The 144179-nt window shown below is 42.3% G+C and overlaps 1 protein-coding gene across 5 annotated transcripts; it reads left to right on the top strand.

The window, feature by feature from the left end:
- The first annotated feature begins 7628 nt into the window (after nucleotides 1–7628).
- Nucleotides 7629–88805, top strand: SMAD2 (SMAD family member 2). 5 transcript variants are annotated; one of them, XM_038543329.1, is made up of 12 exons: nucleotides 7670–7726; nucleotides 8113–8196; nucleotides 30893–31179; nucleotides 57502–57591; nucleotides 58621–58814; nucleotides 59745–59879; nucleotides 62685–62759; nucleotides 72037–72090; nucleotides 73461–73625; nucleotides 76314–76451; nucleotides 76629–76773; nucleotides 80507–88805. In XM_038543329.1, exons 3-12 carry the CDS (start codon nucleotides 30944–30946, stop codon nucleotides 80628–80630), a joined length of 1356 nt encoding a protein of 451 aa, XP_038399257.1. In that variant the 5' UTR covers nucleotides 7670–7726; nucleotides 8113–8196; nucleotides 30893–30943; the 3' UTR covers nucleotides 80631–88805. The 5 variants fall into 5 exon arrangements, with proteins under 5 accessions (XP_038399255.1, XP_038399257.1, XP_038399258.1 ...); XM_038543326.1 differs by having other exon boundaries at nucleotides 7671–7726; nucleotides 73413–73625; XM_038543327.1 differs by lacking the exon at nucleotides 8113–8196 and having other exon boundaries at nucleotides 7629–7726; nucleotides 73413–73625.
- Nucleotides 88806–144179: the final 55374 nt, after the last annotated feature.

Consider the following 144179-nt stretch of genomic DNA (forward strand, 5'->3'; position numbering starts at 1 on the left):
CCCAATTACAATATAGAAGTTAGAAAAAAAAAAAAAAACTCAGCTCCTTGCTTCCCCAGCCCTGCCTGCAACTAGAACAAGAAACATATGCTAAGCTTAATAAGCCTAATAGATTTGACCCAGGCTTCAAAGAGGGAGCTGTAGTAATGCAAAGCAGGGTTGGTGCAGAATCCATTCTGATGGCAATAAATGGCACTGCAGTGACATCTGGTTCCAGGAGTCACAGAGCTGGTAATGCCAGTGGGAGGTGGTACCAGAGTCCATTGCCATTGAGCTGGAAGCGTGAGCTGAGGGATCCTGTGCTGAATGGTGGTGGCAGCAATGCCCCTTGACATGTTGTGCCATAATCTTGGCTGTGACCCTAGCTGCTGCCCAGACTTCCTTGTTCTTGCTTATCATCTGGTCTGCTTCTGCAGCCTTCTCAACTACTGTGTCAGCCCGCCAATATCCTTTCACAAGTGCCCTTTCTCTTAAGTTTGGTACAATGAATACCGGTGGGGGGGGGAGGGGGTGTCGGTGGATGGACAGAAGCTGCAACAGCTGAATGGTGCTTCATGGAAATAGTGCTGAAGTATATGAGTAGAGGCTCATCAGGTACAGTTGTACTCCAGGCAGAACCCAGAGCAAGCACAGTATAGGCACAGAGGAGGGAGCCAGCCTGGTGTCCTGCTGGGAGTTCAGTATGGCTGAGGTATGAGGAGCAAGGTGGGGGAGGGGTGAGGTGTAAAGCTAAAGAGACTAGCCTGGCACAGATCATGAAGGACCTTTCAGGCTATGCTAAGGAGTCTTGATTCTATCCTGAAAAAAAAAAAGAAAGAAAAGAAGAAAAGAAAACTACCAATTTAATCAAGATAGTGACATTATCAGATTTGCATTTGGAAAATATGCTATAAAGAAAGCAAATTTTGGCAGCAGGGAGGAGAATGAATTGGAAGGGAATGAGGCTAGAGACAGGAAGACCAGTTAAGGAGCTATAACAATAATTCCAAAGAAAGATGATGAAGTCAGAATCAAGGCAGTGAGCGTGGAATGGAGGCACTGATCTGAGATATATTAAGGAAGTAGAGCCAAGAGGAATTTTGCCCCCATTTCGATATATAAGAATTAAGCAAGAAGGATGATCACAGTGGCACCAAGTCTTCAGTTTTAAATAAGTCAGCAGATGGTGATGTCATTTATACATATATCCACTTATTCAACTAAAATTTGATTAGCAGTAATCATAGGGTACAATGCAGTGAATAAAACAGTCCTGGTCCTACCTTTACTGTAGTCCTCCCTTTGCTTTTTATCAGGTTCTGCTTATGTGTCTTCACAGATTTTCTAGGCCTCTTCTCTGTCTCAGCTGCCATGAGTGACTAAGTTAAGTCTCTTGTGATTTGACTGAGGCCAACCAGCCACATACCCACAGACTCTTCACCCCACTCTTGGACTCTAGGGCAGGGCACCTGGGTTTCCGAGTGGCTATCAAGGAATATGGACAACACAGTGGGAAGTATGGGAAAAAGTGAGCTCGCTATGGGTTAAACTTTGACCAATAGGAGACAGGAGACATGAAGATAAAATTCTTTTCTTTCTCAGATTGCTCCAAGACATGACTTTTCCTTTATTGTCTGTCTGGAGCTGTCCTGTGTGGTCAAGTGGTTGCACCTGTCAGGAGACTGGCTGTATCTTTTTGAGGCTTAGCATGAAGCAGTGTTTAGCAGAGGAATGCATGGAGGAATCCATCGTGCCTTGCTTTTTCTCTCCTGGTCACTGCCCTGGAATAATATCTCCTAAATAAAACATCAGCATCTTTGCATCAAACTCTATTTTCCAGGAAACTGGGCTAAAACACACTGCGAGAGGAAAACAGGAGATGATGGCTTCTGTTTTCATGTGCTGAGTTTGAGTGAACTTGAGTGAAAATTATCCATCTATTCAAAAATATTTATTGAGTGCCTCCATGTATGCTTACATTAGGGATAAGATGGTGAACAAAACAGACATGCCTGAATAGGGATACTGTGGTGAACAAAACAGACGTGTCCTGCTCTTATAGACCTTGCATTTAGTGGGAAGAAGTGACAAAATGATAAATCAGTACAGAAATAAATGGATGTAATTCCACATATTGAGAAGAGTTTTGAAGAGAAATTTAACACAGTGATATGATGGTGTGGCAGGTGTGCGTGTTTGAGGTGGGGGGTGTGTGCTAACCTAGAGTAGGTAGTCAAAGGAACAGAGAATAGGTGGAAGGGAAAGCCTTTTTCAGAATGAAGGGCAGGAAGTTGTAGGAAGGATAAATCGGGAGACAGACCCCCTCTTGTCCTAGGGGTTTGGTGTGGACAGGAAATTTGCCCTGATTTTCACTGTGAAATAGTTGGTCAGTGCACAGAGGGTGATGGGAATGAAAGAGTAGCAAAAGCCTGGGTGAGAGTGCAGATCAGGGACAGGGAAGAGAATTAGTGGGCAGTGTCAGAGCAGGAAAGGTAGATGCCATGTATAATTTCTGGCACTAAGTGGCCATAGGACTTTGGAGAAGCCTGGGACTTGGTTACTCGATCCAAGAATAAGGCACTGATTAGGCTCCATGATTGTATGAAGGCAAGGAAGAGCTGATAGGAAACTTCAATGTAGCTATATAATTGATTCCTTGAAATCCGCCATTGACGCCTTTAGGAACCAATAGCAGTTGGCTCTTTCCCACCATTAAAGATATTCTAGCCACTCATCAGCAAACTCAATTGTCAGACTCCTTCAGCAAAATGTCTTTTTCATAGCTGAGGACTGTTTACAGTAAGGAAAAACAACTGGGGCTCATTAATTCAATCATTAGGACACTGATTATGCATCTATTGTCTACTCTAGTCAGTTATGTTAAGTAAGCTCTTCATTCTTCATCAGAGTAATTATGCTAACATGCTTGAAATTTTCCAAGAGCATTATACCTTTATACACTAATCCTGCCTAGCAGCAGTCTGGCTTAGTCAATATTGTCACAGAGGCAATTATAATCAAGGCATAAGGCCCTGTTGTTGACATATGACTACCAGATTGTCCCTCTTTACAATAGAACTTTAAATAATTTGTACATTGTTCTTTCAGCATTTAAACATGGGCCTTTGTCTATTTTTCCCTAAATACGTAGATCTCAAAATAATATTTAAGTGCCTTTATGGGTGTGCTCATTGCATTAAAATTATATTGTAATTTACCAAGCAATATTTGAGCAATCATTGCATTAGCTCTCCTGATAATCAGTTGATCCAATGAGTATTTATGCTATTAAATGTATAGATACATATAATACTAATTATCAGATGCCTGGACAATAGTAACACTATAACTTTAGTTTTCACTAAATATGTTTTTCTCAACCAACTTCTCAATTCCTTTCTCTCTTTAAATCTAAAAAACCCTAGTGCATATCTTCTTTTCTTGAGAGGTTTTGGCCATAAAATGAGAATTTCCCACCCTGCTTTTATGGTAGACCTATCACAGATACCAGCTAAATCCCAAATTTAATTCTTTGTTCTTATACATACTTTATTCTTGTCTCCAGCATTTCCCATCTGATGTTAAACATATTGTAATTTTTTTAAAAAGATTTTTTATTCATTTATTCATAGAGACACACACACACACACACACACAGGCAGAGACACAGGCAGAGACACAGGCAGAGGGAGAAGCAGGCTCCATGCAGAGAGCCTGACAGGAGATTCAATCCTGGGTCTCCAGGATCACGCCCTGGGCTGCAGGCAGCGCTAAACCGCTGCACCACTGGCGCTGCCCCATACTGTAATTTTTAATAAAAACTATGGGTGAATACAGACTGTGTGCCCAGAGGCAGGTGTACAGATCTTCAACATAAGTTTAAAACATGAAATTTCATTATATTGAGATAAAAATCCAGCTATTGGATTTCTTCATTATCATTTGCAACAAAAATAACCCCACACATTTATCCTTTACGATTTTTACTTAGGTTTTCTCATTGAATCAGTGTCCTTTTAGTTGCAAATAACTGGGTCTTTCTTTAAGATGCAGTAATGCTCATTGCAATTTGGTTCCATTGGGATGAGCAAATATAGAGACTGGATGCTGACAAACAAGATACCTGACACTTGTATGGAGGGCAACTGAATGGGTGGGGCAAACCTGTGTAGAACACCTGCAGACCCGAAACACATAGAGCTCGTTTCTGCTGTACAAATGCTGTATATCCCCTTTCTTTGATTACTTAGTATTTTTTATCTTAGAGTGTGGGAAGACAACTGAGAACAAGATGCTGTCCTCGTCCTTCAGGACTTTACAATCTAAATGGGGAGACAAAACATACACATAAGAAGTTAAACTGCTCAAGACTAAACTAACAGTTCAAGACATTAAAGTGAAGTCATGGTATGTAAATCATTGTGACCATGAGAGAAAATTCATAGGTGAGTGGTATACCCTTTGGGCTCGGGTAACCAGGAAGGGCTTTATAGATTTTTCGGAGAAGAGATAGGAGTTAAATCTTTAGAAAAATCGGTACAAGAATATATTTTCTACAGATTCAAACTGCAGAAGAATTAATGATGAAATTTAAGTTTTCTACTCATAGCTCCAAAACTTCCTAGAACAACCAGCATTACTATCTTTCCTATATATCTCTCCCATAAATTGATTCTGAATTAATTTTGCTTTATTTATTTATTCATGAGAGACACAGAGAGAGAGAGGGGGGGGGGGCAGAGACACAGGCAGAGGGAGAAGCAGGCTCCATGCAGGGAGCCCGACGTGGGACTCGATCCTGGGTTTCCAGGATCACACCCTGGGCCAAAGGTGGTGCTAAACCGCTGAGCCACCCAGGCTGCCCCCTGAATTAATTTTGTTTTAAATGATTTGGAAATGTCAAGAGTTAAACCTGTTGTCTATCCACATAAAAATAAGACCCGCTTGATAGGATTTATGCAATAGGGACCTGTCTGTCTAGGTCTATCTTGAGGTACCCTAGTGGACTTCCAAGTTGATTGTCCCCACAGCAATCTCTGCTCCACCTGTCTTTAGTTTCTGTCTTGACCCACTTTGGTTTAGATGCATTTCTAGCAGAGGGACGCAGTAGGCATGCTCCCATTTCTAAGCCCGTTGGGGACATCGTTGAGGAGCAGGTTGTCCCTCTTCCCCTTTCCTCAATCCTAGAGATCCTGGAAAGCTTCCTAAATGGAAGAGTTAGGAAACCAAATTCTGACACCTTGGAGAGATGCTCTAATGTAGACGGGAAACATATTATCTACTGAATTAACCCAAAGCACCTAACACCCATATTGGGAGCAAATTCTTCTGGAATTCCAGCTAGTCCTGCTTTTGTTTCTATTCCTACTCACCCACCCAACATGGACACCCAAATGCACATCGTGGTCACAAAGGAGGAAATATTTGTGGGATCCACGGTAGCTTTTTATAAGCTATTTCATATTAAATCTGTTGGCTTATGTCAGCAGGAAGAAGGGCTAAAAACCAAAAACAGCCTTGCTATTTCTAAATTGAACCACCTTTGCCCTAGACTATTCTCCCTGGTGTCTCTGGGAAGCAGAAACAGAAATCTTAGGAGGTGGAACAGCTCCACCAATTGGCTTCCTGGTTCTCCTCCAGAAGTTTTTTTTTTTTTTGTTTTTTTTTTTTAAGATTTATTTATTTATTTATTCATGAGAGACACACAGAGAGAGGCAGAGACATAGGCAGAGGAAGAAGCGGGTGTAGGACTTGATCCCAGATCCTGGGATCATGCCCTGCACTGAAGGCAGATGCTCAACCGCTGAGCCACCCAGGCGTCCCTAGAAGGTATTTTTTTTCAAAGGGGTGAATATAGCGGGCTGTAAACTGACACTGGAAGAAAGCGCCCTGGACCAGGTGAACTTCTGAAGGATTTTTGCCGAGTAGGTTCATCTTGGCACAAACCCATGAAAGCAACAGAAGAGAAGAGATGATAATGATTATTGACTTTCACTTGAAAGCCCTATGCTGTTGGTGTTCATGTATTATTATTTAATCACCACAGGACTACATTTAAACAGTGTTATTGCAGGCGAGTTCCACTTGTCAAAGCTCACAGATGTGGAACGGAGCGGCATTCAAAACTACAATCTGCCTAACCCCAGGGCTTCCATATTTGAGGAGAGAGATGGCAGAAATGAAGGCGATTTTTGAGAGTAAGTCTGGAAAAGCTGTAAGACACCGAGAATGGCCAAGTATCTACCCAGGTCCATCTGAAGGTGCTGTCTTCCGGGAGGCTTTCGTTTCTGAAAAGAGAGAGTAAGCTTCAAGGCCTCTTGCTGTTTGAAACGGTCATCCGGTATTACCTGTTCCTAAGGACTGATGACGATGCGTGCTGGCCAGGGAGCCAAGAAAATGGTGTTTGTAGTGCTGGCTCTGGCACCGACAGCCTGCCCTAAGACCTAGGTCTCTCTTCATCTGTAGTCCTACGGTGCTCGCCGCCAAACATAGTAGATGCTTAGTAAGTAAATACTTGAACGTGATTAGTCGGGGTCCATGCTTCCGGCCGAGGCTTGGTGTCTGCAGGGTCAAAGCGACAAGGTTACGGCAGTGCGGATGCCCAGCCGCCCCCCCGGCTTTGGGCGGCCTGGACGGCCTGGGCGGCCGGCAGCTTAGGGCCTCCGGGTCGGGGCCTGCGAACACCGCCTGGACGCCGGAGAAACGAGGAGGAAGGGAGGGCCAGAGAGCGGTGAGGAGCATCGTGTTAGGCTCCTAGCGTCTAGACCTGGCGAGGGCCTCTCGGAGCATGCGGCAGTCGCACCACCTTCCGCGAAGGCGGAACCACGTCCCGGCTCTTCAGAAACACCTGGCATCCCCCCGCCCGCCGCGGGGGCCCGGAGAAGAGCCCCGCCAGCGCCGGTTTGCGGCTCGGCCCCCGCCCCGTTCGGCTGCACGAGGGCCCCGCCCACTCACTCGGCGCGGTCGGCCCGGCCCCGGCTCGGCGCGTCCTCGAGGCGGCCCTCGGGCCTCCCCCGGGACGAGCACGTGTCCGCTCGCGGCGGGGTCCGGGCGGTGGGCTCGGCGGCGGCCCACGGGCCCCACCCAATGGCGCGGGCAGGACGGCGGGGCGGGGCCGGGCCGGGGCCGGCAGCGCGGCAGGTCCCGCGCCTTCCCGCCGCGGAGCCGCCCGCGGCAGCGCGCCCCAGACGTCGCCAGCCGAGGCCGCGGGCGTGCCACCCCGCCTCGGCCCCGGCCGCCCGCCCGCCCGCCCGGCGGCCGCGCCTCGCCTCACGCTCTACGGGGGAGGCGGGACCAATCAGCGAGCGACGTCTCCCTTCCGATTCGAGGCCCCCGACGCGCGGCTCACACCCCGAGCACCGCGCGCGCTCATTGGCTGCGCGCGCCGCCGGTCCGGCCGGGAGGGCGGGGCGGCCGAAGGGAGCGGAGGTGGGGAGGTAGTGGCCCGCGAGTCTCCGAGCCCCGCTCGCGCCCCGGCCCTTCCCGGGCGCTCGGCCTCCCTCCTTCCCTCCTCCGCTCGCCCCGTCTTCCGTGCGCGCCGGGCGCTGCGCTCGGCCGGCGTGCCTCGCGCCCTAACGGGCGGCCGGGGGCGCCAATCAGCGGGCGGCAGGGTGCCAGCCCCGGGGCTGCGCCGGCGAATCGGCGGGGCTCGCGGCCCGGGGTGGGAGGCGGGTCTACCGCGCGGCCGCGGCGGCGGCGGAGCAGCTCCCAGCCAGCAGCCAGCGAGCGCCGAGCCAGCCGCCCGAAGGTGGGTGCGCCGCGCCGCGCCGCTGCGGCCGGCGGCGGAGGGCGCAGGGCGGAAGCGGAGGTGGGCCGGCGGGCGCGGCGGGGGAGGGCTCGGCCGTCCGGGCGGCCCGGGGCGGGGGGCGGGGGATGCGGGCGGGCTCGCGCCCGAGGGGAGGAGGGGCGGCGGCGCGGCGCGGCGGCGGCGGCGGCGGCGGCGGCGGCGGCGGCGGGACGCGCGTCCCCACCCCCTCCCTCCCGCGGGCGGTGGCCGAGCCCGCGTCCCCTCCCCGCGCGCGGGGCCGCGGGCCGGGCACTGGCTGGGGGGCGGGGCGGGCCGGGCCGGGCCGGGCGGCCGCGGGAGTGTTTTCAGTTCCGCCTCCAGTCGCCCCTTCCCCTCTCCCCTCCCAGCCCCTCATCCCATTCGGAAGAGGAAGGAACAAAAGGTCCCGGACCCCCGGCTCTGACGGGGCGGGACCCGGAGCCCCGGTGCAGGTAAAGCGGCGGCGCCCGGCGGGCCCTCGGGGTAGGGGTGTGTTTGCGTCGGGCTCGGGTCTCGGCGAGGCTCGGCGCGTCGCACGGCCCTGGGGGCCGGGGTGTGGCGGGGTCGGGGCCGGGGGCGCGGGGGGGCGCGGGGGGGCGCGGGGCCTGGGTCGGCGCCGGAGCTGCCCGGCCGTGGCCCGTCTCCCCTGCCGCGAACACGCTTCGTACTTTGTGGTTCTGATTTTCAAAGCCGGAGGGACCGAGCTCTTCTTGTTTCGGGAGTTGTTGGCAAGCCCTGGTAGGAGCGTGCGATACTTCGCTTCCACTTTTTTTTTTTTTTTTTTTGGTCCTGTAACCTTTGTTAACCATTCTAAACCCGGGGTTCGGAACTGCTCGCGTGTACTCTGCACAAGCAGGCACACGGCTGATCCTCCGTGGAGATCCTGCACTCACTTGTGAAAGTTGCCCTGGGAGTGGAGCCTGTTGGTTTTTATCACACGCCTTTTAGAAAGCACGCTAATTGATTTCACGTATTTCAAACTTGGTTTACACATTTGCAACCTTAATGGTTTTGTTCTCTCTTGGGGGATACTGTCCTTGGGGTTGGGTACTTTTGCCTTTTACTTACTTAACCTTTCTGTGGTTATGGTTTCCTTTTGATCCTAAACAAAAGAAAAAACAATACCTAGGTTGGTTTTGGTGTTCCTTCCTCTTGACCCCTTAAAAGCTAAATACTACCGGCTGGTTGTTCATTAAACCATTATTTTAAAAACCATCTCCGGGTGGAACGATTCTGGAAGTAGCATTTTCCGTGAAAACCGTGTCTTGTTTGTTACACTTTTAAGTGTCCTCAATTTTGCTGTCTTGAACTTCTAAAGTAACACATGTAAAGTAACTATTAATGAATAAATAAATGGTCACTGCAGACCTGCTTGGAGTTATTCCATTTTTCGAAAGTGCCCCCCCCCCCAAAATCTGAGTTAATTTACAGAATTTTTAATGATTCTGCAGTCTTAGTTCCTTTCCATTTTCCTTCTGAATTTTGTGTGAATTGAACCTGTACCACTGATTGTAAGGAAGTTTTTCCTTGAGCAGAATAAGAAAACAAATTTGCTACCACTCTGAAAATACATTTGCTATTGTTCTACTTTTGATTTTGACTCCCTTTAAAAAGTTTTTCTTAGGTAGAAGTGTAAGTTAAATAGTTAAATGAAGTTTGAGGAGTTTTAATGTAAATAAAGAGATAAGGGAAGCAAATGTAACAGTTGGGAGAGATAACGTGAAACGGATTTCATAAATGTGTCCTAGTTTGAAGATTTTATTTTTTCATTTGCTTTGAAAAAAACCATACAGGATATTGGTGGAATTTTTCTGAATCAGACGGTCATTTACCAAACATTTACATTAAATTTAGAAAGTAACGCTGACTTTATTTTTAAGGTTCCTTAGTTTTTGCCATAAAACTAGTTACGGTAGTAAATAAGAATATTTTGAGTCCAGGTGCTCACTTAGTTCTCTTAAAGTTGAGTTTAAGGTAGTTCAGTGGCCAGTTTTTATAAATGTGATAGGAAACATCCATTTCTGGGCTTGTTTAGTAAGAAATCGCTCTTTGGGCTTCGCTTTTGTACTTTGTAGCTATGCCTTCTATAGTGCTTTCACATTGTAGGTGTTCAGCAAGAGTTAGGTTTTCGTGGCTGTAACTTCTTACCTGTGCCTAGGCATAAGTGATCAAATCTCTACACAGTCTGTAAGGTTCATGTAATAATAGTCTTGTAAGAAACCATGCAGGGTAATTTCCTGTTGTTTGTGGCTTGTCAGGCCCGGTATGTGTTTTAACTAAGTAGGGATTTGGGGATGGTTTTGTGTATTTCAGCAGTCCTTTCTCTTTAATAGGAACAAAGCTGGTTTCTACTTCAAGATGGCAAAAGGTCCCCTTTTCATTTTCCTACTGTAAATATTAGAATCATATTGCCATAATCTTGTTACTTCACGTTGGGGGGAGATATGTGAGTGAAAAACAGTTGAGCTGCATCATCCACTGATCAAAGACCCATTTTTATATTTAGCAAATATTTTCAGTTTGGGCTTTTATAAATGTCTGAAAGCTCCCCTTATTCTTGTTTGGTTTTTATTCTGTTGGTTTTGTGCTTTAGGGCTCCAAAGGCCTTGTTTTGTAGCAGCTTTTTATACAGGTGTTTTTGTAATGCATATAAAAGCTGTATTTAGTGCAGTCTGGCAGATGGGGGCTTATTCATGTTCTTGGGACAAGTCCCTTTTAAAGGATGGAGAGGGGCATGTCTTTTAGATCCCTTGTCTTCTGATGGGAGGAGAGGAACCATTTTTAAGCTTTTAGTTTTTGTAAGATGAAAGCTGTTTTCCACTAAGTATTGCAAGGGTATGTCAGAAATGAGAAGTCCAAAGATTTCAAAAGCAATTCAGGCGAGGTTCTACATTTATTCAACAAAATAACTTGTATATATTGAACAAGTAGCATTTATTCATTTATTCAACAAATAAAATAGTCTTTGCTCTGTGTCAGGCCCTGGACTCAGCAATGAAGGATCTAACAGGGAACAAGTATACCCCTGTTCCCTAATAGAATTGGAAAAGTGGAAACTCCTCCTATCTCCTGCCTGTCCTTCAGTCTTTGGAGTAAGAAAATCATGTTATTGTACAAATTGAGGGAGCTTGTGATGCATTACTGGCCAGTTCCTAAAGTATGCTTGCATTGCTTTCTGTCAAATGTGGAGGGCTTCAGGAGGGAAGATGTCAAGTGTTAATTTATAGCATCACTGGGAACAGTCTGTATTGGGGTGGGGGAGGGGAAGAGGGGAACTTGTCACTGTTTTTGTATAATCCATACAAACTGAGGACATGGCCAGTGTTTCAGAAACATACTTGTTGCTGAACAGATGAACACTTGTAGCTTGTAAGCTTAATCAGGCCTTAGTTTGATTATCCATTGCCCTTTAGTTGTAGAAACTGGCTGGAGAAAGAAAGCAAATCCGCATCAGACGGGTCCTACTGAAAGAATTGGAAATAAAATGCAAAGACACTCAACTGCATCGAGATTAAGGATTTGGCTTCAGTCTCACGTAGTGGAGCAGCCGTGGGTTGTGGAGTCAGAGAAACCTAGGTAATGGTTGGTTTCCCAGTTACTATGTTTGGCAAATTGCTTAACTCATGAGCCTCGGTTTTCTGACTGAAAACAGAGGTAGTGACACCTGCCTCTTCCCCTTATTGCAAGGATTAAGTGTTGTGATTGAATACCTAGCACATTGCCTCAGATATCCAGGGTCCTCCTGGATGATCTCTTCCTGTCTTCTTGTGGCTTTCAGTTGTTTTCTTTCTAATCCCAGATGATTTCCCTACACTCTGATTCTTGACCTATTATAAAATGCATTTGAGAACTAGACACCAAGCAAAAAATGCCTGGGGCAGCCAGACTGTCTTAAGTCCACACCTAAAGTTACAGTCATTAGGAGAGCCATCGAGACCCTTCATCAAAACCTATTGGCATATATATATTTTAGATTTTTTTTTTTTAATGCCCCAGATGTTTCTAACAAAGTTATCTAGCTTCTAAGCCACAGTAGATTAGAAAGAAGTAGGTTGTGGGTAATGTGGGAGGTTAAGGGGAATATAGTGGGGGGTTGGGTAGGAGGATGGGGAACTGTTAGCCTACTGTCTGTTGTAAGAAAAAACAGATAACAGCCTGGTGAGGATAATAGAGATAATCTACAAGACACAAACCAAATATTCAAAGCCTAACTAGCATGTCTGGGACCATTCAGTGCAGGACCAGACCTGAAAGCATAGTAATGAATGTTCATCAATTAGCTTAAACCATGTTTGGGAAAATCTTTTTAAGAGTGCAGTAATCTACATAATATACTTTAGATTGTCATTCGGGATGATTAACAAATGTTCCTAAAGGGGTAGAACATTGTGCTTTATCAGATGACTTATTTTATGAAAGATGCATAGTACCTGCTATGACCAAGATGGTATTCATTTGTTTTGCCATTTAGAGCAGCACCACGATTTCAGACTGAGAAGCCTATCATGTTAGGCCAGTAGTAAAGGTGATCTAAGTGGTGTAGAACCCCATGCCACCCCTTTTCTTCAGAGTAAGTCATTCTTTGTCAGTCTGCAGGGGTGTCATGTAAAACATTTCACTCCAGCTTTAAGACTGAGTGTGCTAGAGATTTCAAGGACCAAACAAGTGTGGATAGTTGGCTTGTCTGTTGAGGACTTCTTGCCTCTTATGTGTGACTTTGACCCGGTATTGGCCTTAATAATGTTTTTGGGTTATTCTCCCTCCTATCTCTGAGTTACTTTCTAAATCATCTACTCTATTAAATGCTTATTGGTGACATTGTAATTTTTTAAAGTTTTTTTTTTTTTTCCAACTAGTAGTACAAAAGTACTTCAGTCTTAAAAATGCAGTTTGAGGCTTATTGGTTGTCTCTGATCAATTTTGATTGTTACTCCAAATTGTTATAATTGTAATATATTCAATTAGGACATATTTCAGTGCTGATTCTAGATAGTCATATCAAGGATAGCTCTATTTCAGTTTCAATTTCAGTAATTTCATGTGGGGAGAATATAATTTTGCCAGGCTGGTTGGATTTAGACTGCTTCTGATTTGGCCAGATAGCCAGAAATATTAGGGTAATTCTGTGATTTACATACTTGCCCTTACATTCTACAGTGTAGAGGTTCCTCTTAGTGTCACTGAGCCACAGTAGTGGAACCAGTGCCTGGCCAGTAGACATATCTTTAGTTTGTGTTTGTAGGAAAACAGAAATCCTAAAGTCAGTGATTTTAATCCTGTTAAAAGTTGTGAGTTGATTGTGAAATGGCCACTAATTCTTCTAGGTTCAAAATCTGGAATTACTTTGGCCTCGAGACAAAAGCAGTAGAAAGTGAGTGTAGACGTTTGTTGCTAACTTTTCAGTTTGCATCTGAAAACCTTCATTTCCTCCAAACTAGTGTCCTACTAACTTTTTAGGGGAAGGGCATAGTTTCAGGCTTAATGTATTCAGTTAGTAAGGAAGAATAATCATCGGGGAAGCCACTGGAAGTCCATCAAGTTCATTACCTTGAGTCTTCCAATTCAAAAAAGACTAGATCTGAGGAAGTAACACGGGAAATCTGTGATCTTGTAATTCTCCTGTGCTTAAGGTAAAGTACATTTTCATACACTGCTTCGGCTCTTCCAAAAATTCTATAATAAGATAATGGTTAAGCTTTTTTAAATATTAAGGAAATGGCTCTATCTTAATCCCATCCTTCATTACAGAATATGGGGTGGTGGATCTGATTTGCAAAGTTCACAGACTAAACTGATAAAGGCTACAATGGGAGCTGGGCCTATGAGCTTTCTCCCTTGATTTGAATGAACTATGGAAACTTTTTTGTTGACCAGAGATGTTCTATCTGTGGCAGTGAATGCAAATTTTCCATGTTTAGACCAACCTTTTACTTCCTAGACAGGTGGTTAGGGTGTAGTTCATGTAAACTGGCCAATTAAACTTTTATTTATAAAATGTTTTAAGTATCAGGAAGGTCCAGCTTTGGCCTGAGATTTGTACATTGATCATTTCTGCTCTAAACCCTTAGTTTTCAGACTGAAAGCACGGCACACACACCTGTGCACACAACGACAACCAGAAGGCTTTTGCAAAAAATAAAATAAATAAAAAATAAAACATGATGTAGAGTCTCAAAGCATAAGGGGAAAGGGCCGTTGCCTGCTTGCTTCTCCTCTTCCCCTGGAAACCTCTTGAAGCTCTGCTGAATATTAGATAGTGGAGAAAAACCTTGGTTGTAGGCCTGAACTAACACGGTAGATACTAGCTAGCTACATGTGGTTTAGCACTTGAACTGTCACTACAGTAACTGAGGAAATAAATGTTAAATTTAATTTTAATAGAAAGTTCTATGGAACAACCACTACCCTGGACTTGGCTTTGATTGCACTTTCACGGCCTAAGGACTGTACCCACTTGACATGGCTGGAAGTGGCCGCCTGAGCAGAAGGTCAGCACAGCCTCTGGGATTTTGGATTGGAGGGCAGTTGGAATACTGAGTATTCATGCTGAGTTGAGGCAGGCCTGGGCCTGTGCGATCTCCTAATAATTAGATGCTTTTCTTCTTTTCTTTCTTTTTTTTTTTTTAATGATCTGGGAATGATAAACCAGCATGCAGTTTTATGTTTACAAGCTGATTATAGACACAGAGATTCCACACAACTCATTCAAGGTAAAGGGTACCAAAACCAGGTAGTCTCTTGACACAGCAGTCCCTATAAATGTGGACTTTCACTGAACTAATGACCTACTTTCAGGGTTAAATTCAAGCTCTCACATTAGGTTTTAACAGTCCATAAAATTGAACACACGAATGTTTTCTATTTGCTTTAGTTTTAAAGGCACCCATCATTCTCCATCCAGTGGGGCCACCTTAGGTTTCCAATGGCAGTGTCTTTGCTCTCTCGCTTAAAACTTTGGAAAAAAGCATAGTAACAATAGAATTGAGAAATCTGTTTTTCAATTAGTTTCCATGTATCTTTATTCTTTTTTAATGCTTTCTGTTATCCTCATTTTTTTGACTAAAACCATTGTGAAAATCCAGATCATTAGTGATTTGCTTTTTTCTATACCTGTGTAGTATATGTTTGAACATGTATTGCCAAAAATCCAATAGTGATTTTATTGCTATTTCTAGAAGGACCTGAGGTGTTCTTTGAGATAGTACCATCACACTTCAAGTGTTTTATGTTGAAGTATCTGACTTGATTTTCATTTGAAATAAAAAAAATCATATAGGTATTTGGGAAATATTTTGTATTTGCAGTTTGAAGATATTTGAAACCTACATTGCTTTCTATATTTAATCACTTCCTTTGTTCTAGACTTGAACATCATGAAATGTTTTTTGCCACCCTTTCATATTCCATTTACTACCTCTGTTTCCGAAGTCACCAGTGAATTCTGAATAGCCCAGTTTAGCAGTCTTTTTTCAGTTATCATACTACTGTTTTCAGTGTTTGCCATTATTGACTATACTCTTCTTAACCTAGGTTTCTTAAAATCTCACAGACATGTTAAAATAGACATAGATTAGGCCCATTCCACCTGCTACACGTATTGAATAAAATGTAGGACTCTTTTTTTTTTTTTCCCTCTTATGTATTTGGTTGATCCAGAGAGGGAAGGGGAAGAGGAAGGGAGAAGGAGAGGTAGAAAAATGTTCCTACATATGAAAAACTTGGAAATCAGTCTGTGTTAAGGAAAAACTGGCTTTGGGGAATTTAATAGATAACAGCCCAGTAGCTAGGGATGGAGTTGTAATGATAGGACTCTCGGAACTGTATGCTAAATGTGTGTGTGTGTGAATAAAAACTATTCCAATATCATTGAAACATCTGTGGCCTCTGGGAAAAACACGACTCAGACCTCCCTATGAAGGAACTAGAAAAACACTAGTCTTTATAGATGGACTTAATTTCACATGAAGGCCAAGCATGGTGAATAAAAGGAGACACCAGCTAGATGTAGAATGATGGGCTTTTAAAATAGGTAATCGATTATTGTCATTCAAAAGGCACAAAAGGATATATGGGGAAAAGTCTTTGCTGGCATGTTCCTTAGAACCCAGTTGCCTTTCCAAAGGCTAGTAGCATTACTAGGTTTTTGTGTAATGCTGCAGAAGTTCTGTGCATATATGAGCAACTTTGTGCATATGTTACCTTTTAGTACAGTCATATTTTACATAACAGTGCATTTGTAGATTATAGCATGTCAGTACATAGTAAGTATTCTTTTATTCTGGTTTTATAGTATTCTGTTGTATGGGCCTATAGTGTATTTTTTTTTTTTAAGATTTTATTCATTTATTCATAGAAAGAGAGGTGGAGACAGAGGCAGAGGGAGAAGCAGGCTCCCTGCAGGAAGCCCGATGCGGGACTCGATCCCAGACTCCAGGATCACGACCTGATTCAAAGGCAGGGCTCAGCCACTGAGCCACCCAGGTGTCCCCCTAGAATGTATTTGACCAGTCATTCATTGACGGACATGTGGGTTATTTCCAGTTTGTGATATTAAAAACAGTTGTCACAACAAGTAAGCTTTGTTTATTCATAATTCTGCACGTGCATGAGGTAGATTTCTAGAAGCAGGTTAAAGGATATCCACATTTGTATGTTTTGGGAATGTACTTTGTTCCTTTTTTTTTTTTTTTTTTTTTTTTTTTTTAAGTAGGTAGTACATACATGGTGCAAAATTCAAAAGGAACAAAATAGTATGAAATGTAATGAACGTAATGAAAAGTAAGTCTCTCTTAGATCTGCCTCCTGCTTCATAGTCCAGAAATGGAACCACTGTTAGTGAGCTGCTTTCCTGTGTATTCTTCTAGAGCTCGTCCAACATGTGGCCACTAGCCGCTTGTGGCCATTGAATACTTGAAATGTAGCTAGTCAGAACTGAGATGGCCTGCAAGTGTAAAATGCACAGGAGATTTATAACAGAACAAAAAATAGAATGTGTTTTGATTTTTAATGCTGATTGCACGTTGAAATAATATTTTGGATATAGTGGGGTAAATTAAATTATTTAAATGATTAACCTCACATTTTTACTTTAGTTTTTTAATATGGCTAGTAGAAAATGTACAGTTACATGTGTGGATAGCATCCTATTTCTGTTGGGCAGCACTGGCCTAACAAATTCCATGTGTATACAAACGTAGGAATATATGAGAATTTCTCTTCTCAGGCACTTTTTTTTTTCCCCTTTTGCACTGTAGTCTGTGGGAGCAGAAATGTCTTGCTCAGATGATGGTTAAAAGAAATGTGTCAGGCGGTTCTTCACTGTCTTGTTTACTCCTAACCATTTGCCACAATAATTGTGGGTCTCATCAATGAAAGTCGTGTTTCCATTGACTTTTATGGTGTTTGTACACTTCGGAGAGAAGCCTGGCATTATTCTTGGCTCTGTGTTCTTGAACCTGCTCCAGTTTGCACTAATTGCCTCTACACCTAGGACACAGCAGTCATCCTGGCATTCCCCTTCATGGTCATCTTACCGAGTTCCTTCACTTTCTCCTTTGTTAGATCTCGTATTCTTTTGGCTCTCTCTCTCTTTTGGGTAAATATCTGGAGATGTTATATTCCTGAAAATACCTTTATTCTACCCTGGTTGGGTAATAGAATTATAGTTTGGAAGTAATTTTTTCCCCCTCCAGAATTATGAAGGCATTGATCTTTTGAACTTCACTTACAATGTTGCTCGTGAGAAAACCAAAGCTCTTCTGATTCTTCTCCAAGTGACCTGCTCTTTCTCCAAAGAGACTTAGGCTTTTCCTTTGTCTTCAGCATTCTGAAGTTTTACCCCCACCAGCCTGGATGTGGGTATGTTTTCTTCTGTTGTCCTGAGGTCTTGAGCCTTAATGGCCCTTTAGATCTGGAAACTTCCATCTTTCAGTTCAGGGGTTATTTTTTGAATTCTTTGACACTCTCCCTCCCTCACCCCAATCTCTGATGATTTTTTGAAGTCCTGTTTGGACATTGGACCTCCTGAATTGGTCCTCCAGTTTTCTTCACCTTTTTTTTTTTTTTTTTTTTCTATTTTCCATCCTACTCTTTTTTTACCTTCTGGAAGATTTCCTCTACCTTACTTCCCAACCTTTCTGTTGGTTCTCCTCCCCCTTCTTCTGCTATCAAAAACTGCCCAGCTATCCAAGAACTCTTCTTTTATTCTTTGAATGTTTCTTTTGTAGAGCAAGCTGCTCTTGCTTCAGGGTTGCTCTCCCTTCTCCTGTTTTCTCTAGCTATGGTGATGATTCTTACGATGTTTTCTTTTCTCTGTAGGGTCTCAAACTTCTTGAGTTGCATTTTTGTTTTTGGCCATTTTTTCTCTCAGGTAATGAGAGTCATCCTTGATTACAAAAGTAAGGGTCCAGAAAGCTGCTTGGAAACTGAGTATGTGGGTGAGTCTTGTCTCCTTTCAGTTTCAGTGTAGAGTGATCTGTGATCTGTGTGGGCTGTTTGTTGGTAAACTCTCAGTATTAGTATCTGTGTGTCTTCCCTCCTGGGTTGGGTCAGGTACCCCTTAGAAGAGTCTTGATCTGACTAAATGGGTAAAGGTCTGGCTGCTAGTGTTTGGGAGCTAGAACTCAGTGGAGGAAGGGGTTGGGAGTCCGCATGTAGCATACCATTTACTCATTCTTTTACTCCGTCTCTTTTCCTAGTGGTTCCCAGACCATCTCCTAGTCTGGTGAGCCTGTTTTACTCTCTGCTGAGAATAAACATTTAGTCTTTTGGAGAGGGAGAGGAACAGGTACCCAGGGACATAGAGTTGGGAAGCAGATCTGAGGATGTTATTGCTTCTCAAATATCTTTCACTCAATCTTGCCTGTTTTCATCTCTTCCTCTCTCAGCCTTCAGTTTTTGCTGTAACTGGTGCTGTCTTTTACTTGACCCTTTGAGGATTTTGCTGTGAAATCAGGATGTTTCCCCACACCTCACTTAGAGTTAGTGGTTCTCTAATCTGTTCACAGTGACTGCTCCATTCATTTCCCAGTTATCAAAATTTTGCTTGTTTTCTTTTTTATTCTTCTCTATCCTTATGAGATTGTCTTTTTTCTATTTCATTTATTATAGTTTTTAATAGGGTGTTGTTTTCACCTGCAGACTACTGACTAAAGTTTTCCATTAAAAATTTTTTTAAGGATCACCCTCTGAAAGAATTGGAATAGTGTGTATAACTTCAAAGTGGGATGAGGGAGTGGAAATGAAGAAATGTGATCATTCCAACAGAAGGCAGAAAAGAGACAAAAGAGCAGAGATGCTTAGGAATTAGAAAACACAGGGCAGCCCGGGTGGCTCAGCGGTTCAGCGCCTGCCTTCGGCTCAGGGCATGATCCTGGAGTCCCGGGATCAAGTCCCACGTCGGGCTCCCTGCATGGAGCCTGCTTCTCCCTCTGCCTGTGTCTCTGCCTCTCTCTCTCTCTCTTTCTCTCTCTCTCTTTCTCTCTCTCTCTGTGTCTCTCATGAATAAACAAATAAATCTTAAAAAAAAAAAAGCCCCAAAAACCACAAAATAAGATGATAGAAAATTAGCTAAAGTATTTTCATAAGCCCAATACATAATTTCAGGTAAAGCTTGCTGGTTAAAGGAGAATGAAACTTAAACAAAAACTCAATTAAATGCTTTTAGTAGTAGACACACCTAAAAGTATGATGACATAGTTTCAAAATAAAGAAATAAATACACAGTAGGCATAATCTGTGTCTTAATCCATCTTGGGCTGCCATAACAAAATTCCATAGACTTGGGGGACTTAAAAACAACAGAAATTTGTTTCACACAGTTCTAGAACCTGCGAAATCCAAGTTCAGGGCACCAGCAGATTTGGTGTCTGGTGAGGACCTGCTTCCTACTTCATAGATAGCTGTCTTTTTGCTGTCACCTCATGTGGAAGGGGGCAGGGGATTCCCTAGGGTCTCTTTTATAAGGGCACTAATCCCACTCATGAGGGAATGTTTATTAGTAAAGAGCTAAAAATTAATGAGCTAACTGTACAATGTAATGAGTTAGAAAAAGGAAGGAACTAAAGTTGAGAAACGGTAATGAAAAAGAGTGTTCTAATCGGATCAACTAAATGAAAAGTGCTAAGTTGAAAAGACTACGTTTGCCAAGATTGATAAAGGAAGAAAAAAGGACACAAATATATTAGAAATCACCAAAGGATATGACTACAGACAAATTGAGATATTAAAACAACTGAGAACAGTGTGAACATCATCTTTTTGCCTTATAAATTTGAAAACAGTACACAAATTCTTGCAAAATAAATGACCAAAATTGGCTTAAGAATAAAGAAAACTGGGGATCCCTGGGTGGCTCAGCAGTTGAGCATCTGCCTTTGGCTTAGAGCATGATCCTGGGGTCCCGGGATCGAGTCCCACGTCGGGCTCCCAGCATGGAGCCTGATTCTCCCTCTGCCTATCTCTGCCTCTCTCTCTGTCTCTCTCATGAATAAATGAATAAAATCTAAAAAAAAAAAAAAAAAAAAAGAATAAAGAAACCTGACAAGGTTATAATTTAAAGACTTAGGCACCTACCTCCTACAAAATAAAATTAAATAAAACCAAAAATCCAAATCCCAAGTGAAAACTCTAGGTGGGCAAGTTGTATAAAACATATGAAGAATAAAAAACAAAAAACCCCCAAAAACAAACATATGAAGAATCATTAATTCCAGTCTTATACAAAATGTTATAGGAAATAACAAAAAAATTGTTAGGCTACTGTAATCTAGATAGTCTGGGTGGAACAAGTGTAGTATGCAAAGGGAGATGAATAGGTCACAGCTCACTAATGAACGTGGCAATAGAAATTTTAGGTACAATGTTAGTATTTGCTTAAAAAATACCATGACTAATAAGGGTGTGTCTCAGGAATGTAAAGATGATTAAACATTAGAAAACCTGTAAATGAAATCAAAGGAGAAAAGCCGTATGATTATCTTGATGGTTGAAGGAGGAAAAAAGCATATGATTAAATTCTGTACTCATTCTTAGAAAACTAGGAGTATAAGAGAACTTGCTTAATTTGAGTAAAGGGTGCTGGTTAAAAAAACAAGACACAGAAGTGTACATATGGCATGATTCCAATTATATTAATTTCTAGAAATGGTAAAATTACTTTGCTAGAAATCCTATCAGTAACTGCCTGGGGTGTGGAAGGTAGATTGAAAAAGGACACAAAGAAACTTTCTGGGATGATGGTTATGTGGATGTATACATTTGTCAGAATTTATCAAGCTATACATTTAACAGCTGTGCGTTTTGTATGTAACCTATGCCTCAATAAAGTGGAGTTTTTTAAACAGTCACTATGTAAAAACCATGCATTTCTGTATGCCAGCAAGAAAATTTAAATTTAAAAAAGTTACCATTTAAAATGGCGACTCAAACTTTAAAATGCCTAGGCAAAAATAAAGTAGAAACATATGTGAGACCTTAATGGAGAAAATTTTAACACTTGTATAATTCAAATTATAAGAAGATACACATGTTTAGAAATGGAAGACACTATCATAAATATGTCAGTTTTCTTCCACTTATTTATGTATCTGGTGTCATTCCAGTTAGAATCCCAGGAAGTGAAAGAGAATTCACTTGATCAGATATCAAGATCTACTCTTGTTTAGTAGTTAAGATGTGCTAGTATTTGCCTCAGATTCAGATTAATGGAAGAAAAAAAGAGCCTGGGGAAACATACAGCATTGTAATTATTAGGGAAGTTGTAATATATGGTACTGGTATATTTGTTTATCTTTGTTAGGGAGGGAAAGATCCCTGTCTCACACATTATATACAAAAATAAGTTACAAGGATGAAAAGTAAAACTTTAGACTTTATGACTTTTAAAAGATGACAGCATGGATTTTTTTTTTTTAAAGATTTTATTTATTTATTCATGAGAGACAGAGAGAGAGAGGCAGAGACACAGGCAGAGGGAGAAGCAGGCTCCATGCAGGGAACCTGACATGGGACTCGATCCTGGGTCTCCAGGATCACACCCTGGACTGAAGGTGGTGCCAAACCGCTGGGCCATCTGGGCTGCCTGACAACATGGATTTTTAAGAAGATCTCAATGTACACATAATATTTAAAATATTGGTTAAGTATGAGCTTATTAAAGTGAAATCTTAAGTATAAAAAGCCACCAAAAGTCACTTGACGGTGAAGATATGTGTAATTAACCAGACTTATCCAGGATATGTAAATGAACACTGTGAATTACGGAAAAGATGGTGAATATGAACAGATGATTCAAAGGAATAGAATCCTGAAAAGTCAATGAACATGAAAATATTCTCAAACTTAGTAGTCAGGGAAGTGCAAAACATCAGCAACCCTCTTTGTGTCACATCCATCCTTTTGGCAAAAGCTTGAGGGACCAAATAATGTCAAATATTGGCGATGTTGGACAAAGTAGGAACTCCTACTGCCCTAGTGGGAATGAATGACCATTGCTACAGCCAGGTTGACAGTATTTGGTAAAGTACCTGTGCCTGTTCTACTATGCAGCATTTCTCTTCCTGGGCAGATTTCCTCAGGCAGTGGCTTTCATATGTTTTTTATGACCCCGGTGGAAAAATACAGTTTACATGTGACAAACAAACACTGAATTAAAATTTTTAAAATAAATGCACTTTTGTTTTCTGCTGTATTCTGGCTTATTTTCTGTTCTTAATTTTTGTCTATTTTTTTCTTTTGCTCTTTGAAAGGTGTTTTTCAGAATCGACTAAGTTGGTTTCATGTTCACCAATGGTTCACAACCCTGAATTTAGAGAAATAGCAGAGAATAACCTACAGTACACGTCTGTTTTAATTGAGAATTAGGTTGCAGTGTACAATGTATTTCTTACTGCAGATACTCTTTTGATCAAGAAGTTTGAAAGTTTCTGCCCTTAAACAACTCTCATATACATATAAGAAGATACACTTCAGACTACTTATGGCAGCTTGTAAGAGTAGAGAATTGTAAACAATCTTTTTTTTAAAGATTTTATTGAGAGAGAGAGAGCACGAGTCAGGGGGAAGGGAGGTGGCAGAAGGGGAGGGAGTTGCAGATTCCCTGCTGAGCAGGGAGCCCAATGCAGGGTCAATCCCAGGACCCTAGGATCATGATATCATGACCTGAGCTAAAGGCAGACCTGAACTTAACTGACTGAACCACCCAGGCACCCCTGGAAACAATCTAAATAGGAATCAAAAGGAGAATGGGCAGTGAGCCGTAATAGTCACACAGTGGAATGCTGTATGGACAACAGAAATGCATGAACTAGAGTTCAAGATTCTATATTGTATCAGCGTGGATAGTTATGATAAAAAAGCAACATGAGCAGTATTAAAAGTTTCACAGAAATTTATAAAATGTGCTAAGATTTATGAATACAATATGTAGCAAACCCATTAAATGACGGGAGAATCAGTGATTATCTCTGAGAAGCAAGGAGAAGCAAGGAGGAAGTGAATGGGAGTGGAAAGGGTATATGTAGGGGACGTGAGCTAGATCCACTTATCATGTCTTATTTCTTATATCTGATCAAATACCATAGAATGCTAAGAATTGACAGAGCTGAGTGGGAGGCCCAAGGTTGCTTCCGTATTTCTTTGGTATGACTGAAATATTTAACTATGTAAGATGAGTAAGTAAACCCCCCAAGATACTTGGAAGAATAAGTTCAGCAAGATGTGTGAGACCTTTCCAGAGAAAATGATACAACTTAAAGATGGATATTCAAAATAAGTAGAAACATCTCACTTTCGTAAATAGGGATGCTCAGTATTATAAATATGTTGGTTCTCCAGAAATTAATGTAAATTCATTGCACTTGTAATCAAAATCCTATGGAGTTTTGGTGGAACTTAATAAACTAAACTTAAGATCTAACATCAATTTGAGAAATAAGGAGAGGGAGACTCACCCTGCAGTTAATCAGCTTACTAGAAAGCAGGAGTAAGTAAAATCCTGTGATACTGGTATAGGTCTGAATAAGTACAATGAACAGAATACAAAGCCCACAATCTGACATTGGTTTATAGGGATTAGATATGTGACAGGAGCTGCATAAATTACTAGTGAGGAGATGAACTATATTTAGTACTTGGTGTGGACAAAGTAGGCCATCCTTCTAGGAGGTGTTTAGGTCACTATTCCACCCCTTAACCAAAAACAAATCCTCATATTTTAGAAACCTAAATGTGAAAAGCAGAACTAAAACATCCACAAGAATACCTAGGGAGGAGTATCTATAACATCTGGATCCTCCTTCAAGCCTCAGATTACTCATGTGTACATACGGGAACCTACCCCCCAGTGGATGCTTGTGAGGATTGAGTTGATGTTTACCTGGACTCCGAGGCTAACCTGCTCTGTCACAGAGTAAGCACTCAAGCAGTGTTTTCTCCTGTGTTTGGGGGCAGACAGGGATTTCTTTAGAAAGAAGCGAAGTGCATCAGAAAAGATTATGTAAAGTATAAATCTGTGTACTCTAAAGGTATAAGAAAATGAGAAACTATTCTAAAGCTTTGGGAGATTTCTCAATACATATTCAGTGATAGGGTCTGTGTTAGAATAAGAACAAGAAACAAAGAACAGGGCTGAAGACAACATGAATTGTAGGTTAAGAAAATATGTAGAGAATCCAATTTGTAGAACTATGTTATACAGTGATTAATAACTTGCAGGCTTTATTTGTGAGTTCAGGATAATCCGACCTCTTACTTAACTGAAACTTTCCAGTGAGTAATTTTTGAATCCCAATTTTACTGATCTGTCACTTGATAAGCTTTCTTATTGAGCTGTACAGATAAAGTCTTCCTATTCTAATGAATCCTACCTTGTATGTCTCACTTATTGCTGAAATTATGAACAGAATTAGTATTTGAACTTGTTTTTCAGTTCTTGCAGATGTTGAAAAAAAAATTCTAACTTCGGTACAGCCCTTACTGCCACACTGTGGAAGGAAATCTGTATATTCTGTAAATGACTCATTCATATTTCAATAACTTGATCATCAATCTAGTTTTCTTATTCCTTTTTTTTTTTTTTTTTAGTTTTCTTATTCCATTTTATCTTTACTTTGGAGTATATTGACATGGATTCCTTGTAAAAGTCTAAATTCAGTCTATTAACATTTCAAGACTGTTGGTTAAATATGTCTTAGCTATTTAAAACGCTCAACTGGTTGAAATGTATTATCAGCATTACTGAAAAATATTTTACTGAATAATTTAGAAATTCTCCAGAAGATAATTAGCTAGGTGTCAGCCAGCCGTAGCTACAGAGACATGACAAGTTGAGACTGGTAACTTTCAGTGATTACATCGTTCCAGAGTGGTCATAAGTGCTGTTCTAAGACATGGGACACTGAGATCATGTGGTACGAGGCCATGAGGTCACTCAGATGACCCAAAGTAGGCTTAAAGTTTTCATGTGTTTATTTCCACGAAGAAAAAAAATTAAAGGTTTCATAGAAAACTTCCAGATCCCCAAGAATACCTCTGAACTCCTAAGAAACATTTCTCCTAACAGGTATCACAGAGAACCTAATAACTCAGATTGTTCCTACGACTGAAAATCCCTTTCAGTGTTGCTGATTATATGGAAGTTTAATTTTTACTCATTTTCTTAGGTCAAGTTCTCATACATGGATTAATTGAACCAAAGGGGTAGGCACTTTTGGAGAAATACTTGTTATATTTTGCTTGTTCTATCAGTTTTTCACAAGGAACAGGGATCCTGATGGGACCCACAGAGGGTTTTTGTTCTAAGGCTGAAATGGGTGTGGTGCTGGAACTGGACCTGGAGCGTCCTCAGAAACCAAGCCTGGAGACGGTCTGCCTCTGCTTTTCAGCAGGACTGGGTGCCTTGCTCGGGCACATTGTTACTTGTGTGCTGACTACCCTCACCCAAGCCTCTGTGGTCTTCTGCTCATGTGATGAACACGGTGACTTACATAAAGGCCTGTATAATGCTGACACTGTAACAGCCTTCGGATTTGCTTCTCTTTCTCTTTTCCAGATAGTGATTGGTATACGACTACATGCTGTTCAGTCATGTTCCTTAGTGACAGTTGTGTTTGAATCCTCCTCTTCTCTAAAATGTCTATATCCAGTTGGTCAATAACAGGTGAATGGTCTCAAAAATAACTGAAGGAATACTATGGTCATTTGCTCTGACTTCTGTCTTTAGCTCTGTAATCTGAGCTTTGGCCCTACCACATTGCTTCCTTTTACCCCATATGGTAGCAATACCTAGGTTTTTTTTTTTTTTTTTTTTTTTGTAACTCCTGAAATGTTACCTTCTAGAAGACATGCTGAGCTTTCCTCCCTCTCTCTTTTCAGGCTTCTGCTCTGGTGTCCCTTTTGTGACACCTCTCCCTTCTAAAGATTGAATTAATGTGCATGTTCTCTGTGCTCGGGTAAGACGGTGTCATGTGGTACTGGGGTTTCTACAGCTGGCTCCCCTTCAGCATGCTTTGTGGCAGAGTGGGATTGAGCAGAAGCCCAAGGTAGCCAGCTACACCTTTTGCTGCCTGGTAGTCCCAAACATCGACTTTGCTGGATTCTTACATGTGTGGGATGGAATTTTGTGTGTTTGCTTTATTTTTCAAGTTGTAGTTTATGTACTAGAGTGCTTATTTATTTGCATTATTACAGAGTCTGCGCTGTAGACAGCTTGACAGTGCTACTCCCAAGTTCCCCCTTGTTCTTTACTTACCCTGCACATCTCCAGCTCTGAGCGAACCTCACTTTCTCACCAGTTCTGCTGTATTGCTAAAGAAAGGCACATAATCCTGCTTATTGGCTCCTTTCAGATTTTTAGTGTCTAAAGCACAGCTGGGCTATCAAGAATGCCAGGGCAACATTGTGAGATAGAGCTCCAGGAGATGTCTCTTCAGAAGTGTATCTGTGGCCAAAATATATTGATGAAATTTGGCGTACTATATTGCCTCTTCTGGGAGACCCTTGGAACAGTCCTGAATTGAGGCTGGGGACTGTAACCTCATATCTGTTCTTCCCTTTTGACGGAATGGGTAAGATTATTTATTAGGTTGTGACTTCCCCCCCCCCCTTTTTTTTTTCTAGCAAACTATACCAGGGCCTAAGTATCTTTAGTTGAGACCATTTTGAGAATGGTCTTTTGAGAATCCAAAGTTCTTTTTTTTTTTTTTTTTTGAGAATCCGAAGTTCTTTTTCGAGAATTATACTTCTGTTTCTTTTTCTCAGTAAATATAGCTTTATTACAACAACCTTACCACCATGCAGATTCCATGCAATTTTCCATGGAGACCATCATATCACCAGAGAATGTGCCTCTTTCTTTCCAGTCTTTATGCCTTTGTTTTTTCTCTTTCTTGCCTTCCTGTGCTGGTTAGAACATCCAATGCATTATTAAATAGAAGTGGCAACAGTGGACATCCTTGTCTTATTTCCAGTTATAAGGGAAGGGGATTTAATGTTTCATCATTACATATGTTTGCTAGCTCTAGGTTTTTCATAGATGTCCTTTTTCAGAGTAAAGAACTTCCTCTTTTCTATTTCCAGTTTGCTGAGACTTTTAAATCATAGATGGGTATTAAATTAACATTGTCAAATGCTTTCTTTTTTTCTGCTTTGGTTAAGAGAAATCATAAGGATTTTCTCCTTTATACTGTAAATGAGGTGCTTGATTTTTTTAAATGTCATATTAGTTTTGCTCCCAGGGATAAGCCCCACTTGGCCATGATATATTACCTTTTATATATATGTTACTGATTGTGACTTGCTGATACTTGTTACAGATTTTTCCACCTAGGAGGAGCAGATCTTTGCTTTGTGTTAGTGCAGGATCTTGGGTCCAAGCCACTTTTTTGCTCCTGTTCCAGGATCAGATAGCTTTTTCTTCTACTCATTCCTCAGCATCAGTGCATCCTTGCCTGAGACTGGTGGTGGCAGTGTCTCCTGCCTTCCTCCAGCAGAGTAAACTGTGGTTACACTTATGTGGTGAAAGGCTTATTTGTGTGTGGGTAGGTGGGCAAGTAGGTTCTGCCCTGCCCAACAGTACCATAGCTTTTGCCCTACTCTTTTCCTTGGGCCCTGGGTGTGGGAGGCTCTGCTGATCCTCCCCTCCTAGTTGAAGGCTCTTGTTTCATAGAACATGCCCTTAAGGGGGAAGAGCTGTCTCCCATCTCTTACCCCATGCCAGTCTTTTTCAAGAGATCTCCGTTGGGGCCTTGGAGAAGAGCTTATGAATGAGTGTAGGTTCCTCCTGTCTGGATCTTCCACAAATTCTTTACTATCATCCTAGCTGATACTCTACCTTTATCTTTACTTCTGTCTTCAACATTGAGCCCATTGACTAAGACTCTGTTCCCTTTGTATTTGTGGGTTGATATCTGTCATCATTTCTGATAAGTTTTTGCCCAGTATCTCTTCATATATTTTTTTTCTGCTGTGGTCTCTCTTTCCTCCTCTTCTGGGACTCCAGTTAAACCCAGTAGACATTTGATCTTGGATATTCAGGGTGAATTTTTTTCCCCCATGCTTTTTTTTCCTCTTTGTGTTTTAATTTGACCTGTTTTCAAGTTCACTGTTCATTACTGTCTGTTATTAAATCTATCAAAAGAAATCTTTAATTTCTGATGTCGTATTTTTCATTTCTAACATTTCCCTGTGATCGTTTTTTCTAGCTTCGGTGTCTATAATGAAATTCTCCATTTCTTCATGCTTGTTGTCTCTGTCTTCCGTCAGGTCCTTTAAATGTTTCTGTCCCAGCCATTTTAGTCAGTTTAATAATTTTGACATCTGAGCCCTCTCTAATCTGATTATATTCGTAATTTCATCTTTTGCCCATGTCTTGCTATTCCCTGTATCTTGTAATTTTTGATTGAATGCTGAATATTTGTATAAGAACTGTACAGATTGAAGCAAATAGTATTTACTTCCAAGAAAACTGCCCATCATTTCCTGTGTTAGCTTAGTAGATGGTGGGGTTAAATCAATAAGCTGTGTTGTTGGGCTAGTTCATGGTTTTTGTTGCACTTTAGATTGATTTAGTTCAAGTGTTTTGAGAGCAAAATTGAGACTCTGCTTTCAGAAGATTTGTTGTCTGAGTGTAATTCCCATTACCTCTTTGTGCTGTACATCTGAGCCTTCAGCTTTCTTGACCTGACGTGATTTCTCTGCTTGACAGCCCAGTTGTCATTCCCTTGGTCATTCTGGAGTTCTTTTGGCTCTGGACCTGCCCCTGGCTTCTGTGCAGAGTGAGATCTCCCTCTGCAGTAACACCTTCCAGGGGTTTCTTGCAGCAACCCTTCCTTAATCCAGCCTTGGTAGTTCAGTGTCAGAGTATCTGGGTGGAAGTTTCTCTCTCGGCTCTCCTGTTCCACCTCAGCCTTTGGCAGTTGAATGTCTGAGATCTCTTGGGTTGATATCTCACACTTGTCCTGCCCATTCTTTCTCCTCCTTGTCAGAGGACAGATTACTTGAATTTGAGGGAGACCATAGGCTTCTTAAGGCATTTCTCAGCTTTCCAGGCTGGTCTCCCTACATTAGGCAAGCATGCAGCAGAGCCCTGTGGGAATGAGTGGCTGGATGGTACAGGTTTGTTCTGTGAAACCCTTGGAATTTTTGTCTTGTTAGTGTACATGTTGCTGTTAAAATTTATTAAAGAGTAGATTGGTTTCTCCTTAGCCATTCCACCAGGAAAGAAACCATTCTTGGGCCTCTCTTCCTTCATAGCTTGGCACTTTCTGGAATTTAGTTCCACTTAGGTTACTTGGCATCCTCCTGAACTCTGATGGGTTCAGAAAAACCCATGGTTTTGTAGCTTTCTCTGGCTTGTTTTGATTGTTATAGTGAAAATGAGGATCTGTCGTCATTTCTACATTCCTGATTAGAAGTGGGGCTCCTCCCGTGTAGCCTGGAAATACATGATCATGTTTGCTGCTTCATTCTAGCTATTTTCTGTAGATCTTAGAGCTACATTTCTAAATCTTCATTCTTCTCAAGTCTCCACTCTCCAGTTCCGTCCTCAAGTGGTAACTGATTTTGTCTCTTATTTTGAGATTAAAGTCATCCACGTTAAAATTTAGTTATGGGGCTTGTGAAGAGTGTGTGAAAAATTTATGGTAGATGCACAGAAAACTAAGCACATGACAAACTGAGATCATTAACTGGGGGAAAAGAAAGAGTTGTACAAAAAGGGGAACATTATATAGTAGTTTACTACTGACCTCATCAGACACAGAACTACTTCTGGGAGATAATTATGAATGTTGGAGGAAAGTGAGTGGTTGAGTGTAAATCCTCATTTTCTGAAATCAGTAGATAATATCTCAACTTAATATTTTAAGGGATACCATCATGAGCCTCTTACTTAGAGGATAAATAGCAAGAATCACAGTTAAAAGATTTTGAGGAATTGTACCTCAGTGTGCGAAGAGGAAATAGTTATGACTTTAGTTATGACACATATTGTTTGTTATGTTACTTAGAGAAAAATGAAAAAATATTCTTGAAAAGAGGCCCAATAAAGTCTTCTCAAGGGATTGGAAAAGTGAACCAAACCTTTTCTTCACAGACTCTATTTGCCTTTGTTTTTTAAAATTCTTGCTGTTTATTTCACATGTGATGCCTCTTCCCTTTTTACGAGTTTAGATTTTACTTTATGATTCTTATTTATGAAAATTTAAAACTTCAGGGAGAATGGACTTAATGCATTTTAAAAATATTTTTGCTAGGTGTTTGGAGACTAGACTGAAGTCCTAAAAAGCGAGAAGAACTTTCTAGTGAAAGTTTTAATTATTGGCAAATTGGTTTTCATTATTTGGTGAAAATGTTTTAATTGTTGACACTAGTAAAAGTTAGAAATGAAATTGTATTGGTGGTGATAAGTTTGCCCAGTGCCAGTAAAGATTTTATTTGCAAAATTATTACCTTTTTCCACTCATGCCACAGTTTTCTGTTTTTTAGAATTTTTTTCCACAATTCCTTTAAAGTAGTAAAGGCATAGTCGGGGGAGGAGATGACCTCTGGAAGTCTGCTGGGATGATGTGAATTTCTGTCTGATCTTCACATGTACGTTGAAGGTATGCCTGGGTCTGCGAGTGAGCCTCACGTCCCTCCTGTCTTTTCCAGGTCAGGTAGCAGCGCGGCCTCTCATTGCGGGTCGTGGCCCCTGGCAAGAGCATGTCATCTATCCTGCCGTTCACTCCGCCTGTTGTGAAGAGGCTGCTGGGATGGAAGAAATCAGCCGGTGGGTCCGGAGGAGCAGGCGGCGGAGAGCAGAACGGACAAGAAGAAAAGTGGTGTGAGAAAGCGGTTAAAAGTTTGGTGAAGAAGCTAAAGAAAACAGGACGATTAGATGAGCTTGAGAAAGCCATCACCACTCAAAATTGTAATACTAAATGTGTCACCATACCAAGGTAAGTGTCACTAGAGCAGAACTCCTGATGGTCCTACTGTTGAAAATTGCTTAAAGGAAGCCAAAGGGAAAGTGACTGAAATTTTGTTATTGTCACGTTACCTGTACATAGTCATTATTAAAACAGAATAGCTCTCTTTAACCTGGCGTTTCAATTTCGCTTGCCTAGTTCAGGCTTGTTTGTTTTACAAGTCATTTTCTCTCAAACAATGAGGTTTAATCAAGCAAAATAAAATACTTAGTTGTATTATCTTCACCGCGTTCATTTACCTTCATTGCCGAAATGCTTCACTGTAGCTGATTCTGATTTCTGTGACTGAACAACATTTGAATAAAGAGTCAAAGCTTTTCCTCTGGTAAGTGCAGTGGTGGCTGACAGTTCTCTCCCACCTTGATCAAAAGTCTGGCCAATAAAGAGTTAACAGGCAGCTAACACAAATGAATTTTATTTATGTAATTTTTGTCTTGAGTTGCAACATGACTCCTTAGAAAGAACAGTCTGGGGGGCAGCTTATTTGCAGATAAATACCACTGTCAGAAATGCTGTTTCTTTAACAAAGTAGCAAGTGGTTTTTAAGTGTTTCACTACTATTTGTAGACCTTCTGGGGTTTGGGGGGAGCGGCAGCATATAGCATTTTCTGAAATGACCTCTGACTGTGTCAGATTCGTGTGTTAGCATATAGTACATGAAACCATGCTACTTGATTGATGAGTTTCCAGTGAGCTTTGGGGAATACAGTCTAGATGCTTGTTGATAATAGATCCCAGGAACACCAGCCTATCTACTTGCAAACACTCAGTAGAATGTTCCTGCCTTATTTGGTAGATTAATAATCTGTTTCTTTTACTTGATTCACTTAAGTCTTAAACAAGATTGACTTCTTTGGCTTATGCTTTTGTTTTCCAAAAGTTTATGAGGGCCTGCTGAATCCAGGGAACTCTTTCTAGGCTCTTGAGGATACAATCTGATCAAAACAAAGTTCCTCCTTTTCTGATGCATTGATTTACACAGTAAGCAAGTGAACAAATTGATATAATTTGATATAGTAATGAGTGCAAAGAAGACCATGCCTGAGAGATAAAAAAGCTGCTTTGGATTGGATTGTGGCACTTAAACTGAGCTTTGAGAAATAGCAGCTAGCTGAAGGAAGAGTCTTCTAGGAGAGGAAGGAGCCAGTGTAAAGACAGGTGAGAAATAGCTTCTTTTGGAGGATTTTAAAAGGCACTCAGTAGAGATGAAGGAATACAAAATGAATATAAAACTTGGAAGGAATCAGATAATACAGCATTGTGTAAGGCACAGTGGGGGTTTGAGTTTTAGTCTAAATATAATAGAAAACAAGAATTTTTATTTTTTTATTTTTTATTTTTTTTAACAAGAATTTTTAAACAGGTATTTTTATTTAAGTAGTGGGATGTGTGTGTGTGTGTGAGGGGGAGAGAGAGAGAGAGAGAGAGAGAGAGAGAGAGAGAGAGACTGGATCGTGTGTCTGGAAGGAGGGAGATTGGGAAGCTCGTAGGGTAGTCTAAATGAGAGATGCAGGAGGCTGGCCGGCACGGTGGCTGTGCTAATACACGAAGTGGACACACTTGGGTGGAGTGAGTGGAACTGAAAGGGCTTGGTAACGAATTGGATAAGAATAAGTCAAGCTACATTTGCTAAGTTTTCATTGTATAGTGCCTGGTATTTCAGTTCGGTAAACATTTATTAAACACCCACTATACGTATGATACACTCTTCCTCGCTGGAGTTAAAATACAGTCTTTGTTCTGGAGTTGCTTTCTAGCAAGGGAGATAAACTTTACAAAATAAGATTTATGAAGTACCAGAGGTGTTAAGGGAGCTCAGGGAGTTATGTGCAAAGGAGAATCTTGCCTACCCTGCAACTTGTGAAAAGTTTCCTTCCAGAAAAGGATTGGTACCAGAGCTGAATCTTGATGAGTATAGAGGAGGGATTTAAGTGAGAAGAGGCCGGATCCTTCTGAGCAGCCCTGCAGTGTTGGGAGTGCTAGTGAAGGGTTCTGAGTCAACTAGTGTCCAGGGAGGCTGTAAAACGGAGGCTGGCTGAGGCTGGGCTGAGGCTGTGCAGATAGTAAGGAGCCACAACATGAGCTTGAACCTGAGCGTGGGTGAGGGTGGCGTCCCTGAACAGTCTCAGCACAGCGTCTGGCTGCAGTGAGAATGATTAGGAGACTGTCCAGAGTGGAGGCAAGAAGACCGGTTAGTAGGTGCTCTTCCTCCTCCCCGGAGCTTTGGGTGCCAGGGGACAGGGAGCCGCGGGGCTCACAGAGCTTCCTCTAAGGCTTATTACATTGCAGAGCAGAGCTGAAAGGGGAGCTGTGCGAGCCCCCCCTTTTTTTTTTTTTTTTAAGATTTTATTTTTATTTATTTACTCATGAGAGACACAGAGAGAGGCAGAACACAGGCAGAGGGAGAAGCAGGCTCCCTGCGGGGAGCCCGATGTGGGACTCGATCCCAGGATCCTGGGGTCATGCCCTGAGCCGAAGGCAGACGCTTCACTACTGAGCCAGCCAGGCATCCCATCGCTTCCTTTAGAGAGACAATACTACAGTAGGTAGCAACCTGATGATTAAAATGTGTGCAGGTCACTTTGGCCAACATTTTTTTCCTATCCTTTTTATGGCCTATTTAAAAATTTTTTTTCCATATACTAGGGCTTTTTGATCATTAAATTTTTTTTTTTTAAACCTCTTCCTGCTGTGAAAGTGTGGTGGTGATAGACCATTATATTTTTTTTAACTGTTAGAAGTTCTTTGAAGCTTAGAAACTTGGCTTGTCTAATTTGGTGAGGTTTTTTTGGCTAAGAAATGTAGATTTGTTAATATTGGTTGTTGTCTGTCAAGGAGTTTAAGCTTCTTTTTCCACTATAGTTTGGCCCCATATATTTTCTAGAGTTTGCTTTGTTTTTAGTAGTAGAAGAGTTAATGTGTTGATTATTAGTTATTTCTTAACTATTAAATGTTCTTAAACATTCAATCAACTAATTATGTCTGCTATAATGGTTTAGGAATGGGGGCAGGAAAGGTCCATTATGGATAAATTCAAATGGTAGTTTAGGCAAAATTATTTAATGTATGATACAAAATGGATTTACTGTATAAGTTTATGTACTTAAAATTGCAAGGAATTTGTTAATAAAAAGTCTTAGGTTTTACAAACCTAAAAATACAAATAAGTTCATCCAATGAAGAACATGACACGTAAATTACTTAATTTTTAGAAATGGCAAATATTTTCTGTTAAAACATCTGTTGTATTATTAACAGTTTCTGCCTCCTTGACCCTCTTTCTTTTATTCTTAGAGTGGGACTAAATTGGGGGCAGAAAGAGTCCCAGCTCCATGTCCCTTCCACCCTTCATATAATTACTCAGCCTTCATAGCTTTGTCTCTGAAGAGATAGAAGCTCTAGGTACACATGTCACTACTTTTTCTCCGTTGTTGAATGTGGTGACATGAAGTGATTCATTGGTAGAATTTAACCTGTCAAGCTGCAATGAGCTGAATAGTATTAATAAAGTTTCATGAGGCTTTTATATCTCAACCATTTTTGATACTAAGGAATGGAAGATAGCTCAGTCGTAAAATGAGAATGCAATTTGGTATTTGGATAATGAATTGATCAGAAGAAGATAAAAGGCTTTCAATGCATATTAGCTACTATAAAGCAAAATCTAAACTGCTGTAGGGTTGGAGACTCCAAAGTTAAAAGTAAGGGGCTGTGAGGTCTAATATGGCAATTTTATAGTGCCCATTATATATAAATGTGTAGAAATGAAGAATTCATTTTCATAAACATAAATTATAAGGCCTTTCCTCTGGTAAAGCTTTCACCTTAAAATCACATTTTTGATGTTTCATCCTAAGGAAACTGTTAGGAATATGGTCAAAGATTGCTGGTCTTTATTTCAGTTTTGTTTGTAATAGCAAAGAAATAGAAAACTCCCAGTCCTGACTCTTAGTTTTCTTAACTCTAGTAATAGAGGAAAGTAACCAACTCCTCTTAAACCAGAACTGAACATGAATAGTAAAAGTTTATACTAGTGTTACTTATAACACCAGTTGCAAAAATTATAAGTAAATATCAGTAACTTGAGTTATTAAAGTGACAAAATCATGATTAGGAAAGGTTTATTGCAGGAATGCAAGTATGATTTAATTACAGAAAAAATATTAATATGAGATACCCCATAGTCCTATTTAAGAACAACTCTGATCATCTTGATGGATCTAGAAAGAATTGTTTTTTTAAAGGTTTATTTATTTATTCATGAGAGACACAGAGACAGGCAGAGACACAGGGAGAAGCAGGCACCCTGTGGGGAGCCCGATGCGGGACTTGATCCCAGGACCCCAGGATCACACCCTGAGCTGAAGGCAGACGCTCAACTGCTGAGCTACGCAGGCGTCCCAAGCATTTTTTTTTTTTTTAAGATTATATTTGTTTATTTGAGAGAGATGGAAAGCTTGTACATGGGCGATGTGGGGGAGGAACAGAGGCAGCCGGAGAGAATCTCCAGCAGACTGCAGTGAACACAGAGCCCAATGCTGGGCTCGAATCTCAGGACCCTGAGATCTTGACCTGAGCTGAAACCAAGTGTTGGATGCTTAACCAGCTAAGCCACCCACGTGCCCTCTAGAAAGAGATATTTATAAAATTCCATATTTTTTCATGTTAACAAATTAGAGATAGGGATTTTCTTAACTTGATAAAGCATACTTCTAAAGATATTAACACTTAACCATAAATCTTTAGACAGAATACACCGAATTAATAGTTGTTCTTTACGGGTAATCTGAAAAGGGGAATGTCTTATAATTTTTTCCTAATATGTGTATATATATAAAAGTGTGTTTTACTTATACAGCCAGCACAATTAAATGTTTAAATAGAACTTTTGGGCAATACTTAAAACTTTTTTTTCCCCCCCAGTACTTAAACTGTTCTTGTCTGTACTTTTTTTTTTTTGCCCTTTGAAATCAATTTTTCTGTTAAAGGGGACAATTATATTTTCATTTTGTTAACATTCTTTTAGAAATATATACATTTATAGCTGTATTTTCCTTTGAAAAGTATGTTCCTTAAAAACAAAAAATAGTATATATGCATGATCTAGAATTCACCTCCATATGATACAGTGGGAATGTTTTGCCTACTCTAGTGTTCCCCCATCTCCTCGCCCACTTTCCCTCTTTAGAAATCATTGTACTACAAGCTTCTTATGTATCCTTCCAGGATAATATGTTTCTTTTTGAATGCTGTTACTGATTTATGGTTTTGTTTTCCATCTTCTGAAGTTTTAAACATCAGAATACTTAAAGTAAATATGGATTTTCAACTTTTATTTCTAACTTCATATTCCTATCCTTTTACTTCTCTGTATAATCCAGGAAAAATGAAAGAGAAATCTTTTTAAACCCAAGCAATGGTATCCTTCTATTCTTCTTAAACTAGTTCCTTTTAATTTGTCAAAAGAAAGTAAGAAGAATCCTTTCTCCCTCATTCATAGATACATACAACTTGTTGGTATCTCTGTGTGTATGTGTGTGTATGTGAGAGAGACAATACATGTGAGAGAATTCTGAGTTTGAAGTTTGGTAACCTGTTTTGAATCCGCTTCAGTACTGGATGAATGTGGAACCTGAGGCACATGACTATATTTTTCACTATTTCTTTTTTTTTAATTTTTTAATTTTTTTAATTTTTTTTCCCACTATTTCTATAACTATGAAAAGGGGTGGTAGGTACTACCCTAAGTCTGTCCTCTACTACTGTTGGGTCTTTTGCAATAATGTAAGTTTAGTTTGTGACTTGTGAAGAACTCTACTCATGAATGTGATATATTTGAGATATTCACAGATATTCCATGCCTTCATTTTCCTTCCAGTTTCTCCAAGAGTACTTAAATTTAGACATTAAATTGTATTGTCTCTGCTTAGAAAAAATTTCTGCCAGGTGACATTGCATTATGTATAATTTAGTTTATTTAAATATATAACATTTATTCATAAAATCAGAACAGTGAAACTTACTATAGATGCAAATTGTGGGTTATGGATACCTTCTCTCAGCCCCAGCCTCCCATTTGTCATTTTCTCTGTGTTCTGTGCAGAAGTTTTGAGAGCGCTTCTGATGAGGTGTAGGGCCACGTGAAACAAGTTTGCAAGATGCTTTGCCAGACCCTTAACCTTTATCTGGTATCTACACTTAGAGTTAGGTGTTTTGAGGGTGGTCTTGCTGTAGGATACTGGTGTTCAGAGGTCTTTTGTGTAGGGGACATATTCTTACAGAGGACATTTTTATCATTTATCTTATCAGGGAAAACATCCTGCTCTTGGATTTCTGTCTCTTCATAAAATTACTGAATTGTACCCAGATTAATTAACGTCTGTAAATGTAACATTTAACACCTAATAGTGAAAATAGGTGTATAAGTGCACCTGATGCACTAAGCATCCTCTCCACTTTTTTTTTGTCCCATTAGCATAATGTCTTGGCTTTAAAGAACACATTCATCAACCTAGCTAAAATAATAGGCATTTAAGAAATTACAACCATCTTTTGTTTTGCCAGCATCCTTGGTCTGTTTCCAGTTATATCTGGAGCTGTTCCAGCTTGCCCAGACCGTTTCTGTGTTGCTAACAACATTCTGGGAAGATTAGAATTATTGGGGACAACATTTAACCATACTGTTTACTCCTCTTTCCTGTCTTGTGTTTCCAGGCCTATGGGGTCCCCACTAGTGATACACGAGTAAATGTACCACTATCTAAAGAACCTGAAATAGAACACACCAGAGACCATGGAGATGGAAAATAATAGTAAAACATCAGTTTAGGATAACCTGCAATCTTGTTTCAAAACCTGTCTGATACTTGGGCTAAAATGACTGGATATCACATGTTTCTTTTCATTTTTTTTCCCCGCCCTTTTTCAATTTGGATATTTTCTGCCTAACTTTGCGTTCACTGATCCTGTTTTATGCTATGTTTAGTCTGTTGTTAAACACATTCAGTAAGTTCTTAATTTAAGATAATGTAGTTTTTTTTGTTCTACTATGTTCTTTTGATATTGTAGGTTTCAACTTTCATTTGAAATTCATCAAACATTTCTATTTTCTTGAATTTTCTTTAATATATTTATAATATTTTAAAGTCCTCTGCTGACTCTAAAGCTGGATCATCTGTCAGCCTGCTTCCGTCATGGTCTGTTCATTCTTTTGATTATCACATTTTGATGCTATGCCAGATATTTTGTATAAGGAAATTACAGTTGCTGCAAATCTTTTCCCAAAATGTATTTGACCTTTCATGTGTCAGATGGATAGAGGGGCTGATTGCCTTAATCTAAGTGGGGATTGAGCAGGGTTGAGGCTTGGTTGCCATTTATTGCAATTCAGTCTACCACTGGCTCATACCTTTTCCTTGAATAGGGCTCTCCTGGGATTGTGATTTAAAGCCTTAGCAGGCAGGCCTCTGTCTCCTACTCCCCAAACACCATGGGAGTTTCATTTTTATCGTTATTTCCATGGTTTGAGCTTGGCTCTTGAGCCTCCTATGGATGGCAGCTTTAGTCTGGCAAAAATCTTTTTTTTTTTTTTTTTTTTTTTTATGATAGTCACACAGAGAGAGCGAGAGAGGCAGAGACACAGGCAGAGGGAGAAGCAGGCTCCATGCACCGGGAGCCCGATGTGGGACTCGATCCCGGGTCTCCAGGATCGCGCCCTGGGCCAAAGGCAGGCGCTAAACCGCTGCGCCACCCAGGGATCCCTAGTCTGGCAAAAATCTTTGAGGGAGGAGAATCCTGTGATTGTCTAGGGTTCTGTTATTTTCTTCAGTAGAGATTCTCTTCCCAGACCAAGCCTGACCCTCACGATATTCCTAGAATCTGCATACGAGCCCTGGGAAAGGAATGACAGGCAGTCTTCAGTTCACCTAGAATGTTTTCCTTACAACTTCAACCTGTCCTGGCCTTGTTACCTCAGCAGCTCTCCTGTCTCCGCACTTTTTTTTTTTTTTTTTTTTGTTATCTTTCTTCCTCTAGTTGTTGCAGCAGTCACATTAGCCTGCTATGACCTGCTTGTATCTTACCTGGAAGTAGAATTGTAACAGATTGCTCAAGTGAGAGCTCTTCTGGTATTTATTCAGAGACCCCCCAAATCTGAGATCAGTAGATTGCAGGTAACTCACATTCAAAACTGAGGTGCAGCCGACCATTCAGATGCAGGACTTGCAGACAGGATTCCACGAGACGGTATGGCTGTGGTTAACCCGTCACTCACTTCTAGGCTATATAAAAAAATGCAGGAGCTTGTAAGAGGGATCCTGTATGAGAACAACTTTGCAGAGAATAGTATATCCTGTGGCATTTCCACTTTCCTTCATCCATGTTGAGGGGCTTTTGGGGGAACTTATCCATTTGACTTGCTGAGGTTTGGGAAGTAAATAGGTACCTGCCCTCCACCTGAAAATGGCTAACAAGTGAGACGCCAGGTGGAGCTGCCCCTACATTGGTAGAGTGGAGAGCAGGCATGGTGAGAACGGTTTTGAGTTTGGTGGATCAAAGATGCACGAGTTTTCTCATGGTCCAGACTTCACTAAGGTAGGTGAAGTTGTCTTGAAATGATCGAGAGGCCCAACCTGGAGTGTCACAGTGACCCAGGCAGACTAGGCAGGGAAGTCCCTGCAGCAGGAGCTAACTGTAGGCAGGAAAGAAAGGCAGCACTGGCCTTCTGAGCCTCACTGGACCTCACCACCACATTACTGTCACATCAAATCTCTACCTGCTCGGCCCCATAAGGCTGCTTCCCTTGCCTCTAAAACCTCCCTTTCCAGTTGCTCCAGAACCTCAGGGGCCCTTAAAAGTAACAGCTGCATAGTCTTGGGGATGGGGGAGCTAGCCAAATTGAGAGATGACAGTTTCCACTGAGAGCCAGCTAACCTGTTAATTCCTGCAGCGAGATCTATCGTTCATCCGCAGGTCTGGGTAGGACTAGAGCAGCCCCGGGAGCCTTTGGAAATGTGACGCAGGAGGGAGGAGAGCAGTTGGAAGAGCACTTGTTGGAGGGTGGAAGGCCGTGAGTGAGGGTGGGGCTCATCAAATCCACCAGGCTGCCCCATGTTTGTTCTTGTTCTGAAGGCTTGAGAGTCTGAGGTTAGTGGTGCTGGCAAGGGGTAGAATATATGAGGATGGAGGGATGGTGCGTACCATTTTCACAACACATGAAACTTCTCTTCTAAACACAGTATTGACCATGATACCTGTCAGATGATTCAATGAGGCTTTATTTCCCAAGAGACTATTTTATTGGAGTTGTCTTTTACCGTCTTCCCCCCGCCCCTTGAACAGTTAGTGTTTCAGAATCCACCTGTAGCTCTGCTTTTGATTAATTGTGGGAAAAACTGCGGAATGGTGGTCTTCAGGCTCTTAGGAACTGTGATCATGAATAATGCTTACATTAGAACTGAAATATGTAAGATTTTTAGCCCTCTCCTCTTATGCTTTTTTCTTTCATGAACTTTGCTTATTTGTATGATTTTATATGTTTGTAAGAGGATATCATTTCTCCTTACTTGGTTTACTTCCAAGTTTCCTAAGCCATTGTGGGAGACTGGGTAAAGGGAGGCTATATTTATGTTAAGGACAATGTGAAAGTTCAGAGTTCGATACTGAACAAAATTTTATAATGAAAAATAAGAACTCTAGAGAACTTTTTCCTCAGTTTTTATGTGATGGCTTATATAGTTTGCATTAACAGTTATAACTAATACGTTCATCTATGTATGTTACCTGCACGTTATAACTTCTACATGTAAAAGCGCATTGTCAACTTTAAAGTTTTGTACAAATGTGAGTTCATTTTTATTTTCTGGGATGCTAATTAACATTGTCAGATTAAAAACCTTTCTATACAGCCAGATACAAGCACCACAAAAATCTATGACTTAGAAAGTTGAGATTTTATAGAGTTCTATTCTGTATTGCAATCCTTGTTTTAAGCATTTAATTTATTTTCTTAAATTTTTTTGAAAAGACTTTATTTGACGGAGAAAGAATGCAAGCAGATGGAGTGGCAGGCAGAGGGAGAGGGTGAAGCAGGCTCTCCACTGAGCAGGAAGCCCTATATGGGGCTCTATCCAGGATCCTGGGATCATGACCTGAGCCAAAGGCAGATGCTTAACCAACCGAGCCACCCAGGTGCCCCTAGGCATTTAATTTAAAAGATTAGAATGATATGTACTTATATTTCCCATTAGGATTTTTTTTTGTCATTTAGGATAAATGTTTAAATTGTTAAAAGCAAGTTATATATTAAATTAGAAAATCCATTAGCTACATTATTAAAATAAATATTCCTGAGCTCATCTTCTTGTTAGCTTTTTTTTTTTTTTAAAGTAAAACGTTTGTTTTTGGATGGACTTGAAATGTTTTGAACAACTATTTTTAGAATTTATATTTATTTAAAAACATTTTTTTTAAAAGATTTATTTATTTCAGAGAGATTACGAGTGTGAGCAGAGGGATGCCTGGGTGGCTCAGTGGTTGAGCACCTGCCTTGGCCCAGGGCATGATCCTGGAGTCTCGGGATCGAGTCCTACATTGGGCTCCCTGTGTGGAGCCTGCTTCTCTCTCTGCTTCTCTCTCTGCCTCTCTATCTCTGTGTCTCTCATGAATAAATAAATAAAATATTAAAAAAAAAAAGATGTGAGCTGGGATGGCGGGGATGCAGAAGGAGAGAGAGAATCTCATGCAGACTCCCTGCCGAATACAGACCCAGACGCAGGACTCCGTGTCAACGTTGGGACTCAGTGTCACAACGCTGAGATCATAACCTGAGCCAAAATCAAGAATCCAACCCTTAACTGACTGAGCGCCTCAGGTGCCCCTAGAATTGATATTTAGTCAATTGTAGGGACTTCAGTGGTAGGTACTATTTTATTTGTGTGGGAGATATTTTTCAAAGATAGTTGAAACATCTAGCAGGGTCCCAAAGTAGTGCTTTCAATATAACATTTAGAGGTAAAGTTGAAATATTTTTTCAATCCTTACTTGATCCTTCTAAGAGGAGCTCTAACAAACCAAAGAAGAATAAGTATCAATTTTATCCTTATGGGACTCTGACCATAGGGATTCTGTTGTCTCCTATTTTGATTTGGAAGTGGCTATGCCAACTTAATTTGTCTAAAGAAGTTTTTTCCCTGGAAAAATAATTCTTATAGTGAAATCTCTAGTTTTTATAATTAAGCACATTCTGTGAAGATTTTACTTAGCTGGGATACTATACCCAACTTATTGTTTTAGTTTTGTCTTGCTTTGTTTTTATTGTTTTTAATAACTATGTAAGAGAATAGCATAGGTAATTAAGAATGCAACCTTTCCTGGTCACTTGCTGTATGATGAATATGTTACTTATCTCTGTGCTTCTACTACCTCATTTGTCCAGTGGAGATAACAGTGCCTGATTCATGGGTTGTTGGAGGGTTAAGTGATTTAATATGTGTAAGGGGTTAGTGCTGATACGTACATTGTAAAATGACATCTGAAGTACTGACATCGAGAAGCCATTAAATGTGAAATGTGTACCTGCCTAATAAAAAAGCTTCAAAATCCATGTAAAACTTGGTAGAATTAATGGGTCAAAATAACAAATCCATAGTTATAGTTGGAGAGTTCAGTTAGGCCAAAAAAAATCAGTAAAGACATAGAAGATCTAGATTATACTATTAACCACTGACTTGATATTTACAGACTGCTAAATCTAATATTAGTATAATACACAGTCTTTTCGAGTGCACATGGTAACTACACCAAGGAAGACTATTTGTAAGGCACAAATCTCAATAAATTTTAAAAGATTGAAATCAACAGTACATTCTCTCCCAACAACAGAATGAAATTAGAAATCAATACCAATAAAACATCTATTAAAAAGTGGAGATTAAACAACACAATTCTTCAATGGGTTATTTAGAAGAAAACCATGAGAGAAATTAGAATATAATTCAAACTAAGTGGTAATGAAATTACAGCATATTAGATATGTGGGATGCAGCTGAAACAGTGCTTAAAGGGAAATTTATAGCTTTAAATAACTATATTAGAAAACTTACCTAAGACTTCATGTAAGAAAGTAGGAAAAAAGGTCAAAGAAAATGGAAAGTAAGTAGAAGGGAAAAATAATAAATATAAGAAATCAATGACTAGAAGAGAGACTGTAGAGATAATTATCAATGCCAAAAACTGGTTATTTAGGAAGATAAAAAGTTGGTAAACCCCTCTTAGACTGATGATGAGAACATGATAGAGACCTTAAGCATAAATGGCTTCCGTTAGAAATGAAAGAGGGATCTTCCTGCTTAGATCCTCCAGACATTAAAAGTATAATATGCATTTATTTTAAATAACGTTATGCTATTAAGTTTGAAATGGTCAACTTTTCTTTAAAAATATGTTACCCTAGGTCATACAAGAAGAAATGGAAAATTTGGTAGCTTTAGATCAATAAAAGAAACTGAATTCATAATTAAAATCTTTACCACAAAGAAAACTCCTGGCTTTCCTGGTAATTTCAAATATTTAAGCAAGAAATAACATCAATTTTAACAGAAACTCAGAGAAAAAGTTATGAGGCCAACGTAACCCCAATGCCAAAACCTGGCAAAGATGGTGCCCAAAGAAGAAAATTGATAGATTAGTATTTGTCATGAACATAGATGAAAGAAATTGTTAATAAAATATACTGCAGTAGCAATATATAAAAGGATCCATCATAGGTGAGATTTATTCCAAAAATGCAAGGTTAAATGCCTGAAGAGCAAGGGGAGAATCCTAGCAGGGAAAGAGCTACAGAACAGAATAAGAGCCCCAGATTCTGTTTAAGAACTTCACCAAAATTGCTAGGCTGACCCCTAAACCCATACATTTGTGGGGTAGACTTAGTGCAGCCTAGGTAAAAGTAAAAATGTTTTTGAATTGTTCAAAGAATTTGCAGTTTGAGACAAATTAATTGCCTGCCAAGACAAAAACAGTTAACACTTATTGGAGAAATATAACAGAATCTAGCATCTCTATCAGATACCAGTTACAGTGTCTAGTATACAGTCCCAAATTACTCAACAAACGAAAAACAAAGAAAATGTGATCCTCTCTCAGTGAGAGATCAATGGAGACCAACCCTGAGATGACCTACATGTTGGAACTACCATGCAATAAATTGACAGATATATTTATGAGTTGGAACACTCAATAATAGTCAGTTTCTTCTAATTTAGTCTGATCCAAATCAGTCTCCTAAAAAAAAAAAAGTTCTTTTTTAAATGGAAATACAGACTTACCCCAAAAATTTACATGGAAGTGCACAGGGCCTAGAGTATCCAGAGTAAACTTGAGAAAGAAAAGCAAAGTTAGAGGACTTAAATTATTTGACTTTAAGACTTTCCATGAAGCCATAGTAATCAGTACAGTGTGGTTCTGGCATAAAAACAAACAGATAAATGGGATAGAATAGATAACCCCAAAGAGATAGAGTTATTTGATTTTTGACAGAGATGCCTAAGTAATTCAGTAGGAACAGGAAAGTCTTTTCAACATACAATGTTGGAAGAATGAAATTTAACCCCACCTTATGCCATTCAAAGAAATCAATTCCAGATAGATCATAGTTCTCATCTAAAAAGCCTGTATAGGAGAATATATTTGTGAGTTGAAGATCAGCCAAAGTTTCTTTTTCTTTTCTTGTTTAAGGATATAGAGAGCAATAAGAGGAATTAGGTAAGTTAGACTTCATTAATAATAAAAGGATCTTCTCAGAAAACATTGTTAAATGAATAAGCAAATCACAAAGTAGAAGAAAATATTTGCAAAACATTTCTGAGCAGAGTACTGTATCTAGAATTTATAAAGAATTTCTGGAACTCATTAGTAAAAAGAAGCTAATTTTAAAAATGTGGAAAAGACAGATACTTCACAAGAGAAGCTATACCAAGGGCCAGTAAACAAATGGAAAGTGTTCAGTATTGTTAGTCATCAGTAAAATGCAAATTGAAACCACTGTGAAATAACCACCCCACAACCACCAGAATGACTATAATCAAGTAAACTGACCACACCAAACATTGGGGTGGCTGTGGAACAACCAAAAACTCTCCTGTATTGAAGGAGGGAGTATAAAATGGTACTTCCCACTTGGGAGAAAAGGTCTGGCAGTTTCCTCTAAACCTAAACCTGTATTTACCCAATAACTTCTAAGAATTTCACTTCTAGTTACTTACCCAAGACAGCATGTGTCCACAAAAAGGCATGCACTTACCTGAATGCTCTTGGCAGTTTTGTTCATGATGTCCCAGATCTGGCAACAGGTCAGGTGTCCCTGGGTAAAAAATGACTAAACAGATTGTGGTCTGTTGATGTAATGGAAAATACAGCACTAAAAAGAATGGACTACTGTCACATGAGTGACTCTTAAAATCATTATGCTGAGTCAAAGAAGCCAGATCCAAAGCAGAATATACTGTATGGTTAAACATATGGTGAGAAAGATCCATGATTGCCTCTGAGGGTGGAAGAAGGTATGACAGGGACTGACTCATAAAAGAGCACAAGGGGTTTTCTGGGTGGATATTCTTGACGGGATTGAGGATTAACACATTAATGTGATGGATAAAACAAGGTGGCACCATTGAGATTTGTTTCATGTTATGTAAATTTTACCTAAAACAAACAAACAAACAAACCAAAAGTGAGTAGTGAATTCTGGCTAATATATGCATGTTTGTCTAGATTTGAAGAATCTGCAACTTAAATTTTAATGTATCAAAAAATATGATGGGTTGATATGAGGGGTAAGGACCAAGCACAGCTGAGAACCTTTGTTGAAGTTTTGCAGGGAAGGAATGGGCAATGTCAGGTAGATCTGCTGAGTGGGATTAGGACTGGGTAGTTTGTAATTTCAGCAAGCTCTGGACTAGGAGTCCTTCCTGGTTGTCCATTACCTAGCTCTAGGGTGACTTACAGCAGGAAGAACATTGGCATGATGTGTGAGAATTTATTAGTTAGGGGTGTGGGCTGTGGAGTGGTTGGTTTTTATGTGAGAAAGATACAGTCTCCAGGGAGTCTCTTTCTAGCTCTAGGAATTAGCCGTGGGAGGGACAACCTCCCTATCAAGGCCCCAAAGCCAGAGTATTAAGAATACAGAACATAAGAAAATCTAGTCAGTGCATACCTCTATAAAAGTTTGAAACCATTCATTTACACCATCATTCTGCAGAAGTGTGTATCTTGAAAAATTTAGGCCCTTAAGCCAGTCAGAAATGGATATAAGTCCTGGCTCTTACTTCAGTAGCTCTGTGACCTTTTTAAGTTAATTTAACTGCTCAATGTTTATTTCTTTATATGAAAATAATGGTAATGTTAATTCACTTTATAGAGTTGATACGAGTATAAATCAGTAGTATGTGTAAAGCAGTTTGAATATGCCAGGAACATAGCAAATGCTTAAAATAAGTATTGGCAAATTTTCTTTTTTAAAGATTTATTTATATGACAGAGAGCGTGCATTATCCATACGTGTGGTGGGAAAGGGCACAGGGAGAGAAAATATGTTTAAGCCGACTCCGAAATGAGCACAGACCCAGATGTGGGGCTCGGTCTTTCCACCCTGAGAACATGACCTGAGCTTAAATCAAGAGTCAGATTGTTTAATTAAGGTGCCCCTGAGTGTTGGCAATTTTTAAAGTTTTCTATAGCCAATGAAAATTTAATTCTTCAATTGTTCACTTAGACCCTTTGCTTGTTAAGGACAAGGTTGTTCCTAAAGAAGGAAGGCAAAACAAAAAACTAAACACACAGAAAACAACTCTCTGGAGATAAGTATTTTTTCTTTCTTTTTCTTCCCTTCTCTCTCTTCTCTTCTTCTCTCTTCTCTTCTCTTCTTTCCTCTCCTCTCCTCTCCTCTCCTCTCCTCTCCTCTCCTCTCCTCTCCTCTCCTCTCCTCTCCTCTCCTCTCCTCTCCTCTCCTCTCCTCTCCTCTCCTCTCTTCTCTTCTCTTCTCTTCTCTTCTCTCTTTTCCTTTCTTTTCCTTTCCCCTTTCCTCTTTCCTCTTTCGTCTTTCCTCTTTCTTTCCTCTTTCCTTTCCTTTTTCGTTTCGTTTCGTTTCCCCCCCCCTTAGCTGTAAAGTGGTGATGAAGTACACAGACAGATATACAGAATGTGTAATTATAGAGATATGATCTTTTTTTTTATTACAGTGATCAGTTCTTGATTCCTGGGCTATTTAAAATACGAACGTTAGTCCTTGTTAGTCATATATGAAATGAAAGGGGTGTTTTGTTGTAAGGAGAAATAATTACAGATGGGTAGTTACAGATTGTTCCATGGAAGTCTGTATTTCATGAGTACATCTGTAATCAAGAGCTGGAGTGAAGTTTCCTTTGTTGATACCATTCTGCTCATTTGTTTAACCCCTTTAATTTTACTCTGTGTTGAACATGCTTTATAATCTTTCTAACTGTGACAAGCTGGATTCTTACTCCTTTTGATTTGTAGAAGTAGACTCTTTAGGCAAGAAGGTAATGAAAAAACTAAATTTGTAAAACAATGTAAGGTGTATTACTTTTGACATGGGTAGTTGGACTGCTGCAGTAAATCATGCAAATATGGCAAGAACAGTAAAACTCATTTAATAGTTTTTAGCATTCTATGGTATGAGCCTTCAAAGTCTTGAACTTAATTTTCATCCCTTTTGTCTGTTGATAACAAATATAAGCATAAATATACATGTCCTTAATGCAGACAGTATGTTAATTAACAAACTTAATAACTGCTTGAAAATGTAAAATGTATAAAATACCCTTGCATGTATATGTAATTGTTAATAAGGAGTGACAAGTTATAATTTCAAGTATGGACAGTTCCCAAAAAATATTAAAAGAAAGAAATGCAGGAAAAATGTTAAATAGCACTAATTGTGACTATAATCTTTTATACATCTCCAATGTCAATAGATCTAGAAAGCTACCTATTTAAAATCCGTTATTTTGTGTTACACGTAAAAGAATTTTTTTTTCAAGATGCATCCCAAAGTGGAAATAAGTTCATCTTAGAATCTGTGAAAATACATAGTAACAGTTATCTTTATGAGTTAGCTACTATATGTCAGGTACCCTGTAAGACTTTTCATAGGCCTTTATTTATATGTAAGACATCATAGACCTTTATAATAACCTGCAAATTGTGGATTACTATTTCATTTTAAATGTTTTTAAAAAGATTTTATTTATTTATTTGAGAGAAAGAAAGCAAGAGTGAGGTGAGGTGCAGAGGGAGAGGGAGAAGGAGACTCTTTGCTGACCTGGGAGCCCGATGTGGGATCATGACCTGAGCCTAGGCAGACACATAACTGACTGAGCCATCCAGGCGCCCCTAGCCATTTAATTTAAAAGATTGGAATGGTAATGTACTCACATTTTCTGTTAGGATTTTTTTTTTTTTTGGTCATTTAGGATAAATGTTTAAATTGTTAAAAGCTAAAATTATATATTTAAATTTTTTTAAGGAACTGTCCATACTTGAAATTATAACTTGCCAATCCTTATTAACAAACTGAAAACCTGAGAGATCCATTTTTCTGCATTGTTATTTAAAATATATTTATTAGCGTGACTAGGAGTATTATGATCCAGTTTTTTGTTTTTTTGTTTTTGTTTTTTTTATTTATGATAAGCACACAGTGAGAGAGAGAGAGAGGCAGAGACATAGGTAGAGGGAGAAGCAGCCTCCATGCACTGGGAGCCTGATGTGGGATTCGATCCCGGGTCTCCAGGATCGCGCCCTGGGCCAAAGGCAGGCGCCAAACCGCTGCGCCACCCAGGGATCCCTATGATCCAGTTTTTAATGCTGTAAAAATACTAATTTAGTCACCAGTACCTTGTTGCTGGTTGGTATGTGTATGTATATAGAAATCTTTGGGAACTCAGGGTCTTATGGGCAAAATAAAATGTGGTTATAGGAAATCAATGTTTAAGGAAGGAAGGGGTGATTAAAATTGCCTGGTTTAAATCCCCTGGACTGTTAGGTCTTAAAAATTGACCTGAATTGGTAGACCTATCTAAAGAATTAGTAGTTAAGTCAAAAGGTGGATAGGAAGGGGGCTGTTGACATAAATGCTCGTGGAAGAAAATGGGTCCCAAAGTCCTATGTTAAGAGAGAGAAGACATTGTGCCAGGGGAGAAGGAACAGGGCTCTGGCTGGCACTTTATTGTCTCCTACAGTAATGCCTGAAGTGAGCTGAAATGACGCAGAATAGGAAATAACAGTCTGTACTTCTTATGCTTAGTTATCTAAGGTTAGAAGCCTATCTTTTTATAGAAATGGCAAGATAACTTGACCTGCATTTAATTCTGTGGCAATATTTTCTTTTGTTTCATTTATTTGATTTTGGAAAAAGGCAATATAGTCACATGGCTTAAAAATCTGTATCTAGGGATACCTGGGTGGCTCAGCGGTTGGGCGCCTACCTTCGGCTCAGGTCATGATCCTGAGATCCAGGATTGAGTACCGCATTGGGGTCCCTGCGAGAAGCCTGCTTCTTCCTCTGCCTGTGTCTCTGCCTCTCTCATTCTGTGTCTCTCATAAAGAAATAAAGAAATCTTAAAAAAAAAACAAAACTGTATATGTATACATGCAGATGTGCATGCATACACACAAAGAGAACAAACGTTAGAAAATCTTCCTTCTCTTTACCTCAGATAACCTCTGCTCATGCTGTGTGTGTGTTTCTTGATGCATACACACGTATATAGATGTTTCTATTCTTTTTTCTAAGAGAGTTTACTATACATATTGTGATTGATTTTTTTTTTTCACAATATATTTATTTTTTGAAGGTTTTATTTATTTGAGAGTGAGAGAGCACGAATGAGGCAAGGGGCAGAGGGAGAAGCAGACTCCTGCTGAGCGGGGAGTCCGATGTGGAGCTCGAACCCGGGACTCCAGGCTCATGACCTGAGCTGAAGGCTGACACTCAACTGACTGAGCCACCCAGGTGCCCCTTAATATGATAGTTCATAGGGAGCTTTATCATATACTAAATTAACTATATGGATTTTTTTTTTTAATTTTTAAAGATTTATTTATTCATGAGAGAGAGAGGGGGGCAGTGACACAGGCAGAGGGAGAAGCAGGCTTGATGCAGGGAGCCCGATGTGGGACTCCATCCTGAGACTCCAGGATCACACCCTGGGCCAAAGGGAGGTGCTCAACTACTGAGCCACTCAGGCGTTCCTTGTTGCTGATTTCCATTCTGAGTTTTGTTTCATTGGTTGAGTTCTTTTGTTTTTTTCTTGGGGGTTTTTGTTTTTGATGTTAATTTTTTTAGGTACAGTTTTCAAATGGTGAAGTACACGAATCATAAATGCCTAGTAAGATGATATTTGACAAATGCATATACAGTGTATCAAGACAGTAGAACTTTTTCATCATCTGGAAGTTTCTTTTCTATCTTTCCCAGTGGTTTTTGAGGCAAACACTGGTTGAATTTCTTTTGTTTAGTTTAGTTTTCAGTTTGTTTTTTTACCCCTTCTAGAACTTCATGTGAATGGAATCATTCAGTATCTAATCTTCTATATTCAGCTTCTTTCAGCCAACAAAATATTTTTGAGATAAATACATCTCATCTGTGTTGTGTCAGTAATTCTTCTTTTTCAGGATTGTTTTGCTATTCAAGATCCTGTGCATTTCTAATCAGCTTGTCAATTGTTATAAAAATTACCTTGCTGAAATCATGATTACTAAGGATTTGGATTAAAAAAGACCAGCTATTAGGTAACTAGGGAAGATGGAAATATTAAATATTGAGTCATTTAATTTTTAGATACAGTTCATATCTTTAAGTTTATTTAGTATCTTTCAGCAAAGTTTTTAGATGTTTGTGTATATAGGCCTTACACATCTTGGTTTAAACATTTTGCCTAAATATTTTGGGTTTTGGTACTATTGTAATGGAATTTAAAATTTTAATCTTCAAATTGTTTATTGCTATTATATAGAAATATAGTGGATTTTTATAAGTTGTCCCTGCATCCTGCCGCATTGCTAAATGTACTAATGAAGTTGTTTCAGAGAGTTTTTTATGTAAGCAATTATATCATTATCCAAAAAATGCAAGGTTTTTGTTTCAGCTTTCTTGAGGTTATTACCAATATAACATATAAGTTTTTTTTTAACATATAAGTTTAACGTGTATAGTGTGATGATTTGATATATATATACTGCAAAATGATTAACACAATAAAGTTAACATCTCCATCCCCTCACATACCCTTTTTTGTATGAGTAGTGATAACTTTTTAAGATCTATTATCTTAACAATTTTCCAGTATATAGTACAGTATTGTTAATTATAGTCACCATGTTGTACATCAGATCCCCAGAATTTATTCATCTTATAGCTGGAAGTTTGTATCCTTTGACCAGTATATTTGCCCATTTTTCCCCATTCTCTAGCCTCTGGTAAACAAAATTCTACTCTCTATTTCTTTGAGTTCGGCTTTTTTCAAAAAAAGTAATTACATTTCTTCCCTTTCCAATATTTTCTTTTTACTTTTTCTTGCCATATTGCAATGGCTAGGACCCCCATTACAACATTATTAGAATGATACCATTGTTTATTAGGTCATTAAAGTATTTCTTCTAGCATAATTGTTAAGCAATAGATTTCCCTTTAAGCACTAGTTTATATTTAGCACACCCTCCCCAGTTTCTCCTATAGTAGATTCATTATCATGTATTTCCCTAATTTATTTTGTGATTTCTTCTTTGACTCATGGGTTATTTAGAAATGCGTTGTTAATTTCCAAATATTTAAGACATTTCTAAGAATCTTTCAGTTGTTTCTAATTTAATTCTCTTGTGACCAAAGAACTTCATCTATAAGAGTTCAATGTTTTAAAATTAATTGACCCTTATTTATGGTCCTAGTATGTGGTCTCTTTTTCTTAATGTTTCCTGTACACTGAAAAGGATTCTGATATGTCTAATCAAGTGGTTGATAGTATCGTGCAGCTCTTCTTTGATACATGGGATGGGGGGGGGGGGAGCAGTGTAACTATCCAGAGAGTTACTGGAGCTTCTGATTGTTGGTAAGTTCATTTCTTCCTTTAGATCTGTTAGTTTTTGTTTAATATCTTTTAAAACTATTTTTAAATGCATTCAGGATTGTTAGTGTTTGTTAATGTTACTTTTTCAGGAATGTTAATGTTTTTAGGAAATGTTTACTTTTATCCTTGGTAATATTTTTAGTCTTAAGGCCTTATTATTTCTGATTTTATGTTTTACTAAGTTTATTGCTTGCATGAACTGTGCATTTCCATTCTTAAATATTCATCTTATCAGTGTGTTATATTTGAAGTATTTGTTTTGTAGATATTTTACATGTTGTATTCATTCTGACAAGTCTCTGCCACTTACTGGAATATGTGGTATATTTAGTGTAAAGTTGTTATTGATATGGTTGGATTTACCCTTGCTTTACTCTTTACACTTTATTCTCTGTTTTCTAGTATCATCTGATATTTCTTCCTTTTCTATCCTTCCTTTGGGGTTATTTTTTAGTGTTTCATTTTAATTTTTTGTATGCTTTTTTGCTTTGTCTCTTCTCCTCTTTTTAGGCAGCGGTTGCTTTCCCAATGATAATATTAATCCTTAGCTTTGCAACAGTGCAGCTGTTTTTAACACAAATTGCATCCACATACTTTTAGAGTTACAGTTTTTGCTGTAACTGGTCATCTCCTTTTTGTAGAAAGAGAAAAATATTGTCTTTAACATTTACCTGCATACTTAATGCTTTCTAGTTCTCTTAATTTTTCTCAATGACTTAAGAATTTACATTTGTTGCCATTTCTCTTTACTTTCCTTTAGCTTAAAGTTCTTAAAGAACTTTCTTTTAGCTTTTCTTTGAGCAAAGTCTGCTACAAATGAATTCTCAATTTTTGTTTACCTGAACATGTTTTTGTTTTGACTTCTTAGATGAAAGATATTTTTGTTGGATGTCGATTTTAGGTTGAGTTTGTTTTTTTTTCTGTCAGCTCTTTAAAGATGTTCTGTTGTCTTCTGGCTTCTATTGTTTATGATGAGAAATTGTTACTCATGTGTTCCCCATGCCTGTACATACATGGGTTGTTCTACTCTGGCTACTGTTAAAGTTAAAGCCAGACATTGTTTAAAGGTGGTAAAAACAGACTGTATTAAATAATCACGGGGGTAGAACCGAGCTCAATTTCGGTTTGCACAAAGTTGGGAGAATGTAGGAGTGGAGCTGGGAGAATGAGTAGAGGCTTGCAGAGAGTCAAGGAAGTGAAAATTGCCCAAAAAATGGGTAAGAGGGTTAGTCAGTATCAATATGTTTGAGCCATCTGTGGCTACTAAATGCTATTTCTTGAGGTTAGGCTTCTAGACCATTCCTCTGAGGGTAGTCTGGGAGATTCTGTCCTTTCTGATGACCAATTAGGAATTGGTCAAAGGAATGGATTTCAAGTCCTTGAGAAAGACTCCTGAGTTTCAAAGGAATAGATTTCAAGTCCTTGAGAAAGACTCCTGAGTTGTAGGAGGCACATGGTACATCTCAGACTGGGGAAGGATTTATAAGTGCAAGCTGACCTCCTCTAAGTAAAGGAGGTCAAGGGTCTACAGAAAAGTATTGGCAGGAACAAATGGAAAATTCTTTTGGCCGCCTTGATCTTTTCCAGACAGGAACTCAAAAGAGTCTGGGTCCTACCAGGACTCTTGGCCTTAGGCTCCTAGAAGCCATGCTAGAGCTTGATCATGTCTCTTAGTGCAGGGGTTTAGATGGAGTCCTTTGTGCCAAGAGTTTTTGTAGTTCTCACCACTTTGAAGATTTTCTTTTCATCTTTTGTTTTTCGTATTTTGTAAATGATGTGCCCAAGTGTGATTTTCTGTGTTTTTAAACTGCTTGGTATTAAATGAGTTTCTTAGAAGTATAAATTTAGTTTCAACTGAAGTTGAAAATGTTTCAGCCATTACTATTTCAAATATTTCTTCTGGTTGGTTCTTGCTGCTTGTCAGATTGCATATGTTATTGAGACTGTTCTTTTTCATTTTTCCTTCTTCTGCTTAGAAATTTCTCTTGACTCATATTCAAATGGACTCCTCTGTCTTCTCCAACCATCAGCTTAATTTTTTATTTCTGATTTTATAATTTTCAGTTCTAGAATTTCCATTTGATTGATTTTTATAGTTTAGATTAATCAGCTGAGATTCCATCTGTTCATTAAGTCCATCAACATATTCACAGTAGTTACTTTAAAATCCTTGTCAGTTCATTTTGGGGATCTGTTTCTACTGGCTATTCTTTCTGTTGACTAGGGGGTAACATATTCCTCTTTTTTTATAGGTTTAGTAATTTGTGCTTTTTTAAGAGTTTAAATTCTGTTACCTTCCTCTAAAGAGTTGATTTTTGTTCTAGCAGATACTTTTGGTCAGCCTCAAAGTCCAAATTGCTTGCCTCTGATATAAACAACAGCTGAGATTTCAGGACTTTGTTCTTTTGTTCTTTTAGACTTCCAAATGCTCATTTTCAGCAGGTTGTGTAGTCTCTCCCACATATATCATTGAGAGGTCATGATTTGAGCAGAGTTCTCACTCATATTTTGATATTTTTCCCCCTCGTGGCTCCTTCTTTACAAGATCTTCCCCTTTCTTTTTCCAGCCCCTCTGCCAGCCCCATATCCATTCTCTGATTGTGCCAGTCAGTAAAACTGCAATTTTCTGCTTCAGGTCTAGGTGTCCTGCCTAGCTTAGACTGTGGGCTGTCCTTAGATACAAAGCCACCTAACTGTGGCTCATCTAGTCTAGTTCCTCCCTTACAGTGGTTGTATTCCTTTTGATTTTTGTCCTGTTGGTCTCTCTCCATTGTTCTCAAATAATTGATTTTATATCTTGTTCAGAGGCTGTCATTTTTATCTGAAGGAATGTTTGCATAATTGAGGGTACTCTACAGGACTTCTGTTTGTGTCCTCTTGCTAATTGCAAACTGTTTCTATTGAGAATTTATAATGCATTTCAGAATTTGATAGAGCCGTTCTCTCCTCTTTGTTCAAGTTTTCCTGGTCGTTCTTATTTATTTTGGTATGTTATACTTGGAGTAATTTTGTCTGAAATTTTTATTGAGGTTGAATCAAAAGCATAACTTTGGCAGAATTCATGTCACTATGATGTCTTCCTGAATAGGAAGATAGATACTTTTCTCTGTGCTGACTTTGCTTTTATATTCTTTAGTAACAATTAAAATGTTTCTTTTTGTAGTTTTGACACATTTATCCTTACATTTATTCCAGGTGCTTTGTGTATTTTATTATAAATTGATTCCTTAAAATAAATATTTTTTCTAATATAAACAGGCAAAAATTTTACTAATTAGAAGCAAATTTAATATTTCTAAGTAAACCTTCTAATTTTGGAGAGTGATGTTACAGTAAACAGTAGGACTCCTGCTTAAACATAGCCTGTGATGGAAGTTGGAAAGTGGCTGAGTTAGCATGGGGATCTAGGTCCACTTGCCTAGATTGATTGCATGTTCTGAACAACAACTGTTTATTGTTTTCTGATTTATTTCAAGGCTTGATTCAAGCTGAACTTAAGCTCTTTGTGCTCTCTTTTAGATTCTGGTTCTGTGTCCATGTCAGAATTAATTGAGTGAAATCTTCATTAAGCTCTCATAATAGCAGAATAGCCTCTTGATCTAATATTTTGTTAATTATTTTTGCAAGATGAAGAGTAAGCTGTATACTTTTCTTTCTGAGGTTTCAATGCTGCGGATTCATCACATTCCAGAATGTAGTTGATTTTATCACAATTTAAACTACTTGGTGCTCTGTGTTTTTGGTAGATATTCGATAAATATCTTTAAAAGAACCATGTATGCCATGGGTGTATTAGTATATCTTTGGAGAAAAGAGATTTAAATTATCCCCCAGTTTCCTGACTGTTTCTTTCTTGGGTTGTTTAGGAAATGAAAGATTTCTACAGCCTAAAAAGCAAGAGACTGTAAATACCTTAAAAGGGTACTGGATAGTGTCTGAAAATGCATTTGTAAAAACCACCAAGTATAGTTGCTGTAGCCCCCAGGGCATGGCATGGGGAGTTATGTCTGCAGCCAGGTGCCTCTGCAAGAGGCCCACTAGCCCCTTCTAGGTGTGTTGCCAGGCCACAGGAAGACAGCACTTGTCACTAGTATCCTTTGAGATGTTGATTAAGTTAGCTCATTAGTAATATATACATCTGGAGTTTAATCAGTTGCTTGATTTTATTTTAAAAAATTGTTTTGAAACGGTTCTTCCTCCTCTTTGAAATTTTGATGGTTTTGGAATATGTGAGAAATGGAGTTTGAATTTGTTTTCAGAATTACCTTTTGACTCTGATTGTAAAGGCACAGCTTGTGACCTGAGACGCGTTGACAGGCAAAAGTTTGCCCACCGATGAGAAGTTACTGTGAAATAAAGTCATGGCAAGGAAATAGGGAGAATTATCTTTAGGCTGCCCATGTTCTGGAAAGAAATGTAGAAGAAAAAGTTTGAGGTCTTCCTGGTCTGTTGCCTTCAGATGTATTGATTTTTGAAAACTAGATGTAGCAGATTTTTCATATTCATACTGTCTTTTAAGAATTTGGTGCTTTCACATATCTTTTGTCCTCCAGCAATTTCTTAAAGCTTTTAAGGTGATATGTTATGTTTGAATGACTTCAGAATGCACTTCCTTCTCCTATGTAGTAATAGGAGAGCAATAATAACTTTAATAAAACTGAATATGTAAGTTTCTCAGACAAATAGTGTGAAAATCTTAACTGTGGATATGTATCTAATTTAAGTGAAAATTTTCCTGTATTAAAAAGACCAGTTGACATCCATTTTTAGATAAGTTTTTTAAAAAAACTAGATTATAAAATGAAGCAGTCTTAGTAAGGCTAATGGCATAGGTATTAGTCTTTTGTTACGAGTAGAGGAAATTGGAAGGGGCATTATAAATATGATTTCATGAAGCTAGAGAGCATTGGTGTTCACATTTTTAAAACATAATCATAACTTATCTGGAGTCACATGTTCCATTTTATTGGCTTCCTTCATGTGGAAAATATAGAAACCAGCACTAAAAGCCCGTGAAAAAGTGAAGCAATATATATATTTTCTGGGTGAAGGAAGTATTCTGTACATTTTCCATGTTTTACATCATGGTATTTTGAATAACCATGCTTCCATGTTCACATCAATTTTTTGTTTTTCAATTTATGCACAGCACTTGCTCTGAAATTTGGGGACTGAGTACACCAAATACGATAGATCAGTGGGATACAACAGGCCTTTACAGCTTCTCTGAACAAACCAGGTGAATATTCTGCCCTCTATGGAATCCTAGCCATCTTGGGGCGGGGGGCTGTTTTGGAAGACCTGTTAACGGGTTGCCTAGGATGTTTCCTTAATGTAAATAAGGCATGCATTTAAAATACCTGCCTGCCAGTATTAACGATATATGAAATGTGTCAGCTGATGTTTTGATCAATGAAATTCTAGCTTTGAATCTTCTTTAAATTATTGCATCCCCTGAAGAATAGGAACTTTGATAACTATATTCTCATTTGAGTTTGAGATTAGGTTATAATCTGTTGTTGGCCTAATTTTCAAGTAGAGCTATAACCAGTTTTTGCTAAATTTCTTGCTATCATCTAAATCTCATCTTCTTTATACTAATAAATGCATAGTTATTTACCAAACCCCTTTTATCACAGTTAACGCTAGGCTAACTCATTTTATGTTCTCTTTTATTTTAAAAATCACCTTATTCTCTTTTGGAACATACTGGTATTGTCCATTTCATCTCATTGTATTCATCACCATCTGCATTACTGTGTGAGCTCTAGAACTACACCTTGGTACTCAAAACAATCACAACTGGGTAGTGAGCTACATTAGTTTGAGTAAGTTACTTTACATCATTGTTGGTACTCACCATTCTTCACACTAGTTCCTTTTTTTGATAATTCAGTCACCTAGAGTATTAATGCCCTTCAAAGCATCCCTAGATAAAGTTTGATTTACTCAAGAATAGAAATTGACAAAAAGTTTTTCAAGTATGCTATATGGTCCTTTTTTAAAAAATCAATTTCTTCCCAAGTGGTTAGCCATTCATTGACATTCGAGTCATTTATGTAGCATATTTATGAGAAACCTCTGCTAGTGCTGCTTACTTTGTAGCAGACCCATCAAATAGTACATTTTTCTTCCTTTGTACTCACTAAAACTAACTAAATGTCTGTCATTCCTTTCTTTATGCTCTTATTGTATTAATGTAGCCCAATCAACTGCATCTACTTTGTTTCTAAACCTCCCACCTTTCTTTCCCCTTGCTTCTCAACAGGTCTCTGGATGGCCGTCTGCAAGTGTCTCATCGGAAAGGACTACCACACGTGATATATTGCCGATTGTGGCGCTGGCCTGACCTTCACAGTCACCATGAACTCAAAGCAATTGAAAACTGCGAATATGCTTTTAATCTTAAAAAGGATGAAGTATGTGTAAACCCTTACCACTACCAGAGAGTTGAGACACCAGGTAGAAAAATTGGGGCTTTTTCCCTTTTTTTGAAAAGTGCGAATATGCTTTTAATCTTAAAAAGGATGAAGTATGTGTAAACCCTTACCACTACCAGAGAGTTGAGACACCAGGTAGAAAAATTGGGGCTTTTCCCTTGTTTTAAATTAAATGCTTAAACTTAAGTATATTAGATGCTCATATGTAATTGCCCCTGGGAAACTTTGGTGTAAAATTCTAATAAATTACCTGAAATTCAGTGTCTCATTCACTAGTAGTTTAAAGTACTTTTTAAATGTTTTAATTATGAAAAATGAACCTTAGGTTCATTCAACCTTAGGTCAGGTATGTCCGTTTCTTGGGAGAACACACCATTTGACCTCAGAGTTACATATCTAGGAAGTTCTAATCCCTAGATTCACAGTCTGCTCGGAACTAAACCGATGGACTGCTTTACCTATGTGCTGCCCAGGCTGCATTCACTCGTTTTGTTCTTTGAGCCTCTTTTTGAAGTATTTTAATGTCATTGTTTGCATGAAAGCAAATGAGTGAAGCTCATGGCAAGACTTTTAGTTTAGTTAGCTGTGTACTTGAAACTTTTAAAGAGCACACAGCTATATTTTTAGAAATGTCCTAAATCTGACTTCCTGTGAAGGAGGGTCTGTCCACACCTCCCAGAATGACCTTGCTCCTCAAAGTACAGGATAAATGGGAACTTGGAAATTTAGATGCTGAACTACATGGCGAGTTAAATCAGATTTGTCAATTTCTCAGTAACTGGTATAATGCCAAGTTGGTAAACCCTAAATTTTAAAAAAATTAAACAGGCCACTTTCTTCTTTTTTTTAAATGTGTGTGAAATTTTTCAGTAAAGGTCTGGTGTGGCCCCCTCTCCCCTGGTGCCCATCCTTTGTTCTTTGCTGTTAACTTGGATCCCTTTTATTCTTTTAGTTTTGCCTCCGGTATTAGTGCCACGGCACACTGAGATCCTAACAGAACTGCCTCCTCTGGATGATTATACCCACTCCATTCCAGAAAACACTAATTTCCCAGCGGGAATCGAGCCACAGAGTAATTACATTCCAGGTATTTTTGCCTTCCCGAGTCTCCTAAAAATTGGGATGGATACAAATTTTATTCATAAACTTTCAAGTATTCATAAATTGTGGTTTGACTTTTTAAAAAAATGTTTCTTGATTTTGAATAGAACAGTCTACTTTGTTGGTTGATGATGATGTGACCTGTATAAGCCTCATATCTGAAACAGATAGGCCTGGAGAAGTTATACTTTATATTTCATTTTCTTTTGCAGTGGCTTTAATCAAAGTACTGTGAGAAGCAGAAAAGCAAAGATCTTAGTAAGTTCGTCTTAGTTGTTGAAGCTAAGAGAGATGCAGAATGTAAGCAAAATAAGTTGAACATGAAAGCCATGTTCCTGGAACAAGTATCACTAAAAATCGACCAAATAATCATTTTCATAGATAGTTTGATAATGGTCAAGAGAAATGGAACATTTCTGTAGGAGATGGAATATTTGATTTCTAAGATACAGCAGCACTGCTGTACTGAAAATCATAAATCCTCTAATTTAGTTCTTTTTCATCTGGGCTTCAGTAACCTCTGCTGAAAAATAGATGAATTTAACCACATGGTTCTCAAATCCCACTCTAATTACTATTTTATGTGATCTAGTAGTATGCCATGAGGCAGTTTTAGTTTTCACTATTTTTTTTTAGAAGAACAGCTAACATTTTCTTACTTTCTTTGTGTTTTCCTTTTCTGTTTTTTTTTTGTTGTTTTTTGTTTTTCCTAGCAGAAACTAAATGAATAATAGTAGGATGAGGATTAAGTTATACATTGGATAGTTTATAGTGTCTCAGTTTTTTTATTCTATTGTAATATTTCTCCATTCTACTCTTACTTGCTGTAAGGAACTTAGTTTCAGATACATTTAAAAAAGATCAATGTGTCTCATAGAAATAGTGCTTGTTCATTGAAGACCATTTTAAAAACATAACCAAAAAAAAGGATTTTTAAAAATAGCTCATTTTAAAGGTAGAAAGCATTTCCTGATTGTTTTAATGTGCATTTTTTCCAACTATTATTTTACTCCAAAAGAGAGTTTAAGACTTCCTTTTAAGTTGACAGGAAGCAAACTTTTTGAGAAGTCAGGAGAGAAAGGCATAGAGTGGAGTGGAGTGTGGACTAGCAGGGGAGGGCAGGACTGGACCAGGCCACTTGCTTGGGAGAAGACTTGGGTGGAGGTAGCTATGTGTGTGTGGTGTAGGTGGTGCAAATTAAGTCTTTGGTGTGGGAATTTGTATTATTCAACAATACTCAGAAACCATGGTGTATGCATATAGTCTTGTAAGACACCTCCCCAGTAATTATTTGGAAGGATGTTAAAGTGATTAATGGCTTTTACTTGTGGTGGAGATGTTTGGATTTATTTTCCTTTCTTTCTTTGTTTAGATTTGGTTTATTTTACAAAGTTGGAAATCAAAAGTGGGTCACAACTATTTGCTTTTCTGGGCAATGGGGCTTTACTTGGTGCCGAATGACAGTAAAAGCTAAAAAACGGACACTTTTTGTTCCACTTTCAAAGAAATTTTAGTATTTTCTCCAAAATGCTTAATAGCTTTATTATTTATTATTTTGTAGATAATAATGGAGAAAAGTAAAACAGGATAAAGCATTTAAAAATTCAGTATTTCTTCCTGTTTAGATCTTTGAGATATGGGTGGTTAAACTGACAAAACCTAGCCCTGTTTAATTTTGTTAGCTCTAACCTTTAAGATCATTCATATTGATATGTATTCATCTTGTTTTTGTGTTCTTTATTGTTTGAGCATATGAAGGTATTTTATCTTATTCTTAGAATTTCATAAGGATTTAGGGTACTGACACTAAATGAAGACTTCTCTACTTAAAGTTCAGATTTGCACTCAGTGTATTGAAGGGAGAATGTGAAGGCTTTGGGGAAGGAGCCCTCTCACCCACATTTCTCCCTCTCTGTTTTGATAATTACTTACCTTGAATTTTCTTACAACTGCCCAGCCATGTAAATGTTAAACTGTTGATAATCACTTAAACTTATTTTTCTTCCTTAAAATTATAATTGGTAAAATTATATACGCATGTATTTATTTTACATGAAGTTCATTCAGCTATTCAGACGCCTCCTGAATATAAACATTTTATTCATTAAGCATGTTGGAAGTGGCACACTGGAATCTTCTTTTCAGGGAGTATTTTGCCTCAGGTTTGTGCAGTAGTTTGTGTTTGAATTTAAATTTCTGTTTCAAACACTCAGGATTTACTGGTTAGAAATCCCTGGAGAAATATACTTTTTAGGAGGAATTCAAGCTAGACTTGTCCTGAAATATATTACTGTATTTTGCTCTGAGAACCCAATGTAAGCCCATATTACTTTGTGACCCGAAATCTCATGAATGTTGTGTGTCCTTCAGTCATCTCCTAGGTGTATGCATCCATGATGGCCATTATTTAAAATAAAAAAAAAAAAATGTAGGTACTAATTCCTTTGAAGCATACTGATTCAGAACTGAGGCATCTTGGAAGTTCTATTTTTGGCTCTTGCCCCAGAAAATATACATATGGGAATGAGCCAGATATGTAAATACTAGCTAAGAAAATATGCCTAGAGAGCTTGATTATATTACAAGTAGGCTTTATGGATTCACCTGTAAGATTTGGATCAGAACCTGAATCCTAAGCCCTCAGAACCAAATAATTGCATTTTATAATAATGATATATAATATTCATATTTATTATTCATATTGATTCTTTGGTTATCTTTGATAGCTAGGAAAAAGGTGGTGCTATTGATTCATTTGCAACTCTGCTTGATTTGTTCTAAACTTTTGTAGAAACGCCCCCTCCTGGATATATCAGTGAGGATGGAGAAACAAGTGATCAACAGTTGAACCAAAGTATGGATACAGGTAAAACCTATCTTTCCAAATTCCACCATAATGAGATACACATTTATGCCCAGTTTGAGACCCCCAAGAATTACCTGTGACTCTTTAATGTAGAAAAGTTGGGACATATATTACAAAAAGAACCTTCTATATTGATGTAATTATATTTGAACCATCTAAGGGAGGGACCTGTTGTCAATGAAAAAGTAACACATGCTACTCTGCAGAATAATTGTTACAGTTTTCTCTCATTAGATTATATGAAAATTTGAGAGCACTCCAGTACTTTTCTGTTTAAGTATTCTGTGCTTCTGTTCAAAGTTTTAGTTACCCAATGAATAAATGTCTTTGTGATGAAAAACCATAATGAGCCCAGTAACAGATTTTCTGAGAAATACGGAGGTGGGAGATAGGGATCAGATTTTCAGTGCTCTTTTAACTTAAGAGTGAGTTCTCAAGGGTAGGAAATTGTTTACACAAAATACCTTGTACCTGACCTAATTCAATTAATTTCTAATTTTTAGCTATGGGCTCCAGACACAGTGGAGAAAAAGTTTTTAGCAGCATGTCAAAGCTTTCAAACAGTTATTATGTAATAAAATGTATAATCTGCCAGAACTAATTAGGTTACCAGGGAAGTAGCTGTGGTGTCATTGTAATTGTCTGGTTTGCTCTGTACCACCTGTCTGTAATCTTAAGGATTGGATATTTTAATATCACAGCCTGTCATTACACCATCAGCTTTCCTACACAGTTTATACTAGAACATTCTATAATTATGATAATCTAAGTTATTCTTAAATGAATTAACATTGACAGGAGTGGGGGGGCTGGGCACCAACTTTTACAATAATTCTGTTGTTTAAATCTTTCTGCTATTAGACTTCCAGATAAACTTCTGCTGTAGCTTATCATACTTGTAACTGTTCAGAGTAGTAGATAACCAAGAAATGCAAATAATCTAATGATCATTAGAAATAACATGTACATATTAATGCAGATGTCCTAACTGCAGATGATATTTGACTTTCCAAATATATCTTCCTAACACACCTGTATCGCATAGATCAGTATTCCTGAACCAGCCATGTTCCTTTTTGGACCACTGCCATTGTGACATTCAAAAGTGAATGCCAGAAAAAGATGCTCAACATCATTAGCCATCAGGGAAATGCAAATCAAAACCACAGTGCCATACCACTTCATACCCACAACAATGGCTATGATCAGAAAAGGACAGTGGCAGGTGTTGGTGAGGATGTGGACAACTTGGAGTTTCATTTGTTGCTGTTGGGAATGCAAAATGGTTGGGTTGCTTTGGAAAAGTTTGTTGTTCTTTAAAAAGATAAATCTAGAATAACTGTGTGACCTAGCAGTTTCACTCCTAGCTATATACCATGAAAATTGAAAATATGTTCACACTGAACTTGTACATAAATGTTCACTGAAGTTTTACCCTTCTAGTCCAAAAGTAAAAGGAACCCAGTTGTGCATCAAATGATGAATGGAAAATGAAGTATATTTCTATGTCAAAATATTATTTAACCAGATAAAAGAACGATGTACTGATACATGGTACAACATAGATGAACCCTGAAAGCATTATATTAAGTGAAAGAAGCGAGTCACAGAAGGCCACAAGGATTCCAGTTAGTGCATAAATCCCTGTTTGATCATAGAACTGTGATGCAGGGGAGGAGCAATAAGGTTGAGATAATCAGTGGTTATGCTAAAGGGTCAAATTTGAGAAGGGGAAACTAAATGGAATCAACTAAAATGGATTCAGTGTTCTGGGGCTTGCTTTGAACCTAACATATTTCTTATTCTGTTTCAGTGGGGAAATGTTACTTTTTTGAAAGAATACATGTAAATTATTTCCTGTAATGACAGTGTGCATATTTGATTCATGAGAGGCTAAAAGTTGGTTTAACTACCAGTCTTCTACCTGCTATCCATTCCTCTCTCAGTGCCATGGCAAAGTTCTGATGTAGGACCACAATTTAGAATTAAATTTTAAACTTTAAACTCTGGTTTTTTAGAATTGTAGGGATTTTCTAGATACTTTATTGATTTCTAACTGAATTCTATTATGCTCCAAAATATACTATGCATGATTTCAGTCTGGCGATTTACTAAAACTCTAAAAATCATTTTATGCCATAGCATGGCTTATTTGTGTTGAGAAGAGTCCCATGTAAGATCTAAAAGAATGTTCTGTGTTTACAGGGTTCTCTATGTCATTTAGGGCATGTTGAACAGAGGTTTTAGATCTTCTAATCTCATTTTTTTCTACTTTCCCCGTCTGTAATGGAGAGCAGTGTTAATGTCTCCAGCTCTGGTGTTGGCCCTATCAGCTTTGGCTTCACGTATTTTGAGTCTGTCATTAGCTGGCACACACTCAGAATACTTATGTCCTTCTGATGGTATAAAGTGTGTCTCCTGTTCACATCACCATATCTTACTTATTTCAATGGTTGTGTGGTAGAGTTCTCATCCTTTTACTTTTGCTGTCTGTAGCTTTATATGGAAAGTGTGTCCCTTGTAGACAGCATTGCATGTCTTTATCATGCATGTCTTTATCAATCTCTGTCTTTTAATTGGAATATTTTGTCTATTTTTATGTAATGTCATTATTGATATCATTGGGTTTGGGTTACTATTTTACTGTTTCTCTTCTGTTTGTCCCATCTAATTTTTGTTCCTCTGTTCCTAATTTTCTGGAATTCCTTCAGATTAATCAAATATATTTATATTTGAATCCATTCTGTTCACTCTCTTGACTTTTCAACAGTACCACTTAGTAGTTTTCTCTCGGTGGGTGATCTCGTTATTACAAGGTATGTTCCAGGTTTGTTGCCTTCTGCTTACATTATTAAGTTGTAATATTTTACAACTTCATGCACAGCTAACACCAGCTTCATCCCCTGCCTGTTGTCTGTGCTGCCCTTGTCATTTGTCTTACCTACACGTGTCTGTAAACCCCACAGTATCTTATTTTTGCCTTAGACTCTGAGAGGTGTTTTTGTTTTGTTTTGTTTTGTTTTGTTTTTAATTTTTAATGGATTAACAAGTAACTTTTTGTATTGACCTGCATATTTACTTTTCTGCTCTTCCTTCCATTCCTCTAGACATTTGTCCAGTTGTCTTGGGACCACTTGTTGAAGAGCCCTTTCTTTCTCCATTGACTTACCTTGGCTCCTTTGTTGAAAAATCAAGTGATATAAGTGGGTCTAACTTTTGGTCCCTTTTAAACCAGTTCAGTGAATTCATTTCAGATTATCTATTTTTCAGTTTTACAATTTCCATTTTAAAGTCTTTATCTGTTAATTGCAGTATTAGCTTCATATGTAGTTTGCTTCTGTTCACTTATTTTTCCATTAAGGGTCAGTTTTTCCTACTACTTTGCATGTTTCATATCGTTTTTTGTTTTTGTTTTTGTTTGAATTGGATGCTGGGTATTGTGTCTAATATAATACTAGAGAGTAATATAGATAATATTCTCCCGTGGAAAGCCTTCCCCTTTTCTCTTTCTAGTTGCTAAGTTGAAGAGCTGATCTGTTCCACATGATTAGGAGTTGAGTTGGTTAGGGGTGATGATTTGATGTTTTAATTAATGTCAGATCACTACAGGCTTGAAGATAGGGGCAACCTCCTACCTCAGCAGGTTTTCGGATACAAGTATGGCAAGACTGCAGGATCTCCTAAAACTTTCTGTGCCACCTTGTACTCAGCTAAAAACATGTGGGTTGGAATTAGCTGATGAAGAGCAGGACTGCCTCCATGCTTGGGCTTCTCAGATTCCATTTACCTGCACTTGGCCATTAAAATGTTAGTTGATTTTTTTCTTTGGCAAGCCCAGTCCTGTGTGTATCTGTGTCCTAATTTGGCAGGTGCTCACAGGGATGAAGATGGTCCCCACTTTCTGCTTCTATAGGAAGACTTCACCCTCTTCTGCAAACTAGTTCACTTAGACTTAAATAGATCTATAGCTTTTCGGTAACTCTAAAGAAAAACAAAATTGTTTTAGTGTTTCTGATATTTTCTTATGATTATTTTAGGAGCCAGGGTTTTTCTCTGTCTTCTACATTCTAGTTACAAGGGAACTCTGTAGAAATTGTTAATAAAAAGAGAAGAAAAGCACCTTTATTCTCATTATAAACAGAATTCATGCTCATTGCAAATTTGAAAATGCAGGGGACATAGTAAGAAACACAAGAAAAAAATATTTTTTGAGCTGGAATTGACAAATTACATATAATTTGTCTTTTATTTATTTATTTTTTGCTTTATCTAGTATTTCTACCATTCTGTGTCAAAAGGGATTTTTTGCAGATGAAATTATGCTGAAACATTTTGAATTCTACTCTAAGTGAATATTCATTATAAAAAATAAGGTAAAACAAGAAAATATAAGATTCCATTAATTTCCATTATCTAGCAGTAATTATACTCTTAATTTTAAAAGACTCAGTGTTTACAAAAAATAAAAATAAAACACAACACTGAAATAGACATCATAGAAAAAGAGCTAAAAAGTGACAAATTTGGACTTAGGATGTCAGATTCTGTACATCCTTTTTTTTAAAGATTTTATTTATTTATTCATGAGAGACACACACAGAGGCAGAGACACAGGCAGAGGGAGAAGCAGACTCTGTGCAGGGAGCCTGATGTGGGACTCAATCCTGGGACCCCAGGATCATGCCCTGGGCCGAAGGGAGGTGTTCAACTGCTGAGCTACCCAGGTGTCCCTATACATTCTTTTCGTGACTACTGCAGTAGACTTCCTCTGGCTGATTTCAGAACATAGGGAGAAATGCATGCTTTTAAGATACATTGCTGAGGTAGGACTTGCTTGGTGATTAGGTAGGGCCAAAGCTGAAGGAGTACCCCAGCATGATTCCAAGTTTTTTTTGAAAGGTTTGTAAAAGCACGGTCTGTATTCAGTAAATTAGATTTTTTAAAGCTTGCTTTTTAAAGCTTTTTTTTTGGTCTAAAAACGAAATAGTAGATGATTTCAGTTCTTCAGGATTTTCTCTAATACGAAAGCAAAGGTATACATTTAAGACCTGGAACTGTCCTTTTGTATATACCTTACAAAAGAATAATTCTCTTTTTATTGCTTTCATTTGCATGCTATTAATCTATGGTTGGCTGATTTACTCAAACTTATTAATATATTTTTAGCCATTAATTTTGCTCAAGAAATTCAAACTAATTTTAATACTCCTTGAAAAAGTCCTAACATTAAATACTAAACATGTAATTCATCTCATACTAAATGAATTCCACTTGGAGCAAACATTTAAATATAAAAAATGAAACCCTGTAATTTTTAGTCTTTGACAATGAGGAGTTTTTAAAATAACCCGAGCAAGAAATAAGTAAAATATAAAACCATCAGAGAAAATATTGACAAATTTGAATAAATAAGATTTGAAATGTTACCACCACACCTATTAAAATGGCCACAGTCCAAACACTGGCAAGGCCTAATGCTTGTGAGGATGTAGAATGACAGGAACTCTCATTCACTGCTGGTGTACAGCTCCTCTGGAAGACACATTGGCAACTTCTTACAAAACTAAACATTCTCTCACTATATGATCCAACAGTCATACTCCATAGTGTTTACCCAAAAGAGCTGAAAATTTATGGACACACAGAAGCATGAAATGGTTGTGTATATATAGCAGCTTTTTCATAAATGCCAAAACTTGGAAGCACCCAGGTGAGTGGACAGATAAACAGTACATCCAGAGAATGGACTACTACTCAGCACTAAAAAGAGATGAGCTACCACGTCATGAAAAGACATGGAGGAACCTTAAATACATATTGCAAGTGAAAGAAGCCAGTCTTTGTAAAGGCTACATACTGTATGATTCCAACTGTATGACATTTTGGAAAGGGGGAGACTATAGACATAATTAAAATATCTGTGATTTCCAGGGGCCAAAGGGGAGGAAGAAATAAAGAGAGCACAGGGGATTTTTAGAGTAGTGAAGCTATTTTGTATGATACTACATTGTGAATATATGTTATTATGTGTTTGTCAAAATCCATAGAATGTACAACACCAAGAATGAACTCTGATGTAAACTATGGGCTCTGAATGATAATAATGTGTCCACGTCAGTTTCTTGATAGCAACAAATGAAACATTGTGGTGTTAAATACTCATTGCTGGGGACATTGTACATGTATAAATACATGGGTATATGGCATTTCTTGGTACTTTCTGCTAACTTTTTGCTGTGGACCTAGAACTGCTAAAAGTATTGTCTCATTTAAAAAATTAATGTTGGGGCATCCAGGTGGCTCAGTGGTTGAGCATCTGCCTTTGGCTCAGGTCTTGTTCCGGGGTCCTGGGATCAAGTCCTGCATCGGGCTCCCCACAGGGAGCCTGCCTCTCCTCTGCTATGTCTTTACCTCTGCTGTGTCTCTGCCTCTCCCTGTGTGTCTCTTATGAATAAATAAATAAAATAAAAACATCTTTAAAACTAAAAAAAAATTAATGTCACCTTGAAGGCTATATCAAAAGAAACAAAAACTCAGAGAAATATTTGCAAAGGAATGACCAGTCTAATTGATTTCAAAATTTAAAACCAATTATAAATCAGGAAGAAAAAGATAATAGATAATAGAAAAATAGACAAAACGTGTATGAATGCACTATAACAAAAATTAAAATTAAAAAATAGAGTAAGCAAATGTCAAAAGGTAGAGGTAGTGCACAGTGTGAAGAAACAGGAGCTCATCAGTTGTTGGTGGGACTAAACATTTTGGGAGGTGGGAAGTACTTTGGCACTTATAAAAAATTTAATACACATTCCTTTTGATCTAAAGCTTCCTTGTTGAAAAATGAATCCTCCAACTAAATGCAAATTTGTATGCTATGATATACGAGGATTCCTCTAGATGTTTTAGCTGCCAGTACTACTAGTAACCACTGCCTAAATACTGAGGATATTTATTACTTCTCATTACCAGAAGTTTCAGACTTCAGTAGTAGCATGAATATATGAGTAACTAATAGTTTAATTATCAATTAACCTGCCTCTCTACAAAAAAGTTTCAAATAAATTGTTAGCTTTATTTAACTTTGTAAAATTTTATGTATGATTATAATGAAACATTCTTCTAAATCTGTAATTCTAACTGATCATTTCTATTAAGTGATAAGTATTTAATAGAGGGATCAGTAGTTAAGAGATGTGAATAATTGGGCAGTTTCCTCCATTTCTCACAGTAGCTTTGTTTATTCTATATCAGCTTCAGGAAATGGTGAGTTTTATTTCATTGTTCTAAATATATTTTGACCTTTCTTAGTTGGATCTGTTATGACTTGCCAACAGATTTTTCAAACTGAGGAACAAAAAAAGAACTTAAGAACTTAATTTTATTATGGAAGATTGTTCTGTCTTCTAAAAAATAATTATCACCTGTTCTGTATTTTTGGGTCATCTGTGTACTGAGGGTTGCCATTCCATGTGTGTCACCTGGTATTTTATGTCATGGTTATCATGATGTGGGGAGGCTGGGGTCTGATCTGTCATGCTACATCTACACTATTGCTATCATGTTTTTTTTTACATAACTTTCCTAAAACATGTAAAAAAGATCAGAAAACGAAATGTACTCTGTAATTACAGCATTAATTAACAACATTTGCAACAAATGTGTTTTGAAAATTATGGAATTCAGTGGAATATTCTCCGAGTAATTGTTTTTTCTCTGTGTGTTTTTTTTTCTTATTTTTATATATTTCTGTCCCCTCTCTTTATTTTCTTGACTAGGTTTGACCTGTTTACCTAAAACTGGAACAAATGGATAATTTTCTAAGAAAATAGAATTCACCAAAACTGACTTTAGAAAATAGAGCTATCTTAACAATAAATGTTCATTGAAGAAACAGAGAAATGTCTTAGGGTAAACCCTAGAAAATTACTAACTGCAAACAATTTTGCACAGGAATTCTACCAAACTATTAAGAAATATTTTATTACAGAGCTATTTATACTTTTTATAGAATATAAAAAAGATAAAGCTTTTAGATTGTCTTCTTGGGGCGGTGTAACATTGCACTTACAATGTAAGTCTACAGACCAGCATCGTTTGAGATTATTGATGCAAAAATGCTACATAGGGAATTTTATCTCTCATCCCCAAATCCACATCATATTTAATGGGTAAATACTAGAAATATCCCCTTAATTTAAGACTAAGTCAAGAATATCCAACTGTCATGATCGTTTTATCAAAGTGTGACACACCCCAAAAATGGATAAAACACATGAAAGATTTTTAAAATTCTGCTTAATCAAAATTATGAGGAGTCGTAAGACAGATGACCAAATATTTACAACCAATAACATAAAAGGACTAATAGCTCCAGTACATAAAGAGCCTCCTGTAAATCGGTGAGAAGAGTGACCTGCATCACTGTAGAAACGAGCAAAAAGACTATTCACAGAAAGGAAATAAAATATCAAGAGGTATAAAGCTGCTTGCTCCATGTCATTTATAAGTGAAAAACGAATTAAAACTGCTTGTTAAAACCATGTTTTTACCTGTTAATGATAAAACATAAGCATCCCCTCACATTTATGTTGCCACAGGGAATGTAAACTGGTACAACCTCTATAGGTGACAGTTTAGGCAAAATCTTTCAAAATCATAGATGTTTATAGCTTTTTGACTTGGCAGTTTCTCTTTTAAATGGTCAATACTTGATTGAAAAAGTATGTAAAATGTACAAGATTAGTCACTGCAGTCTTGGTTCATAAAGCAGAAGATTGAAAATAGTCTGAGTATCCATCAGTATAGGATCATAATACGCCATAATGTGAGGTTACGTGGCTAATGTGTGAAGAGAGAGAAATAGGGACACATCAACATTCTTGATAGAGTAAGGAACATAAAATTATGCTAAGTTAGAACTGTTACATTTGTATATAAAAAGCAAGGTGGGGAGCACAGAAAACATATTTGTTTATGTGGTTCGAATATTTCTGGAAGGATATACAAGAAACTGGTAACATAGGCAGCCTTTGGGAAGGGGAAGCTAGGACCGTTTATACTCTTGTACCTTTTATATATCAAAGTCTTTATATTTCAAAATTAAATTCTCATATAGCAGTTGCATATTTAGAATTCTTAGGATGTAAACTTATCTGTATTATTTGTTTTAGTTAATTACAACCAGATGTAACTCCTCCCCCCCAATTATATTATTTGGTCAGAAGTTCTGGAAATTCTTGCACATCTATTACAAGATTGAATCCTTTTGTTTCAGGATCTCCAGCAGAACTATCTCCTACTACTCTTTCCCCGGTTAATCATAGTTTGGGTAAGTTGCAAATACTCCTCCCACTCCCCACCGTTTTACTCTGTTACTCTGAGGTTATATTTCATGTATATGATAAACAGATTCCAGTGAATAGTCAAATGATTGTTTAAATTCGTGCTTCTTAAAAATAATAATTTGTCTTGATACTACTAAAACTGTTTTCAACTGGCATATATGAGCATAAAAACCTAATCTTTCTATTCATGGAAATCATTCTTTCTGGAAAGTTTTATGACCTATTATGGCTAGATTTATATGGACATGTTTATTTTAGGATATATTTTGTAATCACAATTATTTTAAGAGGTATATATCCATACATATACACACATGTATGAGGTATGGGAGAGGGGTGTGTGTGTGTGTGTGTGTGTACATTGTGTAGTCCATTCCTGGACTTCATTTTACCTCAGTATTTCAGAATGTCACTTCAGTTTCTACACATTAGGAATTTATTCTAAAAATTATCATTTTTTTCATGATATTCCTTGTGTCTTTAATTTTATTTGAGAGCACAGAGAGAGAGAGAGAATACAAGCAGTGGGAGGGGCAGAGGGAGAAACAGACTCCCCACTTTGCAGAGAGCAGGACATCATAGGGCTTGATCCCAAGTCTCCAGGATCATGACCTGAGCTGAAGGCAGACTCTTAACCAACTAAGCCACCTAGGCAACCCCCCTTGTGTCTTTTAATCAATGATAGAAGTTAAATTTATGTGGTCCTAGTTTTCCCATGAAATATGTAGATTCTTTTGATTCCATATTCTGTCTCCACTTGCATGCTTTTTGTGTTTTATTACTTTCTGTTCTTTGTGTATGCGTGGGTTTTCTATTTTTGTAACTAGGGTAACTCACGGAAAATCTCCTGTTAAAATAGACAATGTCAAAAATATGTCGTATTTTGTATCCTATTATATAGAATTTTGCTTCTTGTGGCTTTTGACTCAATCCTTGCTCTAGCTTTATTCCACTCCCATCCTATCCCAAAATTAGTTTTATTATGCAAGTTGATTGACTTTGCCTACCATGGTTTTATATTTGAACAGGAACTTGGATAAAACTACTAGTAGAACATGACCCACCATAAAGTAAAAAAGATGGCTTGAAGATTAGATGACTTAATGAGATGGGGGATATTTGAAACATTGAAAATCTGGTATGATCTAATGGAAACTGGCGTTTGTGCTGTAGTCAGCTTCCTGAGCAGTAGCCAGTGTAGGCTGGCATAGAACATGTACAGATATATGATGATATTCAATCTCTTTTTGGCTTGAACTGTTCACACAACATTTCTTGCTTTTATGGGTTTGGTTTTTTTCCCCAGATTTGCAGCCAGTTACTTACTCAGAACCTGCATTTTGGTGTTCAATAGCATATTATGAATTAAACCAGAGGGTTGGCGAGACCTTCCACGCATCACAGCCCTCACTCACTGTAGACGGTTTCACAGATCCATCCAACTCAGAGAGGTTCTGCCTAGGGTTGCTCTCCAACGTCAACCGAAATGCGACTGTAGAAATGACAAGAAGACATATAGGTATGTTTTTCCCTTTGTGAAGAACCAGTGCCATATATACTCATAATGTGAGCGCTGTGTGGTTTACCACATCAAGAGAGGGTGTGCAATGTCCCCTGCCTCATCTTTGGCAGGTGAAGTGCATGGCTTTGCTGCTTTAATAGATCTGCAGGATCTTCAGCCTCTCTTTATTTGGCACCCTTGATACTGGGAAGTCCTTCAGTAAATGTGTTAAAATTACTTTGCTGAGTCTCTACCAGTCATAAGATTATCATGTTCAGATTTCAGAATTATAATTTTAGCAAATCATGACTTTTTTTCAGTTTGTTGGCATCTCCTAGTTTTTCCCCTTTCAATGAGTTCATATATTAAAGAGTTAAATCTACTCACCATTAATCTGAAGCAAGAGATTTTAAACAAGAACAGCTATTTAGCACATAGCTCAAAAAATAATTCAGAGGATCTCCAGACATCGTAGTCTCAGTACCCTTTTAGCAATTTTGTGAGGTCAAACGATTTTCATAATGTTACTAAGATCCTGTTTTCCTTTTTCACTCTGGTTCACTTATGAATGTACAGTGAAATATTCCAGAAGCTACAAGGCATGTGATTTTACAAGCAACTACATGTAGAGTCTGACAAGAATCCAACTCTCTTCTGTTAAAGCCAGACATTAGAGAGAGTTATAAAATATGAAGCATTGCTGTTCCCACTAATTTGAGGGGGAAGGGAAATAGTTATTTTTCATAACCTTGTTATTTTTGTTAATATGTAATAGGTCTATTATTTAGATTTCTAAATGAATTAATGCATTTTTAAATCTCAGTTTTAGTATCAAATGTGGTAAGTTTCCATAGATGTAATCCACACAAACAACGACTCTTTGGGGTCTCCTGTATTTTTGTTGGCAGTGGGGTAAAAAAAAGTTTGAGTGCCACTAATCTAATTGGACATAGTTCTCATTACCTTAAAGTAACCCTTTGTAACAATAGTTTGCTTCTGTTTCTGATGAATTAAACCATCACTTCTCGTGAGAAGTAAAACTGGTCACTAAAGAGTGAGTGCAATTCTGCACAATGCTGTGACTTTGCTCTGGGTGGAATTTCTGAAGTCTTGCTTGATGTGTAAAGTTTGGATAATCTTAGGTGTCTTGTGGGTCAGGAAGGCTTCTGAATACCCACCCGACCCTTAACTAAAATACTTCTCTTTTTGCCTGTGTTTTAATTGGGGTGCTACATGCAGGTTTAATGGAGGATTTCCTCTACCATATATACTTCTCTGCACAATTTTAGATTGCTGTAATTATTGGATTGTCTTTTTCCTTTGATTTCTAACTTATTGGGTGGTTTCAATTAGAGCCTGGAAAATCTCTACTTTCTGGATTTAATCTTTTCCTGATGGTCAGGTACATATTTGATGGTCTTACAGTATTCTAGGGTCATGAGATCAGGGTGTCAGGTTCTGTGTTGATGTATTATTAAATCTGGCCTGTAGGTGATTCTGTTAGTTTTCTTGTGCTGGATAACACGTTAATACACACCTACCAGCCTGAAACAACAAAAATTTGTGATGTCACAGTTACTGCAGGTCAGGAGTCTAGGCATGGGTTAGAAATCTCCTCTGGGTCTCATGAGGGGAGACCATGGTGTTGACTGAGCTGTGTTCTTGTCTGGAGCTTTAAGTCCTCTCCAAGCTCACATGATTGTTGCAGAGTCCGCTTCTCTGAAGTTGTAGCCCCAAGGTCCTCATTTCTTGCACTGTTCATTGAAAGCTTCTCTGAGTAGCTAGAGGCCATTGGCATTCCTTGCCACAAGCCGCAGAGAATCTCTGCTGTTGAACCCTCCCTCTCACATTTTGAATCCACTTTCACCAGGGACAATCCACTCTGTTCTAAGATACATCACCTGATTAAGTCAGGCCCTTTACTTGAGGTCAGCTGATTTGAGACCTTAATTACATCTGGAAAACTCCTTATTAACAGCAGATTCATGCTTGACTGAATAATAGAGATGCATATACACCAAGGGTGAGAATCTTAGGTGCTGTCTCAGATCTCTGCCTTTCACAGTTGGCTTTTTAAAATTCTTATGTCTCTAATTAATTTTGTGTGTGTTTGATTTGTTAGATTCTGAAAGAAGTCTATTAAAATCTCCCAGCATAATTTTTTCTCACCTAATTCTGCTTATCTATATAGGGATTTGGTCATCACCTTAACATGTAATTTTATTTTATTTTTTATTTTATTTATTTTATAACGTAATTTTAAAAAGGGCAAATGACTCTAACCTCTTGATTTATATTTGCTTTTTTCTTAACGTTGGTGGGATTGTTAAGGAAATACAGTTTATTACAGTGAATGCATGTTTATCCAAAGAGTTTTAATTCCTTCAAACATAATTTCTTTTACTTATTTTAGAATATATAATTTGTATGAAATTCTTTGTTTTACTAGCCATGTGTTTTTCTGCATTTTCTCAATACCTTGGGCAAGCATTTATTATTTTTTGAAATCAATAAAATCATTGTTAAAAAATACTTAGAACGATATAGAGTGGTATATTTCAAAGTTAGACTTCAGAAAACCATTACTGTGGAAAAGGTTATCAAAATACCTTCTATCACTTTAAGACTCGTCCAAGAGAGACTCTTCCAAAGCGATGCTGAAACAGGAAATGTTATAAAACTGATCCCATATGTATTTTGTTTTAGGAAGAGGAGTACGCTTATATTACATAGGTGGAGAGGTTTTTGCTGAGTGCCTAAGTGATAGTGCAATCTTTGTGCAGAGCCCCAACTGTAACCAGAGATACGGCTGGCACCCTGCGACAGTGTGTAAAATTCCACCAGGTATGGATCCACCAGTGTTAATAAACCCTCAATGTGCCGAATTTTTCTGGTTGCTGTTAATTTTAGGAATCAGGAGATGATTTGCATACTTGTATTTTAAGACAAGTAGCCCTTTAAAAATTCTTGTCTTATAATGATACTCTTTTTTTACACAGTTTTTACTTTTTTCAATCCTAGGCTGTAATCTGAAGATCTTCAACAATCAGGAATTTGCTGCTCTCCTGGCTCAGTCTGTTAATCAGGGTTTTGAAGCCGTGTATCAGCTAACTAGAATGTGCACCATAAGAATGAGTTTTGTGAAAGGATGGGGAGCAGAATACCGGTATGAAAAACATACTCAGTTCTTCAATTTCCACAATGTAATTCTTTTTTCTTCTATCCTTTGGTTCTCGTGGAGTTTCCACGTATCCCTAAGCTTATGGAGTCAGAAGAGCATATGCAAAGTAACATGAGGAACTTGGAGGTCTCTGCCTTTGAAACCCCTGCAAATGCCTGTGCTGGCATTGTAGAGGACAGAATTAAACCCTGTTCAGACATGCACTGTAATGTAGTGCAGAGTATTAAATACCATAAAAGAGGTATATTTGAAGGCTAATGTCAGTTTGTAGAAGGAGAGACATTTTCCCGGGGGCTCAGGGAAGGCTTCCAGTAGAGATGGCACATGATCTAGGTTGTGAAAGATGCCTAGGATTTCAGGTTGGTATGAGGGGTTGCGAAACTATGATGCTGACACTAGCATACAGTTCAGTTCAGCTGGAGTACAGAAAGTAAGAATATATCTGGACAGATCATTAGAGACCAGTGGAATGTAAGGTTAAGAGGTAGAGCTTCATTCAGTAATAGAAGGGCATACTTGGCAGATGTCAGGTGCTGTGCCGTGTTTTCAGTGCAGGACATCACACATTGCGGCCTGGCTAAGAATCACTATTTCTATTGTCTCTTTTTATATGGTTGCAAAAAGTAGTTCAGACTAATACTTAGTTGGAAATAGGCGTAGAAAAGATTTGAGAATTTGCCTAGGGGCACTCTCTACATGGTGGAGAGGAGTCCATGGAGATGGACTTGAGGAGAGCTTTCCTTGCCTCTTAACGCCCTCTCCAAGGGTGGTAGTAACATTACAAAACTGAGTTCTACAGAAGTTAGGTTGTCAGCGGAGGATAAAGCAAGTTAGGTTATTACCAAATTAAAGCATGGACTGGATTCCACATGAGAGGAACAGAAGACTCCCTTAGCATATTTAAGGCTGGAACCATGAGTAAAGTACTTAGTCCTCCTCCAGCTAGTTTTGCTCACTGTGAGCACTCGCATGCAAAGGTATTCATGTACAGTAGTCATCATATTCCTGTTTCTTACCTGGCAGTTTGAGCCTCTTCTTCAGAATGTGTTTCATTTCATTTGGACTTGATTCTCTACCTTCAACAAATTTGGGGAGGTGTGTGTCTCTTGAGATGGTGAAACCTGAGGTCTGCTGGGTGAATACTTTTATAAAAATCAATACTGTTTCGTATATTTGTATCCTAGAATAAAGACTTGTCTTTATTTTGGCCAGGTTATAATTGTAGAAAAATTCATTTAATCATTTCCCTTTTAAGGTGTGATGCTTTAAAAGAGCACAGAGCTCCTTTTTGCTTTGGGCTTGAATTGGCCTGAGTTGATATTAAAAATTAGATTGAGGTGGCACCATCTGATACCAGGCTTTTAGGTCACAGGTTTTTTTTCTTCAAAAGATGAGAATTACAGAACACGATAGTAGAAATTTAGTGCCATTAAACATGAACTGCCGAGAGCGGGGAGACTTACACGTGTGTTTATAGCTCTCCTGCCAAGGGCAGTTTTACTTGGTGGAAGAGAGGTGCTGCCCTGGGTGCACTGTGCACTCTGCCATTCTTAAACCTGGGGAGAATTTAAAAACTGTAATGATGAGAAGCGGTAACATACAGTATGTTTTTATTGGTATATAGTCAGATAGATCTACTTTGGGTAGTAAACTAGTTTCCTTTAACATCTATAGATCAGAATAATGTCAGGTACCTGCTCTCTGTGAACTGTTGGTGGTTACCAGGAACCTTTTATCCTTAATGATGCTGGAGCTGTGGGGGTAGATCTCAGGGCAAGATTTCTCAAACTGTTTTTCAGTTTCTTTATTACCAGCATATTTGCCAGCATAAAAATCAGGAAATGTAGTAAGCAATATAGATGTGCAAAGAGTTTATATATTTAACTGAAGAAATATGTCTGAGTTAAGTGAATTGTTACTGAAGTGAATAAATAGGTAGGGGATAAATAATGTTTTGGGTGCATTTCTGTGCCCAAACAAGACCACTGACAGTATTCTGAAACCTACTCCCCATTCAGTGACTGGATTAGGAATGATTCCCAAAGGTTCATCTGATGAACCTTCTGACTGAAATGATCTGACCGAAAACAAACTGAGAAGTACCCAGAATTCAGCAAATGACAGAATCAAAATTCAAAGAGATCTTGGCAAAAGCCTGCAGAAGGCCTGATCTGAGGGAGAGCTAGAAAGCAGGAGAAACTTCTTTGAGAAACAACAGGAAGAACAGAGGGTGGCAGATGGAGAAGGGTCAGTCTGGCCTCTGCCTCCTGGATTACATGAGCTAACTTGTACAGTGTGCCAGTGCAATGCTAAGCTGCATAAGCCAAAATGTACTGTCCGAATCAAAATACGACCATGGGTTTGTACAGGTCAGATTTGAGACTGTTCCTCAAATCTGTCATGTTTTAGGAATGATCCCATATCAACATCTTAGTGTATGTCTCAGACCCCGAGACAAGGATTCAAATGCTAGGAGTTGGTTCAGGAAATGGAGGACGCACTGGTAAGGAAGGAGGAAATAGAGAAGTGAGGTAGGGGAGGGAAGGCAGCCAAAACCATTATTAAGCCTGCTGCTGTGTTGGGTGGGTCATTAGAGCTTATTCCCCTAGGAAAACATGGGAAACTGTAATGAACGTACAGAATTATCCCACCCAGAAGGAAAGGAAACCGGGTGTTTAAATGCCAGTTCCCATGTCATTGGGTAAGAGCTGCTCCTGGGGAGGTAATTTCCTAGCATTTGTGGTCTGCACATGTGGCCCGAGCAGAGAAGTTGTTAGGCACAGGAATTCAGAGATACGCGATTGTTAGTCGGCAAGAGAATGCTGAAAACTCCAGAGGGTACAGTGCGGCACTGACACCATCTGCTATAGAAAACCACAACCTTTGAGATGCAGTTTTAAGTTATAGTGAGCATGTGTCACTTGGAGCTGAAGGTTTGATAATGGCCTTTTCTTGTGTTTGTAGGGCGGTCACAGTGAAGCAGCAAGCAGACTCGCTGACTTACTGTAGATAATAAATAAGACAGAACTCAGATCAGTATGTGAGCAAGTGACGGGACGTCACTAAACAGTTTGTAGTTCCCAGAGTCCCATTATGTCGAAATGCTGGAGGTGTTTCTATTAAAAGCTTGCACCCATGTTTCTAACAGAGATGTTTCATTGGCCTTGTCAGGGAAGGCCGACCTCTAGCTCTGAACATTCTGTGATAAGCTTCGGTCAGAATTCTGTTTTGTTTTGGTACACTTGAAATTTGAACCCTGTTCTATTTAGACTTGACTTGGTATTTGAGGATCCTCTGCTCTGCGATTGATTAATCAGTAGGGTGACTGTGTTTTTTGGTTTGCTTGGGACAGTCCTGGTTTGAGTCCCTTGTTCCTGGCCTGATTATTAATAGTGACTATTCATTCACTCTGAAAGGTGTCTCGTTTTAGTTGGTAAGTAGTCAGGTCACCCTCCTAATTTTAATTTGAAGAGAAATGAATGTTTTTGTTAATTTCTTTAAAAGCAAAAAAAAAATAAAAGTCACTAGAAGTATTTTGTTAGACTTGGAGGATTAAATAATTTTCAGAGTAATAGCTATTCAGACTTCATACTTGTCCTAAAGAATGTAGGCTTTAGTATATACAGCCTTTTAATTTAACTAAATTCTTAATGCATGTTGTTGAACATCGCCATATTCTTTTAATTTCATAATTATTTTCTTGTATTCTTTTAAATAGAAGGCAGACGGTAACGAGCACTCCTTGCTGGATTGAACTTCATCTGAATGGACCTCTACAGTGGTTGGACAAAGTATTAACTCAGATGGGATCCCCTTCAGTGCGTTGCTCAAGCATGTCATAAAGCTTCGTCACCACTCAGATCCCATCAAAAGACTTAATGTAACAACTCTTCTGTCATAGTATTTGTGTGTGGTCCCCATGGACTGGTTACTGTCCAAAAATTCAAGAAAGAAAAACAGCACTTGAGGTCTCATCAATTGAAGCACCTTGTGGAATCGGTTTCCTATATTCAAATATTAGATGGGAAAATTAGTGTCTAGAAATACCCTCCCATACAGGAGAAAAAGAAGATTTTAAAGACTTAACTGATGTCTTGGTGGGCATAAAACTGAATGTCCCAAAGGTCTATTAATAACAGTAGTAGTTATGTGTACAGGTAACGTATCATGATCCAGTATCACAGTATTGTGCTGTTTATATACATTTTTAGTTTGCATAAATTAGGTGTGTGTGTGTGTGCTGCTTCTTGATTTAGGCAAGCCTTTATAAAGTTACAGTACCTAATCTGTTATTCCCACCTCTCCGTTATTTTTGTGTGTCTTTTTTAATATATAATATATATCAAGATTTTCAAATTATCATTTAGAAGCAGAGTTCCCTTGTAGAAAAACTAATTTTTTTGCCTTTTACCAAAAATAAACCCTTGGGGGAAGAAAAGTGGATTAACTTTTGAAATCCTTGACCTTAATGTGTTCAATGGGTCTTATAAACATTCATCTTGTGTTATTTACTGCTACATCTCACTGTATGGAAACTTTGCAGAAAATCTTTCCAGACCTCTTCTCCTTCCACTTTTGCCCTGATACCAAAACTGTGTAGCATGATATCCATCACTAGTAATGGTGGCACTGATACTGCCAGCACCAGTTAATTCTGGGGCACAGTGCAAGTTCCTATGGAGTAAGTCCCTTTGTCTTAACAACAGATTTCAATGGATAGTAATAGACTTGTGTAACCAAGCAGTCTGTTGATTTATCCTTACACCTCATAAAAACACAAATGGCAGTATAATTATTTTCAGGGATATGCTACAATTGCTTCAGTATATTTATCCTTTTTTTAAAGCCAATCTATAGATATAAACACTCTTTTTTAAAAGCTATTTTAAAATATTTCAATAGCAGACCTAGTGCTCTCTGAGTTTCATTTGATTTAATTACCAGATTGTATTATGAAATGGACCTTTTGTAATTGTAATTGTGTCTGCAAAATACCTACAAGAGTGATGCTGAGGTATGATCAGCAGATAAGGGTCATCTGTTTTTAAAGTATGTTGTATTAAATTTATAAAAAATCTATGTTATTTTACCTAATTATGAATTCAGAATTTTAAAAATTGGGGAGAAGCAGTTTAGCAAGTTTTTTAGCTTCTAATTACCTACAGTCTGAGCTGTTCTTAACTAATCCTGAATGTGTGGTTGACTATTATAACCAATGACATTTTATGCTCTGTGGTGAGAGAAGATTCCAGAAGCTCTGTTGGTAGTCCATTTGGTGGCAGACAATCCTTGTTTGATGTTGACTCTGCAGTTTAAATGCTTCTTGTTTGCATCTCTTTAGAAATGGGGATAGCCACTCCCAACCCCCTTCTAGTAAATTTTCAGGTTTTTGGAGATAGACACTTTTGGTACTTACTTTTTGAAACCATGTTCAGCTGTCTCTACAGGTATCATTTTCAATATTCACAGCATTTGAATGTTTTCTACTAGATACTGCCCCGTTTTCCTATATTTGTGAGTACATGTTAGTGTTCATGCAGACTTGGTAGTCATTTTTAATTCTTTCAGCAAATATTTACTGTTCACCTGTTATGTGCACCAGGAACTTTCTTGACGTTGGGTAAAAGTGAACAAGACAGATCCAGTCCCAGCCCTGGCCAAGACTTCAGTTACTGTTGTAACCCTTAGTTAGTTCATTTGTCTATGAGGGAGATAAGCAGGTAGAGCTTATGGTAGAGCACAGCAAGAAAGGCTTCTCTAAAGAAGCGATGCTTGAGCGGACATCTGATGTGAGAAGGGAGCAAGCCACGGGGAGACCCCCAGGAGATTGGTGTTCCTGGCATGGAGAAAGGCACCAAATGCCAAGGCTCATTGTGAAAGAAACTCATTATTAGTTATTAATGCTTACCCCGAAGTCTCTACAGAGATCCAAACTCGAGGACCAAAAGCATTCTATAATTTCTAATAGTTGAGGGTGGCCTTACTTTGTCGGTTCATATGTCCTAGGTATGACTGTCAGACCAGCAGCCTCTGCCCTTTGGAAGGCTTGAACTTCTGTGAGAACTGGTGGTGATGCTGGGAACGGTTGTGGGTGCAGAAAACAACTTTGAAAGTGGCAGAAGGGCCTGGCAGTCACTCACTCTTGGATTGAGGTGGTAGGTGAAGCAGTGCCAACGACAGCATTCCAGTAGTGATTACATCTCCATAACTGTGTTGAGGTTCTTCCCTACAGTATTGAACTGGGACTCAACTCTTTAGAAATACCTGTTGTACTGAGCACTTAGACCTGTCGAGCAGTTGCCCTGGTGTTTAACGATCTTACGTGTTTTTTTGGAGATGCTATTTCTTACATTCTGTCCTGTCTACTGTGGCCTACATTTTGTTGATTTTCCCCCCTCTTTATTGGGGCTTTCATTCTTCTAAATGATGAGTTCTCTTTGATGTTGAATTTTGCTTCTATTTAAATTAGCAACATTATTTAGAATTCCCCTCCCACAGTGGTCACTTTCTTTGTTTCACATGAGAACTGATAAACATGTTTCAGTCCCATTTCTAAACTGGATGGTGGTCTGCACAGTCAAATCTATAGATGCCGTGGGGAATCGGGAGGCTGGTGGTGTTCCCATGTTCCCATTGACTTTGGTTTAACTAGTGGCAGCTTCGTTTTTACCCTGTAATGGAGTTATATAGAGATTTCTTTCTTCCTTTTTTTTTTTTTTTTAAGAGTTTTACTGCTTTTTTAGAAAAAAAAAAGTTTGAAAAGTCTGTGTAAGTACTGTTTAGGATTAGAACATATGAGTGGACTTCGGCCCCCCCTTTGGAACAACCCTGCTTGTGTTCTTTCCTTCTATTTCAGAGAAACTTCCTGATTATATTTGAACTACACCAGTTATACTAATTACACATTATGTCATCCATTCACTCAGTAAACATTTATTGATGTATCCCTTTATCCGGCCACGGTGGTAGGTGCTGAGTAATGAAGAGATGGCTAGGATTTAGTCTGGCCCTCAAGCTGTGGGGTTATTCCTCACTCAGGACCTGCCACTTTGCCAGAAGGAATCTTCCCTAATTTTTCTTGAAAGCTAAATATTCTTATTCAGTACTCCTAGTCTGTATTCCAAGTACATAATTGCGAATTGTTTAATATCTAGGGTTTTTTTTTTTTAATCTTAAACTGTATCGGTTTTGCTTGATTCATCTGCCTTTACACTTGTCATATTTTCTCCTTTGTCAAAATTATTTTAATTCCAGTTTATTTGTGCCTTTTAGGTCGGTTTCAATCAAGACCAAGACTTTGAAGGTGAAAAACAATCAGTCTGGTCTCTCGCTAATTGAAATCAAGTAAAAGACTATATGTGCCCAGATGGTTTCTCTACCTCTTCCAAAAGCTGTCCAAATACACCTTTAAGATCTTTTTGTGTTTTGTTGTTTCTCTTCTCTCTTCTCTCCTGTCTCCTGTCTCCTCTCTCCTCTCCTCTTCTCTTCTCCCTTTCTTTCTACACTTGGAGCATTTATTCAGTACTCACTACTCTCCTGGTCTGGTTGATGGTGAGTTATAAAGTAAGAGAATGTTCACCTTATTTAAAATTTGTCTTTGTGTTCATCTTTTGTAGCTGCACATGATGATTTCATAGACTGCCTCCTTCCACACCATTGATAACTAGATAGTCTGTGGACATAAGCAGCACAGGATCTTTTCTCTTACTCTGATCCAACTCATCGATGTTCAGACATGACAAATTATTGCCCAGTTTCTTTGCTTCATGAGCGTTTCTCTGCTAAATTCTTAATATTTATCAACTGAATTGTATTTTTCCTCTCCTCATCACAGAATGTATCCCTTGTGGTCTTACTGGTTGCCCTCCTCCGTGCCAGCCATGTTTTATCTGCAGACATCAGAATGTTTTCTCTCCATTGAACTCTACTAAAGATGAAAAAGATGGTGCTTTTCATACCCAGGGTCCTAATTTCTTCACCATGAAGGTTGATTTTGTTCCCATTGGTCAGTCACCTAAATCTTAAAAATGGCTCTTCAGTTAAATGTCTTTGTGACTAGCAAATAGCATGAATTACAGATTCTATTTTAAATTACGTTTAGGATTAGGAACTTTTCCAGCAGTTGCAGCCAATGGTTTCCTGTAATACTAGCCCATTTCCACCTTGGAGCATATTGGATTGTTGTATTTAGTACAGGCAAGAGTAACGATGGTAGTGAGTGGTCTCTAGGTAGTCAGAATCCTACTAATGAGTTCCTTTTATTTCTTCCTTTTCAAGTTTTCATGAATATTCTATCTGTTCAGACTACCTTTTATGTATGGAGATTGAGGGGCAGATCATCTCTTGGAGTGGAATTCCTGTGTTTGGAGCCTCAACCAGGAAATGTCAGCTATACTAGATATAGACAGCTTCATAATAACCTTTGTAATAAGAACTTGTCTAATGTGTTCATATAATTTCTTGAGAAGAACCGTTTTATCTTGGATATTATAGGTAACTTTATATATAGCAAAACTGCCTTAAATCTTTTTAGTAGGAAATAAATTATATAAAGTGTGTGTATGCATTATGTATACCTACGCACTCCTAGAAAAACCTGAACACAGCGTAGGGGTCATTTATCTGCTTACGTTTTAACACCGTTGAATGATTCTGTTGTTTAAAATCTCTAACCTCAGTAAAAGTTCCCTAATTTGCTTGTGGACATTTTCCTTTCAGATCTTCAGAGTTATTTATTTATTCTGCCAGAGTTGTGATTTGGTGGTTCAGTTAGTATGCCATTTTTAAGGCAGCTTGATAATTAAGAATGATAACTGGAATTCATTAACATCAAAAAGAGCTGCAGTAGACACTCATTCATTAAATTATTATATATCCAGTGGTCTCTGAAAGGTACTAGTTGAGGGTTAACTTTTTTGTTATTAGATTGCCCCCCCCCCCCCCCCACTTTTCCCTCTTGCTTTAAGATTGCTAAGCTGCTTAAGATACTGTGGCAAGTAGCACCACTGAGTCAAGTTCTCCTGTAGTCATGGGCAGCCTAAGGTGGCTGAGACCTAATTTTTTTTTTTAGCTGTGCTCAACAGAAATGGATTTTCCCAAGTTCTTTGGGTCATCTCCGGTTCATAGAGGATCTGTCCAGAGTGTGTTAGCCTTACTTAGTTAACTTCAGTGTTGATTGGTTTGCTGCCATGAGATCCATAACAGATCCCAAATTTCAGCCACTGGTTGCGATGTAAGGGCCCTTGGAAGAAAAATGCTGCTGCTGATGGGAATGAGGATTCATGAATACCACACAAAGGACTTTTAGATTTTTCTTCAAAACAATTCCTGGAAGATGATGTTCTCTCCTACCCTCCAGAAAGAAGAAAAAAGCTCTTAGTCTTCTTTAGAATTTTCACTTTGCTCTTTTGGGTGGGTGGGGGGCGATTAGGGATTTACTTCCTATTTCTACTTAAAGATGGTGGTTTATTGAGCCAGGAAATTCATAATATGTTGATAAAATGATGAAAGTGAAGTTTTAGAATTCTAAAAATACTTCATTATGTACTTCCCATTTCACACTCCACTTTTCTTCTTTCTGTGGCTTTAAAGCTTTTGGCTATTTTACACTTAGTCACTAGATAACTTGCCATATTTCTGGTTCTATATTAAGTTCTACCCTTTACAATGCCATAGCAGAAAGTTGATTCTCAGCATCTGTCTGTAGGGATAGAAATCTTACTAAAGTCTCTTCTCCCAAAGAGATTTTACCTTTTTCAATAAGTCCCTTAAGAACTACATTTGTCCATCTTATTTACAGTTTTGGATTGTTCAAACAAAAAACATACATTAGTGAGAAAGGATGGGGTGCTTTTCTGGTGAATGTATGTACCTGCTTTAAGAATGTAGTCATTTGTTGGTTTATGTAACTATACATACAGATTAATTAAAATTGGGGAAAATAATCACATATGTAGCAAGTAGGTAAACCTGCATGGATTTAGGGTTTTTTTTTTTTTTTTTTTTTTTTTAAATCCTATTTGTTGGCAAAATGCAGAACCCAAATTGGTCACTTTTTAGACCAACTTTACCTCAGGTTTCCTTTTTGCTTTTCTGACCCTGACCTTTAAGGCATAAATATTTGTATCTTTTTATTAGTGATAGTGAAGCTGTGACACTAACCATTTTTATACAAGAGGGCAAAACAAGGAAAACTAGAGTAAGATGAAAGCAGTTCTTCAGTTGTTGAACTAGATCCCAGCATTGTAGGCAAAATAAAAATGTGCACATCTGAGAATACTCCTTGCCGTCTCTTCCCAAGGCCATCTCTTCTGGCAGAAGGCTGTTATAAGTAACAATTCAGGGCCTTTGTAATCTGAGGAGAATATCTCCAGTTGGCAATCTTTTCAATAGATGAAGCAAGAATGTGGGAAATAGTTGGCAATGAGTGTTTTCACCTAAAAAAAGAAAATGAAAAGACATATAAAATTGAATTATTCATTTGGCTCTGAAAATCTCATAAAGATTCAGTGAAATACTATATAACTGGACAAAACCAGGAGAACCTTTAGAGCATTTGTCTGAAAACAGGTTTCAAGAATGAACTTTTATATACACCAATCACTCATTTGCTTAGGTACCACTGACTGTTCTTAGAATTGACACCGTTAAATAAGGTGTGTGTGGACTTCCCAGGAGCTAGCCATTAGCAAGTGTCCTCAAAAAATTTTTTGAGCTGATGCCCTCGTAGGTAGCTTTACGCTCTTGAAAATTTTTACCATTTTCTTAGTGATCCGAAGGGAAGAGTGAGTGCTGTGCTCAGGGTGACCGACGGCCCCAGGGTGCTTGGGTCTGGGCCATTTCCTGGACGCAGGACTTTGACTTTCAGACCCGGGGAAGTCCTGGGCACAGCAGGAACGGTCACCCTAGGTGTTCTTGTGATTGACCCTCACTCCCTTAAACGTTGTGATGTTGCAGTTAACGTTCAGCTGTCTTAGGGCTGTCAACATTGCTGATACCTGGATGTGTGTCCTCCAATTATTTACTGTGGGTGAATTGTGAGATTCACAACCAACAACTGCTAAGGCACCAGCATGATGGTGAGACTAACCCTTAGTAATTCAGGGAAGGTAAGCGGGGGCTTAATGAAACACAGAAGAGGCAAGAGAGTGAAGTTCCTCAGAACCTGTGTGTGTATGTAAGTACAAATCATTTGTTGATGGGGTTAAGTCTAATAGGAAGTTGACCTTTTTCACATCGCAGTAAGAGAAAACCAAGTGGGATTGTGGATTCCTTCTTGCTTGAGGGAGAATCTGGCCTTTGATGCTCTACCCTCCTCTACACTCCCCAGACTGTCCTGCTCAGGAAGCTGAACGCAGTGTCCATTCTCAGTGATTGTTGTATTGAGATTACTGCATGTATCAGCCAACGGCAGGTGAAGGAATTGGATGTCCTGATCCAGACTGAGCAGTGGCCTCAGTACCCGTAGCCCCCTGCCCTTCAGGTGCTTACCAACCAGAACAGCAACCCCAGGAGCTGAGATTTTTCTAGTATAGCATTAATTTTGTAATGCAATATGCTGGATGCAGAGTCTGTTGTTGTTTGCCTGTGGTCCTCAGAGACTGCATCCTCCGTGCACTGTGATGTAGATGGTAGATGTGTTCTTTGTAAGCTTTAATCCTATGGTTGTCAAGAGTACCATGTGGTTCCACTGTTTTGTTTTGTTTTTTTAAACGATGAGCTGAGGCTTTATTGCAGCTGGTTTTCAAGTTAAAATTGTGAAATACTGGTTTCCTTCCCCACCTCCCTCCCCGCCCACACCAAATATTTTAGTCTATTTAAAGTACAAAAAAAAAAAATAGTTCTACTTAAGAAAACATTGCTTAAATGTCCTGTGATTTCTGGTCAATTTTTATATATATTTGTGTGTGTCTGTATGTGCTTTCACTTTTTACCTTGTTTGCTCTCTACCTGTGTTAACAGTACTTTCACCATTGAAAGGTGAACATTTTTCCTAGCATTAAAAAAAAAAAAAGCCATTTGAGTTGTTTACCATGTTATTATGGGACTAATTTTTAATTGTTTTAATTGATTTTCTTTTAAACTGGTCTTTTTTAGAGGGGGTTTATATTTTGCTGTCCATGCCCTAAGTTATATGGAAACAGAAATTTGTATGTATTTCACATACTGGTGCAGTATGATATTAAGAGCTCATCTTTTTTTTAAGTTTTGTGCTATATAAAAAGTTTACTGCCCCCCGACCCCCACCCCGCAGACAGCACTGCTTAATACTACCACATCCTCCAACACACATAAGGCCTACCCCACAGTGCTGGGAAGTTACACATTATAGTTTATTCTGGAGCCTGCTTGTGTCAAATTAATGGTCTCTGATACACATCTGTGCTACAGACAAAAAATAGACTAGAAAGTGAAATTCACATTTAGTCTCTAATGCACTCTTAGCAAAACAAACTTTTGTAAGATTCCATTGAAAAAATCTTAGGTAAGAGGCAGCTTACTCATAAGTAGTTACATTGTCATGAAGTCATTGAAAACACTAAAAAAACTATTAGACCAGCTAGTTCCCTTGTGCCTTGCAGGAGAGGAATCAGTACTTCTCTGGTTAGCCGACTGCTCTCTTCTAATCACTGAAAACAGACACACTTTAGGATGTAACACAAGGGGTCTCAGAAGCCGAAGTCTGCTCCTCTTGCTTGGCATTGAAGGGCCCAGGCACTGGCAAGGCTTCATCAGCGATGGTGCATTGGTAGAAACCTATGTGAGCAAATCCTACTCCAATTACTCTAAAAAGTATATAACTCTATAAACAATCCATAGGGAGCCTTCCTCTGACCAGCACCTCACTGCGCTTGGCTCTAGAGGAGCTGGTGCACCCTTTAGACGGCTAGAGGAGATGCTTTTCCACTGTCACCTCACCCTGGGAACATTCCTGCTCATTAACCTGTTAGTGATACTGGTTATCAGCATGGGGAGATTCTCATTAGAACCAATGTCCGTAATTGCACATACTCATCAAGAGGCTAAAGAGTAGGGGAGTCATATGTGGTATGTTTGGGTTTTATCCCCATTGGCAAATCCTTTTTTCCCCCTCACTTCAAAATAGATTGAAAGCCCCTTAATTTGGGAAGCAGGCGTATTACCATCAAACTGGTCTGTTCTAGTGGGGATATTTTAAGTGCCTAGTGTGTCCAAGGTGAAGACCGTGTTCATTTGCTACTCAGGAACATACCTGCACCATGCAATTGTCCTGCTTCCTTCCTAACAGACTCACCCTTTTCATCAAAATGTAAAGATGAGCCCAGTGTGAAAATTAAAAGTTGACAAATGTAGGAATCCAAAAGAAATCAAAGACATACATAAAAGCTACTTTCTGCTACGATGACTAGGTTTGGGAATGTTTGGTAGAATTGGTTTAAGTGATGGTTATTTTCTAAAAAAAAAAAGCAAATGCCATGCCGGTTTGCACATAGGAAGACAATTTACATTTTTCAAGTTGGTCACATTATTAGAAGGCAAGAATACTGAATCCCACCTGTGTGGGTAACAAGGTCAATGATAAGCCACAACAGACTAAGCCTGCCTTTGGGAAGCTGCAAGTCCCAGAATGAGTGCCTGTGCTCACCAGGGCAAGCCACATGACTTTGTGCTTGGTTATGGGATAAGTGGAGCTTGAAGTAGGGGTTGGTCACTGCTCTTACATTCTGGCTTCAGTAGTTTTGTTAGCTTGCCTCTGCACCTACCTTAATCCCAAGAGGCAATAAGATAGCTCGGGAAGTGTCGAATGTAGTTTAGGAAAAATGATCACAGAGGAAGGGGAAGGTGCTTCTGAATAATGTGCAGTAAGAGGGTGGACAAAATCCCATCAAAGCATGGTATCCAAAAACGCATGGAATGTGGATGGATGGAGAGGACTTGAGAAGCTGCTCAAAATGAGATCTTGGAGCCAGACTCGCTCGTGGCTTTGAATGTGTGTGAAAGCTGGGCGACATCACTGGGCTACTGCTATGTATGGTGAGCAGAAAACTGACTGCCACCAGCTAGGTGGATGCTAGCCCACATCCCATGGGAGAGCCTGGGTCTCCAGGGGGTAGAAGCCAGGGATAGCTGTGTAACACCTGGAGTTTCTTCATGGACAGTGAGCTCGTGTGCTACCCTGCAGGCAGTCTGGGAGAATTCTGAGCCCTAGCCGAGGCTTGTTTGGGTGTGGGAAGTTGAAACACATTGGTGTGTGTATTAACTGAAACAACTTTCTGCTCCCTTACAGCTGGAAATGATTAACATGGAATTTTATGCAGAATTCTGTGTATATGTAGAATTCTGTGTATATGTAGATTTTTCTGATGAAAAATAGCCATCATCAGAGGCCTTAACCACTGCCCAACAGCGATTCTCCGTTGAGACTACCTATGTTGAACCTTAGCTAGAATTTACTCTGATTTTAAATCTTGTTCAGGTTTTACTCCTGAGATACCTTATCTCTAAACTATACTTGATCCCACTTTTAAATAAAAATGCCATGTAAATAAGATTTTAATGCAAATGGTGACCCACTTCAAAATGTTTGAAGTTTTTCAGTGTGTTTGCTGCAGTGGCAGAAATGAAGAATTAAACAACTCTCACTTAACATCTGGGATAAAAGTATTCTAGGTCCTTTTTATGTTGAAAATATTTCTCTCGAAAAACCAACAACCAGATTTGTTGTCTTTATTTTACCCAAGAACCACAAACTACATCGTTCCAACTTTTAAATCAAGATCTTGAATAATAGCATGTGGTAGCACCACATTTTAAAAACGTACTTAGTCCATCACAAACACATTTTCTAAGGAATTGAATTTTATAGAGATAATTGAATGCTTTCATCTGTAACAGAATTAGTGGCCTGCAAACCGCTGTGGTTTCTTCCTAGGCTCTGAAGTTGTCAAAGGGGATTTTCCACTGCAAGTTACTTGTATAAAGGAAGTACCAGGCAGTTTTTAAACTCCGTTTAAAAACTTAAATTCAGTTTTTAAACTCTCAAATGACGGCCGCTGACAAACAGTTATACTCTAAAAACTGAACTATTTTATGAACTAAAGCATTATTTTCTTATCTTCTTTCAGTATCCAATAGGTGCTTATGTTTTACATAAATATAAAATCAAATATGTTAATAAAATCGAGTGAGATTTGGCAAACTAAATTTGGAGTTTCTAGCAATGTCTTTTTATAACCTCTCTCATGGTGCGATTGTTCATCTGCCAGACGTCAGCTTCCTTCTCTCTGTGTCCTGTTTGCTGTTTTTCTGCTCTACCCCTAGAAACCCTTAGAAAACTGCCGTTATCTTAGAATATCTCACCGATTTATTTCTTAATTTTTAAAGAACTGAAATCACAAACACCCTAAGAACCTGGGTGGTTACTACGTGTTTTAAAGTATCACCTTTGAAAATTGGCACATGTTTTGTGTGTCCACGATTCCCTGATTTATGTTTGCGTTGGGTGCACTTTGCCCCCTGATCCATACAACTGCCAAGGGATGACGGATCTGCAGATTCACAATTTGCTGATTTGGCAATGGGCAGAGGACGGGTGTTGAATGTTAAGTCCTTTAAGATAACCGTGGAAAACGGAAGGTCTATATGCTTCAGGTTAGCTAGGTGCTTCTCAGCTGAAGTAGCAGTATGCAAGGGCCACTCGAGCCTCAAGAGTGCTAAGGAACAGCCCTGTCACGGTCAAATACTTGAGTTATCTCAGATGGTGGAATAAAAACTCAGTTGCGTTCTTTAAACAATCTTTTTGTCTTTAACTAGACTTCGGACAGAATAACATTCTGCTGCTTTGAAGCCTCGTTTTTTTCTGATGTAACGGAAAATGCAACTAGACTCAGGATCTGAGATCCAGGGCTTGGGCCCTGATTGTGCCAGTGGATGGTGGCTTCGGATAAGCCGAGCCTTCGGGCCGCCTCCAGTTCCTCATTTCCCCAGATCCCCCGAAATGAGGAAGTGACTTTTCAGGCCGCCTGGGAGGATTAGATGGGAGCCCTTGGCCCAAAGCAGGCGCCCGGAGCAGACGACTGAATCTTTGTGGCCCACCAGACAGAGGAGCGAGTTACGGGGAGGTCTTTACCACTGTCGCAGGCCAGGCGCCACAGAGGTCACTGTTTGAGGTGTCAAATGAATGAGGACCTATTGTCACGTTGATCTGTTGCCCCCAAAGCAGTGGGTAACAACCACAACAGTAAACATGATTGGTGCCCTAGGCTGGACGTCTCTGGGCGGACCTTCTAGTCCTTGCCTTGCCTGCGGTGACCCAGCCCCCTTCCACACCCCTCTCCCCGCCATCCACTAGCCCACGCCAGTTTTGGTGGGGGTGGCAGCAGCGGGGGCCCAGAACCCAAGCCCAGGGCCCCTTCCGAGGCCACGTGCTTCCTGCTGACAGTGTCCCCCAGGAGCAAGCCACAGGCTAAGCACAGAGTGGAGAACGCCTGGGAGTGAGATGGCCAAGGGGCAGGCGACAAGGGGCCATGGAGCATGGGGGCTGAGGGCGCTGTGTCCGCCACCCCCATGCTCTGCGCTGCCCGACAGTCGACAGTCATGCTCATCTGCCAGTGCAAAGTGGGAGATGTAGACAAGCTGACGCGATCCCAAGCTGGGTCTGTTTGTTCCTTTTTTTTTTTTTTTTTTTTTTTTAAATTCCTGGAGTGTTCAGTAGAAGCCCTTTTTTAATGTACCCCAGGAAGTCAGGTTAAACCCAAATGAGTGTGATTTCTTTCTGCTCTTCAGGCTCCTCATTGGGCTTGCTCGTGCCACTGTCACGTGACTGGAATTAACACCCACTAGACTCTGAGCCTTGGACAGGCCTAGAGGAGGCCCCGTCATAGAGGGTGTGAAAGGAAGCATTCAGAGGAGACTAGTGATGAGCATTTACGTGCATTAGTACCACCTCCAAAACACACCTGGGACCTCTTAAATGCAAAGATGGGTCTGTACACCTGCTGTACTCCATGGTGGCCATTCTTAGAAGCATGGAATGGTAGGGGAAGCTTCGCCAGTACGAATGTTTTAGCAATGATCACGGTGTGTGGTGACCCTGACACAAATTTTTAAGAAAAACTCGGCAATTATCTGTGTCATGTTTCTATATTACACATCAAAAATTGTCTGAGTAAAGAGTCTGAGTCTGCTCTGGAGGAAGTCTTTGGTGGCACAGCTATCCCTGGTCGCCCTAGAAGGTGGAGTTGACCTCAGCCTTCAGCATTGGTTTGCCCCACAATTATTTACCACATTTTTCAGAGCACTGAATATTTGCTTAAATGAGTTCCCCTCCCCCACACCTCCCTTTTAAGGTCACACAACTCTTTTTGATTATCACATTTGTGTAAATAAAAGTATTTCATAGTCTTACTGGCAACCCAGGGAATGGGGCTTTTTGCAATCTTTTTTTTTTTTTTAATATACCCATTATTTTTGTGAAATACAAAAACACTCCCTCCCAAAATCCCAATGATAACAATCAGAGAAAAACACTGGTGTATATTTTTCCCACTTTTTACTTTGTGTGTATGTACATTTAATAGGAAATGTTTGAACCTTCTCTAACAGCACATTCAGTTAGAGAAAGCTCTTAGAAATCATTTAAAAAGTCTCTAAAATGCATTAATCCACTCAGCAAGCCATAATGGACATGTAATATAATTTATTTTTACTGCTTTTGAGGAACACAAAAGATCTGTGATGTTCTACTTAAAATTTGGAGTTTGTGGCGCTCCTGGGTGGCTCAGTCGATTAAGCATCTGACTCTTGGTTTTGGCTCAGGTTGTGATCTCATGGGTTGTGAGATCAAGCCCTTCATTGGGCTCTGTGCTCAGTGAGGAGTCCCCTTGAAGATTCTCTCCACTTTCCGCATAAATACACACTTTCTCTCTCTCTCTCAAATGAATAAAGCTTTTTTTTTTTTTTTTTAATTTGGAGGGTATTTTTTTTTAAAGATTTATTTATCCATTTGAGAGGGAGATCATGCAGAGAGGGGCAGAAGGAGAGGGAGAGAGAATCTTAAGCAGATTCCCCACTCCTCGACTTGGGGCTGGATCCCACGACCCTGAGATCGTGACCTGAGCCAAAATCAAGAGTCAGAGGCCTAACCAATTGAGCCATCCAGGTGCCCTGAGAAAAAATTAGGAGTTTGAATTAAATAAAAAGTTTTAGGCATCCTTTTCATGCATGATTTCTTTTATGAACCTAAATTGAGTATATACTTTGATTAGTGTATTTGGAAGCAAACATTCCTTCGCCTTGTCTTTCTAAGGATCCTAAAATAGAAGTGTGCAGTGGATCCAAAGAATTTTATTGATCAGCTAGCATTAAGTGTTCAGATATAATGAGTATAGAGAAAGTCTGATGGACATTTGGAGTATTAAAGATGCCAAGTTGATCAGTTAGTAATATTACATTAAAACATTTGTGATTACTTCCTTGTTAATGTTGATAAATTGTTAGGCACCTATTGAGTCAAGATCTGTCTTTTCTTTTTTCCAACGTATAAAATGTCTTACACATTAAGTATTACACATTTCACATATAATCGAATAATCCAAAATGTGATGAGATCCTTAGATTTTTTTTTTTAAACTACATGGTTATACAAGGGACATTTTTTTTTTTTTTTTGTAAAAATGGAAACTTCTGAACTGTCCATAGGTACAGGTTAAAGAAGAAATTAAATTTCCTTCCATTCCAGCCCATCTCTACTGGCCCATCTCTACTGCCCTCCCAGAAGAATGACTTTTCAGTATTTTTGTCTTAGTGCTAAATGTAGAATGGGAGCTAAATGTTTCAAAGGAAGCTGAACTGGCCTCCAGGTTCCGAGAAGCCCTAATGGGAGCTGTGTCTTTGCCATCCCCTAGGTGACCCTCCTGCTGTTCCCACGGTGACGCTCCAAACCCATTCTCCTCACCAGCACTTCCTGCTCACCTGTCAGCCTGACAGCAGAGCAAAAAGTGTCTTATGTCAGGGCTAAACCATGTGCTCTAAGCCATGGTTCTGCAAGACTTCTCTAGAACCCTGCCAGGCAGACGTCCCTTCTCAGATCTTCATTCTCTGTGCCACTTGCCTGTCCCTGCAGCTATACAGCCTCCTTAACTCTCACTTTAAAAGGCAATAGGAACATGAAGACAGTTCCCGCAAACTGCATGACTACTTCCTGTCTCATCTGTGTGTAGTCCAGTGGCCTGAGACCATTTGACCCCAGCTGCCTCTCTTTTCTGTCCTCCCTCCTTACTGCACTCAACCTCTGCTTGCTGTAGTCGCCCTTGGGCCCTGCCCTCGTCTTTTTCCCTGGAAGAAATGTTCTGTCCCAGGCTGATATTTGCACCAGTTGCTTCCCTGTGCTTTCCATGAGGGAGTCACAAGGAGAGCCGTTCAAATGCAGTTTCCTGGGCCTCCCCTCCAGGATTCTGTGGCGGGCTGGAGTTGAAACACTGGGGTCTGCATTTTTAGAAAGCCCGAAGTGATTGTCACCCAGCAAACCACTGCATGAGGCCATGTTCCCAGTGGGCTTTCAGACCTTGCTCCTTTTCCCACCTCCCACACCATACGACTTTGATGGTGCAAAGTGGCAGTTTCTCCATTTCACACCACTGATTGAAAATCCCTCCTGAGGGCCATCAAGCTATGTGGAGGATGTGAGAAGGGGTAGATGACCTTAAACTTGCAAATCAAAGATAACTCATTCTCTTTGTCTTGGGCTTCAGACAGCCTCTTTATTTTTTTATTTTTTAAAGATTTTATTTATTTATTCATGAGACACACACACAGAGGCAGAGACACAGGCAGAGGGAGAAGCAGGTTCCCTGCGTGGAGCCGGATGCGGGACTCTATCCCTGGGATCACGACCTGAGTGGAAGGCAGATGTTCAACCACTGAGCCACCCTGGAGTCCCCAGACAGCCTCTTTAGAATAAATGCCCAGCTTCTCGGAGCCTCTTCCTCTTTTCCTCTGGGGACGACATCTAACAGAAGGCAGGAAGAGTAGAGGTTATGGGAAGTGGGTTCTCCAACCCTGGGGCTCAGGTCTTCGGAGGGTCTTGTTGCGTTCCCTGCCCTTGGGCTCTGGCTGTGCTGAATCTGCTGCTTGATGTCAGGGGCTCCGTGGCCCTTGCTCACAGCACGTTGGCGTGTCCTGCCACTGACACAGCTCTGCCACCACCTCTGGTCTCAAGGTCTCCGCCTTTGACAGTCTTCATTTTCCAACGTTAGGCCCCGTGGTGGGGGTGGGGTGGGGGGGAAAGAGCTCGGAAGGGTGCGATGTCCTGAACATCTTGCTCCAGCTTTGGGAAAAGCCGGTAGTGCTTTCTCAGAGCAGGTGGACAGTTCCCTCCAGCGGAGCTGAGCTGGGGCCTCCGTGCCGCACGACGTGTGCCTCTGAGACTCGGGGAGCACTTCTCCAGCGGCTCCCAGCCGCCCAGGACCCCACCCTGCACTTTCTGCCTCACTCTCCACCCCTCCTGTGCGTGCCCCTACCGCCCCCACCCCCCACCGCCTGCATGAGATTTGGCCTCGGGATGGAGTTCTTACGTCATTACAACCCACTCTTCCTTTCTGAGTCTCTCCCCACGTCCTGGGAGCCATTCCCCTTTCTCCCTAGGAGAGGAGGAGCTCTGCTTTGCTGCAGGCCGGTTCCTCTGGCTACAGCTTCAAGTCAGTGTGCTCCTTTCAGGCCGCCAAGCTTTGCTTTTAGTACGTGAATGGGGCTCTTAAAATGTAAGCCTCCCTTCTCATTCTCAATGCAACCCGACTTCCAGGCCTCCCTATCATCTTCCTAGAGATGCTGAAGAATAATAAAACAATAAAGGGCTCTGAGGGGCACAGCTGAATAGTGGCTCCTTGCCCTAGGGTACCTCCTTTCCTTTGCATATGAACCTGCTCATGTCTTCATGGCCCAGCTATAGGGGGCAGACTGCGGGGGTCCGAGGGACATCTACTAGGAACCTGGGGTCTGTAATATTGTCAATGTATTGGCCCCACGTAGACACCCTTGCCCTGGACTTGCTCTTTCTGGCCTCTGCATTAGCCCGTTCTGGTCTCAGGGCCTTGATGTCCTTCCCCTGATGGCTTGCTGTAACTCTGGCTGCTCTCAAAGCCCAGCTCCCGTGTCACCCCCAGCATGGACCTTTGCCCATCTTCCCTTACTTTGAGGCCGCTTCGCAGCACTCCTCTCAGAATCTGTTGATCCAGGGACGCCTGGATGGCTCAGTCAGGTAAGCGTCTGCCTTCGGCTCAGGTCATGATGTCAGGGCTCTGGGATGGAGCCCCGAGTCAGGCTCCCTGCTCAGCAGGGTCTGCTCCTCCCTCCCCCTCCCCACTAACCACCGCTATTGAAGGTGTCCTGCCCAAAGAGCAGTCAAGGGCAGCACACTTGGGTGCTCCCGTGGGAGCACTGAAAGACTGGAGGCTCTGGGAAACAGAGGTGCCGGTGTCTAAGGGACCCCAGACAGCGAGTGTGTGATAGGGGACCTTTGGGAAGAGCAGTTTAGATTTGATCACACCACTTATATTAATGCTCCTTCAGGGCAGAAGCCAAAATCCGTTTTCCCCAAACGTTTTTATACATATGCTCCATCATCACGTGCATGTCAGCATCTCCAGCAGCACCTTATGCATCAGCAGGCAGCCGGTGAATGTTTTTGATCGACTGACAGGGGCTCAGAAAACCTAGCCTGATTGATTTTCTTGTGATGCCTTCCTTTCCCGGGTACCCATTAATTTTTAAGTTGTTTTCCTTGAAATGTTCGGTAGGCTTCCCCCCACACCACTTTTCCTTTTCCCCTTCCACAGGATTCCATCTTTATCAGTTGCTCTCATCCTCTCTTTTGTGATCACAGGTTTTGGCAAGCCTTAAAAATGCATGCTTGGGGTGGGAGCAGTGGGGAGAGGCAGGATTGGGGACCAACCCAATTTAGCTCATAGAAGTGAAGTGGCGCCTTCAGGCTGCAGGAGCGCTCCTGTGGATTTCAGAGCAGGGCAGGCTTCCCGCCACAGGAGGCTACAAGGTCTGTGGTTCTCAGCCTGCCCTGGAAGCCAAACAGACAGCAAGGAGTTCTTACCTTCTCTATTGTACATTTGGGTCTAGGGACTAGAGAGGTTAGACCTGTCTCAGCTGAAGCTCTTAATACTGCAGAGGGGACCAAACACACACCGCTTGGCGCTCTAATCCTTGGGGGATGGTACTGCTCATTCTGAAAGGAACACCTCTAAGTCAACCAGACTGTCTTTAGAGAACAAGGCAGGCACAGAAGTCATCTTGGCATGAGAAAAACCAAGATTTACATCCCCCAAATCATGTGCAGGGACGGAGATTCTGAACACGGATGATGGCGTGAAAGTCGCAAGGTTCAGCCACGGCTGCTCTTGCTGATGCATGGAGTTCTGTTATTTTCATTTTTTTTTAAAAGATTTTATTTATTTACTTGAGAGAGAGACAGAGAGGGACAGAGAGAGAGAGAGAGAGAGACAGAGAGAGAGAGCATGTGCATGTGAGCAAGAGGAGGGGCAAAGGAGAGGCAGAGAATCTCAAGCAGACTCCATGCTGAGCACGGAGCCTGCTGCTGGGCTTGATCTCATGACCCTGAGGTCATGACCCAAGCCAAAACCAAGAGCCAGACACTCAACTGACAGTACCACCTAGGTGCCTTTATTATTTGCATTTCTAAATCAAATATATTGGAGCATCAACCAGTCTTTATTAACCACTGATTTTGTGCTCGCCCTCTGGTACTGGGAGAAGGGCCTACGTGCCAGGGAGGACCTTGATCCGCTCTCCTGGATGTACCCATGAGATTGTAGAGCAGCGTGGGATCAGATCACAGCCCCAGCAGGAACAATTACAGCAGGCCAGGGTGGGCAGAGAGGTGTCACATTTGACTCTGAGAACACAGCCTGAGCAGAGGCATGGTGGCAGTGTGAGCCTGGAGGAGGCTGGGTGCAGGGGTGAGTGGTGGAGAATGGGAAGAAGTGGAGAAGGAGAAAGCCCAAGAGGTTCCAGAATGAATGGGGACAGGCCTTGAAGGGTGCCCACTTCGTTTCTTGTCCTGTGTATACAGCTTGGATCCCAGTGTTCCTGGGTCAGGTAACTTGTTTCTAGGACGAGAAGGCAGCCCATAGGCCCTGTTGACCTGGCCGTGGTATCCTCCGGGGGCTCCCCTGTGACTTTGCTGGGAGGAACTGTCTAGGAGGCCAGGATGGCAGGAGCCCTGTGGCTTCATGTCTGCAAGGGGACGTGTTTCCACTCTATAATTAGCGTTTAACAGACTATATCATCCCTTTTAGGATGGCTTTGGGCAAATGGGATAGAAATCTATTATGCATTTAAATTATACCCAGTCTTCTCTTTAAAAGGTTTTCGGCAGCAAGTCTATTCCACTCCACGTCCAAGTATAGCTCAGACCTTGAGTCAAAAGGAAGTAGGTAGCTTGTCCTCTTGGCGTGAAGAATTAAGAAATCTCCACCCAAATAACAGGTATGTGGTGGGAAGAAAAATAACATCTTCCATGCTTAATCATCAGGCAAGAAGAGGGTCAGGGAAGTGCTCAGTAATGGGGAACCCTCAGAAGATTTAAAGAGAATTAACAGCCAGACAAGGCTAAACATTGGATGCCATCCAACAAAGCTCTTAAAAGATTGAAGTCACTGCCCTGTTCTTGAGCTCTGACCTGGAGGAAAGAGGAGTCTGGGAGGCCTGGCATGGATGCAAGAGTGCTTAATTATCTTTCTGGTTCTGAGTCCTCTTTAGCTCCCTGGGAAGGGGGGCGGGTGTGGGCCGTTCTTCCTGAGTGCACGTATCTGGACCTGCTAGGCTCATTTACAATCCCCCGTGGGTTTCCTCAACCTCTGCCTGGTTCAGTTTCCAAACTGGAGGGGTAATACAGTGGCACCCCCTATCCCCAATCCTGCCGGCCTCTGGCCTGGAAAACTGTGACATCTCTTTTTACCACCAACTGACATCTGCCACACACTTTAGGTGGGGTGGGGGTGGGATGAGGTATGACCAGGGAAACGAGGCTGCATAAGTTGTGAGCCCACAGGATAGAGACTGCCTATTTCCATAATCGTGCAGAGCTCCTCCACCCCCCTGAGCACCATCTTCCGCAGAGGTGCCAGAGGAAAGTGCTTTTTCCCAAGACGCGATGCCAGTGTTGAGAGCATTACGGAGAACTCTTGAGTCCAGCCTTTGACATCTTTAGTCCTTCTTTACACGGGCTGGGTCGGTGGCAGACTGTTGGAAGCAGCCACAAATTCCTGGGTTGATTACCACATAAGATTTTATGTGGTGTTAGCAGTCAAGGTGGAACCAAAGCAATGAAGCTGTTTTTCCTTGTGGTTTGTAAATTGATTCCAATATCAATTCTTAAAAGAGAAGTCCAGAAAGCAAGGCTCACTGAGATGTGTAGATAGTCTTGGGTGTAGCAAGTGTGCCAGGCATTATACCAAGGGCTTTATACACATTATTTCCCTTCATTCTTACAATGCACCTAGTAATAGCCCCATTTCTCAGAAGGGGAAACTGAGTCACATGTAGATCGAGCATCTTGCCCAGGGCCACTCAGCTGGTAAGTGGTGGAGTGAGGATTTGAATCCAGGGCTTTTCGATGTTGGAGCTTGAGCTCTCAATCCTGACACTGCATTGCCTTTCTTTACTTTGAAAGGCATCTCTCATTGGAAAATAATAGAGCCATTGATTTTAAGAACTTTTACTCAAGTCACACTTCCTGTACTCCATGAGGGCAGAGATTGCCTTCTAATTAGTATCTCTATGGAAGCAGATGCTCAGCCAGGTTGAATAACTCTCCCAAAGTCACCTGGTTTTAAGTGACAGACCTGGGATTTGAACTAGAAGCTTTCTGGCTCTGCTCAGCCCCTTCACTACCCTTCACTACTATCTGGGGTATTTGGTTCCTGTTTGCACGGGAAGGAAGGAGGATCAAAAGGCGGGTTTTCCCAGCTGTCCCCTGGTACAACCCCTTGCCCACCTCCTTCATCTTGCCCATCGCTCCACTGGCCTTCCCTGCTCTATAGTTTCATCTCCCTTGGAGAGATGAGGTTAGTTGGTGATCAGAATAGCCTCAAGTTTAGGATGGAGGATGGACATGGCTTCACAGAGGAGACGGAAGCAAGATCAGTATGTTTTTTTTTACTCTTTTCCAACAGAACAGCTCTTTGGACTGTTGTATTTGGGGCACTTTCTATGGTGAGTTGGGATCTCTTCTCTTGGGCTATAGCTGTTGGGAGGGAAACACCAGGAATAACAGGTAATGATTGCAAAGTGCTCTACAGACTAGAAAAGGGCCATCAAGTTTGACAATGTAGATGATGTTATTTATTCACTTTTTCACTCATTCATCTATTTTTCCAGATTGAGCCCTCTGGAGATGATATCTTTGGTATATACTATAGACAAAGATTCAGTCCGGGGAAACCAGAGATACAAATGATCTGAGGCAATATATCACGAACACATTGGGAAGGATCGATGGAAATGTTGCATTAGAGCACTATGTTGGTTGTGACTTTGCACAGCACTTTGAACTCTTCATTTCTAATGAAGGACAACACATTGGTTGAGTCATGTGTTGAATTACCAATAAATCCTTTAGTTATGCATATTTGCCTATGTTACTTTGTGGCCACCCTGTATAACACACTGAACAAAGGAAGATGGCTGTGGAGCCCAGAGCCCGAGTCCCTGTGAGCACACAGCAAGTCATTTCCACCTTGAGGTCTGTGGCTTCTTATTTGGCCTAAGATCTGTCCATTCTACTTTTCTTCATGGTGTCATGAGGTCAAAGTACATGGTGTCATGGAATCAAAGAGTTGTCCATGCATGAGCAAGACAGAGTCTATATAAGAAGGTGGTTGGAGTACAAAATCTTACCTAAACCCCAAGACATCTTCTAGCAAGCAAGATTCCAGGAAAAGAGTGGAGAGACGGATTTGATATCCCTGGAATTAGGTGAAAGCCTGTCCCGGAAAAAACACTCCTGTCTGCTTGCAAAGTGATTGTCATTCCCATAATTAGTCATTCTTGTTAGTAGCTCCCAAGGAGCTATTAATCCCCTGACTTCTTAGTTTAATATTAGAGTAAGAATGAGTAGAATAGAAAGCATCAGACTAGCATAGGGTCTAGAGACCTGGGTCCCATTCCGAGAGTCTTAGAGGGCAGTGGTGATGTAGTAGGAAGTGCCCTAGCATGTATGCTCAGTGGATCTGAAAGGAATGGCTTGAAAAGCTTGCCCCTTATGCTTCTCACCCAGGGCAGTGATGAAACAAACACCCCATTACCAATGCAAGGTGCAGTTGTTATTAATTAGATCATTTAGCAAAAAGAACTAAAAGTAATAGAGACATAGAATGGTCAACTCTTGAGCCTGGTGGGTAGAAAAGAATGTAGGTGGGTGTATGACAGAGAGAGAGAGAGGCTAGGGATCTAATGGGTCACCCTAGGAGGTCACATGGATGGAGACGCTGTGGGGGTGGTCCTTGAGAGAGCTTAGTGTTGTGTGTGAATGTGTGGGGGTGTGCATGTGCATGTGTGTTTGCATATGTGTAGGGGGATCTCAGAGAAGGAGGGGTGGGATAATTGAATTTCACAGCAGGGGTGAGAAGCAGGCAAGAGGGAAAGCTAATGAGACAAAAGACACAGGCAAGACCCTTCTCCTCTCTGGGCCTGACAAAAGCATTTTTACTGGGATGGTTTCTTCTTTAGACACGTTCTTGAGAGAAAGTAGCACACAGAGGTTCTGGAGCAAAACGGGTTCAAATGGCCATGGAGGACGCACTACTTTTCACGTTGCCACCCAGGCTCAGCTACCACCATCTCTCTGTCAAAATATATAACCCAAATCTAATCATGATAAACAGTTGAAAAGCTCAAATTTGGAGACATTCTACAAACTCATTATCAGCAAGAAGGTAGAAGAGTAAGTAAGATAAACACAGAGATAACAATGAGCCTTGGAGACTATTCTAACGTCCTTGTGGGTTTTTTTTTTTTTTTAAGGTAAATATGCCTGAAAGCCAGTGGCATATCTGTATGGAGGCAAGGACAGAAGCCATGTGAAATAATCGAGACAGGAGATAGTGAGGACTTGGACCAGGGTGGTAATGATAGAGGTGGTGAGAAGTGGTTATATATATATATATATATAATATATATATATAATATATATATATATAATATTTTGAAGATTTATAAAATAGAATAGAATACCAAGTAACCATATACCCATCACCCAGCAGCAACAAATACGATCTTATGGCTGATTTTGTTTCATTTAGACTCCTACCCACCTTCCCTTTCCATTTTATTTTTATACAAATCTCATATGTTTTATTTCATTCTGGATATGCATTTAAGAATTTGCTGATGGATTGGCTCTGGAATGTGAGGAAAAAATAGGAGCATGGACATCTCCAAAGTTTGCTATGAAGGATAGAGGTACCATTTACTGAGATGGGGAAGACTATAGATGGAGTAATTTTGTGAGGGAAATGATTGAGGGATTATTCATGTTCATGTATAGTTTGAAATTCTTATTTGACATTATAGAAGCTGTTGGATACACAAGTCTGGATATCAAGGAGAGATTGGGATATAGATATAAATTTGAGAGTTGTCAGATGATAACTAGTATCTAAAGCCAAAAGATTGTACCTCCAGCCTCTGGTAATCACAGAGTATCTTGTAGCAAACTATCTCTTGTGCCGATGATAATGATACCTCTGGAGGCATGGGAGAGTGACCTAAAGCAAACAGCTACTGGAAGAGATTCAACTCTTGAGAGAAGGGAAACACAATGAATGAGATCCACGTTTATACAAGAGTTTTCCTGAGGGTACTCACTGGTCCATGCAATGCACAGTGAAAGAACTCAAGTCGAGTACTTACTGGGTTGAAGCTTCTAGACAAGCTGGGAATAGTGAGGGAAAGGGGGAGTCATAGGGCAGGGAACCTTAGAATCCGTATATAAACTCTTCTCAAATTCTTGTCTGACTCCTTAACTGCGCATGTGCGGCTCAAAACTTCAAGGTACCTCAAGGAAAGCACTAACGGGAAGGCTGAAAACTGAGCAGAAATTTCAGCTTCCCATTGCACTCAAGTTAGTGGGTACTTGGTTTCAGACTTTCCATGGAAACTCCAGAAAGCCCACAATTTAGGAAGAAAGATATATCCCAGGACTAAGGGATTCACTTTACAACTAAGGACAAAACTGAAATAAACCCATAATAATAGATCATAAAATTAAGCCATCTCAGGATTAAGATGATCTGCCAGTAATTTGACAGTTTGTTAGAATTACACACTACACTCTTCAGAGGAAGATAACAGAATCTAGAGCCTTACAATAAATCACTCATAATGTCTAACCTACAATCCTGAATTACAAGGAATTTTTAAAAATAGAAAGATATAACCCATAGTCAAAGAAAAAACAGTCAACAGATGCAGACACAGATATAACACAGATGTTGGAATCAGCAGACAAGGACTCTAAAATAAATGTGATAAGTCTTTTGAAGAACTAATAGGAATAATGGATTAATTGGTAATGAGATAGAAAATTTCAGGAGAAATATGAAAATGCCAAAAAAGAACCAAATGGAAGCCCTGGACCTGGATTATACAACATATACAATAAAAAAATTTAGAAGATTGTATTTAACCATGTACTTGAAGACCAGTCAATATTCAAATGAAGCACTCAGGGAAAAAGATATTGAAAAAAAAAATGAATAGAGCTTCAACGATCTGTATCAAAAAGTGTGCCTTTCAAGTAGCTAGAATTCCAGGAGAGGAGAGAATAGGACAGAAAAATATTTGAAAAAATAGTAGCCAACATTTTCCAAGTTTCCTCAGAAACAACAACCCACAAATCCATGAATATCAATGAATCCTAAGCAAGATAAATATTTTTTAAAAGTACTAGATATACATAGTTAATGTTGAGCAAACAGCTACTGGAGAAGATTCAACCCTTGAGAGAAGGGAAACTGAGGTATGTTGCTGCTGAGCCAACATACCAAAGATGAGGGGGGAGAAATCTTAAAAATAGCAAGAGAAAAAAAAGGCACACGACAGGAGGAATGATAACTGACTCCTCATCAGAAAAATAAGTTACTAGACAATGAATGAATCTTCAAAGTCCTGAAAGAAAAAAGCCTGTCAACCTAGAATTCTATATCCTGCAAAAAATATCTCAAAATAAATATGAATATTGGTATTTTCTGATAAACCAAAACTGAAAATTTGTTAACAGCAGACACACACAAGGAAAGATATATTCAGGCAAGTTCTTCAGGCTGAGAGGAAATGATACCAGAATGGAAATGATATCATGTAGAAAGGGATGAAGAACATTGGATGGGTAAGTATGAGGCTGCCTTAACAAAATACCATAGTTTGGGTGGCTCAAACAATAGAAATTTATTTCTCCTAGTTCTGGAAGCTGAGAAGTCCAAAATCAAGGTGCCACCAGGGTTAGGTTCTGGTGAGAGCTCTCTTCTTGGCTTGTGGATGGCCACCTTTTGTCATATCCTCACATGGTAGAGAGAGAGAGGGCCATGGTCTCTTCCGCTTTTTATAAGGACACTAGAAGCCCCCATACTCATTATCTGATCACTTCCCAGATAGCACCACACAGGGGATTAGAGCTTCAACATATGAGTGTGGCTTGTGGGGAAGGGACATGTCCATTCAGTCTATAGCAGTAGATAAAGATAAAGTCATGGGATGGATGAGATCTCCAAGGAAGTGGTATGAATATATACAGAGAAGACACAAAGACTGAGCTTCTGGATACTCTTCTCTCAAGTGGTTGGGAATATGAGGAGGAGCCTGCAAAGGAGACTGGTGGGGAGCAGCCTGACAGAAAACGGGAAGAACAGGTGAATGTGGCATCAAGGGAAGTGCATGGTCAACTTGTCAAATACTGCTGGGACTATGAGATCAAGTTAGATGAGGACCGAGAAGGCATCGCTGGGTTTAGCACCCTGGAGGCCATCGATGAATGCATCAGGAGTTTATTTGATGGAGCAATGGGGGTGAAGGCCTGATCTGAGTGAGTTTAAGAGAATTTTGACAATGGAAAAAAGAAGGCTAGTGTCAGGAGAGATGAGGATCAAATAGTTGAAGGGGGAGAGTACCAGAACTCTCTGGTGACTTTTTCACTCTCCAAGCTCTTTACCCAGGGTTCCAGGGTGATTGTGGGTTTTTGTGGTGCACTGCTAGCATGGTGCTGGAATCTGAGGCACTGTCCCACCGTATTGGATATGAACCTGGGTGTGAGGGCCATAAAGCCACATCCAAAGTGGCAGCTCCCTGACCCCCTGCTGCCACGGATGGACTTCTACTCGGCTTGGCTGCTGGCAGGGTTCTCCCACCTGGGTCCTTGAACTCTTGCTCCCTGTCCAGTGGCCTGTATGGCAGTGATTCAGTTAGGATGCTGTTGGCTGAAAAGAACAGAAACCTCATTCAAAATAGACCAAATTGGGACATCTGGGTGGCTCAGTGGTTGAGTGCCACACCCTTCAGCCCAGGGTGTGATCCTGGAGTCCCAACCAAGATCGAGTCCCACATTGGGCTCCCTGCATGGAGCCTGCTTCTCCCTCTGCCTATGTCTCTATGTCTTTCACGAATAAATAAATAAATAAATAAATAAATAAATAAATAAATAAATAAAATCTTTAAACAAACAAACAAACAAACAAACAAACAAAACCCCAAATAGCCCAAGTACTAAAGAAGCTTAAAGTCTCACAAAATAGAAGTCTCAAAATAGCCCCGGCCCCGAGTGGCAAGGAAGTGAGTTACTTCCTGTCTCTGTGCTCTACACATGGATTCATTCACACATTCTTCCCCATGGACTCATTCACACATGCATATATTCAACAAATATTTATTGGGGGCCCACTCCATGCCAAGCACCACTCTAGGGGTTAGAATTACATCAATGTACAGAACAAATAAAATTGCTTCTCTTGGCATTTACATTCTACTTTGGGGAGAGAGATGAGAGACCTCCCATCCAAAAAAAAGGGCACATGTGATAAATGATATGAAAATAGATCCAGCTGGGCAGGGGATCTAAAGCAACAGAGGTTACGTGGAGCCTATTTTATATAGAATGGTCGGAGATGACCTCTCTGGTACAGAAGCATTTGAGCACAGACTTGGAAGGCCAGCCATGTGGATATTTGGGGGAAGGACATTCTAGGCTAAGGGAAAAGCAAGTGTAGAGGCCTCATGGGGGAGTTGCTTGGTGAGTTTGGGGACCTCAGGATGGCTGAAGTGTATGCCTGGAGGGACACAGAGATAAGTAGCAATGGACCAGATCACACAGGCCTTTGGCAGGTGCACTTCATTTTACTCTGAGCTGGAAGCCTTAGGGGATTTTGAGAAGAGGATGCCTTGCTTTAACTTGGACTTAAAGAAACAGTCCCTCCTAGAGGAGGACAAGGACAGAAGTGGGGAGCCCAGTTATGGGATGCAGAGTCAGGGAATACTTAATGTTTTTGATCTGAATAACTTGAGGAATGGAGCTGCCAATGACAGAGACTGCAGTTAAGTCAACAACAGGGGTGGGAACAGTGGGTTTGGGGTTAAAATCAAGAGTTTGGTTTTGAACAGGTTTAAGTTGTGTCCAAATGGAGCTGTTGATTAGACAGCTGCATAGGTGAATCTGAAGTTCAGGGGTGAGGACTGGGCCAGAGATGTCGGCACAGAGATCATCCGGAGGTGGGTGGTGCTCCAAGCCGTGGGTCTGGAGCCCACCGAGGAGGCAGGTGTGGATGGGAAGGAGGTGTGAGGACTAAGCCCTGGGTTCTCTGAAGCTAAAAGGTAAAAAAGATGAATTGAAACTACTGAGGAGGTCAAGAGGAAGTGACCCGTGGAACAGGACAACAAAAGGACAGTGTTGTCCCTCAGACCAATGTTCAGGGAGGCACCTCTCTGTGTCAAACGCTGCCAGTGGCTGAGGAAGGTGAGGACAGATTGACCTCAGATTAAGCCTGCAGGGTGGACTCGGTGCTCAGGAAGACCAGTTTCTGTGGGTGGTGGAGTGGGCCATGAGAGAAGGGCCACTGAGGAATTGGAGACAGAGCAGAGCCACATTTTGGAGGAATTTTGCCCTAAAAAGGAGCCGATGTGAGGTGGGTTGCTGGGGACCAGGGTGGGATCCAGGGAGTGATTTTGGATGGAGAGGAAGCAGCATGCTGGAGTCTAAGGAGAATGATCCAGCAGGGAAGGGAAGACCAAGGGCGTCAGGGGGACAGAGGGGTGCTCAGAAGCAGGTGAAGGGGGTGAGGACTAGGGCACAAGTGGATGAGTCTCTGGATGGGAACCTGAGGAGCTCAGGCCTAGGGGCCGGAGAAGGCGGGAGTGCACTTGGGCCTTGAAGCGGGTGCATTCGGTGCCGAAAGCCTCGCCGGGCTTCTTCTGGGTGCCTCTGCCTCTTCTGTGATTTAGGGATGGGCATTAGCTAGTGCAGAATTGTGGGTGGGGGGGTGGGGGGGCATTTGAGGAGGGTGGGAAAGGCGTCAGGTAGAGAGCAGGGCTGTGGGGGAGAGGTGGGCAGGGCAGGCAGAGGCGTGCAGGGGCCAAGGAGCCCACTGGAGGTGAGCCGCGGGCCTGGCAAGCGACACTGGGCTCCCGTTGTCCGGCTCCCGCTATCGGGTGGACTGTGTTATTTTGCCAAAATACTGACGAGTGCTCTCTGGGGTTGGGAGGAGAACTCTGTTCTGCCCTGATGACATCAGGCTCTGCTGGAAGACTTGCTCTCGTGGGTGAACCCTAAGGGGACGTGCTGTGTGGTCTTTGGAAGCAGAAGCTCTGTGACAGCAGGTGTGTCCAGCATGTTCCCCTTTCTGTCCGCCCCACGCCCAAGGGCCTCTATCCCGGACAGAGGCCGCTGCATCGGCCCGGATGCTGGCCCCCCGGGCGGTGGGGAAGAGCCGCCTGCCCTGCACCTGTTCTCTCGGAGTGAAAGATGAGCCTCTGCGATGACATGGTGTCCGGAGCATGAGCGGAGCTGACGGGCGCACCTGGCTGTGTGCTTCTCCCGCTCGGGTCCCTGCCTGGAGCAGGAGCGGAGAGGGCGCACTGCGCTTTACCCCGCGCTGGGGGCTCTGCTGGAGAGGCCTGTGACAGAGGGCAGGCGGCGGGACGGCCCACGCCTGGTGTGCTAATGAGGCTGGGGCTGGGTGAGAAGGGAAGGAAGGGAGATGCTGCATTCATCCTGAGGTTCCTTACTATACTTATCACTGCAGGAGGGCTGCCAGAGACAATCGCGAGGAAATCTTTCCTTCTCGTGTCCCTGAGGAGAATTGTCCCCGTGCCCAGCTGGATCTTCTGGCAACACTGAGAGTCACCAAGCTTTCTCTTTACAAGGGCTCATTTTAGTTTTTCTTTCCAGCACAGCCTCTGCTACAACCATTCCTGCTCCTCACTTGTGTTTTGTCCTTTTCCGCTTGAAGACTGAAGACAGAGAGAGAGAGAAAGAGGGCACATGCTCCTTCCCCTTTTCCCCCAGTGTTTGCTACCTGCCCCTGAGCCCTAGGGTGTTCTGCTTGGGTGAGGATGGCCCTGTGTGGTCTGCTCACCCCCCTCCAGGTCCTGATCACTGGCTATCTAATCACACAGCTTTGGAAGCTGGACCCCCAGGTCCTTGCTCTGGCCGACTCCAAGCCCGCGCTTCCCCTTGTGCCTAGTAGCAGTAAGGGGCTAGAGGGCTCCCCCTTCTCATGACCCCCTTCCCCTAATTAGAGAAGCCAGTCGAGCCTGCAGGCTTGGGCTCTGCCTGCAGACACGATCTGCAAGTGCTGGCACCAGCCTGCAGGCCCCGTGCCCAGACAGCCCTGGGGAACAGCGGCCGTCCTGCCACCCACCCTTCTGGCCAAAGACCCTGGATGAGAGCCACATGCTCCATGTTCCTTCTCGGCCTCCACCTGGGCTCTAGCACTTAAGAGAGGCTACAGGACCAAAGGGAGGAATGTCCAGACAGGTCCCACTTCCCAGGATCGCAGGTGCGTGCCTCAGCTCGGCGGAACCACCCCCTTGGCTGGGCGTTTCTCCCATAGGAATCTGCTCTCCCTCTGGACTCTGCGAGCCTGCCCGGCACCCTTAGTCGTCCTTGGCCAAGCTCCCACTGGAGGCGGGGGCCTGGCAGGGATGACCCCACAGCCAGCCGGTGGGGAAGGACACGTGCTCCGGGGGAGAGCCGGCCCTCAGCGAGGGAGCACAAGCCCAAGGTCGCATGACTGGTTGGCGGCAGAGCACCCCATGGCCTTGTGACACCAGGTCTACCAGTGCTCCCCTCACTATCTGTCTGTCCCAGGGAGAGGGTCACCGTGCACCCAGCTTGGGGCTGGCCAGCCGCCTTGGCCCTGTATCCTCAGGCCCTCCCCAGTGCCACCTGCCTCCCCCGGCTGGGGCGTGCATGCGTCCCAGGCTCCAGGCTCTTGTAAGGGGAGAGGGAGCCTCCTTTTGTGTTTTGTCGAAGACGAGTGTGCTAATTCTCAACGACCCCACATTTCACCTTGGGTCCCTTTGAACAACTCTGTACTCATGGGCCAATCGCTTCCCGTGGTCTCAGTTTCCTCATGGGTTTGGCACTCAGGGGGTCAGCCATGGCGATTCTGGGAAAACAGGACCCCCAAGTTCATAGGGGCCCCATTGCCACTGCGGGGGAGCAGTACAAGCCGGGCATCTGGAGGGTGTTGGGGGTTGGAACTGACAGCAGTGCCTGCGGAAGGGGCACTGGCTCAAAGCCCTGGGGCTCCGGGCCAGCCAGCCTCAGTTTTCCCAGGTGTAAAATGGGTGTCAGGCCATTTTGCTTCTGTGGGAGGGCCCGCAGGGCTGTAATTACGGCAGGGTGTGTGAAGCCCTGGGAGCCCAGGACGGGCGTCCCAAGGAAGCTGGTGGGATGGCCCCGGGTTTTAACTGGCTGGGAGAGTTGAGAAATCCCTTTAGAAGAAAGGCCTCTGGGTGGGTGGGGGAAGGAGGGCGAATGGCAACCCAGGGAGAAGTGTCTGGTGCCCTTGGGAAGCCATCTCAGCGCACCAAAACCCTCTCTCAGAATGCAATCAAGTTGTTGCTTCTGTTCATACCAAAAGGGCCTTTTTAAAATACAATTAGGCTCTGTTTTATTATGTGTGACAGACGAGGCCATTAACCATTCCGACTATTAAATCAGACTTCATTAAAAAAAAATGGAAGTAACTGTAAATTGCCTTGGGTCACGATCGTTTAGAGCCGAGACATTGCAAAGAAAAACATTAGGGAGCTCTCTACCATCGAGAAGTTAATCAATCTGACACCCCTCGGTGGGGCGTGTGCACCCGAGGAAGAGCTGCTCGCTCGCCTCCCCCCAGGGCTGGGCTCCTGGGGCTGGGAGCAGCGGGGGGTGTCCCCCATCCCGACCCCTCGCCGTCCCCTCCACTCCCCCCAGAGGAGAGCCAGGGCGGCACCGAAAATAACCTGAAAATTTGGGGGAAAGGGAATTTCTTTTTCCCAGAGAGGTTTTGTTGGTTTTCTTTTCTGAAAAATTATCTAAATATATCAAATGTGATATCAAGTCATACATAATACATTTTTTTATGTTTTTTTTTTGCACCAAAAAGTGACTTTAGAGCTATAAGGAGCAGAGCTATATATAAGATAATGTGTCTTCCCGACTCCCAAAAGTTGGGCGGGGTGACGTCTGTGCATTTGCTAATTGTCAGAGTTTCTGCTGCTCCCGCAAGGCCTCCAGAGCCTGATGTCAGCTGTGGGTGGGTCCTGAGGGGGAGGCGCCTGCGCTGGGCACATCTTGCCCCCCTCTCCTGTGTGGGGGTGGGAAGGAGAGGATGGAGAAGGCCACTCGGCCAAGAGGGCTGCGGAAGGTGAGAGGAGAGCCGGCCCCCATGCCTCCTCCTCTGCTCTGGGCCCTGCTTTATCTGCAGAGACCCCCAGCCCACACGGCGGGAGGTGGGGGGGGAGCAGGGTCGGGCCTGGGACAGAGCCAAATGAGGTCTCTGGGGGAGGCTGGGTGGCTGAGTTGTGTCTGGGGCAAGTGTCCAGCCTTGAGATGGCACCAGGAAGGGGGTGGGCAGAGGGTATTCAAGGCCAGCCCAGGCAGAGGGGAGAGGGGGTGTTGGGGGTGTGGGGTGAGCGTGCCCATCTGGGAGGCTGTCAGTGGCTGAGAGCTTGTCCGGTGCCTTCCTTCCAGCTCTTTCGTCCTTTCTCTCACCCTGCCGAGCAAGCAGCTCCAGGATGCACCCTAAGCCACAGCTTGCCTTCCTTCTGGTGTGCTCTGGGGGCCTTTTGAGGCCTGCACACCGTGTGTCCCCTGCACAGAGCCTCCCCACTTGCCTAGGCCACCTCTCTGTGCTTGGGACCTCGGCCCCCTGTAGCCCCCATGCTGCTGGCACCGTCTGACACCTGCTAAGTCAAGTGGTTCTACGCCGACAGGCCCCCCTCCTGGGCTTCATCGCTCTGTTCGAGCACAGAGGCCTTCCTTGTCTTCTACGTAATAGCTCTAGACAGTCCCCTATCAAGCCAGGACCTGCTGACCCTCAGGACCCTTCGGGAGCTGTTCCGTCTACCTCTCCTGCCTCCTCTCCTGCAATGCTGCTCCAAGCTCTTAGAACTAGTGCTGTGGCCCCTTCCCATCTTCTTAACTCTGTAGATGCCATTCCCTTTGCCCAATGGCCTGTCCTCCCTTCTCCACCCAGGGAAGTCCTACTGATGCTGTAAGGCTCAGCCCTGGGCCACCTCCTCCTGGAAGCCCTTCTCAGATCTGCCAGGGTTGATGAGTCATGGTGCCTCCCCACCCTTCTTCCCTCCTTCCTTCTTTCTTCCCAACAAATAGCTCCTGCACCAAGCCCTGTAACAGGAACTGAGAATCCCAAGGTGAGCAGGGCATGGTCTCTTCCTTCATGGAACTGGCTTTCTGGGCAAGATAATCAAGCAGTGTGAGCTCAGGAGGGGGTACTAAGTGCCTTGAAGAAACATAAAGCAGGGTCTGGGGACAGGACGGGGAGCGGTAGGGTGTGGCCAGGGAAGGCCTCCAACACCAAGGGGTTTGAGCAGTGCCTGAAGGAAGAGGAGAGCATGGGAGATACCAGGTGTCCCCACAGCACAGCCCAGGGACTGGAACAGCTCTGGGGCCTGCTTTGCGTCATCTTGCCAGAGCTGCAGTTACTCAAGCTTCCGCTTCCTCTGGCTTTGGAGCCGCTCTGGACCCACCCTGGAGCCTGGCCCTGCATTGGGCCCAAGAAGGCACATGCCCACAGGGTGAGGAATGAATGGCTGTCGAACGTAGGTAACGACGAGTGAACTTTGGGACTTGTGCTGGCCACTGCGGAGTCTGTCTGCAGGCAGCCACTTGTGTGCCCGTGCCTCAGGAAAGGTGACAGAGTGCTCCCTCCCAGAGTGCTCCCTCCCAGGAGCTCCGCTCCTTTCCTGTCTTGTATGCGAAGCGGACCTCCCAGAGCATACCTGGAGCCTACCCGGCTGGCCTTGCACTCTTCTTGCCGGCCCTGCCAACACTGAGAGTGACACAGGTGGGCTTCTGGGTAAAACTCTGAGAGTCTGGGACTCAGGTTCCATGGGCTCTGGCCATAAAGGAGCATGACTTTGAACATCTGTGTTGTTTTCCTTGTTTGTATTATTACTTCATGCATCATTTTCTGCTAAGATGGGGCTTGATGCATTGGAGAACCAGGCCTCAGACTTGTCACCTTTTTGGTAAGAAGTCCGAAATGACCGTCCTTAGAAATGTCAGCCTGGGGCAAGTGAAATCTAAATGATTAGGCTCACAGGTAGTGACATGTATGTGATCAGCTAACCACTCCTGACCAGGGGGTCACACGATCTTGCACCCGTAGAAGCAGGCAGACCCCGTTGGGTCTGCCCTCGTCCCTGCCACTGAGCCGGAGGAGGAAGGCTGGCTCCCAGGGCAGCTGAGCCCCTCACGGTCCTTCCCTGTGCCGCTCACCAGCACACCTTCGAGGGAGCGAGCACCGTTGCCAACTATGGTGATTTCAATCTTTCTGTGTTTCCTTCCTGGAGACCAGGACCTCCTGAGGTCTGTCCATACAGAGCTCCTCCCAGGCACTCCTCGGTCAGTTTCCTTCACAGGCTGCTCCCCTCAGGGGAGGAGTGAGTCACTAGATCCATCCCTGGACTTCTGTGGAGGGGCTGGGGGCAGGGGCCCGGCTTCCCAGGGCTGGGGGGTCCCACTAGTGTTTTCTTTGGCTTTCTGCTCATGGCTCAGTAAAAGCAGACTTCTGTTCTAACTTGGAGCACGTCTAAGTGATGGGCCAAGCCTGGCAGGCCTTGGGTTTTGTCTGGCAGGGAAGGAGATTTTCACAGCTCCCTGCCCTGGGAGGGCCACAGTCTTGGGAGGATCAGACTTCTTGCTCAAACCTGCTGTGGCTGGTTAACCCTGCGACACCAGGAGAGGGCGCCCGAGGACCGGCCAGAGCTGCCATCCTAGGGTCTCTTCCCACTACCCAGTCCACCCACCCCCTACCAGTCCCCCAGCCTTTCTGTTCCTCTGACCTTAACCCTTGACTCCCAGAGCCCTGACTGGGGAGCCTGATGATGCAATGATGGGCTCCGGTGGAAACTGTCTTTAACAAGCCAGGTAGTCCTTGCAAATCCTGGCTCTTCCCCGGCCCCCCACAGTCTTTACCTGGCAAGTGGGGATTAAAAAGAAAAATGGGGATCCCTGGGTGGCGCAGCGGTTTGGCGCCTGCCTTTGTCCCAGGGCACGATCCTGGAGACCAGGGATCGAATCCCACATCGGGCTCCCGGTGCATGGAGCCTGCTTCTCCCTCTGCCTGTGTCTCTGCGCCTCTCTCTCTCTCTCTCTCTCTCTCTGTGACTATCATAAATAAATAAAAATTAAAAAAAAAAGAAAAAAGAAAAATGAAAAGAACCACCACTCGGTCTTTCCAGCCTTGTGGCGCATGAACTTGTTTGAAGCTCCAACCAGCTGAGGCTGAAGACATGGCTTAAAAAGTGCAGGGCACCATGCACATAGAGGCTCGTGGCTCCTTTTACGGTTAAATAAATGCACGGCCATCTGTAGGCAGATAGCCCGTGGCGGGATGCATCAGCTTTCAAAAAGGGGGGTAATGAAAAATATTTAAGTCAAGATTAATTTTCTGAAGCAATAATGAAAAACAAAGAGGTTAAGCACTAGTAGTTAACCAGAAACAGTCCCTCGTCTCTTTTTCTTTGGCCATGTTATATAAATAAATACTCAGTTTACAGAAAAAGAGGAAAGGTAAAGTGTTTATTTGTGAAATAAGCAGAAGGCAAGTTGTTGAAATATTGACTTAAGCCTGTCCTTGTGGCTATATCGCTCTGGGAATTCTCCAGTCTGAAGTGGTGTCTTCATGCAACATTGCCATGCTCAGGGACGTCCGTCACTCCTGGGGCCTTGTCTTTTGTTCAGAGGTGGCCTCTGGCTCTGGGGACCTGGGTCCCTCTCTTCAGTATCATTGTGACTCCCAACTCGAGTGCAGGGACACGTTACTTCACGGCTCCCTTGTCCTGGTCGTCCTGCAGCATTGGCGAGTGGTCGTGGCTTCAGAGTTTGAAACAAGAATTAAAATCTGTATTCGCCAAGTGGTGACCTGGGAGGGGACGGTCTTACAGGGTTTCTTCAATGGGCTCAGTGCTCATTCTCCACTACCCTTTCAATCAGACCTTACTGTCCTCAACTGTCCTATGTGCCCTTCCATTCTGGGCATCCGAGGACCAAGTGTCCTGCTCCCAGAAGAGGGAAGATGGGCCACCAGCTGGGCCCTGGCCTGCAGGCCTCTCAGCCTGGCTCCTCCACACCAGCTCCTGCTCTTCCTTCCCCCATAACAAGAGGCAGCGGGTCCCTTGGAGGCTCACTCCACTGGTTTGCAGACCCCATCCTGCATCTTGATTTCTCTGCTCCTAGACCAAAATGCTTGGTCTCTCCAGTTGCAAAAGAAAACCTTATTGCCAGCAGCCTGCCTTCTGCTCTCCTTCCCCATCAGGTTTGTTGGAGGAGGTTTCTACACATCTTCCTGCCCTTTCTCACCCCTCCTGATCCTCCGTTCACTGCAGGTGGATTCTTGCCATCGAACCTGACCTGTTTTCTTGGCATGGCCTTTGCTGGGGTCACTGGTGGCCTAAGAGGCTGGAGTCCCCAATAGGCCGGTTGCCACCTTGTTCCTTCTTCGGTCCCCTCCCTCTCATGGACTTCGGGGACCTTGTACTACTGGCTGAATTTCTTCCTCTGTTTCCTTTGTAGGCTTTTCCTGTTCCCCCGTCAGACTGCTAGATGCTGGAGCTCTTTGAGGCGTTCCGTTGCATCTGTGTTTTTCTTTAAATCTTCTCAGTATAGAAAATTTCGGACGGAGATAAAAAGAGAAAGAATAATATAATGAACCCTTAAGTGGCCACCACTCATCTTCATCAACTTAAGGCCCAAATATTCATAATTTTCATTCTTCCCTCCGTTTACTTTGAGGTGAATCCCATGCTACCCATTATGTTATGTGTAAATGTTTGATATGTTCATCTAAAAAAAGACAAGTACTCCTAAAACAAATAGCCTTAATATCAGTAACACACCTCAAAGCTATTTAACAATAACTGGTTAGGTCCTTGGGTTCTCTCTCCTTGGGAATCTCACTGACATCCCTGATCTTAAGCAGCCTTCATCAACCAATGACTTGCAGGCTTAACTCTTCAATCTGGATCTTTCTTTCAGGTCCAAAACCCTATTTCTAATTCTCTATTTAGAAATTTCCTTGTGCTGGGCTTGGAGGTACCTCAGATATAATGTGTCCCAGACAATGCTGGTGATTTTTATCCTCACTCTGCTCCTCCTCTGGGCAACCCTGTCCTGGCAAATGTACCAGCATCCCAGGCGTTGTCCTTCAGCCCTCCTCCATTAAACTTCACCCCACCTCCAATCCAGCACGAGGTCCTGTGAATTCTTCCATCAAAGTACATACAGACTGTGTAGTTTTGCAGGGGTCCGCCCTCCCACAACCATGGGTCATCACCAGGAGCGCTGTGCTGGGGTCCCTGCCTCTGTGAATGGGTGGGGCCTTCCTTACAGGCCTCTTCTCTCTCATTCTTCCCCTCCCCACTGGACTCTGCAAAATCCACAACCCAGACTCTGTCTTCTGGCAACGGGGAACATCTTCCCTAGGAGCCAGGAGAGATTCTGGAGTTACTGAGAACCAGGACAAAGATATAAGGTCAGACTCCTCTGTACTTCCTCTTGGACCTCTTGGGGGGGAGCTACCTAAAGATTTAGTCCCTTCAAGTAAAACCATGATAAGACACTTCATGTCACTGCTACTAAGGGGACATGCAAATTAAAATCCTGGTGAGTCACCATTTCATGCCCACAAGCTTGGTAAAAACTGAAACATTGGATAACGCTAAGTGTAGACAAGGAGGTGGTGAGTTCAAACGCTTACAAGAGGGGAGTGTAAATCGGAGAAACACTTTTAAGAACAGTTTGGCAATCGCTGGAAGAGCTAGAGCTGCCCCTGCTTCAGGGACCCAGGCGTCCTCACTTCTAGGCGAGGACCCAGGGAAACACAGGAGCCTTTGCCAGTATGAGAAGCTTCTAAGATCGTTTGTAACAAAAAAGTCGGAGGTGGGGGAGGGGACAACCAGAAAATAACATTTTGACATTGTGGCCTATTTATATAACAGTCACAAGAATGAACCACAGTCACATGTTTCAACGTGAATACAAACGAAGACCTGAGGCTGAGTGGAAGAAACAAGTCCCACAAGGAATGCCCACCAGGCTCCCATGGGAACAAACCTTGAGAACATGCAGATCATGCTACAAACATGTCCAGATGCATACATGTGCATCAAAAGTATGAATGGTTGCCACTGTAGGGTAGAGGTTTCTTCTGGGAGGACAAGGATGGCAGGAGAATACACAGGGAGCCTGAAGTCAGCTATTGTCCCAGGTCTTAGAGGCGAACATCTTTTTTTTTTTTTTTTTTTAGATTTAATTTATTTATTCATGAGAGACACACAGAGAGGCAGAGACACAGGCAGAGGGAGAAGCAGGCTCTCCACTGAGCAAGGAGCCTGAGGCAGGACTTGATCCGAGGACCCTGGAATCATACCCTGAGCCGAAGGCAGGTGCTCAACTGCTGAGCCACCCAGGAGTCCCTAGAAGAGAAATCTGAAGTAAATACGGTTTTATGGTAAAATTGGTAAAGCCAGGTAGTGGGAGGATTGTTATTGTCTATCCCTGTCTGTATGTTTGATGTTGCCGATAAGATCAATCAGGTAATGGACACGGCTCCTTAGACATGTGCAAGAGCAGAGGAGGCATGGGGGATGGTTGCGCTCCAAATGGCTCACCTGTCCCAAGTTAGGTGTTTGTTCCCCAGGGACGTGCTCCCTCTTCCTTGAGGAGCATAGTTGGGAAAATCTGAAGTGCAAAGCGGGAACAGCCACACTTCTCCCAGGCTAAGCCTCTCCGTAGAGTGCTTTCCTTGACACCACAGTCTACACCTGGTTCTTTGGTCTGGGAAGGGGCCCAGTGTCAGCCTGCTGCACGCTGACGGGGTGTTCCCGAGCCAGACCAGCCGGGTAGCATGCTGGTGCTGCCACTAACGTGCGGGACATGGGACAACTTACTCTGCTCTCCGTGTCATGGGATGTGGGGAGCTCAGGCAGCCGGGTGGCCCAGGCGGCTGGAGCGGTGAGCAGGGGCAGCTCATGGGCAGGTGACTTTCATCCTCTGCTGGACGGGGCTATCTGGCCCAGATGGGCCAGACTGGATCTACCTGTGACGGCTGGAAATGGCAACCTCTGTCTGCATAGGGAGCTGAGCTCCTCTAGCATCAGCCCCTTCCAATTCACATGTGCGCACACGCAGGGGGCACCGGAGAGTCTATTTCAAGCAGGTTTGCTGCAGATGGTGGCAGACCTTTGGCTGGGGCAGGAGAGAAAGCAAGGGCTCCCCAGCCACTTGCAGACCCATGGGCAGGCCCTGCCTCTGAAAACACTTCCATGGGGTTCCCTTTCTGCAGCAGGAGTTTAGGGGACATGTGGGTAAGCTGCCACCTGACTGCTGAGCAACCAGAATGGCCCCGGACCCCGGGCATCTCCAGGCTCCTCCTGCCTCTTAAGGTACTAAGGCCACACCTCTGTGGCCTCCAGAGCCTGAAGACACCACATGGTCCCTTCCATCCTGTGTACTTCATCCACCCCTACATACTTCCACGCTTGTAGGCCTTGCTGAGATGGTGGGAAGGGGGACTGTTATGGGCTGAATTGAATCCCTCCCCCCCCCCCCCCAATTCTTATGTTAAAATCCTAACCTGCAGAACCTTAGAACGTGATCTTATTTGGGAATAGAGTCACTGCAGTGGAACCAGCTAAGAGGGGTGGGCTCTTCTCCAGGACAACTGCAGTTGGGAAACGTGGGGACAAGGGCACATACAGAGAAGGCCAGGCGAAGAAGTCGGGGGTGGGAATGACGTGTGTATGAGCCAAGGAAGGCCAACGGCTGTGCTGGAAGCCACCGCACAGCCATGAAACAGATGCCTTCAAGGGCCTTGGAAGAACCAACCTTCCCGACACCTGGATCTCGGGCTTCCAGTACCACACCTGAAAGGCAGGACATTTCTGCTGCCGAGACTCCCCGGTCTTGGCAACTTTTTGACAGCAGCCGTGGCCAGCTAACCCAGGGACGACTACTACCCCTTTATGCTGGAGGCGCCAGGGACCCCAGGGAGCTGTGACTTGCTCAAGGTCACATAGCTGCTAAGAAGACTGAACTAACAATTGGTTTCCCTGGATGTTTCATGCTTTACGTAAGCGATTCAGGGATTTCTTCAGGGGCTGGGAGGAAAAACATGTTGCAGTTTATTCTCCTATTCAGCACGACTGGTTCCAACTGCTTTCTGGGTGGTCATCCCGAGCTTGATCTAGATGGTGTTTGGGGAAAACAATACTTTCACTTATCACCTGTACAAGATCACCTAACAAGCCAAATTAATGTGATGGGACTCGTCGTAAAGACTGCAGCCTTCAGACACGCTGGCAGCGTGCTGGGTAATTAGAACGAGTCTGGCATGTTTGGCAGCTTAGGTTACGGTACCTTCGGCATTTTGATGCAGCCTTAACCTTGTGATCCAGGCGTCCTTTCTGCTTTATATTCTTGGGTGTGGATGAGTCTCAACTTCTTGTGTTGGGAACAACCCCACCTTGTCCCTGTGACTCCACCTGGCGGGTTCCCACACTATACTGGGTAAACTGTCAGCGGGAGCTTCGGGGCGCTTAGAGGTGGGAAGGACAGAGCCACTAGTTAGGGGGACTGCAACATGTACCCCAGCTCCCGCTGTCTGTTCAGAGCTGTGTGACCCCAGCCAAACCATTTCCCCTTCTGGGTCCTGGTTTTCCCACCAGGGAGATGAACTCTTTCCAAAGTGGGAGAAGGTGAGAGGTCTGCAAAGAAGGTAAAAGAGGCCAAGAATGGGGCTGACTCACCAGTTATGTCTGGTGTTTAAAATTTCCATATAGGGACACCTGAGGGGCTCAGTCGGTTAAATGTCTGCATTGGGCTCAGGTCATGATCCCGGGGTTCTGAGATCCAGCCCCATGGCATCGGGCCCTCTGCTCAGAGAGAGGAGCCTGCTTCTCCCTTTCCCTCTGCTTGTGCCCTCTCGTTCTCTCTCTTTCTCTGTGTGTCAAATAAATAAACAAAATCTTTTTTAAAAAAATATAATTCCTTATAAAATGGTGGGTTTTTCTCCACCACGAGCCTCCGCGGGACTCCCATACAGCAAGCATCCATCAGTCCAGCGTGGGCCTGTAATATTTTTGCCCATGTGCACTGCACCCTCTCAGGTGAAAAAGGCAGGAAACATGAATTGATTATTTGTACAATTCAATTGGCAAGCCACTCTTCAACTAGACATCTTTTGGGGTCTGATTGGTCTGATTTAGTCTTTTTGGTCTGATTAAAAGGCATCTTTTGATTCTAAAAGGGTGATGAACAACTGGGCTAGAGGACCTGCAGGGGCTGCCCGCTAGAGAAGCCCGTGATCCCTCTGCAGGAATTGGTGTGTCCTGAGGCTCGTGATCCAGGTGGTGGGAGCCTAGCCTCTGGGACCCATCTTTTGTCACCTGCTGTGTCCCCCTAACTTCCCTCCCTCCCTCTTCGGGTTACACCTGAAGGTCATCTGCTGGGAAAAGTGCTTCCATCTCCAATCTGTTGTTGGTTGCTAAGATCATCCTTGGCAATTTCTGTAAATATCTTCACATCGAGAATGGCTTCTGAATAGGTCTTTGGGTTGTATGTGGAATTAGCTTCCCCACAAATCCTTGGGCATCAGGATGGAATCATGTAGGGCCTATAACTGGATCTGGGGCCACAGATCCTTCCAGCCAGTGGTCAGGACCTCTGAGTCGGGCGCTGCGGTGTCAGGTTCAGCAGTGAAGCGTCTCCCTGGGGGAATCAGGGATGGTCCCCATGGGTTGTGAGGGGCTGGGTCAGAAAGCAGACGCGGGGCTCACTGATTCTGTAAGCAGGGCTCCCTTCTCTGGGATGGTGCCCACCACTCACCTCACCCAGGGGGCTGGTCAGAGACGGACTCGGAGGGCAGGGCTGGCTTGGAGCTGCCTAGTCACCAAATATAACCTTCGTGGGGAAGGAGAAGTGCTTTCCTCAGCTCAGGAGGTGTCCAGGGGAGAAGCAAGGGGTAAGGCCAACTTTGGAGGCAGGTGGAAAGGTCTGCTTAAGGTGTGGGTTTGGGCTGACCTGGGTGGTCCACCTAAGGTGACCCCGGAGACCCTCTGGTGCAGCACGGAGAGCCACGAAGTCACTGATGTTGCTATTGTCCATCCACTTCCCTCCTTTTCCTCAAATGATGGAATTCTCTCCCCCACCTCCCCCCGTTTTTTTTAACAGTGAGGTGCTTAGCTGTCCCTCACAAAGGCTACTTTTCCCTGATTCTCTGACTGTGTGATCAAGTCCTAGCCACTGGGATGCAACCAACAGTGAGGACATTTTCTCAAAGAGAAGGAGTATTCCTTTTTTTTCCCCTTTCCTTCTTGCTGGAAGGCAGATGCGATGACCAGTGTCAGAGCAGCAATCTTAGCCTTGAAGTGCTCTTGTAAGTCACGTCTGATGGGACCACAAAATAGAAGGTGCCTCTTCATGACGCTGTGGGGCGTCACCCCCGTCTTGGTCCACCTACCTCTGGACTTCGGTGTGAGACAGAAATAAGTAGCCATTGTATCTTTGGGGTTTCTGTTACCTTATCCCAAATTACAGAGAAAATTTGTTTCATTTTTTTTTTACAGTTTTTTTTTTTTTTTTGTAATTCTTCTGATTACTTCTCGTGCTGGTCTGTCCTGAACACCTCTCTAACACTTGTTAAATATCCCCTGTTTCAGCCAAGAGAACATCACTCAGTGAGGCTCAGAATTTTTGGCAGGCACAGCACCTAACTGTAATTTATTGACATTGTTTTATTTCTATGGTCTTTATTTTTAGGTTACAATTTACTTAAGGTAAATGATACTCTTTTCCATTTATAATAGTGAACATGAGATCACTTTCCTTTTAAAATAATTTATTTAAGCAAAAACAATTGAACTGATTTAAAAGATAGTAAGTGACTAAGAGTACAGGTTACAGCAGTGTGGGCAGAAGCAAGGAGGTGGCTGGAGGCTGACTACAGCCGGGGAAATAGGGGGATAGATTGTGCCACTTTGGAAAGAATTATCTAGGTATTTCTTTCTTAGGTATTTTGTGGTTCTTATTTTTGATGATTCAAAGTATTCTTGCAGTGGAGCCAAGCTACCTAAGTCTCTAAGGCAATAATTTGATAGATGCTCCCTCAGACCAAGCATGGAAGTTAAAAAGTGTGAGTGCTGAGGCCAAACTTGCTATGTTCAGTTCTTGGCTCCTGCAAAGACTAGCTGTGAGACCTTGGGAAAATTACTGTACATCTCTGTGCTCACCATCTCACCCCTATGATAGGGTTGATGTTGTGGAGAGGATTAAATGACCAACTTTCTGTAAAGCACTGAACTGAGTATCTGACATACATTAAGTATGCAATAAATGGTAGCTGTTATTACTATGGTTATGTCTGACTTGAACACATCGAGAAGTCAGTCTTGAAAGCTTTATAGTAAGCCCTTGGGTGTGGAAAAACTCTGTGCTGACGCTCAAGAAGTTTTATATCTTCAAGGAAGAGTTTCCCCAATTTTTCTACCAATATTATTTCTCTGTTCCCGCTCTAATCCAGGATATCACACTGCATTAGTCTTCACATTTACCTTAATTATTGCTAGTCTGTTCCCCATTCTGTTCTTGTCTTTAATGACCTTGCCATTTTCCAGGACTATTGGTATTTGGTAGAATTTGGTAGAATTTCCTGAAGTTGGTTTAGTAAAATGCTTTCTCATGAGTAGGCTGGTGTTATAGATTTAGGGGAAAGATACCCAGAGGTGACATGTCCTTCTCGCTGCATCATATCACAAGGGTGTATGTCAGTATGTCTTATTACTGGTGTTATCAATCTTGAGCACTTGCCTAAGGTGGTGTCTGCCAGGTTTCTCCACTATACAGTTAGTAATTTTCTGTCTTCATACTCTATTTGTTGGAAGAGAGCCTAAATTCAGCCCATACTCATGGGGAGAGAAATTAAGATCCATCTCCTGAAGGGAAGAGTATCAGAGAAATATTTTGAGGAAGATATTTTGAAGCTATAGCCTGTTTCTTCCTTAAACTTTCACCCACTGATTTGAGCACTCATTGGTGGATCTTGCCTGTAGCTATTTTTAGTGGGATGTTCCAATGATGTTTTCCCATTTCTCCAATTCATTCTACATTTATTAGTTGGAATTCTTATGAAGGAGGAGGTGTCTCACTTATTGCCCATCCCCACATCCCCTTCATTCATTTATTCAATTATTCTTTTATATCAGTATGGACCAAAAGTTATTTATTTTATTATCTAAGGATATAATTCAATACTTATATATTTGGAGCCTTTTTAGAATGGCCTGTGTCCTTTGACATGCTCCCATAACTTTTTTGTGCACCTCCTTACTTTCAGGTACTGCAGGGTGCTCAAAGTTCATCTTGTATTTTCCCTGTGCCAGCCCTGGAACCAACCATTCCTCCAAGGAACCCTGATTCCTTTCCTTGGAGAATGGTATATAGAAACCAACATCTGAGCACTAGGTTTCTGATTGCTATTGGGGTGTTACTGCTTCTAAATCTTTTCAATGAATAGATTTAGGAATATATGTATATATACTAACTCATGTGAACCCATCTCTCTCTCTCTCTCTCATTATCATCATCACAAATGAGTTTCTACTGATATCTCCAACACTAATCTAATACAACTGAGTTTCTAGCCTTCCTTTCTCTCTCTTGCCTATTTGTAACTTTTTTCTCAAATAGTGAAAAGCCTTACTTTCAGAACTAATAGCATAATGGAGAAACAGAAAAAAAGAATCAGTGGATGTAAAGGTATAGCAATAGAAATTATCCAATCTGAAGAAGAAAGAGAAAAAAAGATTGAAAAAAATGAACAAAACCTCCAGAAATTATAGGACAATATCCAAAGATCTCACAACCACGTTTTTGAAGTCTCAGAGGAAGAGGAGAGAAAGAATGGGGCAGAGAAAAATATTTGAAGAAATAAAAACTGAAAATTGCCTCAATCTGGTGAAAGACATAAATTTATAAATTCAGAAATTCAGGGAATCCCAAGAAGGATAAATGTAAAGAAAACCACACCTGGATGCATTATAGTCAGAATATGGAAAACTAGAGAGAGAAAGAATATTTGAAAACAGCAAGAGAAAAGCAACACTTGACATAGTGGGAAACAGTAATTTTGACACCCACCGACTTTTTTTTAAAGATTTATTTATTTATTCATGAGAGACACAGACAGAGGGGCAGAGACACAGGCAGAGGGAGAAGCAGGCTCCTTGGGGAGCCTGATGCAGGACTCGATCCCAGGACCCCAGGATCATGCCCTGAGCCAAAGGGAAATGCTCAACTACTGAGCCATCCAGGCACCCTGACACCCACCGACTTTTTATGAGACAACATGGAGGACAGAAAATAGTGGAATGACATCCTTACAGTACCAAAGGGAAAAATTGTCAACCTAGAATTCTATATCCAGCAAGTATATCCTCCCCCAAAAGAAAGTGAAGTAGACATTCTTTTACATTGCCAGCAGATCTTCACAGGAAGAAAGGCAAAGCAAGATCTTCGAGCTGAAGGGAAATTATACCAGAGGGAAACTTGGATCTCCAGGAAGGAATAAAGAACATTGGCAATGGTAAATATCTGGGCAAATTTAAAGAACTATTTTAATTTTATTTATTCCTTTTGATTTCTTTAAAATGCACATGATTATTTAAAAAAGAAATTAGAAAAAAAAGAAATTAGAATAGTGTATATGTAGATGTGACAAGTACAGCATAAACAATGCTGGGGGTGGGCTAGTGTAAGGGATAAATGATGCAACTATACAGTTGTAAAGTTTCTACATCTTCCATGAAATGATATAATAGTAACTGAAAAATCAAGGGTGTATGCTATAATCCTTAGCACAACCTCTAAGAAACAATGTACATATTTATACTGAAGAGCCCACTAGATATATTAAAATAGAATTCTAAAATATATGTAAATGGCCCAGAGTAGGAAGAAGAAGGGGAACAAACAAACAAACAAACAAACAAACAAAAAACAGAGGAGACAAACAGATAACAAATAATTACACCGTAGACCTAATTCCAACTGTGTCAATAATTTAATTAGTGGACTCAGTGCTCCAATTAATACAGAGTGATTCTCATTATGATCACCATCATTGTCACTGGATTTTAGAAGAGTGAAGTCATCCTTCTGATCTGGTTAATCTTTGAGAATATCACTCAACCCTGAGTATCCAGGGTTTGGCCTTGGATTATCTGCTGCTTCTGGAAAAACCTTCCTTGTCTCCCCACCAGGGAGGGTGCTCCTGAAGGGACCGTTTGTTCTCTAAAGCCCTGCTGATTTCCCAGGCCTGAGGATGGAATTGGTCTTGACCACATGAGGTCATCCCAGATTCAGTCCCCAGGAGAACACAGCAATCATGGACTCCAACCTGGCAAATGTCTCAGTTTCCCTTAATAGAAATCTCTCATCTGAGATTAGTTTTTTTTTTTTTTTTTTTTTTTTTTTTTTTTTTTTTTTTTATTTATGATAGTCACAGAGAGAGAGAGAGAGAGAGGCAGAGACACAGGCAGAGGGAGAAGCAGGCTCCATGCACCGGGAGCCCGACGTGGGATTCGATCCCGGGTCTCCAGGATCGCGCCCTGGGCCAAAGGCAGGCGCCAAACCGCTGCGCCACCCAGGGATCCCTGAGATTAGTTTTTGAACATATTTTTTTAAAGGTAATTAACGTGCACATTACATATTCAGAAACTGTGCAAAGAGTTTTTCAGTTAAAAGTCAGCCTCCCTCCTATGCTGAACTATAAATCAATAGACACAATGTTTTGCTATGTGTTCATCCTGAACCCCCTCCTGAGGGACTAGTGACGGGGGTTGGGGTAGGGCTGGACATACCAGCAACAGGAGAAATCAGGTTCTACATTCTTCTCTACTCAAGCAGATATCTGCCTCATGTTCTTTTTTTTAGCCTTTGAAACCAACTTCCTGGAATCCTGGTAAGCAATAATAGTATTCCAGAAAGCTTGTTTTTATGGAGGAAAATCCAGCTAAGCATAGTGGCCTGGTGCTGCCAGCTTTTATAAAATACGGAATTTGCATCAAGAGGAAAGACCTTCACCACTGAGAATTAAAGGAGTATGGGTGGGGATGTAGCTAGAAATAATCTCTGTTGGGTAAAATTTAGAGGTTAAAAAAAAGCCATTGGTAAAACAGTCTTTGATACTCAAATGGTGTGAATTGATTCTCTTCAGAGGACGGGAAAGAGGAAAAGCGAAAAGGTCATGGAATCCGATGGAACTGGTTTTTGTTCACATTTTGCCACGAATAGCGGTGGCGAGTCACTAAACTCTATGCCTCAATTTTTCTAATCTGTAAAATGATCCTGGCATGTGGTAAACATCCAGCAAATACAGTTTTCCCACCCAGCTCTTCGGTCTCCCTGTGTTCTGCTGTTTTCGGGTTACCCGAGGACAAACCATGCCTGACCCTACTGGACTAACTGGACGAGATATGGATTTGGCTGATGCTGTAGCAGCCTCTGATGATGGCTCCAGGTGTTCTCATTCTTGTCTGGCCCTTGGCCCTGGGACCAAGTGGCTGGGACATGGTGACTTTCTCCTGATGAATGACTGGTGAAGATGATGGGATGTCACTTCTGCAATCAGGTCATCCAACGATGGCTTCCATCTCGCCACCGTTTTGGCTCTGTGGCCTTGGCTCACAGGAAGTAAGGCAACCTGTGATGTGAGGTCCACTTGCCAGGGTGGACGGCGGTCCTTGCCAGCAGCCACAGCCATGGGCTCGAAGTGAAGCCTTCCCTGGCGGTGCCTGGGGAGGGTTCAGGCCCCAGCTGGCACCTTGACTGCAGCCCTTGAAAGGGCCTGATGCAGAGGACCCTGCTCAGCCATGTCCAGATACCTGGTCTGCAGAGGCTGTGGGAGAGAAAATGTTTTAAGCCACAAAGCCATGGGGTCATTTTATGTGGTAAAAGGTAACTAATATCTCAGGAATCTGCAGTTTGGAGAGGACTCAGCAAGGATGGCGTGTCCGTCTTTTCCTTGTCAGCTGGGTTTGCATGTGGAAGCTGGAAACCACAATCCTGTACAAGCTCTCTCCTTCCTTCCTTCCTTCTTTCCTTCCCTCTTCTCTGCCCTCCGTCCTTCCTGCACTTGTCTGGAGGTTAATGCCGCCTGGGGGCTGAGACCTTAGGTCGTTGTTGGCTGGAACATGTGCATGTGGCTCCTCCAAGAGGCTTGGGTTTCCTTATGACAAGAAGGCTGGGTCCCGAGAAAGACAGAGGGAGAGAGAGCTCCAGATCAGACATAAGAAAGGAAGAGAGGGACAGAGAGAGGGAGACAGAGAGAGAGGAGAGAGAGAGAGAGAGAGAGAGAGAGAGAGAGAGGGAGAGCTCCAGATGGAAACTGTGTCCCCTTTCCTAACCTAGTGTCAGGAGTACAACATCCCTTCTCCTGCATCCTATTCATTAGAAGAAAGACCCGAAGGCTGAGCAGTATTCAAAGGGAGAGGAATTATTATTATTATTATTTAAAGATTTTATTTATTTATTCATGAGAGACACACAGAGAGAGGCAGAGACACAAGCAGAGGGATAAGCAGGCTCCTCAGGGAGCACGATGCAGGACTCAATCCCAGGACCCCAGGATCACGCCCTGAGACGAAGGCAGATGCTCAACCGCTGAGCCACCAGGTGCCCCAAAGGCAGAGGAATTAGATTCTACTTTTTTAGGAGGCTTGTCCAAGAATTTAGAAGAGCCTGTGGGGTCAAAAATATTGGTGTAGCCCCCTTTGGGAAATGCAATCTGCCTCGTTGGGGGCAACTCAGTCTTCCTGCTTTTTTTTCTTTTCTTTTTTTTTTTTTTTAAAGATTTTATTTATTTATTCATGAGAGACAGAGAGACAGAGACACAGGCAGAGGGAGAAGCAGGCTCCATGCAGGGAGCCCGACATGGGACTTGATCCTGGGTCTCCAGGATCAGGCCCTGGGCTGAAGGCGGCACTAAACCCCTGAGCCACCCAGCCTGCCCCATTCTTTTTGCTTTCATCCGATGTCCCCTCTGTCCTTGGTGTCTTACTCGAGTTGGTTCCCTTTAGAGGACAAAGCACCCGAGTAAGAGAAGATTTCAGAAAAGTCTCTTTCTTGAGTGGTTCCATCTGCCAAGGAATCAACTCGGCCATACGCTCCTTCGTTATTAGGAGGGCTCCCTGCTTTGTTCTCCTCTGAAGCCACAATTGATGTGATGTGCCAAGTACACTTGGGGAACCCGTCCCTGGGACACGGTGAAGCCCTGAAGCTCACTGACTCACTGGAAAGCCACTTGCTTGCAAATGATTTCGACTCATTAAATTATGACTTACCAGGTCGCTATGTGAGCAAATCTGCAGAGGCAGCACTACTTGGTGAGAGACAGAAATGAAGTAGGGGAGGGATAAGAGATGAAAGAGAGAAAGGAAAAGAGAGAGACAGCGAGCGACAGAAAGAGAGAGAGTGAGAGGAAGAGAGATCATCAGATCAGACGTCAGAAAGGAATCCAGGTAGATGAGCAGGATTAAAAATATGGAAACAGGAAAAGAATGGAAAACGTGAAATGTAAGACAGCAATGACCCAATCCTACCCAGAATAAGGAAGTGGGTATATTACTGTTTTTAAAAACCAGCTTTATTGAAATATAACTCACATACTACACAATTCACTCGCTTAAATTGTGCAATTCAATGGTTTCTCGTATATTCAGAGTTTTGCAGCTATCATCACAATCAATTTCAGAACATTTTATCACCCCACAGGAATCTTGTACACACTGGCACTCACTCCCCATCCCCCTCCACCCTTCCAGCCCCAGACAGCCACTCATCTACTCTGTAGATTTGCCCATTCTAGACATTTCATATAAATAAAATGATATAATATGTGGCCTTCTGTGACTGACTTCTTTCAATTGGCGAATGCTTTCAAGAGTCATTCATGGTGTAGCATATATCAAAACTCCATTCTGGGGGCTCCTGGGGGGCTCATCAGTTAAGGGTCTGCCTTCAGCTCAGGTCATGATCCCAGGGTCCTGGGACCGAGCCCCCACTGGGGCTCCCGACTCCACAAGGAGTCTGCTTCTTCCTCTCTCTCTGTCTCTCTCTTTCAAAATAAATAAATAACATCTTAAAAAAAATACTTCATTCTTTTTACCACGGAATAGGGTATCACAGTTTACTTCTCCTTTCTTCAGTTGATGGGCATTTGGGTGGTTCCTATTTTCTGGCATTATGACCAATGGAGATGCGAATATTCGAGTACAGGTTGGAGGCCTGTTGTCACTTCTCTTGGCTCTATACCTCGGGGTGGAACTGGGCATCACGTGATCACTCTATGTTTAACATTTTGAGGAGGTGATAATTTGTTTCCCGAAGTGACTGAGCCATCTTACATTCTCACCAGCATTGTATAAAAGCTCCAACTTCTCCACATCTTCGCCACATCCTCTGTCTTTTGGATGATAGCCATTTGAGTGGGTGTGAAGTGGCATTTCATTGTGGCTTTTTTTTTTTTTTTCCTTTTTTTTTTTTCTTTTTTTCTTTTTTTCATTGTGGCTTTGATGTGCATTCCCCTGATGGCTGACAATGTTCCAAATGTTTTCATATGCTTATTGACCATTTATAAATTTTATTTCAAGGAACAAGGAACGTCTATTTAGACGCTTTGCCCACTTTTAAAATTCAGTTAATTTATTATTATTAATTATTTCTTTTATTGTTGGGTTGTAAGAGTTTTTTTTTTTTTGTTGAGTTTGGATACAAGTTCTTTATAAAATACATCATTTGCAAAAATACCATCCCATTTTGTAGGTTTTTTCCCCCCTATTTTCTTGATAGTATTGTTTGCATCACAGTTTGTAATAGTGAGGGAGTCCATTTATTCTATTTTTTCCTTTGGTCACTTGTGCATTTGGTATCCTATCTAAGAAGATTTTGCTTAACCCAAGGGCAGGAAGATTGACCACTATGTTTTTCTTTATGATTTTTGTTGTTTTAGCTTTTATGTTGAGGCCTTTGATCCATCTTGAGCTAATTTTTGTGCGTAAGGAAGGGGTCCAACTTCATTCCTCTGCATGCGGCTCTCCGTAATCCTTGTGCATCCACCTTATAAATACTTGCTTAGTTCAGGAAAAGTGAGATCCACTTTTCCCTAAGTTCAACCATGTTTTAAATGTGAGATTTCTATGACCGCTTCTCTTTCATCACTTTCAATTTGTGTATAATGTGAATATGGGCACATTTCTAAGATAAATACTTGGGCCTCAGTCATGCTATCTATGAGGAAAAAAAAAAGGTGATACTCTTCCCTGGCTGCTCATTGGAATCATCTAGGAGCTTTACAAAGTACCCAAGGCAGAGTCTTATGCCCAGATATTCTGATTTAGTTGGTCTGGCATAGGTAAGGTCTGAGCATGAATATTTTCCCAGGTGTCTCAGGTAATTTTGTTGTGCAGCCGGGATCATAACCCCTGCTCTAGAGGGCCTCTTTGGGGCTTTCCAGGTCTGTGATTCTGTGGTTCCATGGCCGTGCTCAATAGTAGGACCCAACTGAGTTTTGTAGTGAATACCCATGCTGGAGAGCACACCACAAGTAGATGGTGTTGCTCTGTGGTTTGACAGGGCAGATCTGCCCATCTCTTCCAAGAGCAGGTGGCAGTGTTCCTGCACGGTCCCCGACCCCTGTCGTAAACTTGAGGGTGCCTCTGAAACAGGGCAGACCCCTTACAATGTTTGCAGGGCCACTGCTCCAACCACCTCACTGGCTTCCACTGGCCGCCCTCCTTCATTCTTGCTGTTCTTTACGCCTGAGTGCTGTCCTTCCCCTCTCCACCTGACTTCCTCCTACTCACCCCCCATCTCGGCTTAAACATCACTTCCTCAGAGAAGCCTTTCTTCTTTCCTCTCTTCTCCTTTCGACCCCCCTTTATATATTCCCATAGCATTGTAGTTTGTGATCCATGTCCCAACTGTGATTGATTGTGAGGGTAATTACCTTCTAGGGTGTCTTTCTCACTAGGTTCCAAGACAGGGACCAGTCCATTTTGACAGCCACTGTTGTATCCCCAGTGTCTAGAATAGCGCCTGGCATATACGTGGCTGTCATCTAGGAAAAACTGCAGGATAAATAAATAACCTTGTAATTGGACCTTGTAATGTGGGGGAAAAGTCTTACCTCTGCTCAGGGCCCTCTCTTTGGAAGACAGAGTGGCCCCCAGGGTACCAAGAAGGGGGAAGTTTTTCCTATGTCCTCAGTTGAGTCTATGTGCTGGGGCATTTTTCTGGGAAGATGGGCAATAGTTTTCCTCTGATTCTTAAAGAGGTCTGTGGCTTCCAAGAGGTTAAGGAGGCTGGCCTGGATTTTTCTCTGTTGAGGTCCCTCTGCTTCAGGCTTTTTCTGAACTTTAGAAATAATGTGTTGTCTTGGAGCCCCTTGGGTGGAGTTATAAGCAGTGGCTGGTTCCTTGGGGCCACCTGGTGGTGCTGGGGTGTGTGGCATCCTTTGGGCAATAGGGAAAACCCCAGGGCCAACTTCCTGTCTGGACATGTTACAGGGAAAGGGTCCAATCCCGTCCTCTCCACCTATTCTGCACTCAGCTTCCTCTGGCCCCCCTACTAGGCCACATGGGAGTCCAGAGACAGGAACTAGTGAGCCTAGGTCTGGTCTGGTTGGAGGCTGTGCCAAGGGTGGCTTTGGCTGGGGAGGGAGGAGTCTCTGGCCTATGGTGGCTCAAGTCCCTTACCAGACTTGAGAACAAAGACGTGGCTTTGTGTCTCTCAGTGGGCTTCTTTGAGTCAGCTCCTTCACCCTGTTTCCATCCTGAGAGGCAGGCATCGTTGATGCCCAATTCACAGAGGAGGAAACTGAGGCCAGAGATATGATGTGACTTGCCCAAGACCACACAGCTAGACACTTGTGGGACTGGTCTCTCCACTACAGATGAACACCTCCAGCTTTCCCAGCCTCCCGGCCTCCTCTCCTGGCACCTCCAGGTTGGGCTGCCTGGGCTCAAGAGTTTGGACTAGTCTAGCGTGCTTCTGGTGGAGGGAGTCCAGGGTGGGAAGGCAAGAGTCTCACCTTCTAATTCCTCCAATTCTGCTTGTCACACAGCAGCCAACAGGCCAGACGCCCTGCCAAGTGCCCAGGGCAGGACAGAGTGGGCACCTGTGGCCACCTCTCAGCAGGGTTGCTCCCATGCTGAGGGACAATCCAAAGGAGGGCCCCAGTATGAGAAGCACAGTGTCAAACAATGGGTGTCATCTCCCCACTGGGTGTCTTGAGACCAACCATAAAGTAGGAACCCGGAAAGATATGATCCTTGGGTGACAGCTCCATGAACTGCTGTCACTGAAAAGAAGTTAGGTTGATGATGGGAGGATGGCATTGTAGACTGCCTGCCTTCTCAGCTTGGGTGCTGCTTTGTTGAACCAGGATCCCTATCTCCACTCTGAGTTTGGGAACCTTCCCCATCTTCCCCCCTCACGCACAGAGCTCACACTCTTAGCGCATTGAATACTCCCTGTTGCATTTGCCCGTTTCCTTGTCTGCAGCGCACTCGGGCTCTGGGCATCTGGGGGTGGGACTGTGTCTGCCCTGTTTCATTCTGGTCTCCCTGGCACTCAGCCCTTGGTCTGGCACGTGGCAGGTGTTAAAAAAAAAAAAAAAAGTAAATGAAAGGAGAAAGTGACCCAAGCACAAGGTATCATGTAGCATTGTGGGGAAGTTTGTCGCCTGGACAGGACTTCTGAGATGCCCAGGATGGAGTGGAGATCTGTCAGGTTCCCTGGAAAGACAGAAAGAACAAGGATCCCTCGAGCTAGCCTCAAGTCCATGGCATAAGAGTGTCTTCTGGCTGCAATGGCCATGAACAGTCCCATGTCTTTCCTGGGCTCTGTGGGTAGAGACTGGACCTTGTAGGATGCTACAAATTGGTGTGTGTGAAGTTTGCAGCAATCCTAGGGGAAGGATTCTTTCCCTTTTTTTATTCTTTATTTATCTTTTTTTTATTTATTTATGATACTCACAGACAGAGAGAGAGAGAGAGAGAGAGAGAGGCAGAGGGAGAAGCAGGCTCCATGCACCGGGAGCCCGACGTGGGATTCGATCCCGGGTCTCCAGGATCGCGCCCTGGGCCAAAGGCAGGCACTAAACCGCTGAGCCACCCAGGGATCCCAGGATTCCTTTTCTTATGGTGCCCTTTGCTGTATTTGTCCTCTGGGTCAAGAAGTAAACTCTCAGGATTTCAAAAAATTTAAAATAGTTATTGGATTTTAAACACATCGGAGAGAGTATTTATACACATGAACTTATAAAAGATATAAAAATACAAACAGGGTGAATATACATCTATTGTGCATCAGGCTTAATAAATTGTTTTCAAGTACTATCTTGTATTGTTATTCAATTCTAAATATTACCGGGTTTCCATTGCAATTCCTTTGCAACCTCCTTGTACTCTTCCTAAATCCCTTTCCCATCTCTGGAGAAAATTGTGGTTTATTCCTTTTTTCTTTATAATTTATCACATAGGTATGTATGACAAATAATATGTTATTTAGTTTTGAATGTTTTTGAAATTTATTTGAGTGGCATCATATTGCACACATTCTTTTATGACTTTTAAAAAATATTTATTTATTTGCTTTTTTTTTTTTTTAAATCAACATTTTTATAGTCTTTGTCCATGTTGGTCAACATTGCTGTGATTTACTAATTTTCACTGGGGCGAGATATCCCACTCGATGACCAAATCATGATATATTTATCCAGTGTCCTTTCTTTGGAATACTATTTTGATGGTATATTTACTTTTTCCATTCTTTTACTTTCTGCTTCTTTGGGGTTTAAAAATGTCTTTTGCAGATAGCTTGTAGTTAGATGATTTGAAAATTCAGTAATGGGAACTTTATCTTTTCACTGGCAAGTTAGTTAATCCACTTACACTTGTGACTACTGTTAAAATGTGGATTTATTTATATTATTTTGCATTTGCTACTTCTCAATTTTCCTCATTTCTTTTTTCCCCTGTTTTTTGTTTTCTTTTGTACTGAGGACTCTCACCCACTGCACCCCTCCATTAGTTTGAAGTTAGATACCTTGGTTCTAGCCGTCTAGTGGTCATCCGAGAAACTTCAATAAACATACTTAATCTAATCAAATCAAGAGCTAACCAGTATCTTGACTCTCCTGTTCAAGGCCCTTTGATTTAAGTGCAATCACCCATCTGGCTTACTGTGGCAGACATACATGGTGATCCATATTCCTGCACTGTTCCCTCTCCTGGAGGGTGGGTTGGACCTGTGACTTGCCTCTAATTGATAGACTATGGCAGAGATGATGGGAAGTCATGATTTAGGCCATGATCTATACCATGATTATTATTATTATTTTATATAAGACTCTGTGCTACCAGAAGAGAAAGACTTCTCTGCTAGTCTTGAGGAAGCAAAAACTCGTGTATGAACTGTCCATGGAGAGAGCCATGTGGCAGGGAGCTGGGAGAGACTTCTAAGTGCCAGGGCACCTGGATGGGGCAGTTGGCTGAGTAGAAGACTCTTGGTCATGATCTCAGGGCCTTGGGATTGAGCCCCAGGTCAGGCTTCGCACTCAGTGGGAAGTTGGCCTCAGGATTCTCTCTTTTCCTCTGCCCCTCCCCCTGGTCGCTTGTTCTCTCTCTTTCAAAGAAATAAATCTAAAAAAAAAAAAAAAAAAAAAAAGAAAGAAAGAAAGAAAAGAAAGAAAGAAAGAAAGAAAGAAAGAAAGAAAGAAAGAAAGAAAGAAAGAAAGAAGAAAGAAAGAAAATAACCTCAGGATGCCTGGGTGGCTCGGCGGTTGAGCATCTGCCTTTGGCTCAGGTCATGATCCTGGGGTCTCAAGATCAAGTCCTGCATCAGGCTCCCTGCAGGGAGCCTAGTTCTCCCTCTGCCTGTGTTTCTGCCTCTCTCTCTGTGTCTCTCATGAATAAATAAATAAAATCTTTTTAAAAAAAGGAAAAGAAACCTCTAAATACCTAGAGGCAGCAGGTACAAAGGGTCCCTAGTCGTAAGCTGTGAGAAGACGAATTCTGTTGATGCCTGCTGGGAGTCCAGAAGGGGATATTTCCCCAGGCTAGTATCTGATGAGATCACAGCCCAATTGACCCTTGGATCACCCTTCTGGCTGCAGGGGGTGGGGGGCGGGCGGGAGGGACATCTTGGAGATACTACCTGCTGAGGACACGGTCCTCACAAATGGCCCCGACCTTTACCTTCAGCATTTGGTGTAGGAATTGGGGTGGGAAGAGTCCACCACCTCTTCTCTCTGTCACTTGAGCCAGATTGTGATTTTGAGGTCCGTGACTACGTCTTCTCGCCTCTGAAGTCCCAAAGCCTGGTACACGGTAGGTGTAGAATCCATGTTAATCACCAAACGATGTTACCCTGAGGATAATCTGCTTGAGTTCTCCACCTTCAAGTACTTGTCTTACCCTCATCTAAAGACAAGGTCTAGAGAGGTTTACTGACTTTCTCACAGGCCCTACATTTGCTGCAGGGCCCTACTCAGTTCTTACCTCTTCTGTTAAGCTCTCTGTCACGGTTCCAGTTCATAGCTGGGTGGGCCTTCCCCTGAATTCTTACAACATTTAGCCTCCATTAATCATTTGATCAGCTCAATAAGAAGAGCGTCCATTTAAAACCTCATTTACTCTCTGCCAAGCTCTGTGCCAAGGGCTTTAATCTTTCAAGTCAGTTCATCTTTACGACATCTCTCTGAGAGAGACACTTTTATTATTGCCATGTGACAAAACAGGAGATTGGGGCACAGAGAGGTTAAATAATAACATGCCCAGGGTGACACAGCCAGTAAGTGCTCTGGCCGGGATTTAGACCCTTGATCTGACTCCTGCACGTGCTCCAAAGTAGGACCTGCTGGTGCGGGAAGCAGGTCTTAGGTTTTTGTTTGTTTGCCTTGGTCTTTCTTCTTGCTCCTCGGCGCAACCCTGCCAGCCTGGTGTAATGCCTGTAGGTGGTGGATGTTCCAAAGGCTCCTGGACTCCCCCAAATGTCAGTGGTGGCGCGGTTAGGCCGCAGGCTGCCACTAGGTGGTGCTACATTCCAGGGAGTGGCCGTGGCCGGCGGGACAGGTGCAGAGGCGGGCTCCAGGCTGCTGCGGACCCTGGGAAAGGAGCTGGTCTACCCAGAGCTGGAGGCTGGGGTGCGTAGAGGAGGGGGCTGCACACCTTTCGAGAAGGGAAGGCAGGAGGACGGAGAAGCCAGCGCTCCAGCTGGTGTCTGGCGCTGCCTCCCATAAAGCAGCCCGGCAGGAAAATGGGTGCGCCGGCTGGCAGGTGTGCCCCCGCGGGTCTGCGGGTCGCAGTGGTAGGATGGAAACAAGTCAGGGCCCCAGGCTACCGGAAAAGCAGCCTAGAGGATGCACTAGAGAGGGCCTGGCAGCCCCCCTCTGCTCAGGACCACACGATGCAAATGGTCAAATCTATTAAAAATTTTTTAAAAAAAGATTTTATTTATTTATTCATGAGAGACACAGAGAGGGAGGCAGAGACACAGGCAGAGGGAGAAGCAGGCTCCCTGCGGGGAGCATGATGTGGGACTCGATCCTTGGATCTGGGATCATGCCCTGGGTTGAAGGCAGACACTCAACTGCTGAGCCACCCAGGGCTCCCAAATCTACCTTTTAATTCCAGTCCTATCTAGGTGGGTGGCTTCCCCATCTCCCAGTTGGGGCTTTTAGCCACGGTTGAGTTTCAGGTCCCAGGAGAAAAATGTGTAGTGATTGATCCCACACCCTGGCCTGTTGGCCCCTGCTACTGGGCCAGCCTTCTCTTCCACACACCTCCACCCACACTCTCCCTTCTGGCACATTTGGGTGGAGAAGCAGGTCAGTGCTGTGCCCAGGACTGGGGTGGCAGGGTCAGATGTGGGCAGGTCCCTGCAGGCTGCGGTCATGGGGGCACTTCCTGCAGGATGTGGGTTCCAGTGGCCAAGGGGGCCTCCAATCTTGTGGACTTGAGTGCCAGGCCTTGGTGCTTGGTAGTGGTTCAGCCTAGCAGGAAGAACATGGGACATCAGGGGACCTCAGCATTACCACCTGTCTCCTTGTCTGCAGGGGAGCGTACAGGTGACTTTCCACACAGCAAGGATAGTCTTGTGAGTGGAAGGGAAGATTATGGACCATTCCACTGGGACAGCTGTCTGGGCAAACCGGGACCTATGGTCACCCAGATTCTCTGTAATATGAGTTACCTTCTGGGGTCCCTGGGAGGCTCAGTGGTTGAGCGTCTGCCTTCGGCTCAGGTTGTGATCCTGTGATCCTGGGATCGAGTCCCACATCAGGCTCCTTGCAGGGAGTCTGCTTCTCCCTCTGCCTGTGTCTCTGCCTCTCTCTGGGTGTGTCTCTCATGAATAAATAAATAAAACAAGATCTTTAAAAAAAATGAGTTACCTTCTATGAACCATCTAAATCTGACATCCTCTGATTTTTGGCTATCAGGGAAGCATGAGGCAGGGACACAGAAACAAGGCCAGAACATCCTGGTTCTGTCATGTGCTGAGATGCAGAGAAGATTTGTGTGGAGCTCACTCATCAGTCCCTGGACCCAATCAATCAGTCTTCCAATCCTCGGATTATATAGATCCAATAAGTATGTATGAAGCAGCCCGGGTCCCAGGCCCTGGAGAGTCACATAGACACAGCCCTGTCCTCAGGGGAGAGGTGAGGTCCTCCCACCTGGTCCTGGTTCTCTGTCCTGTGGTCGTTTGGGCCCTTCCCTCCCTCCCCAGTCCTATCCTCGCCCTGCCCCAGGGAACCCTCGGCCTGTCCACTCTTCTCTTTCTGGGCCTGGGATGCATGGGGTCGGCCTCCCCTAGGAGGATTTCTAGGTAGTGCTGGAAGAGTCCTTGTGTTCTTTGGCCCTGCCTTGCCCACCCTTCCTCATCCCACCCGAGCTTCCCTATCCTAACAACCTCATGACAAATTATCCCACAGCTAAGTTAAATTGGCTGCTACATCAAATACCGTGGATTATAGGGAAAGGCAAGCACATAGCTCATTAACTCAAACCAGCCCCTCCCCCAGGCCTCATCTTTCCTCCCTCCCCCTCCACTGATTTCTGGAGAAGAGCTTGGCTGGAGGACTGCTGCCCGGAAGGGCTCCTTGGGTGAGTGGGGAGCTGTAGGGCAGGGGACAGTGGTTTGGACACTTGAGTATGGGACAGGGCATGAGTCCGCTGACCTCAGGAGGCATGCAACCTACTAGCAGGGGGCCTGTGGCAGCGAAAGGCCCCTTCCCCTCCAGACCCAGGCCCAGGCCTGTTCTGGGCTCTCCGGGGGATGGAGAAGAAGCTTGGGAAGGGTGCTTCCTCCTTGGGCCTTAACATGTGGAAGGAGGGGCAGATCTGTCCCTGGAGACCCGTTGTGGGGCAGGGAAGGGACAGCTCCACCAAGAACCAGGGCCTCAGCTGCTGCTCCCTGAAGCCTTGCTCAGCTGCAGGTGCACTGGTGTGGAAGGAAGGGGGGTTTCTCTGGGTGCTGGGGTGGCTGTGCCTTGACCTGGCTGTGGGGATTCTGGTTTCAGCTAAACTGCATGGTTGGCATCTCCAAGGGGAGGAGGCTGTGGGAAGGAGCCCCGTTCAAAGACTCAAGAAAGGAAGTGGGTTGGTTGAGAAGATAAATTCCTCCTCTAGTCAAGGGCCCACCTGTGGCCAATGATAGTCCGGCCTGGAGGAGCCACCCTATCAGAGGGTAATGAAGAATTCATCAGGCTTTTGTAGCTGCCTGCCCATGATCTCCTGGGCAGGGACAATGCCCAGGCTGGGGGCCTTTGTCTCCCTCCCTGCGGAGGCAGTGTCAAATGTTGGCCACACATGGGTGGGGAGCCCGCTTCTCTTAGAAAACGGGCCGTAATGTGACAAGGGGTACCAAATCCAGGACTAATTAGTTGGAAATTACATTTTCCATTTGGCTGGGCCAGAAACAGTTGGGGGTGGGGAGCCAGAGTCAGGAGACACCACTGGGAAGGGAGACGGTGTCTACTGTGTGTGCTTTAGTAAACTTGGCCTCATGCAGAAGACTGGGAGTGCCCCACAGGTACTCAGCATCAGAAAACTGGTCAAAATTGGACAACCGAACCGACCCCCCGACCCCAACAAGACAGCGGCTGTACTTGGAAAGCTTTGCTAGTGACGGAGCGCACCAACCGCTTGCCTTAAAATGGAGATGAAGGACGCTTACAGAGACCTCAAGAAGTCACTTCATTCTACAGATCTTTTCTGGCACCCACTCTGCCCCGTTCAGTAGCAATGCATAAAACTCTACTATTAGGAATTCATTTCTTTGTGACTTAGCAACTATGCTGTTAATTTGACATTTATTAAATATTTACTGAACTCACACTATGCGGCAAAGGCTATTTCAGATATGGGATACATGAGTGAACAAAAGGCTTGAAGATGCCTGCTTTTATGGGCATTTGGTCTAGTGGGGCAGATAAAAAATAATGAAAAAAAATAGTCAAGTGAGGAAGTTCTATGAAGAGCAACCAAGGTGGGCAGGGGGATAAGGCATGATTGGATGTTCTTTCAAATGTGGTGGGGCCAGGACAGGATTTTCTGAGGAGGGGCCTGGGAACAGGGACGGCAAAGCTGGGAGGGCATTAGCCATGTGGCCACATGAGGGAAGGGCGTTGCAGGTGCATGGAAGGGCAAGGGTAGGACTGTGCTTGGTGTCAGATAATATCCAATGGGCCAATGTGGCTGGAATAGAGTGAGAGGGTAGGGAGCATGGGGGATGATGAGCTCGGGGGCTGAGCGTGGAGGACCCCGGGAGCCGCTGAAGGATTTGGCTCTAACTCTGAGATGGGGCCATTGACATCTTGCATGGGGAGTGACCTGATTTGAGTGACTTGATTTTACCAAGTCACTGGCTGCTATGCGGAGGGGTGCTCGAGGCAGGGGCACCTGTGGAAGCGGGGAGACTGACGGGAAGCTCCTGCAATGGGCTGGATGTGAGAGGATACCCACAGACCCCCTCGGGAATGGTACTGCCTCTGTGTGCATGCGGGTGCGCATGCGCGAGTGCATGGGGTGCAGGTGCACGTGTGTGTGTGTGTGTGTGTGTGCACATGCACGGGGCCCCCCATCTTAGTTTCTTCATCTGTAACATTAATGTAGCATCAACAGGGACGCCTGGGTGGCTCAGCCCTTGAGTGTCTGCCTTCAGCTCAGGGCGTGATCCTGGGGTCCTGGGGTGGAGTCCTGCATCGGGCTCCCCACAGGGGGCCTGCTTCTCCCTCTGCCTTTGTCTCTGCCTCTCTGTGTGTGTGTCTCTCATGAATAAATAAATAAAATGTCAAAAAAAATGTAGCATCAATCAATGGACAATGTCTTCTAGGCCCTGGCTTCCTGTAGGAGACGTGAGGAAACGGATGAGTGGGGACAGAGGATGAGGAGGACAGATGATTCTGGGGAGGGGAGCGCCAGGAGCCTGTGGGAGGAGGTGCGGATCCCTCTGCAGCCGGGAGAGGAAGCTGCCCAGGAGGGGCTGCGAGCAGGAGGCCCAGGGCAGGTAAGTGGAAGTGTGGGGCAGAGACCAGCAGGAGCAGCAGGCTCGGGGGTGAGAGAGGGAGTCAATGAAATGAAAGCATTTTAAAATCATAGAAATGTAAAGGCGGAAGAGATCTCTGAGATCTTTAAGTCCAGAGATTTTCGGACAAGTCTTTGTTCAGCAGGACCTGGCCGATCGGATTCCATGTAAGGCAGTGTTAGTAGCTGACCCGTGCGGGGTGCATGCTGTGCTCCAGACACCCACGTGTGTGGATTATATTAGTTTTCCTAATAATCCTGAGAGGTAGGTCACTATTACAAGTATCCTCATTGTCTGGAGGAGGGAAATGGGGCACGGAGAAATTAAGAAACCTGCCCGTGGTCACAGTGGGTCAATGGAAGAGCGATGGGAACCCAGGCAGTGTGGTCCCCAGACTATGCCTGTGGCGGCTGTGCTGAGAGGGCCCCTGTGTATGCAGGGGTGCAGGCGGCTCACTGTGTGGGGGCCCTGCTTCCATCCCCATTTAGACCTTCCCCGGGAAGCTCCGAGGCACCTGGGCAGGAGCCGCCCGCCGCAGCTGCCCCCACAGACCGCTTGCTTGGAGCAACCCTTCACTTGATGGACCAGCCACGTGCCAGACCACACTGGAGGCCCCAGGGTTAAGCCGGGGAGGGCTTCCTGGAGGGGGAATTCACATTTCTTGCAGCAGCGCTCTAACTTCACCTGTTGGGATGTTTTCTGAGCTGAAAGCTTCAGCCTCCACGAGAGGTCGCTGGAGATGGCCCAGAGGACATGGTCTCCCACTCCTGGGTCTTCAGGTTTCCCCCGAGATGCGAGTGTTTTCTGGGCCCAGGTTTGAGTGGAAGGCAGGGAAGGCAAGACCACCAGGGATGGGTGCGGATGGCCGTTGGTCCAGGCGGGGTTGGGGGCTTGGGGGTGAAGAGGGGGTTGGCTGGTGCTGGTGTCAGGAGTGGGTAGGGCTATGTGACCGCCGGGCTCCTGGATCCTGTTGTAAACCCGTAGCCTCAGCCTCCCCGCCAGCTGAGAACGCACCTCCTGCGGAGGTCTCCCCTGACTGCGGCCAGCGGCACCCGTGCCCATGCCCGGCAGAGGAAGCTCCTCCGCTTCTCGCCGGCGCCTTTGGCCTCAGCCCTGCTTTGCCACCTGGAGGGCGTACCCTTGCCCTCCACGTTCTGGGCATTCGTCCACGGTGCATTGAGTGGAGGCTACCGCGGGCTGCCAGCCCCGTCCACACACAGGTGACACAGGCGAGCCTGCTGTCACGTGGCTGCCAGCGCAGGGGTGGGATCAAAGCGCAGGGGAGAGACAAATGGCCAGGACAGGGCCAGGGGTTTAGTCTGGGGCGAGCTCGCAGAGAACTGCGGCTGAGCCCAGGCGCGTGGGACGCAGGGATGAGATGCCCCGGTGTGCCCAGTGTGCACCTGGTGGCCCTGCGGCTGCCAGCTCCAAAGCAGTCCCGCCCCTCCAGGGGACTCCAGTGCTCAGGCCGGGCGGGGGCTCCGAGAAGCTCTTTCCAGAACATTCCTGCTCCCTTGGAATACTGAACTCCCACGGGTGGGGAAGACCCCCATTCTTTGGGATGGTCTGTTTCAGCCCCATTGCCAAAGCAATCCCCCAAGTCCACACCATCAGGAATCCCGGGGACCCTATAAGGCCCACTCAACCCATGATGACTCTGAGCCCCCTCTCCCTTCCTTGGGTCCAGCCAGTGTGAGGTGGGTGGCCTGTCAGCCATCCCCTGGGAAAAGGGCTGAGGAGGGGGGCCGGGGCGGGGCGGAGCCGCGGGCCCCTGGCGCTGGGGGCCTCTGGCCTGTCCGCGGTCAGTGCGCAGGCGCGGCCACCGGGGGGCGCCCGAGCGCCGGGGTTCGCGCGGCGGCTGTCGGCGGCCGGGCGGGCGCGGCGCACGGAGACCGGCAGGGGGCAGCAGAGCGCGGGGCCGCGGGCGCGGGGCGCGGGGCGCGGGGCGCGGGGCGCGGGGCTGGGCGGCGGCAGCTGCGTTCCCGGCTCCGAGCACCATTCTCTGTTAGGAGGGTAATTTAGA

The sequence above is a fragment of the Canis lupus genome, chromosome 7 (assembly GCF_011100685.1).
Source record: "Canis lupus familiaris isolate Mischka breed German Shepherd chromosome 7, alternate assembly UU_Cfam_GSD_1.0, whole genome shotgun sequence".
NCBI lineage: Eukaryota > Metazoa > Chordata > Mammalia > Carnivora > Canidae > Canis > Canis lupus.

What these genes read in the sequence shown, in the direction of transcription:
- SMAD2 (XM_038543327.1), top strand. Translation starts at nt 30,944, where the DNA reads ATGTCATCTATCCTGCCGTTCACTCCGCCTGTTGTGAAGAGGCTGCTG. An exon ending in CCAGAGAGTTGAGACACCAG is followed by an intron (nt 58,815 to 59,744) that starts GTAGAAAAATTG and finishes TTATTCTTTTAG; the next exon opens with TTTTGCCTCCGGTATTAGTG. An exon ending in GAACCAAAGTATGGATACAG is followed by an intron (nt 62,760 to 72,036) that starts GTAAAACCTATC and finishes CTTTTGTTTCAG; the next exon opens with GATCTCCAGCAGAACTATCT.